Raw genomic sequence first — 144,179 nt, forward strand, 5'->3', positions numbered from 1 at the left:
TTCCTTCCTGATCTCCAACCCCTCAGCATGGCTTCTGTACTGGCTGGCTTTGTGTGTCAACTTGACACACGCTATAGAGTTATCGCAGAGAAAGGAGCCTCCCTTGAGAAAATGCCTCCATGAGATCCAGCCATAAGGCATTTCTTCAATTAATTAATGATCAAGGGTGGGAGGGCCCATTGTGGGCGGTGCCATCCCTGGGCTGGTAGTCTTGGGTTCTATTAAGAGAGCAAGCTGAGCAAGCCAGGGGAAGCAAGCCAGGAAGCAGCACCCCTCCTTGGCCTTTGCATCAGCTCCTGCTTCCTGACCTGTCTGACTTCCAGTTCTGACTTCCTTTGATAATAAACAGCAATGTGGAAATGTAAGCTGAATAAATCCTTCCCTCCCCAACTTGCTTCTTGGCCATAATGTTTGTGCAGGAACAGAAACCCTAAGACACCTCCAATATACTGACACTATGAACCTACGGGCAAACAGAATCCAATAGCCCGACACACCCTGCCGGACTGGAAGGACACAAGCAGGGACTAGGCTCTCAACCAGAGGGCACACAAGATTATGTACTTGACTACACAGACAGGAGCCACACTGAAAAACCAGCTGCTTAACTCACTCTGGGCAAGAGTTTAACAAACCAAAAATGCACTGACTATTACAAGGTAATTTAGAAAATCAGCAGAACAACATTAGCTGATTTGTGTAGCAAAGAGCATCGCTTATAGATCATTCCCACTGCTTAGACACACGTCCAATTGATGTTCTCTTTAACCCGTTCCAAAGTAAAAGGTTAAGGTTAATTATTGTATTTAAAATAGTTTTCACACAATACAGTTTGATTCTATTTTTTCCTTCTGTCAACCCCTCCCTCCCAGAACCTCCTAAACTCCCTAGCCACTTAACTCATGTGCCATCTCTCAAGAAAACACAATAAAAAGTCAAACCCAAAAGAAACGAAACCCACCAGCAAGGCAAGAAATACCAGAACAGAAGTGCACAAGGAAAAAACCTGAGGTCCACCCGGCCACCTGCGTCTGGGCATGTGGTTGACAGATGCCATAACATTCCACTGTAGAAGACAATGTGTTTTCCTTTTCTAGGCAGGTATCAACCCTTTTGGTTACAGCTGGAACTTTGTGCGGACTTCCCCTTCTTTGTGTTGGGACTGTCTGGTTTTGTTTTTTTTTTGTTTGTTTTTTTTGTTTGTTTTTTTTGTTTGTTTGTTTGTTTTGTTTTTGTTTTTTTTTTTGAGACAGGGTTTCTCTGTGTAGTCCTGGCACTCACTCTGTAGACCAGGCTGGCCTCGAACTCAGAAGTCCACCTGCCTCTGCCTCCCAAGGGCTGGGATTAAAGGCGGGTGCCACCACTGCCCGGCTTTGTGTGGGGATTTTGCTTGGTTTGAACTTGTACAATTTCGAGTGCTGTCACCACAAGTGGATAACTGTAAAGAAGCCATGTCTGATAGATACACATGTGGGCTGATAACACATATCATCTCAGAGACGTGTGACAACTCACACAAGATGTACCCAAAGGTAAAGTTCTTTTTAAAAGAAGAGAACCAACGGCAGGTACTCTGGCTTCTGGCATAAAGACAGGGGATGTGTTCCAGACACAGAACACACAGGAAACTAGAATCTGTAGCATGAGACTGGCAAAGGCTTGATGACCTAACCCTTTCATCTCCCATTCCTCTCATCTCCCATTCCTCCCAAGGTTGATCACCTGCAGGGTGTGCTCAATGGCATTGGGGAAGTTCTTCAGTGTGCAGATAGGGATGGACTTCTCAGGTGGGTCCTGGCTTGAGCTGTAAGATTCTGTCAAGAAGGGAACAACCACCTGCACGTTGCCCTTGGTGCCCAGCGTGCCTGATTCCAGCAGAGGCTTACGATAGTAAACACAACGACGGTCCACGTATAATCCTTCAGGGAGATGGGAAGAAATGGCAGATGAGTAGCAGGTGTGCTTAGATGAGACAGGAACACATGCCAGCTTAGTCTATAGAGTGAGTTCCAGGACAGCCAAGGCTACATAGAAAAACCCTGTCTCAAAAACAAACACAACAACGACAACAACAAAAACAAACCAAGCCAAAACAAACAAATAAACAACAAAAAAACCAAACAAGACAAGACAGGAACACAAGAACCTCACACATACAGACTACCTTGCTCTTGCCCTCCTCACTCAACTCCAAACTTACGAGCATCCACATTGTCTAGGGCATTGGCCACACCATCCAGGTTTTGGAAGAAGTCATCATCATAGACGTGTTCTGTCTCAGGGCCTACTCGATTCTGGTGGCTGAAGACCCTGATGTGTGGATTTATGTCACGCACTGCTGCAGCAGCAGTCTCAGACTTTAATTTCTGGGTGGGGATATGAAAAACAGAGGTGTTTCCCATACACTGATACAACAAAACCCCACAGAGACAGCCCAAGATTTATCTCATAAAGGGCAAAACAAGGCTCAAAGTCAACCAGGCTCCAATTGCATCAATCAATACCATCTGGCTGGCCACAACAGATACTATAAAGGAGATTAGGGACCACAGAATGCTCTTTGATGACAGCTACATTTCTATCATTCGTAAAATCCTGTTCTCTTTTGCTTTAAGGGTTTTACATGAAATTTGGCACCACAGAGTATTTTGAGCACTAGAACAAGAAACGAGGTCAGAATGTCTCAATAGCCACTCTATTTTCAATTAATAACATCCAGAGTAACCCAAATAAAACCACAGACAGACTGAGTCATGTTTGGCTTTTCAAAAGCCACCTCTGGTTCTACTTTCACTTAGGGTATAAATGGGTTGTGGCCTCCTCCACCTGAACTCTCTGTTCTTTAAATAGCACACACCCGAATGTCATTCATATCTTCCCCTCAGGCTTCTACTACTTTTGCATGGTCAACTGTTTGCCTACATACCGGGACTGTTACACCACCGAAATGTCAATTTCCCAAGGAGAAAGTCTTCATAAGCACTGAAGACAAGTACCCTCCTAACATTTCCAATTGCTACTTCTCTGTTCCTCATTACTTCTCTTACACATCTGAAATTCTAACATTAACCATATGCCACTTACTACAACAGTAGCTACAAATGCTCAGAGAAGAATCTCCCAAAAGAACTTTTGGGAGTATACCTCATAAGCACCACAACTTCCCATGTTAGGATTTTAACCAGAATATTTAAAAGCATTAGTCCAGTTTACACAGTATGTCAAGAACATATGAGATAAGCATAAGCATTTATCATGTAAAATGCTTTCAGTACAGAACATCCCTGAGGACTCAGACCGTACTCACATATTTATAAATACATTTTAGATTACATACTCTCTTACAACAGCTATGTGAGTGTATGTGTGTGTCCCTCTGGATGTATGTATGTATGTATGTGTATGTACGTACGTGTACACACACACACACACACACACACACACACACAGAGATGTATACAGGCACACACATGCGTATTTACATACACAGTTCATGGATGAACTAGTGGGATACTTGTACAGTAGTAGTACTAGTACATATAGACTATGAAGAGTTCTTCCTTGCTGTTTGTTCGCTTTTTTTTTTTTTTTTAATTGGCCTGTCATCACATCCTGGTTATCTGGAAAATAGCTTCCCAGCTTTCCTGAACTGGCTTTCTAAAAGTGTGGAAGAAATTTGTCCTTTCCACCGATAAAGCAATCTGGCAGAGGAAAGACAAACAGTATTTTTAAGTATCATTTAAGTTATTATTGAGTCTTCCAGACTCAATGTTACAGGAGGAGGATACCAAAATGCATTCAGGAAGCTTCTCACTTGCTCCAATCTTCCCATTAAGAGAGAGCCAGAAACATTTCTTTTGTTACCCTTATCTCTTCTAAATCTAGAGTCTAGGATGCTTAGTGTAAAACGAAGCAAAGGAAAGATGGATTATCAGCAAGTCAATCAAGCTACACTGACCTGTAGGGAATGCCCAGTTATGCCTCTATTACCCATCTCACAATGTCACATCTACAATGCACAAGCATCCAAGCTTAGTAGGTGGGGAGGGAAAACCAGGCAAATTAAAAAAATGTGCCAGGTAATAATGTCTACTGACCTCACACCTGAAGGTCTGAAAAAAACAGGAGGGAACGAGAGGGGAGGGGAGGGGAGGGGAGGGGAGGGGAGGGGAGGGGAGGGGAGGGGAGGGGAGGGGAGGAGAAACATCTGAGCCATTTAGACTCGACTCAAACCGAAGAGACAAAGCCATGCCATCCTACTCACTGTGACGTCCCAGGGACGGAAGAGAAACTGTCTGTTCAGGTTTGACTTCTCAATGGTGTCCATGTCCGTAACCGTGATTTCTCCCCCCTCCCCACAGCCAAGGCCAATCATGGCAAAGTTCTTGAGCAGCTCACAGCCAATGGCACCTGCACCTACCTAGAAGTTGGTAAACCATCTGATCAGAATGAATAGTGATGGCATATGCTAACCCACCATTCCTTACTCAAAAAAAAAAACAAAAAAACAAAAAACCACCACCAAAACAACACAAGACTGTGTAGTAACACACATTCAACTCACTCAGACAGACAGACATTCCTGTGGGTAACTGAGAGAGGGGAGAAAGAGAGATACATGAAGCCTTTCCTTGACCAACCACAAAAGAGAGTAAGGTGACATGATCAGGATAGGAAAACCGAAAGACCCCTCCCCAAAACGATCAGGGAGGAAGAGAGGAAGGGGAAGGGAGAGGGAGGAGGAGAGGAGAGGGAGAGAGAGGGAGAAAGGGAGGGAGGGAAGAGGAGAGGGAAGGAGGGAGGGAGGGAGGGAGGGAAGAGGGAAGGAGAGAGGAAGGGTAGAGAGAGAGAGAGAGAGAGAGAGAGAGAGAGAGAGAGAGAGAGAGAGAGAGATCGAGATCTTAAAGAGGGTAGACAGAGGCCATTAGTGTCAATCACCAGGAAGTACTTCTGCTTGCCAAGCTTCTCTTGTAGGTCTGATCCAAATACAGCCACTTGCCCATCGTAACGGTTCTGGCGCTGTATTTATGTGAATGAGTACAGACAGTTCAGAGAGACACTTCCCTCAAGATGTTCCCAAAGTTTCCCACTGTTCCCATAGACCTACCGGCAGGCACTTGTCTTCCATGAAAGGCACTCTGTGCTCCGGGAGACACTCAAGAGCATCAAAGTACAACCACTGCCTAATGGGCATAAACTTTCCGGAACAAGCCTGGAGAAAGAAATGTTGTCGGCCGCTTAACTGGAAGCGATAGGGACTAAAAGGCTCAGTGATGGAATCAGAAGCACACAGCAGTCCACACCCTTTTCTACTAGCACTGACCTTCATGACCTCCTGGGCAGCCAAACCACCAATGAAGGCATTCATGGGTGCCAGATCCCCAGCTGCTACATAGGCCAACTTCTGGATGAGGTCTACATCCAGGCAATCCTGATGAACTGCTGGCAAAGCCTGAGCATTCACAGCTTGTGCTAAGGTCACCATTTCTGCAGCATCTTCCTGGTTGGACACAAAAGGAACCAAGATAGAGCCTATCAGGTCCCACTGGAGGAAGAACGGGCACAGGTACAGGAAACAGACAAATCAGAGGTTCCTGGCTGGCTTCCCACTCATTTACCTCATTATGGGGCCGAGGAGGCCTGCCGTGAAGAGTGCAGAACTGATGCAGGGCCTGGAAGCCAACGTGGAGCTGAGCAGGGCGACAGCACTTAGCAAAATCTGTCACCACAAACTCTGGCTCTGCCAGCGAGGCAAGCAGGGGTTTCTGTGGATAATGGAGCATTGAGACAAGATGTGAATAACCTATGAATCTCAAAAGCAGGAGTCCTTCTATCTACTCACAGCCCCTAACCACCTACTCACAAAACTGATCTTCTGAGATACTTTCACTTGACTGACAATGCCTCCACGGATGTACTCAGAGAAGCTGGAGGTATCACAGATACTAAAGGTATAGGGACCTGAAAGATGAAAAAGATGGACAAGACTGCCAGTCCAATCCATGCCCCTGCCACCCTCCCAAGATCACGCACAAAAATCTCACAGTCCAAGCCTAAGACACATCAGCTTTTTTTTTTTTTTTTTTTTTTTTTTAAAATTGAAAGCTCTACTCAGATAGGAGCAGGCAAGCAGGCAAGCAGGCAAGCAGGCAAGCAGGCAAGCAGGCAAGCAAGCAGACAAAAACAAACCAAAACACATCCATCAAAGGCATTTGACTACACAACTCTCATCCAAGCACTTGAGAAGTCAACTCAGGAGGATTCAGAGTTCAAAGCTAGCCAAGGGCTACCCATACCAACTGGATGGCCACAATCTCACTCATACAGCTTCAGACTCTGGGCGCTAGGAAGGTAACACCACAGCATCTGGCTTCTGTTTCAATGCAGAAAAACAAAATGGGGGAGGGAACAGATGGCTCCTCTGTCCAAGATCTGAATTCAGTGGCTGAGAGTGAGTGCTTCTTGCTCTCCCAGAAAGCAGGAACTTGATTAAGTTCCCAGCACCTACACCGGGCAGCTCACAAGTGTCTGTAGCTCTCAGACATATCCCAGAACATATTCACACATACAAAAATACAATCAATTTAAAACAAGACAGAAAGAAATCTACTTGTCTCCATCTCCCAACGTCCACTACGTTACTAATACTTAGTGACTATCGAGAAGAAAAAGTCTGTACACGTTCAAAACAAAAGCCATTCTTTTTCACGTGCCTGTTGATTTGGAGACGGGGGTCCAACATTGCCCAGGCCGGCCTCTTGTTCTGTAACTAAGGCTGGGCTTGAACTCTAATCCTCCTGCATCCACCCCCTGAGTACCAGATTACAGGTGCATGCCATCATCCACAATGGCAACCAATTTTCCTTTCCTACACACACTTTGTGTTCACAGAGCCCAAGGGTGGAGGGCCACAAAACATACAAAAAGGGAGTCTTTGGTCCCCTCTCTTCACTGATTAGTTTCAGTTTCAGCTCATGCACAAAGACTTCCTGGCAAACAGGCATCACCTTGAGTGCTCAGAATCACACTCACTCAAGTCTGGACATTACAAAGGAGTTGACACCAGGGTTAACTAGATGAATCTAGTAATGAGTAAATCTAGCAATGACTAAAGTTCAGCATGCCAGGACAACTGAAGACAGCATCAAATATGTAAGGCTCACAAGTACCTTACATCTCTCAAACAATTATGAAACATCATGCTACTCTGACTGTGGTTGAGCTCACACATCTCACTTTAGTTTTGGGAATATCATCTCTACAGAAGCATCAGTTAATCTCACACCCCTGCTGGGATTCACTGTATTTGGCCTACTGCATACACAAATTGCTGTGTTTTAAAGTACCACAGACTCTCCTTCTTAACTCTTCCATCACTACCACACTGTCGTCATACATTTGCTCAATGAAACAGTTTGGACGACCGAGGTGAGCCCTCAGGATCCATCTTTATCTGTTCCACCCAACTCCCCAGTGTAGTGGTTACTTACACAGAATGTGCTGCCATCTTGTCTGCATAACAGCATTTTGCATGGCTAGTCTAAATTCAACCTTGGTCATAATGCTTACAGAGCAAGCATCTTACAAACTGAGCCATCTTTCCAGCCATTAGTATACCAGAACCTAGCTTACAATCACACACACTAGAAAGGACCTAGTCACTTCGTCCTTTTATAGCTTAAGAGAGAGAATTTAATTGTCTAACCTAAGACCAAAAGGGAGGAAAGTCAAAAGGCAATAAACCAAGGAGTAAGTGGGCTGTCTCAGAAAATAAGTGAGAATCAGTCCAATGCCACAGAAAGAGACGGTGCAGTAGAGGTGGGAGACACAAATTAGGCAGTGTTTTATCAAGGCATGGTGGCTTGAATCCCAGCATTCAGGAATCAGCACTCAGGCAAGAGCCCAGCCTGCTGACAAAGTTCCACGGTGACCTCTTGGCTTCTGAGACAGCCCATATCACACTGCCAACCTTCCTTCCTCACACTCCTTCCCCAGGCTTGCCATACCCAGAACTTTGATCTCTATGGGACCAATGCCATTGAGTTCACTCATGCCCTGAACTTCTGTGAAAGAGACAAAGTCACCACTTTCAAATCCATGCCGGGATTCCTCCAAGCAAGTGACAATTCCTGGATTCTCCTGGTTGGAGAAAAAGAAAAGAAAAAGAAAAAGTAAAAGAAAAAGAAAAAGATTAAGAGTTAAGTCATGCACAGTGTGGCATACTTACAGTCCTACCACCCTGGAAGGTGAAACAGAAGGTTCACCCTGAATTCAAACCTAGTCTTAACTACATTATGGAGCATGTCTCACTCATAATCACCCACCACCCACCACCCACCACCCACCACCCACCACCCACCACCCACCACCCACCACCACCTGAAAAACTACCCAAGATTTATAGTCAAGGGCAGGCAACTATTGGTTCGGGATGTTTAATTTACCTCAGTGATAGGTAACTCACCTATTCAGTGACAGATCCCAAGTTCAATTGTTGGGTGGGGGCAGGGGAAGGGAAGGGAAGGAAAGGGGGAACAGGAAAAGAATTTTCAAAAGTGAGAGGGAAAGGGAAAAGAAAGGAAAAGGAATCATCAAGATGAAGGAAAGGGGAGAAAGGAAGGAGAGGAGAGAAAAGAAAGGAGGGTCAGAGAACAGGAAAAGAAAAGGGGGGGGGGAAAGAACCAATTACTGCTGACTTCTGCATGAGAATCACCTATGGAGCTGGCCTCCCTTACCTTAGTGATCATCGACACCATGGCACTGAGTGGCTGTTCCCCATTTGAATCAGTGATAATCATTTCCTCTCCAAAGTCACAAAAGAGTTGTCTAGGAAAGGAGGCAAAGGGAGTGAGTGCTACTTTGGACCCAAGCACAGGGCCTTCCAGCACTCAAGGTACTGGAGTGGGTCAAGTGATACTCATACCACACAGGAAAAAAATGAAAAAAAATCACTTCAAATCTGGTTGGTGGAGTGAAGACTTGGGAGACTCTTGGCCTATGTTTGCTAAAAGTTAGACAAGAGAGAGACAAGCAAGCACTCACCCAACTAGGCCCCGAGTATCTGCTACTACCAGCTTGATTCCATGGCTATGGCAGAATTCACCCACCTGCAGCTGATACTCCAAAGGAGTGTTGGTAAGAACCACTACCTGTAAAGACCAATAGGTTCAGGTTTGGGGTGGAGTGAGAGAATAAAAATGCTGACAGAGGTGAAGAAGAAGGGAGAAGAATCTAACACCCAAGCTTTGCTGGCTCAGCCTTTTGTCACATGGACACACAAGTGTCAATGGGTGCCCGGCATGGTAAGGGACAGAGAACAGCATTTAAAAACACTACCAACTATGGCAAGAACAACAGCAGTGCTGGACAAACTAACAAGGTCTTAAGACCAGCTAAGTTCATTTATCTGGTGAAGACAGACAGATGGCTACCTACAGCCAGCTTATATTCATCAAGAGTGATTACCCAGTCAGCCTGGGTTCCTCTCATTACACCTGCTTGTACAAGGGCTTGAGAATTATACATGCAGGTGATGTGCTCCAGATCTCACTATAACACAACACCCTTCTACAAAAGAATCTGCATCCCGGCACAACCCCTCCCCCCCCCCCCACACACACACCTTCTCCCCCGAGCTCTAACTGCTATCTACCTCTCCTAGTTTTCCAGAACCAAACCAGACACTAGGTGCCAGCCTAAAGGACAACAAACCTAGAAGAATAAGACGGGAGGCATTGGGGATACTCCAGGGTACCTGAAAACCACTAAGGAAGTCCTCAAATAGAGGTCCAGTGTAGGTGAGCACAGGAACGTAACTGTTGAGTTCAGCAAGGCGTGGTTGGGATATCTCAGCTCGGTTTTTACCAATATCTTCCTCACGTAGGTAGAACTATAAAAAGGGGGTAGAAAGATAGGACTGAAAACAAATGCAGTGAACACGCTGGAGCCTAGGGAAAAGAGAAGCCAAAAAGAGATACCTGGGAAGACAGATCAGCCCACTGGGCAGTGCCCTGGTCATGGAGAGTAACAGCCTTGACGCCACCAAGGATGATATTCTTGGCAATTTCCACACCCAGGCCCTGCAGGCCTGATATCAGTACACTGGAAGTCTGGAGATGCTTCATTGCCTCATGACCGAGTACATACCTGTCAGCAAAGAACTCTAGATTAGGGCCTGCCCCACTCTGTGCCTTCTCCCAATCTCCATCTCCCATCCTGGGTACCACTCACAGCTGGCGGGAGTAAAGACCTTCATCTATGTCCATTTCCTTGCTTTTCGACATTCCCTAAAGATGAGCATAGAGGTCCAGGGGAGATAAAATAGCAGTGAGACTTAGACAGAGGTACTTCACCACCCCCACTGATTGCTTCCATCCTGACAAAAGTCATACTCACGTTGGTTGGCCCTGGGGGCACGTCAGGCATCACAGAATAGGTAGGAGACCAACTAGAATCCAGCTTAGAGTCCGGTCCAGACACTTTGCGTTTCTTGGACAGGACTGATCTGGACATCTAAAGAAACAGGAAACATCACAGGTGAGGCTCTGTGGCAGGAACACTCTCTTCACAAAGGTTTTGTTTGCCCGTGTGTGTGTGTGTGTGTGTGTGTGTGTGTGTGTGTGTGTGTGCGCGCGCGCGTGCTCTCGTGCACGTGTGTGTACACTGCTATCCTCCTCTGACAAGAGAAGGCACTGAAGATAGATCTGTTAAGTCAAACTAATATAGCTTTTAATGGTCAGTGTAGAGGGTAAAAAGTGTGCACACAGATAAGCAGCAGGGAAGCCAGGAAAGTTTAAGCAAGCACACAGGCATCCTTCAAAGGAAAGAGATGTTTACCTTCCTTTCTCCTGGAATGCTGGGAATAGATGTAGTTTACACCCTGGTGACACTTTGCTGTCTGTTGAGCCAGGCTCCACCCCTAACTCCCAGAAATCATGTTTTACTTATCCTAGCACCTTTCCCTCTAAGTCCTGGACACTGCTTCTAGGCTATAAAACCCATTCTTATGAGGGATGTGACTGTACTTACCGACAGCCTCAGTGGTTCCTACGCCACCTCAGGGCCAGGCCAATGGTAACGGACACAGCCCTTATGCTTACCTCCACCAACCTCTCTCTAAGCCCTAAATCTCTGGCACTATTCCGAATCAGTAACACCCATACCCATCCTTGTGAAAGAAGCCAGGGTGTAAACAATCTCAGTGTTTTAAATCTGGTGCACTTGGGACTGAATTATTATTAGAATGCGTACTTCCAAAATTGTGCCGTGCTTAAATATGGCTAAAGTATCATGATCTGGGTCAGACTCCTGGGCCAAGCACCAGTTCCAGTATCAGGCTGATCCCAGTTTCATTCTTAGTTCATCCTGATGGTTTACCTGCCTGCTGTAAAGCCCGCAAGGATGCTACAGTGGGTAGATCAGAACTTTAATAAAAGTTTACATCCAAAAGAACCGGCGAGCAGACACTGCTTAGATCCCAAACTGAAACTGGGTATGTCTAAGCAATAAAATGGAATCCCACATTAGACACTGCTTTTGAAGCTAGAGGTAGGGAAAGGATGAGAATTATGTTAGGCCCTGACAAACCCAGACCGGGAGAGTTACTGCAGAGGGACTATACATCCCAACAAGTCCTGTCTTTGGGAAGTTCTTCAGATAACTAAAGTTACTCTGTTGAGAGAGTCCAGGGTCCACGGAAAGATTGACGTTATACCACAAAGGCAGACGAGTCTAAGTACACGTGCAGGGAATGCTACAAACTGGCTCTAAGCAATCTTTTCAGGGTGGTACGTGGGTTCTAGTTCTCTGGCTTGAAATCCATCCATAGGAGAGATCTTATGTAAAACATTATCTACACTGGACAAAAAGAACAGGCAAATGCATGACAAAGGCGCCAAGCCCAGGTGAATCACTCCTAAGTTTATGTCTAAAATTCCGGTGTCTCTTTCTAGGAAAATGATAGCCAAACAAAATAAAACAAACAAACAAAAGAGAACCCCAACACCCAAACAAAAAACCACAAAGAAACAAAACAACAATTGTAGACTTCGTCCTTTTGTTCTTTTTTTTTTTAATCGTAATTAACCATATTAACTGCACAGATTAATAACATCCCGTATCTTAATACCTATAATGCCCCTGCTAGCCTTTCTGCACAACAAAATGTTCTTACAGGAGCCTATGTTGCTGACGTACTAAAAATAGGTCGAGGAAAACACTTTACAAAACACTAGGTCACAGAGGGGGTGACCGCGGTTGGAAAGGTTCACCCACGACTGGAGACCCGGCCTAACACCGCCCTCTCCTCCGCAATACTGCCTGCACAACTAACAGAAACCACTGCCTACCCACCTGTTGGCCCTGAACCCAGGGTAAGGACATCAAACTGAGCTCCTTAACCTGATACGAATCCTTTCACTGTACTGTCCCACCAGGCCGTCCGTATCAACTAGGCCTGCCTACGCGGCGCAACGGCTCCTGAGGCCCCCACCACAGAGACCCAGATTGTTACCAATGCTGGTGCCTGTTTGCGCTCCCTGCCGCTCTCTTCGTACTTCCTCTTCCTCGAAGACCCGGTCCGAAACCCGCGCAGCCTCCACCTTCAGGTCCCCGGCCAGCAGCCAGTTTCTTGGGGAACTCCTTCCACAAAAGGCGCGTCCTTCTCCTCACACGAGGAACAAGATGGCGCCGGCCCAGCCGGAAGCGGAAGGGAGGAGCGTGACCCACGCTCGTCATGAATCATTTATGACGCACTCAGCCAGCAGGAATGAATATGCAAGAGGAGGGCAGAGCTTTAAGGTCCTGTTGGGAGCCTCAGCTCTCCGAGACAGTCTAGCTCCTCACAGAAATGGTCATTGCTCCTCCTGGAAGTATGAAATCTCAGGGAAATCTGCTGGAAAATGCTTACAATACAGGCAGGTAAGAGGACACGACAGCCGAACACAACATAGAGCATGCCTTGAAGGTGTAAGCTCTTAGTCACTTCCCTGTGCTATGGGATCTTTCTACAACCCAGCAAATAATACATACGTATGCTGCACTAGACTGCGTTCCCTCTTTTCTAAAGCAGAAAACATCAGCTATGGGGGTCAGAATGGCTTCTTAAATATGACTTGTACCTTTAAAGGAGAAGCTGAGAGAATGTACACCTGCCATTATGCAAGGGAAGAATATGGATTCCTACACTGTAGGCACAAAATGAAAAAACAATCATTGCTCTAAAATTGATGTACTGTTGCACAAGGTGTCCTTGAATACATAACTAAATATAAGCGACACAGAGAAGGCAGGAGACGTTCAATTTTAATGTAGTGAAGAGAGAGGTGTTTTGTTTCTTCTTGTTCGGTTGGTGGTGGCTTATTTTTCCCATTTACTTAAAATAGTTCTTTTTTCCTCACTTAAATCACACGAGGAACAAGATACCATAATCTATCCTGATTATGGTATCTCCTCCCTCTACACCTCCCAATACCTGCATAACCTTCCTTCCCTTCCGGATTCCCTTCCTTTATGCCTCTCATTGTGAAAGAACAGGCTTCTAATGCGTAATAATGAAATATAACAAAATAAAACTTACTAACATAAAGCAAAAACTATAACAGAAAGAAAAGACACGAACAGAAAGAACAAGAATCAGACAACCACTCATACGTACACTCACGAATACCGTAAAAACACTAACCTGAAACCCACAATATATACACAGCGGACCTGGTGGAGACCTATGGAGGCCCTGCGCATCCTGCCTCAGTCTCTGTGAGTTCATATGAGCTTTGCTCAGTTAATTTAGAGAGCCTTGGTTTTTTCTGTCCTCCATCCCCTTTGACTCTTACAATCTTTCTGCTTCCTCTTGCATGAGGTTCCCTGAGCCCTGACAGGAGGATCTGATGGAGACCTCTTTCTCTCTCTCTCTCTCTCTCTCTCTCTCTCTCTCTCTCCCTCCCTCCCTCCCTCCCTCCCTCCCTCTCTCCCTTCTCCCTTCCCCCCATAGTCCCCCCTCCCCCCCCTTCCCCTCATAGTCCCCCCTCCCCCCCCCCCCTGTAATACTCTGGTGGTAAGACTCTGTAATTTTTTTTCCCATCTGCTGCAGGAGGAAGTGTTGATGGCTGAACAAAGCCATATAAGTACAGCAAAATATCTTTAGCAGCAATTTTATTGGTCCCTTTTGAATTTTGTTTTTCTATAGATCAGTAGTATTTGCTTTTAGGTCACTGGGCTATTTAGTCTCAAATTCTTGGTCCCCCAAGCAGTGTCAAATATAGGTGTCATGGAGCGGGCCCTAAGTCAAATCAGATATTGACTAGTTACTCCCTCAAATTTGTGACACTGTTACCATAGCATGTCTTGTAGGTAGGATAGCATTATAGATCAAAGGGTTTGTGGTTGGTTTGGTATTTACCTTTTTCTGGCCTCCAGGTACAGACAAGCACTCATGGGTGAGCACAGTCTCAGCTACAGGAGGGACATGATACAGCTCTTTCCAGCACATAACTGAACCACAGATGTGGAAATAGATTGTAAACACTATTCATAAATGCCGAAACATCAAAATATTAAGTTTGCTTAATCATCTAAGAAGGAGGAGTCCAATGTCAGAAGACAGAATGAGACAAGTGAAATGGCTCAGAGAATCATAGGAGCCATCCCTAATCAACCAAATGCTTCAGCAAAATATGAAGGGTAACTTTCCAGCAAAAGGGTAAGGAAGGAATCCCAGGCACATGAATCTAGGACATGGAGCTGTTTACATCAGCTGCAAATGAGCCACCAGAGGCCATGGTTAATTAAGAAAAATTGCTCTAAGTTCCTGGTACGTGTGTGTATATGCACATGTACTCGTCCCTCAGTCCCTTTGTAAGCATCCATGATTCACAGAATGATACCCTGGACTCAAACAGTATGTAAACACAAAGAGTGTTTCATCCTGCAGAAGATAAGGAGAGACCCCTGTGTGCTGGGGGGTCTCTCATTATCAAGTAAATCTGCACACTTGAATTGGTAAATTACCTAGGAAATTCTTAAACTTCAAAGAAACTGGAGTGTCAGTCCATTCATTTAAGGAAGAAAATAAAAGCAACAGGAGATAAGGTTGTATTATTACTACGGAAGGAGAGTATAATGAAAGCAGGGTAAGAGTCTTCGCTGTATCCTTCATTTTCCCTGTTTGTCTTTCTTTTACACCTCCTCAACCCAGCTTCTCTCCATATGCCATCTTGTCTCTCCTTGCTATGTGTCTGAAAACAACCAAACAGCCCATGTGTGTGTAAGACATTATTGTTGTGTGTCATAACAGAAAAACAACCCACTCTATCGCTGGCTACTCTCCTGGCCTGTGGGTCTCCCCAACCCCATAGCTAACCCCATGTGGGGACCGCCCAACTTCTCACTGTTCCCTTGCTGAGGAACCCACTCGCTCACATTCCCAGTCCTCTAACTCCCTCAACTGGCTGCTGCAATCCCAAATTTCCACGGCTAGCTGGGGGTGCACTCTTCCAAACCCACGCTCTGCTGCTGCGGTTACCTTTCCCTGGAGCTCAGTTGATCCCTGCAAAATGGAAAACGCCAGACTCTTAATTAGAATCAACAGATAAGACAATCGCTGGACGAGGAATCTATCATCCTAAATTCACCAACTATTCTACGTTAGAAATCTTCCAGTGGCAGATCCTGGTGGATTCTGCCACCAGAACTATCACTCCCCGGCCTACAACTTATCGGCCTTGCTCCCACCGTCCAAAAGAAACCACCCTCCTCCTGCCTTCTCTCTTTCCCCTCTAGCACTGGAAGGCCCACCCTCCACCTTGCCCACTGATTGGCTTCTTGCCTTCGTTCTCATTTAAATCAGTTGGGGAGAAATCCCACAACAAATTATACACTTTATAAACAGCAGAAAGGAAAACTATGCATGATTCATTGTGTCTAATCATGACAGTTATAACAGGATGCTTAAACAGATAAAGAATAAAGGGGGCTTCTGCTCAAAGTCTCTCAGTTATTACTCCAGCATGATAGTTTTAATGGGGCCCCACAGCTAAGTTCTTTTAGACGATGTAAACATGAATTTAATGGTGATTGGGATACAAACCAAACAAAACTAAAACTCTATATGCTAAGTAAGTCATAAAGACTGGGTTATGTTTTTTTTTTTTTTTTTTTTTTTTACAAGGTTCGCCTGAGAGCTTGCAAGCCTAATGGTTTTGCAGCTTGAACACAGGTAATATTAACTTTCTTCATCACACTGTGTGTAGAAAAGGATTCAGTCTTCTCTCGATGAGGTAATGTGGCACAATGCCTTCATACATTCTGTCTTCAGAAGTCTAGTGAGGCCTGCTTAAAACACAGCTGGACTTGTTAAATGTTGTTATTCCTTCAAAAGGGAGGAGATACCCAAGGTCATTGGGTCTCATCAATCCTCCCAACTGGTTGTATGTGATTAGGCCCTAATTATATGAGGCCACAGGTCTTCTGGGTATACAGGCTAGAAACTAAAAATAGGGAGGAACTATCCAAAAAGCCTTGAGAAATAGATAGATATACTTTGGGTTTTTTTTTTTTTTTTTTTTTTTTTTTTTTTTTTTTGGTTTTTCAAAACAGAAACTCTGTTAGCCTTGGCTGTCCTGGAACTCACTCTGTAGACCAGGCTGGCCTCGAACTCAGAAATCCGCCTGCCTCTACCTCCCAAGTTCGCAAGTGCTGGGATTAAAAGCATGTGCCACCACTGTCCGGCGCTAGATATATTTTGTAAAGACCCCAAATACTACTCTGCCTACTACTTTATGTCCTCATGGTATTTAAAATGTTTTATCCAATATGTATGATATATATATATGTATATATATATATGTATATATTCTATATGTATGTGTATATATATATATAAACACATTAAAATCACACAAATCACACACACAGAGAAGAGAAAGAGGAGAGAGAGAGAGAGAGAGGAGAGAGAGAGAGAGAGAGAGAGAGAAAGAGAGAGAAATATATATTTCAGGCTAATTTTAGGCTTTCCTTCCCTCCTTTACCTCCCAAAGTGCCGAGATAAACACTGCTGTGTGCACCAGTTGAGTCTAGCTAGCTCTTATTGTTAAACCTTAGTCAGGGGCTCAAAATCCATAACTAGCTTTTGTTATACGGTTATATTGCACAGATTTGCTTTTTAAAAATCATTCGTTTGATCTGAGCCATTTCACTTGAAAAATCTAAAGAATAGTTGTTTGCTTCTGTTGGATTGGTTTTATAGTGTGTTTGCTTTTTGACTCTGTGTGTTTTTTTTGCTCTGCAAGTACATGACATACTTTGGGGTCTTGTCACATGCTGTCACTGGTATAATCACAAGCCTAAGTTCATTTATTCCTTGTCATCTGGAAAAGGCAAACACTCCAGGGCATTTGTTGGAGAAAGAAAAAGTCTTATTTAGAAGACTAACAAGGCAGAGACAGAAGATATTGCTAACAAAGACTGTGGTTTTTTTGTTTGTTTGTTTGTTTTTTGTTTTTTTTCTAGTATGAGGGGGCTTTTAAAAACCTTTAGTCAAGTCTGTTTGTGTGGGTGGGGCATATGATGTCAGTGCTAGCATAGGCCAGCAGAGAGTGTTGGGTCCTCTGGAGCTGGAGTTACTACAGGCAATTGTATACTAAGCTCCTGTGTCAGAACACCAAGCATTCTTAACCACCAAACCAGTGTCTCTCAAGTCCCTGGGTCATAGTGTTAACCCATTAGGTACTTTTGTCAGAGTCACCAGTTGCACCAAAGCTAGTGGAAAACTTGCCATTTATATTGGAACTTCTAGACTACACCCTTCCTTCCAAGGCTCAGAGATCCATTGTGGAAGGGTAGGGGTGGAGCAGAAAGAATATGAGAGCCAGACGATGTGGATGGCTACAAGTCAACAGTATTCCTGCTGATACAGTAGGGCAGCTGCATATATGAACTCACAGAGGTTCTGACATCATGCACCAGACTATTGCAATAGTTACTAGCACATATGCAATATCTGAGGCCTGCTCACAGCTAACCATTGAACTGATCACTGGGTCCCCATGGAGGAGGTAGAGAGAAGACTGAAGGAGCTGATGGGGCTTGTGGCCCCATAGGGAGAGTGACAATACCAACCAACCAACCAGAGCTCCCAGGGAGCTGCCAGCCTGGGAACACACATGGAGGTTCCCATGGCTCCAGCATATATGTAGTTGAGCATGGCCTTGTCGGGTGTCAGTGGGAGAAGAGAGCCTTGGTCAAGGGAAGGCTGGATGAATCCCCAGTGTGGGGGAATTCGGGAGTGGGAGGTGGGAGCAGGTGGATGGGTGGGGGCACACCCTCATAGAAGTAGGAGGAGGGGGGATGAGATAAGGGGTTTGGGACGATGGGGAAAGCTGATAACATCTGAAAGGTAAATAAATAAAATATCCAATAATGATAATGATAAACAACCCCAGGATTAATGATCACATCTGGAGGTTTAATAAAGGCAGGGAGAGGGGTTCAAGCCTTTTCCCTGGTTTTCATACCTTGTCCGAGGCATTTAAGGCTGCCAAGTGACATAATGTCAAGGTTTCTTAGTCATATCTGGCCTGTGCCCTACCTCAGCAAAACAACCCTCACCAAGCAGCTGATCTTTAGAGACATTGCGGCCTCTGACTTTATATTGTCATGCTATGTCCTTCACCTCTTCTTTCCACCATGAGAAGCATTGTAAGTGTGGCTCGGTTTCTAATATTGCTATTGCCATATCCTTGGGGACTATTCTAGGGCGCCCTGCCAGGAAAAAACCCTTGAGAGCCAGGTGCTTTTATGTACTGCAATGCTTTTAGGAATATTCATGTAAGTTTCCAGGCTGTCCACAAGTGCCAAGCTAGCAGCAGGAGGGGACAAGTATTCTGGCCATTTGGTTACTATGGTCATGGGCAGGAATTAGGCAAGAGGACCTGCAACAGGCCCAGGAAACCATTCAATCCTATGAGGCTGCTAAGGGTATATATTATCAGGGGCTGACCAGGAGGGTAGATTAAGATGGGTTCCATATATATTTCCCATTGGCTGTTCATGGAATTCCTTGCGAGCCTAGATCTTTTCCCTTGGCCTGGCCTTACCCGTTGCATCTTTCAGAATGTCAATGCAGAAGAGCATGTTTGAAATGGATGTGTATCCCAGAGGGTTCTTTGCTGGGTGTGTTTTGTTCCACCAACCTGTGTTTGTCCACTTTGTTCTGAAGGTCCTTGAAAGAGTTCTTTGTCCAGTTTGTTCTGAAGGTCCTTGAAAGTGTTCTTTGTCCTTGAGTCAGGTTGTATGTCTGATCTCCCAGTGACCCTGAGGATCAAGCAGGTCAACATGTGACCTTCAGAGTAGGGACATTCTATCTACTCAGGCTTCAAGCTAGAGGGTAGGTGACCATAGGACCTCTCAGTGCCCTTGTCCTGTGTGGTAGGTTTGACGCTGGCAATAGAATAACTACATTTGATTTGGTAAACTGGTGGGATACAGACAGGGCCACTCTCTTAACCCTGACAAAGAGACACATTATTGGAAAGTATTAGAGAAGGCTGGAGGACCAAAAGCTTCCTAGGACCTGGTTCTCTTAAGCCAGTATCATATTCTGTTGGGGTGGTCCTGGGAGGAGAATGCTAAAGGCAAAGCTATCCATGGAATGAATAGACAGCAGGCAAAGAGAAGTCATGGCCACAGTGCACCCTATACACATTACCTTAGGTCTCTGGTAGGAAAGTTAGAAGGGAGTCTCAGGTAGGGAGGTCCTCTGATACCCTCAGTGGGGGGAAGGAGGACTCTGGGTGCTATGATCTGGAGGACTGGCAGTGTGTGGCTGGAGAAAAGAGACAGGACTGGGACTGACATGGCATTCAGTGACTCTACTCCCTCAGCAACTAGTAGCCATGAGGTGTTACCCAAGTGAAGGAAGTAGGAGTGGAGCAGGACTGAACTTGAGGGCACAAACTGGCAAGATGCCAAAACATGCCTTTGCCAAGGGATGGAGTGGCAAAAGCCAAGGGCATTGGCTTGGCAGAATGGACAGTGCCCTTTCTTGAGCTGAGTGAGGAAGCCAGAGAGAGAAAGGCATTTCCTCTTCCTAAAAGGCTACCTGCACTCTCTAAGGAAGACACCACACAGAGCATCAGTGCCTTCATTGCGGGGGGGGGGGGGGGGGGGTGTTGGGGGGGGTGGGGAATCTGGCAATAACAGGCTACCAGGCAAGGCACTTGGGGTACTTTGACTCCTGCTTCAGAGTCCTGGAGGACCCACCAATTGCTCCTGCCTCAGGTGGGAAGTCCCAGAATGTTGGTCTTGACAGAATTCCCTGTGCAACCCTCATAGCCAAGGCCCTAGTGTAGTTCTCAATGTTGGAACACGTCCTCACTAGCCACACTGACTTGGGCACAGGATTCAAGTGTAAGGTTTGGGTTTCTGAGAGTGAACCAGAGTCCATCCCCACAGGGTGTGGAAAGCTGCAGATTCTCTGTCAGCACAGTTATGGAACACTCCAAAATCCATCCCATCAGTGCCTTCAAAACCCACCTTTTCACACAAGTATCACTTTTTTTCCTTTTATTGTGTCCAAAAGACAGGAAAACTGCCAGCCATCACTTGGGTGACTGTCACCCCTCCTTTTTTTTTTAACGTCGTATTGACAGAGCAGATTTCAGAGTAGAGATTGATGGGCCCTGTCTGAGCATCATGGGGGCTGCTTTAGGTCTTCCCTCACTGATTCTCAACAAGGCGTGGCGCACTCCTTCCTACTCTCCTTCTTCAAGGCTGGACAAAGACCAAGCAGGCATGCATATGCACAGAATATAAAATGCAAACACACAGTCGAGGGAGGATGGCTGGGCTTTGCTCACAATGCTTCCCTTACCCTTACTTGAGTTGAACTGGCACTCAGATCTCCCTGCCTGAAATGGCCTTGCCTTGGCACTTGCTAAACTCCTGATAGTTTTCCTGCTCCTCCGTATGGACCCAAAGCCTAGAAACCTCTCTGTGTCTTCTTAGGCAAAGCATACCTACACCTCAGGGAACTTTCCAGAGAATGTGGTAGGTTTTTGCAGCAAACTGGGAGAGGCATAGGCTTGGCTGTGGACTTTGAGGATACCCCATTTTAGTACCTCACAGGAGAGACCCCTTGAAAATGGCTTTTTGCTGACCTGGAGATCTGCATTTTCTGCTCACACACTACTCAATTTACCTACATTGGCTTCTCTGGTAGGCCATCTACCATTTGACCTGGAGATCTGCATTTTCTGCCCACACACCACTCTATTAAGCTACATTGGCTTCTCTGGTACGCCATCTACCATTCATTGAGCTAAGAGATTATTTGCCCACTGACACTCAGTGAAGTTTCTCTGCCAGTGCTAAGATTCCCACCTACAACCTCCTGCACATACTACACATCTTCTAGACAGTATGGTCAAGTCCAGAGCTGTTGTCAGCAGCCCTGCCCACTGTCATATACAAGGCAGCTCATCCACGGTCACACGGGTTCTCCCTCTGGCCCTCTTCTATCTGAGAGAAATATTCAGGAGACCCAGCCTGAGTTCTGCAATGACCTGTGGAGAGATGAGGCAAGTGTCTCTCTAGCTTCTGGGGTCAGTGTTCCTCTGCAGCCTATAAGGACTCAGGACACATTTTTTTTTTTTTTAGAGTAGTGAGTCCAGTAGTGTGCGTTCCTTGTCTTTGTCTGAGTGTCTATGTTTGACTACTTTTGGTGTGTGTGGGGGGGGGGGAGTGTGTGGGGGGGGAGCATGAGTGTGTATGTGTGTGTGTCATTGTATATATCTGTAAATAATTGAGTACAGACCCACATTAACAAAGTGCCAGCAACAACTGTAGGTTGTATAAAAACAGTACTAATAAAAAGTAACTTTAATATTACTATGTTCAAAATTTGTATGAATGACTTTTATAATGCATTGATATGACAAATAGAGGAAGAAAAATTTCTTGAAATCTTTGTTGATGTTTATTTTATTATGTAGCTTCAAACTCCAAAGCTCAGCCTGTGCATTACTAGTGGATTTTGCTCTTTCATGGTGGAGATAATTATAATGGGCTATTGAGCCAGGACAGGTTATTTCTTTGTTTTTCCATGCTTAGTGGACTAGGATACAAATGGTAGGTTTCATGCTTATCTTTAACCCTCTCCACTACTTTTGCATGGTTGTTTGTTTCTCATGTTAGTCTATTCTAAATATCACATACGCTTCAGGGCGAAAAGAACTCATTAGTATGCTCTTGTTGTATGTTAATACTGGTTGTGAAGGAATAATCAAAGAGTAAGAGATATGTTTTTAAGGAGTGCAAAAATGCAGTCTCTAACATTCACAAACTAGACAGGTTTTGGTTGACAATATGTAGGTTTGTGGGGTGGTTTCAAAGTAGATTAGTTGGGCTGGACTAGGGAGGTCCTGAGGGAGGAGGAATACATATTTTCTTACATATTTTAAATATTAAAATCTTTTTTACAAACACATTTTGAATAGCAGCATTTAGCTCTTACACTATAAGTTTTGACTCCTCTGACTCTCTCTGTCTCTCTCTGTTTCTGTCTTTCTGTCTCTCTCATCTCATCTCATCTCATCTCATCTCATCTCATCTCATCTCATCTCATCTCATGTCTTCTTGTTTATAGTTGTAGTCATAATTCTTCCACTACGTTCAACATTTCAGATCTTGCTTTTCAGTGTTCAACCCTACAGTCACAGGATATCTTAAGTTCTGGAGAAGAGACAAACTTTGGAGCTGGTGACAATTGTCTAGAGAGCATGGAGGGCCATATCAAGCGCCCCATGAATGCATTTATGGTGTGGTCCCGTGGTGAGAGGCGCAAGTTGGCCCAGAAGAATCCCAGCATGCAAAATACAGAGATCAGCAAGCAGCTGGGATACAGGTGGAAAAGCCTTACAGAAGCAGAAAAAAGGCCTTTTTTCCAGGAGGCACAGAGACTGAAGACCCTACACAGAGAGAAATACCCAAACTATAAATATCAGCCTCATCGTAGGGCTAAAGTGCCACAGAGGAGTGGTACTTTGCAGCCTGCTGCTGCCTCAACAAAACTGTACAGTCTGCTACAGTGGGACATAAACCCCCACACCATCACATACAGACAAGAATGGGCTAGAGCTGCACACCTGTCCTCCAAGGACCAGCAAAGCAAAGGACCATGTACAGCCTATGAGCATCCCCACGGGGCACCCACTGCAGCAGCAGCAGCAACAGCAGCAACAGCAGCAGCAATACCAGCAGCAACACCAGTTCCACCAGCAGCAGCTAACCTACTTACTGACAGCTGACATCACTGGTGAGCATACACCATAGCAGGAGCATCTCAGCAAAGCCCTGTGGTAGGTGTCTCATGACACTGGCCTCTGTTCCTACCTATGCCAATACTCCTCCTTGCTATAATTTTACAGACTGAGACTTCTAGTTGGTTTGGATGCTGATTTCCCTCCTGTTGTAATAAAGGTCCTGTTCCTTCCTTTTGGGTTCCAAAATGTGTGTAAAGATGTGTAGTGTGTAAGGAAGGAGAATGCTAAGAAATGCTTCTACATTTTTTTTTTTTGTTTGTTTAAACAGAGTACTAGTTGCATTTTTGTGGCATTTTATCCACAGAAGAAACCAGAGTCTTAGGCTCAGATCCAATTTAGATGAATTTATTTTTACTGCTGGCAGAAAGACAGCCAACAGATTTAGAGCCAATACAGCATGCCATGCTAAAGTGGGGGCTAGGGGAGGGTAAGGTGGAGTTTTAAAGGAACCATCAGAAGGGGACACACTACAAATATCCAGCTGGGCAAGAAAATTCTTTTCATTCCTGTTATGTAGAAATAATAGAACATTTCATCCCCTCTTCCCACAGATAAGCAGGTTTTACAAGAACAAAGGTAGCTGTTAATTCCTCACAGCCTCACAGATAAGAATATCATCCTATTCTTATCTTACTCTGTGGCCAACAGGATCTCCCAGGCATTCCAGGGCAAAGGTCAAGGGCCCTTACTGGATGCTTGGCTGCATATTAAATTTCTTCAGCCACCACATATATAAATTATCACCCAGGTTGAGCATTCTAATGACTGGGATGCAGTAGTTCATGTCTGAGCAGGCAAAAACACAGTACCATCAGGTCAGAGCTGGCTGTCAGGTCCTTACAGCATCACCATGGAAACCATTCTTTTATCTGTAAGTCTTCAATACTCATCACTGAAAAACATACACAACTTAATGCTGTGAAAACATAGGCTGTGCCTCTTTAGTATGCAAAGCACTCCTTTGTACGTCAAATGCATCTTTCTGTTTATCAGGTCTCTCTATAGCACACAAAACTACATCATGAGTACATAAAGTCTGTCTCCTCTGTGTGTGTGTGTGTGTGTGTGTGTGTGTGTGTGTGTGTGTGTGTGTGTGTGTGTGTGTGCGTGTGTGTGTGTGTGAGTGAGTGTGCGTGTGTGTGAGTGAGTGTGTGTGTGTGTCTGTGTGTGTGTGCGTGTGTGTGTGCGTGTGTGTGTGTGTGTGTGTGCGTGTGTGTGTGTGTGTGTGTGTGAGTGAGTGTGCGTGTGTGTGAGTGAGTGTGTGTGTGTGTGTGTCTGTGTGTGTGTGTGTGTGAGTGTGTGTGTGTGTGTGTGTGCGTGCGTGTGTGTGTGTGTGTGTGAGTGTGCATGTGTGTGAGTGAGTGTGCGTGTGCGTGTGAGTGTGCATGTGTGTGAGTGAGTGTGTGTGTGTGTGTCTGTGTGAGTGTGCGTGTGCGTGTGAGTGTGCGTGTGTGTGTGTGAGTGTGCGTGTGTGTGAGTGAGTGTGTGTGTGTGTCTGTGTGTGTGTGTGTGTGTGTGTCTTTTCCACTTCTCCTCCACACTGTGCAAAGCCCATTTGTCCAATGAACTATGCTATGAGCTCTCTGTCACATCTTTTGGCAAAATAAGCCCTTACCTTGTGTTTAGGCATAAGAAGTCACATGCTGCTTCTCTTTTATTATGTATCTTTAAAGAATAAACAGTAATAAAACTTAATAAAAACATAAAAATTTGTGTACAAAAGCAATACAGACAAAGCTTTGTTTTTGTTTTCAAGGGCTAGCTAAGAATCAGAAGCAAAATGGACAAAGCAACAAGCTTTGTTTTTAACGTAGGCAAGTTAAGTGGATGATGTAGCAACACTTAAGACAACACATAAACAAAATGATTGGACTAATATACAAAGGTGTAGAGGAGGAGAGTATAAGTGGGGTGAATGAATGGCCATCTGCCCATTAGCTCAACTGCCAGATTGTTATAAGCTAAGGAATGGTTCAAAGTTACCCACTCTGGTTCTTACAAACAAGCTTAAAACAGAAATGAAGAGTGTACATAGCAGCCCCTCCAACAGTTTCTTTAAGAAAGCTCAGGGAACCATACATAGGCGTGTTGACACCAAGTATTATACCCAGACCTTCTGTTAGCCTGTTCCAGTTTCATCACATTAATCTACCACAGCGTTTCCCCCATAGTAAGTCAGTTACCCATCAACTTTTGAATCAACTATGTAACCCTGGCACAACTCTAAAACATAGGTTGGAAGAAAATATCAGCCATGGAGCCTCAACCTTGACATCTTATACACTAAGTACTATACACCATGGTGTATTATCTGATGTATTGAACTCTTTGAAACAGTTAAACTACTGTTCTACAGGGTCTTAAGACCTTTGAGCTTTAGTTGATTCTCAAAACCAGGGAGTGTGAACACTAACTTACATATATTGCCTTCTGTAAATCAGTTAAAAGTCTGTTCTCTAGAATTCAATGGAACAGTTAGTTGACACTACTGGACTTCTAAGTGGTTGGTTTTATTTATGGGTGTTTCAGCACTATTTCAATGCCAAAAATCAATAAGGGTTTATAAGTCTTCGGGTAGATTTCTAACACAAATGAATACAAATATATCCATCCCAATGGGTGCTTATGTTTCTGCAGCTGTTTTCCATGTCATTTGTGTTTCTTTTCTCTTTTATGTGAATTATATGCAAAGAGCCATAAATACAGGACAAGGACAATTGTTCCTTTGGCAGTCCACAGGCTTCCTCTTTCTCACCTGGACCTACTTGTTACATATCTTCCTTCATCTCCTCCTCTTCCTCCTCTTCTCTTCCTCCTCTCTGCCCTCCTCTTCCTCCTCTCTGCCCTCCTCTCCCTCCTCCCTCTGCTTCCTCTTCCTCCTCCTCTTCTGCTTCCTTCTTCCCCTCTCTCTCCTTCACCTTTGAGCATGGAGTAGCCTCATGCAAGAAAGCTTTCGAAGTTAATCTGGCTTGAAGTTTGCAAGCAGTGCAAAATCTGCCTAAGATTTATAGCCCTTTTCTCCAGAATGCTCACCCCACTATCTGCTTAGAGGTTAGTACTGGAATTGGTGGCTATTCTTGGAGAGCTTATGAGATGCTGTTCTTTTGTTAGATGCCACTCCTACTCCTCTGCCTCATACTTCCTGCTATGAACTCTTTCATGGTCACACCAAGTCCAAACCAAGGCACGGACCACAGCACCAATATCTGGGAGAAAGTTCTAGAACAATGGTGAAGACAGGGCTTATAAAACAGGGACAGATCGGTGACACGGAAGTGACTGCGAACAGGAAGAGGACGAGAAAAATAACCGTCCGTGACGCCGAGTGGAAGCGGACTCAGAGCCACCATGAACAGCAAAGGTCAATATCCAACACAGCCTACCTACCCTGTGCAACCTCCTGGGAATCCAGTATATCCCCAGACCTTACATCTTCCTCAGGCTCCACCCTATACTGATGCTCCACCTGCATACTCAGAGCTCTATCGTCCAAGCTTTGTTCATCCAGGGCCTGCCACAGTCCCCACCATGTCAGCTGCATTTCCTGGCGCCTCACTGTATCTGCCTATGGCCCAGTCTGTGGCTGTTGGGCCTTTAGGCTCCACAATCCCCATGGCTTATTATCCAGTTGGTCCCATCTATCCACCTGGCTCAGCAGTGCTGGTGGAAGGAGGTTATGATGCAGGTACCAGATTTGGAGCTGGTGCCACTGCTGGCAACATTCCTCCTCCACCTCCTGGATACCCTCCCAACGCTGCTCAGCTTGCAGTCATGCAGGGAGCCAACATCCTTGTAACTCAGCGCAAGGGAAACTTCTTCATGGGTGGCTCAGATGGTGTCTACACCATTTGGTGAGGAAACGTCGCCACTCCTGTGCCGGGGAAGACATCATATACCTTCAGCACTTCTCACAATGTAACTGCTTTAGTCATATTAACCTGAAGTTGCAGTTTAGACACATGTTTTTGGGGTGTCTTTCTGGTGTCCAAACTTTGAGGCACTTTTCAAATTTAATAAGGAACCCTGTAAGGATAGCAGTCCCTCCCTAAAGCATTCTGAGGTAGGGAGGTATCCATTCTTCAAATGAATGTGAGAGAAACAGCCCCAAGGCTCTTCCTTAATTCCTCTGGAGTGATGCTGTGCCATGCTGGTCTTTGCTTCTAGTAATAAAACATCAAATTAGGTTTCGAGGGAACTTTGATATTCCTAAGAATTAAAGTTGCCAAATTATTCTGATTAGTCTTTAATCTCCTTAAGTCTTTGATTTATCTTACTTGTTAAATGAAACGCATTAGCTGTCTGCCTTTTCCTTCCCATCCTCTGCCCCACCTGTCCCTACTCCTCCACCCCCTCCCATCGATGTCCATCGAATCAGTGGTGCAGGACCGAAAGCCAGTCAGACTCAGCCACTTGTCTCCCTGCACCTGTCCCACTTGACATTTTTAACTCGTCTTTCATAAGGATCCTCTGAAGCCCCGTGTGTCCCGAGCACAGACTCCATTTCTTTGGGTTTTGTATATCTCCAGGCAAGGTGAAGGGTACTTTTTGGACCCGCCTCATAAACCACCACTGTATCATTATGAACCCAGACTAGCTGTGGTGCCAGAAACCTGAACTTAAAACAACAGTTTTAGTGTAAACTGTCCTAGGAAAATTTAAAAATGACAGGCAGGGAAGAAAATGCATATCAAAAACTTGGCTTTAAAGCCTAATTAAGGGAGTTTTAGATCAAAAACTAGCTAACACTTCCTGAGTGTCTCATGTAGCCACTTGGGTTCCCAGGAGTTTCCTGAGGTGGGTTAGTAGGGTCACGTGAATGCCTCACTATGACATGACTTGAGTCCAGTGAGATCTCATTAGGATTAATATTTCAGGGATCCTTAATATTTTGATTTGTTTTCAGAGATTGGATTTTATTTTATTTTATCTGATATTTCAGTTCATCTAAATCTTGTGTTCTGTACATGTGATGTTTGACTGTACCATTGACTGTTATGGAAGTTCAGCGTTGTATGTCTCTCTACACTGTGGTGCACTTAACTTGTGGATTTTTTATACTAAAAATGTAGAATAAAGACTATTTTGAAGATTTGAAAAAAAAAAAAAAAACAAAACAAAAAAACAGGGACAGATCAAGGAGTCCTGAAATACTTTGTTCTATCTCCCAACTTTTAAAGTTATAGGGCAAACGAACAGATATATACATGAAGAAGTCATATTAAGAAGAGTCGCAAGCCAATTGCATTGAGATTTCACTGAAAATCTAAACTAGACAGGATAAACTACTATATAAACACCAAGTATCCTTGTTCTTTTTTTGTTTTGTGTTTCCACAAAGAGCATGTTGAAACTCTGGAATTGTGACAAGGAGCATTATTTTTGCCTTCTGAACAAAAATGTGTCTGGGTTGGTGGAGTGGTGGTCCCCTCCGGGGGTCTCAGAGCCCCACGATGGGCACCACTTGTCCAGGCCAGCTGGACAATCAAGTGGGACCCTTAGACCCTGTGGAGAGGACTGAGATGCGTGAGAAAATAAGGAGGCACAGCAAGCCAAGAAGTCTGATCACGCTGGCAAACATTTTATTGTTCACACAGGTTATATACTCTGAAAACAGGATATGAGGAGGGATGGGAAAGGAAAGAGGGCTTTGCAGGTGGAGGAAGCTGGCTGCAGCTGTGGGGTCTAACTCAGTTATTCTCACAAGGCCTTGCCGTTACCAGGGCTTCTAAAAACATCTATCTAGCAGGATGTTGGGTAAATCTAGAGATCAGGAGGAAGGGTTACTAATTACGAAGGTGGGTTGCTATGAGGCCTTGTTTGAAGTTCTGAGAACTGACAAGTGAATCATGGAAGGTAAGCAGAAAGAAGAATAGTAGATAGGAGAGCCAAGGGTGAGTGTTTGCCAAGAGTAAGGCCTTGCCATGGCTTCCCACAACGGCCCATCCTGAGATAAGGTATTTTCCCATTCTTGTGGTTATGCCCAGGCTGTTCTTTGGGAGGGGGTTTTATGTCCTTGTCCCTGGAGTTTATGGCTGTTCCTGTTGTTGGTGCCTTATGGCCTAGTTCCTGGGATGTATGGTCTATTCCTGGAGTTGGTGCCCTGGAATCTTCTTTTTGAAATAGGGCTGGTCCTTTAATGGAGACAGATGGGGTTATGTTGTCTTTTTAAAGGGACAGCACAGGCTGGAGAGTTTGTAGAGCAAGGGGAACACAGCTCCACTGCTGGTGAGAGTACAAACTTTACAACCTCTGTGGAAATCAAGTTGCCACTTTCTCAAAAAACTGGGAATAGTTCTACCTCGGGACTCCTGGGCATATACCCAAAAGTTGTTCCACCATACCAGAAGGACACATGCTCTGCTATGATCATAGCAGCTTTATTCATAACAGGCAGAAACTGAAAACAACCTAGATGTCCCTCAACTGAAGAATGCATAAGGAAAGTGTGGTTCATTTACACAACTGAAGGCTACTCAGACATTAAAAACAAGGACATTAGGGATTTCACAGGCAAACATATGGAACTAGAAAACATCATCCTGAGGGAGGTAACCCAGACTCAAAAGGACAGGCATGGTATGTACTCACTGATAAGTGGATACTAGGGACAAAGTAGAGGATAACCACGTTATAATCAACAGTCTCAAAGAAGCCAAATCACAAGGTGGGCCCAAGGGAGGATGTTTGAATCTTTCTCAGAGGGACAAACAAAACAGATACAGGAGGCTGATGGGTAGAGGGAACTTCTTGGGAGAGGAGATGTGGACAGGAGTGGGGCAGGTCAGGGGTAGAACAGATGTAGAGAGAGTAGGGGTGAGAGTAGACACATGCAGTGTGTGTGTGTGTGTGTGTGTGTGTGTGTGTGTGTGTGTGTGTGTGTGTGTGTGTCTCTGTGTGTGTGTGTGTCTGTGTATAAGCGGGGAGAGTGTGTAATCTCTAGGTTGTACCAGAGACCAGGGATGGGCGGAGGCCCCAGGGAGTGTATGGAGGCAACTAGCTGAGACTCCTGGCAGTGGGGAATTTGGACCTGGAAGTGGCCACTTCCACTGCAGGCAGTGGAGGGATAAGGACAGTAACCCACCCATTGAAACTTGGACCCCAAATTCATCCCAATGACAAGAAGAATAAGGACAAATATGGAACACAAACTTAGGGAAAGGCCAAGGAGTGACTCCCCAAACTCCACCTAATGTTTGGTTATGGGTCTCAACATCTGTTTCAGTCAGCTGTTGGGATTACCCTCCAGAGGACAGTGATGCTAGGTTCCTATCTGCAAATGTAACAGAGAATCATTAATACCCAGGGATATTGGCTCTTGCCTGTGGAATGCATTTCAGGTGGAAATGCCAGTCACCCCTTGGGTCAGGGAGGGTTATACTGAGAAACTGCTGCTTATGCTGTGGAGTGTAAAGCATAAAGACATAGATAACAGACACACACAGTCACAGAAATGCACAGAAAGACCATCGCATTGCTTCAGGCATTTGTAAGATATCCAAGGCCAGGAAAGATGGCAGAGGAACTCCTCTTTATGCCAAGTGCACTGCTCTCACTCATTCAACAGCATAGACCATACACAGTTCCTTCCATTTCCACCGATGCCCTACCCAATAACTTCTTGCACATTTGCTCTCCCCTGAAGTGTGAAAACCACTAAGGATGTTGCTGTGGCCCAGAAATCTGGGATGCCTTGGATCACGAGGCCTATCTGTTTTCCAGGTGGGACCTGTTCCTCTCACCCACATGCCTCTTGAGGCTCTCCTGGACCCTGCTGGCTTGGGCAGGAAATGAGCCTATTTGGGACTGCAGTAGCTCCAGTTCTTCCAAGGGGAATGGTGTTTTGCTGGACCACTCCCAGGCTGTTCCCACAGGCCTTCCTGGACTTGGTCTCTGTTCTTCCTGCACTTGGGGGGTCCACCTTCACCACCTCCTGGACTTCCACCATCAGCCATAAGGCCTCTTCCCTGGGGCTGCTTCAAATCCCCCAAGTGTTACCACCTGTTTCTGCTGAGGGGCTCCATGCCAAGGGCTTCAGAGGTTACAGCATGGCTGCCTTGAGGGATGGTGGGCAATGCTCAGAATATGACAATCAGTTCAGTGGTCAACTCTGCTGTAAGGCAACCCCCACCCTCACTTCAGGCTTCTGACAGTCTTCCATTGAAATGGATTTCCAGTCTCCAGGCTCTCTTCTACTGTCTGTGAGGCTAGGATGTGCTTAGTTCTCTGAGGGGCACAGGGTCCTTCTGACAGCAGTTCCCTGAGCAGCTGTGAAGTCAGAGGCTTTTCCTAGCAGTATGGATCAGGGCCCTACTCCTCTGCAAGCTCATTCAAGGAAGAGTTGATTTCCTGTAGTTCTGGGTCTGTTTTGAATCCCTGAGCCTAGTGGGCTACCCCAACAGCTAAAAACCCTTCTGCAATTCTGACACAGGTGCAGAGTAGCACCCTGCTTTCGCTCAGAATTTGTGAGGACCTCAAACATCTGGCCATCAGACACCCTATGTAAATCCTCTTAATGCACCTTTTGATCAGCACCTCATGTAAACCCTTGGTGGCCTAGCAGGTCTCCAGGATTTCCTGGGCCTGCTGCAGGTCCCCCTGCCTAATTCTGGCCTCTGGCCCTCATACCGGGTGGGCAGCATACTTGTCGTCCCCTTCCTCTGCTTGCTTAGCACTGGGGCAGCCTGGTCTTTTACATGAATATTTATTGAATATTCCTATCTATATTTCAGCAGATAGAAGCACCTGGCTCTTTCCAACCCACACTTGTATTGTACAGGTCTGAGTGTGTAGTTACAAGGTTTAGGTAGAAGGAGATATATCTACAACAGCAGCAGAGCACCTGAAAGCAGAGATGTTGGGGTGTAATTAATTGTTGGTGATGTTTGTTGTATAATTAGGTGGGAATAGACCCTAAGATGCGTGCATATGTCGATGTACTTTGAGGTTGTCTGTGTGACTGGGTGTGCTTTTGAATATTTGCATGTGTGTGTGTGTAGACAGAGAAAGGGGAAAAAAGAGAGAGAGAGGGGAGGGGAGTGTGAGAGAGAGAGAGAGAGAGAGAGAGAGAGAGAGAGAGAGAAAGAGACTGAATATATGTGGACTTTCATGTACTAATAATTCCTCAGGCTATGGGTGTTTACAGCAGACATGGACTTCCTTCTCCTAGAGAAGGGTTTTATTTCAATGTGGTACTTGACCTCACCACTTCCATTTTTGTGCTAGAAAAAGGTTCCAGAAATCGTGCTGAAAGGTGCTTCCCAGTGCCTCTTAGAAATGTCCCTTGACTATATCCACCACACAGCGAGGCAGTTAGCAAGGACAGAAGACAGGAGCTTGAAAGGCTATGATACAGGGGATTCTCAGTAGAAACAAGCTAGAGTCAACGTCTAGCTTGCAAAGACACAAGGTCCCTAGCAGTCCTTAGAAAAGTGTGTTGTTCACTGTCTTCACATAGTATATACAGGTGGGAGAAGGGTGCCCATCTTTGCAGCAAGCAGCTTAGGTACAGAAAAGCCTATGAAATCAGGCATAAGAGTGAGAAGGAGCCAGGGAGGGTGGCCACTGGTTTTAGCTCTCATATGCTGTTTGTGGATTTCCCTGGGAAGGCTGGATCATTTCCCTTGGCCCAGCCTTCTCCATTGCATCTGGAGGAGAGAATGTTTCAGACAGGAGTGTCCCTGATACAGGGTTCTTTGGCTGGTGTCTTCTGTTCCCCCTAGCCTGTGTTTGTCCACTTTGCTCTTGAAGGTCCTTGAATACAAGGTCCTTGAGGCAGACTTGCCAGAGGCCAGCTGGACTGCCCAGGCCAACAAGAGCTTCACCATAGGGTAGGGCCCTTTGCCTCAAGACTCAAGCTTTAGTGTGGGTGGTGACGGGCTCCATCAATTCCCCTGTCCTATGCCATGTGTTTTGACACTGGCAATATAGCAAACAAGTTGCTATATAGGCAATATAGTCAAGGGACATTTCTAAGAGGCACTTGGTCAACTGGTGGGAGGTGCAAAGGCAAGGGACATAGAGACATGACATAGAGACATGTTACTGGAAAGTCGTTGAGAATGCTAGAGGACCAAAAGTCCCCAAGAACCTGGGTCTATTAAGCCAGGTACTGGCAAGGTGTGGCTGGAGAAAAGGACTGGGACTGGAATGCCATTCAGTGACTACTCCTTTAGCATTTGGTAGGTAAGAGCTGTTACCCAGATGAGGGAAGTAGGGGTGGAGCAGGCCTGCAGTTTAGTGTACACTCTTGACAGGATGCCAATTGTGGTTATGGTGGTCTTTGCCTTAGTAGCCTGGTGTGAGGTGGAAAGGGCCCTCTCCTATCCCTGAGAAAGACACTTATTATTGGAAATTATTCCAATAATAAGTGAATAATAATAAGTGAATAATAATAATAATAATAATAATAACAACAACAACAACAACAACAACAACAACAACAACAACAACAACAACAACAACTCGGGAGGACCAAAAGTCCCCAAGGACCTGGTTCTCTTAAGCCATGGCATATTCTTTTGGGGTGGTCCTATGAGCAGAATTATAGAAAGCAGAGGCTGTCCATGGAACAGGCAGCAAGCAAGAAGCAGCCATGGCCAAGCCCCAGTGATTCTTATGACCTTAGGTATCTTTAGGCAGTATGGGAGGCCTGAGATAACCCGTAGTGGGAGAAGGACAACTCCAAGTGCTGGGATGTGGAGGACTGGCAAGGTATGGCCAGAGAAAAACACAGGACTGGGACTGACATTACATTCAGTGATTTCTACTTCCTTAGCACTTGGTAGGCATGAGCTGTTATCCAGGTGAGGGCAGTGTCCCTAGCCTATCAGCATTCCTTAATGTAAGGTCCCAGTAACCAGAAACCCAATTTACTTGGTACTCCCAAGGCCACAAGCCTCAGGTCCACATACTTTTCCTGCCAGGCAAGAAACAACCTTCACACTGTCTACAATCCAGAGAGGAAACAGACACCAAGGAACAAAACAGCTACCCAACAAAGACAAAATAGCAATCAACAGCAAGGCCAATAATCACTCTAAACCCACATGCTTCAATCCCAGGGTCAGAACTCAGTAACAGCAGGGAAATACCTATCTCCTACAGCCAGGAATCCTACCACAGTAGGCCCCAAATATTTCAAGAGAGATGAAGCATATGAAAAACTGCTTATTTGAAGAAGATATAGCTCCTTAAAGAGTAAATCCAGAGGTATCCAAATGGCTGAGCAGCACTTAAAGAAGTGCTCAGCATCCCTAGTCATCAGGGAAATGCAAATCAAAACAACACTGAGATACCACCTCACACCAGTCAGAATGGCTAAGATCAAAAACTCAGGTGATAGTAGATGCTGGCGAGGATGTGGAGAAAGAGGAACACTCCTTCATTGTTGGTGGGATTGCAAGCTGACGCAACCACTCTGGAAATCAGTCCGGTGGTTCCTCAGAAAATTGGACATAGTTCTACCTGAAGACCCAGCTATGCCACTCCTGGGCATATACCCAAAAGATGCTCCACCATTATCACAAGGACACGTGCTCCACTATGTTCATAGCAGCCTCATTTGTAACACCCAGAAGCTGGAAACAACCCAGATGTCCCTCAGCTGAAGAATGTATGCAGAAAATGTGTTTCATTGTGGGATCAAACTCTGTGGTGGCAGGGCCCCGGGGCAGGGCGTTCCACATACACAAGAAGGTCCAAGGTTCCAAAGGCTGGAAACTTCGGCGGTGGCAGGCCCCAGAAGGCATGTGAACGTCCAAAGGGATTGCAGAAGTTTTATTGCCATGATGTGGTAGTTGGGTCTGGATGTGGGCGTGCCCCCCAGTAAAAGCCAGGGGGAGCTGGCTTAACAGAGAGGAAGAAAAGCGGAGAGGCTGGGAAGGAATAACTTAATTTAGCTACCCCCGTCACTCCCCCCATGCCTCCCACACCCCCCACCCCTTCACTCCCCCCACCCCTTCACTCCCCCACCCCTTCACTCCCCACCCCCACCCCACCACTAAGTTAAGGTAAGTTAGGAATATGGACATCTCGAGGGGGCGGACTGTTAGTCACACCCTCTACCTGTAGCTGTAGATGGTGACTCAAAACCTCTCTGGGAGGAGCTACTGAGCCAAACCTGTCTACACGTTAATGAGGTACAGGTTAATGAGAGATGTGGACCACATGGAGGAGTCTGGAATCCGGCAGTGTGGGGAGATACAGGCCATCCCTCACAGGCCATGTCTCTCACAGGCCATGGTCACCTGTTGGGTCTCGGGCTATCTCAAACCCAGTGCTCTACCAGGGAGACCAAATCATCCCTTCATTGGCCCTACACTTCATTTGCACAATCGAATACTACTCAGCTATTAAAAGCAAGGGCAACATGAAATGTGCAGGCAAATGGATGGAACTGGAAAATATCATCCTCAATGAGGTAACCCAGAGCCAAAAGGACATGCTCACAGAACCAAAAGGTATGTACTCACTGATAAGTGGCTAGTAGCCAAAAAATTTCAGAATACTCATGATACAACTCACAGTCTGTAGGAAGCTTAAGAAGAAGGCAGGCCCAACTGTGAATATTTAAAACCCACTAGGATGGGGGAACCAAATAATCACCAGAGGCAGAGGGAGGGACGGAGGGAGGGAGGGACCTAGGTCAGAGAGGGGAGGGGGCCCCACAATGAGGTATGAGGGGAGACAAAAGAGAAGCCCAGAGGGTCAGAAGAATGAATGAATAGGAATATGAAGCAGCGTGGGGTTGGGGCAGGGGAACCTCTACAAAGTCCCAGAGAGGCGAGAGGCTTCCAGGACATGACAATACCCGAAAGGCCCAATCTCCATCTCCAGTAGGGAGATGGAACTGAAGAGACCACATCCAGCAGATAGACACAGCTACCAGTGGAGACATGGGGCCACCCACCCATCTTCAAAACTTTTGACCCAGAGTTGTTCCTGTCTAAAGGAAATGCAGGGGCAAAAGTGGAGAAGAGACTGAAGGAAGCATAGGACATCCAGTGCCTGGGCCCAACTTGGGATCCATCCCCATGGGCAGGTAGGAAACCTTGACACTATTACTGATGCTCGCAGACAGGAGCCTAGTAGCGGTGTCCTCTTGAGAGGCCCTCAGCTGCTGACTGAAACAGATGCAGATACTCACAGCCAGCCACTGGACTGAGGTCAGGGACCCCTATGGAAGAGTTAGGGGAAGGATTAAATGAACTGAAGGGGATTGCAACCCCATAGGAAGACTAACAGTCTCAACTAACCTGGATCCCTCAGAGCTCCCAGAGACTAAGCCACCAACCAAAGAGCATACAGGGGCTGGTTATAGCAGAGGACTACCTTGTCTGGCATCAGTGGGAAAGATGCTGCATGACATAAGTTGCTGCATGACACAGCTGCACCAAGTGAGGGCACCTTCCACCTCTCTGCCAGCCCATCTTAGGTTTATTAACTGAGATACTACACTGAGGCCCAGCATCCAGGGATTTCACTGAGCTTTTCCTATTTCACTGTGCTTAATCCTATAGCTATGATGCCCCAGGGAAGGGGGAGGCTGGTGTTGGTGAGGTGCAGGTGGGTAGGTGGGGGAGCAGCCTCCCAGAAGCAAAGGGGAGGGGCATAGGGTGAAGAACTCTGGGAGGGAGGACCAAGAAGGGGGCAACCTTTGGAAGCTAAATAAATCAAACAATTTGATTGAAAAGAAAAACAAAGCAAAGCAAAGCAAAGCAAAGCAAAGCAAAGCAAAGCAAAGCAAAGCAAAGCAAAAAGCAAAGCAAAGCAAAGCAAAGCAAAGCAAAGCAAAGCAAAGCAAAGCAAAGCAAAGCAAAGCAAAGCAAAGCAGCCATGTATGGGAGGATGAGGGGGGAGTCTCAATGTCTGGAAGTTGTAGAAACAAAGAGTGGTATTGGATCATTCATGTACATACAGCATACAGACATGAAATAAACATGAACTTAATTTTGTTTAAAAAAAAATCCATGTATAGAACAAGGAGCTAGAAAGAAAGGAGACCAAAAATAAGCGAATAAATGGTCAATGGAATCATAGCCCCCAACTTCCCAAAATTTCAGGAAATGTGTGCACATGCAAATACAGGAGACATTTGTAAGTCAAAATACACATGACCCGAAAAGGTCCTTTTTCTGGTCACAGTATATTTAAAACACCCAACAACTTACTCATGGCTAATGAAGTTGTGGATCTTGGAGAGGAACCTACAGCCACCACTTTATTAAACCAGCATAACCCCCAACAACATTTTCGGTATTTTGTCCCTACACCCACATACGTTTAGTGCTCACCCTCCATCACAGAAAAGCCTCCACAAATGGATAGAGACCTCTGCAAAAAGCTATATCCAATCAAATTGCAGAAAGTTGTGGAGCCCTGTGCCAACAGGTACATTTTGAAATACCATTTCTGTACCTGAGCTCAAAAAACACCACAGAAGAGGGGAAAAGAAGAGTTTAAGAGCCAGAGAATCATCGAGTCTCGCACAAGCTGTGAGACTGTGTCTCTCGCAATGTTACAAACTCATCATGTTGAGCACCTAAACATGAGCTGAACAAGGGGAACAACAATAAACACACTAAGGAGGACAAGGAAGATCTTTACATAAACCTAGACAGACAACTACAGGCAACTGAGGAATGTGGAGAATGGAAGAATAGGCCTTCCCATGGAGAAGCACAACAACTGTTTATTCAATACTAAATAAATATGCAGTCCTGAGGACACACATACAGATTACAGTGGACAGAGGGAACAGTTTGTATTTATGTATGTATAAATATATATGTATATACATATACATGTATGTACATAACAACAAGTAGCAAAAGAAAGGCGGTGAATTTCGAAGAGCAAGGACGAGTGTATCGGAGGGTTTAGAGGGAGAAAGGGAAAGGACTAAGGAAATGGTATAATTGTCTCACAGAGCAGTAACTCTTTAAAAAGCTAGGTGGTGAGGAGGATTTTGAGGAAAGGGAAAACACGATTAAAATGTATCGTAAGGGAAGATTTTTTATAAGAGAAAAAAGGAAAATATTTGGAACTGCAGAGACTACTGGATGAAAAGAGTACTGAAAGATGCCAGAGAAAGCAACAACTTACTTACACAAGCGTTTTCTTGAGAATTACTTTAGATCCCCAAGACTATATATACTCTGAATACCTTGCCAAACATTCCACCAGTTTTATTTCCACCACGAGACAAAGCAACATCCAACCACATAACTACACTGAGCAGAGCTGTCTTTTTAAATCAATTTAACTTTTTCATGTAGTAAAATATTTACTTAGTAGTAATTGTGTATGTATGTATTTCCATACAGTATATCCGTTGTTAAACTTCAGTTTTTTATGGAAGATATTGTTGCATAATTCAATCTTGAATATGTATAAACATTATAATAAATGTATACAGTGTTAGTTAAAATAATGTGCATAAAAATACCTGGGGCACTAGAATTATAGTCACCGATTAACTTTCACAAAACCACGGTCTAGCAACTTGGTCGAATAGGGACAAAAGCAAAAACAAAACAAAAAACAAACAAACAAACAAAAAGCCTGTTACTAGTTGCATAAAAATAAATTCCGGGAGATACTTTAGCTCAACCAAATTGCTTCCGGGTTGCTACCCTTCTACTGCGCAGGCGTTTGTGTGTAGTGATATCGTTAAAAAAAAAAGTTCCGGCTAAGTATTTATCTAAACAGTCGGATTTTTTTTAAAATACAGCTTAATGAGGAAGATAAATTAGTTTGTGTTTGTTTTCATTTGGTGGTCTCATTTCTGTAGCTTCAAGTTTTACCTGCGTTGGAACAACTTCCAGGTTTTCACATAACGCTCGAAAAATAAGTCGGCGGAGCGATACAATTCGTCTCACATTGTAATCCAAAAATGGTGGATATGAACAGGGAGGTGAATATTTGTAAGAATGTGTAATTAAGCCAGGTCTGAAATTTGGAGGAAAATAAAGTTGCTGTGGACCATCGCAGTGAGTAGGAAATTCCATTCGCCCTTTAATATCGAATCACGTTTTATAACCGCGTTTTGGACGGACATGAAGCCAGGATCTGACGACTTTCTACCGCCGCCCGAGTGCCCGGTGTTTGAGCCCAGTTGGGCGGAATTCAAAGATCCTCTTGGCTATATAGCTAAAATCAGACCCATTGCGGAGAAGTCAGGCATTTGCAAGATCCGCCCACCTGCGGTAAGCCTCTGAAATGAAACTTGAAATTAAATATTATGATCGACCGTGGGACTACTGTGTCCCTCAACAAGGCCTTAGATTTAAGGACAAATATGTAGGCGTTTAGACTCTTTCCAGCTCCTCGTTTTAAACTGTAGAAAAATCCTCTAGTTAGTCATCCAGATTCTTTGTGGTTAGAACTTGAAACGCTTCTGCAGATATGCAGTTAATACATTTTCAGTTAGTGAGTTGTCTTTACCATGTTTCTTGTTTGTTTGTTTTGTTTTTTTTCTGAGACAGGGTTTCTCTGTGTAGCCCTGGCTGTCCTGGAACTCACTCTGTAGACCAGGCTGGCCTCAAACTCAGAAATCCACCTGCCTCTGCCTCCCAAGTGCTGGGATTAAAGGTGTGTGCCACCACTACCCGGCTACCATATTTTAACTAAGAAAAATTCAGTATACTAACAATCTCATTTATAACTGGGGAAAAATGCTGTATAAGTTTATATTGTTATTGGCCACTTCCTGTTTCACAGTTTCAGTATCACGATTTCTTTCACATGTTTTTAAAAAAGGTAAAATGAGAATGGTGTGGAATCTGTTTCAGGTTAAGTTTCTGTTGATTGGCAGGACATGCCAGCACTCTGTTTTACAGTAAACTATTACTAGTCGGTTTCCCTAGGAAACCACATTCAAATGAACTTGCAGCCTAATATTAAACAGGTAACATATAATGAATATAAACTTTTTGCACAAAATAATACTCTTAAGTATTTAATCTGTAGACATTTCCTTTCTTCTACCTACCTCTTTTCCTCACCATTATGATTTTATTACACACACTTTTCCAAAGTGCTTGAAATAGGGTTATATTGGGGGAAAAGGTATGTTAGTATTTTGTTTATTTTATCTGTAAGAACACTTGTAACACTGACACCTGAGTTTATGCAGATTTTTTTGCCTGTTCTTATTGTTGAGTCCTTTGGAAAACTGCTAATTTGGTGGAGCTTTTATTTTTCTTTTGTCTATTGTTTTCAGTTTTTGTTTTTGTTTTTTTTTGTTTGTTTGTTTGTTTTTTTTCGAGCAGTTTTTGAATTTTAAAAGATGATTATTTAAGAATTTTGGAAAGCAAATTTGGAAAGCAACTGTAACTCATATAAAGCATTAATATGAGAGTGTAATAATTTTCCCTATCCTCATCTTTAACTTCTTGACCCATTTCAGTGTGTTATAATCATCGTTTTATTTCCTTCTAGGATTGGCAGCCTCCTTTTGCTGTAGAAGTTGATAACTTCAGATTTACTCCTCGAATTCAGAGGCTAAATGAACTGGAGGTAAGAAATGTGTTTTTTTAGAACAGTTGGAATCCTAATCTTTGTGATTTTACAACAATGACTTGTATTTAGTTTCTGATATCAAATATTGTTTATTGAAACCGCAGTTATCATTTCTTAAAAAATAAATATTGACTTATGGCAACATCTTCTTTAAAACACAATATTGGTTTATAAAATTCCAGAACATGAAGATTTCTACATTCCATTATATGATAGACTAAGGTTAAAGCTACAAAGAAAGTAAAGATGAATGGGTAACCTGTGGTTTTAAAAAAAAAAAAAAAATATATATATATATATATATATGTATACACACACACACACATATATATATATATATATATATATATATATAGAGAGAGAGAGAGAGAGAGAGAGAGAGAATTAAAGTTACAGACCCCATTTTTTTTGTTTCCTTTTTAAGATTACTTACATCCTGCTAGTCCTCTCTATTGCTTCCTCCTACCCACTCTGAAGTGGTTGCCTTTTACTTTCCTAATTTATTCTCTCCTGCACCTAAGTGTTAGAGATTATTGTGGAAGATGGAATAGTTATACTGAAAGAGCAGAGGAACAGGAAGTTTGCTTTGAGATAGTAGCTTCTGGAAGTGTTAGAGGAACTATGCATAAGAAGGCTTAGCAGCATGGGAGTGTAAACATGATATAAACAGGGGTGATATAAACACCAATAGATATGATACCATTAAATGTAGAAAAGTCAGGAGGCCTCAACCTTAGACAGATAACTACAGGGCACAAAGGAAGGCTGAAAGTGGGAGAAATAGTGCCCCTACAAGGAATAGCATATCAGTTGGTTATTTTATACCAGTTGATCAGCTCTGAAAACATATACCTACACAAAACATTATATGGCTTATTTACGTATTTAGGATAAATAATAGAATATTTAGAATGCATCAACACTCAGCAGAGCAGCATTTTTTAAATTCATAAGCTCACTATGCAAAGTTAGAACTTCCAGAGACAATTATGGCAAATACACTGCAAGTGTCTTTAAGCTTTTTCCTAATTATAATGACTACCACTGTAAATTTTAAAACTAACACAAATTTAGTGGTATTTGGCATGACAATTGAGATGGCTCCTTACCCTTAAATTCTGAGCCTCCTTCCAATAATTTGAATAATTGAATAATTGAATAGGATAAAGAACATCTACCTGTTCTTCCAAATGTCTATCTCTTGCATATTCAACACATTTTTTGCTAAATGATTAACAAAAGTAGCTTCTTAACTTCTTGTGTCAATGTACATATATTTGCAATAACAGACAAAGAAGCTATGTATTTGAAAGAGAATAAGGTGATAGTAAACTGGAAGGTTTGGAGGGAGGAAGGAGAAGGGGCAATGATAATATCATTATTTTTTTTTTAAAGCCTCAAAAGATAAGGAAAGTAAAAACAGGGGCAAAAAGTAAGCCTAATTTACTGACTTCTTTCCCAGGCCCAAACTAGAGTAAAACTGAATTACTTGGATCAGATTGCAAAATTCTGGGAAATTCAAGGTTCTTCATTGAAGATACCTAATGTGGAGAGGAAGATCTTGGACCTTTATAGCCTTAATAAGGTAAGAGTAGTTCATATTTAAAAAAAAAAAAAACCCATAACTAGAAAACATATTTTCATTTATATTTCTGCTTAGAAATGAGTACTATAGAATCTGGCAACAATTCTTGGCTTAATGTTTGAGTTAAAAATTGGTTAAGTATTGGAAGGACGTGATGTGTTTTCTACACAAAGGGTCATTGGAAAATTTAGACTTCTCCAGTGTGTTGACTGTTTATATCTTTTTTTATCCTTTTAGATTGTGATAGAGGAAGGCGGCTATGAAGCAATCTGCAAGGACCGTCGGTGGGCCCGTGTTGCCCAACGCCTTAATTACCCATCAGGGAAAAACATTGGTTCCCTGCTACGGTCCCACTATGAACGGATCATTTACCCTTATGAAATGTTTCAGTCTGGAGCTAATCTTGTGGTGAGGGTCGTAGCTGACTTGGAGCTTGATACAAGACTTGATTTCTTGTTTTTTCTTCTTTCTATATAATTTTGGCATTTATTTGAATTGCTGGACATTTAAAATTTATTAATATATTTTGAAATTTTAGGAATAGGACTTTGGAAACTTGCTTATATAAAACTTTATTCTTCTTATGATAGGTAAACTTTAGTGAGTTCTTTTTTATTTTGGGAAGTTATTATTATTAACCAAATTACATACTAGAAAAGAGGTGCAATTACATCAGGTTGTTATCTGAAAAGTAGGTAATTATTTTCTGAAATTATTAAGCTTCCTTGTTTTAGAAAGTTCATATTTTAGATGTTTAAAATGAGTAAACTAGTATTATTTTGGTTTAACTGAACAATTCACTATTTTAAATATTACAAGTATATGTTTATGAATATTTAATTCTGAACTCACATTCTTTATATAGATATATGAGTTTATATGTTCATAAATATATTTCTGTTTTTTCTCTCCATATCAGCAATGTAACACAGATCCATTTGACAGTGAAGAAAAAGACAAGGAATACAAACCTCATAGTATCCCTCTTAGACAGTCTGTTCAGCCATCAAAATTCAGTTGCTACAGTAGACGAGCAAAAAGGCTACAGCCTGAGGTAAACTGTTTTTTCCTTCTAATAAGCTGCCAGAGTTAGTTTAGAAATTGAGTTTGGGATTTTAAACAAACAAACAAACAAACAAATAAGCAAACAATCAAGAAAAGGGAAAAAACCAACATGAATATCTAAGCTGAAACTAGTGGGAAGTGGGTATTTTCATTTATTATTTATAGTATTTTTTATTTGTATTCTTTCTTTACATGTTCAAAGTGAATATTCTTATAGCTCTAAACTCATTTTTATGAATCTTATTTTTTAAAAGATACATAGTGATTTTTCCAAATAACAAAAAATACCTAAAATATAAAACTTTATCAGTGTTCAAAATGTTATATATAGAATACTTAATAGCTGGATTACATATTCTAAAACTATATATTTTTACCTTTCTCTCCCAGCCCCCGCCCCCCCCATTACAAGACAGGGTTTCTCTGTGTAGCTATACCTCTCCTGGAAGTCAGTCTGTAGACCAGGCTGACCTCAAACTTGTAGATCTGCCTACCTCTAACTCCGAGTGCTAAGATTAAAGGTAGCTGCCACCACCATCATGGCCCAGCACAGATGAATTGATTATAACAGACTGAAGATACACAGGAATTATTTAATTTCCTACCACCTTACCCTGAAGAGATTTCAAGAGAAAACTATTGCTTCCTATGTTGGGAGACCAACATTTTTAGGATGTTTGCTTCTTGTGCATTAAGAGTTGGTTGCCTTTGGGAAGGTTTGGTTCTGTGTGCCAGAGATATATTTTAAATGTTAATAAATATAAAATTAAATAATAGACCTAAGATTAAAAACGTAAACTATGTAGTCTTATAATGTCTAATCCAACTAAAATAGACTTAAGTGTCATAAATACTCCATTTTAACATTTTAGATACATCTATCTAAAATAAAGTAGGATGAAGTTTTCTATTTTTATAACAAATCTTAATATTGGACTTAGAAATATTTTAAACTGAGACTATACCTAAAATAGGAATAATTATGTTTCACATTATTGAATTTTAATTAATTGTGTTTTGCACTATTAATGTAGGAAGAGCTATATCTGGGAGATGGTTGGGGAACAGAAAAGGAAAAAAGAAAAGAACAAAGCATAATATAACTTGGATATCCTGACTATCAAGAAACTGACATTTTTTCAAGTACTATCCTAAAATGTAGAATCTCATGTACTGAGGCTAGGCAGAAAAAAAAAAACCAAAATTTTACTATGTAGTGAGGCTGGTCTTGAACTCATGGTTCTTTTGCCTCCATTCAAAACTGCTATGATTACAGGCATATAATGGAATCATGTTAGTTAAAATGAGCTTTTACAAGATAATTTATATTTTTTATAGTTATAGCCATTATACTAGTGGTATAATCTATAATTATTGTGATACAATATAGAATAAGTCACAATGTACAAGAAATCTAAGAACTATGGAAATAAAAACAGGTGGTATTATTTTGTATTACACAAGGCTTATTAAGATTTAGACAAAACTAACTTATCATTCTAAAATTACTGTTATACTTTAACTTTTTAAAGACTTACCTTGTGTGTATCAGTATTTTGCCTGCTTATAATCTGTACTACATATGCATACAGTGTCTTTGGAGGTCAGAAGATAGCATTAGATTCCTTCGACCTCAAAATGCAGATGTTTTTGAGTCAGTTGTTATTGCTGAGAACTGAACCAAGGTTCTCTTCAAGTGCAGTCTGTGCTCCTAATTGTTGGGCCACTTTTATCTATTTTCTCAAAATAATTATTTCAAGAAGAAAAATACTATACAAGTCCATGTTTTCCTTCTACCATGTGAGTGGGTTTTGGGGCTTGAACTGAGATAGAGGTTGAATGAAAAAAAGAAATAAAAAGGAAAAGAAAGGACATGGCTGCTCCTAGGTACGGTGGAGGAAAAAGTTTCTTGTAGATGAAAGGGAGAGCATAGCCAGAGGCAGGGACATCTGGGCCAGTCCAAGGAGACAGGATCAGACTTAGCTGGGTCATCTGGGGAGAAAATGGGAGGGTTCATCAGTCTGGAGCTCAAAGGTACAGTAAAAGATTAACCAAAATGTCAGCATTATGTAGGAAAAGGCAGTTGGGAGAGTTACCCTAGGCTGGAGAATTCTGGGTTGAGGGTGGGACATGCCAGCCATACCTTGTAACAGGAAGGGACTGGGGCATGTTGGGAGAACCTTGTGGGGCATGCTGGGAGAAACTTGTGGCCATGTCCACATTGGTATGTTAAAAAGGCACATCAACCATTTGTCCCAGGTTTGAACCTAATATTGGAAGACTTCTTAGCAAGCACCCTTAGCCACAGTAGCCATCTTTCTATCCTTAAAATTCTCACTGTTATCATATATTAGTAATAGATATTAATGAGGTTCAGTGTAGATATTTTCAGACACAAATATAGCTCATTAGATTCAGTTCTATTTTGTATGACTGAATTATACAATCCCAATAAAAGACTATTTTACTTTCAGGTCAAGTTTTTTAAACTTGCATTAAGAGTACATAGTAGTACATAGAGTATGTACTACTTGTGTTCTTTACCTATTACACTTAAACAACATTCTCTAGTTCCATCCATTGTGCTATAAATCACAGAACTTTTTTTCCTGTGACTTAGTAAGCACATATATTGATTCTGTATATCAGTTGTAGTAAACAATTCTGCAATAAAACTGACTTTTGGTCATATATGTAGGAATAGGATAATTGTGATATGGTATAACTGTAGTTTATTGTTTGGTGAAAAACATTCATACTATTGTTTATAATTATAATGTCATAAAAGCTTTATGAATTACATTTCCATAGTATTTGCTTTGCTTTTTTTCTTCAATAGTTACTATAATGATTGAAGTGTATATCTTGTTTTGTATATATTTGTTAAATTAGTTGACATGGATAGTATTTTTCTCTTTAACAATTATTTTGAGAAAATATAATATGTACATACAATATATATTGGTCTCCATACTTTCTTCCAACTCTGTTTGGATCACTCCTGTGTGCATCTTCCAAGTTTATATGTTTGGCTTGTTTTTGTTTTGTTTTGTTTTGTTTTGTTTTGTTTTGTTTTGTTTTGTTTTGTTTTTAATCACTGACTGAGTCCAAAATTGGCATTACCCAAATAAATGCACATGGATATAAAGGTAGTGGTGTATAGTCACCTACCAGGGTCTGTACTTCTGAATGAAACTCAACTCTCCCAAAGCAGCCATCAACTGTCAATATATCCTCAGCTGAGTGAAGCCCCTCCCCACTCCATGATGGAATGTTGACTGACTTGATTTTGTTTATACTTCATTGGCTTCATACTCATGCAAATCTGGATAATTATAATTTTGAATTCAATATATTTTATTCTGTCCTGTAGGTTGTGTATAATACATATTGTGTGTGTATGTGTGTGTGTAATCATGCAAATATATATACATTTATACAATGTATATATATTTGTATATAAAATAGTTGGTTTCTATATGAAATCTTATGTTTTACATTATATTTTTCAACCTTATTATATTTACCTTATACTTTTACCTTATATATTTATACCTTATATTTTTCCTCATCCCTAATATTTGTATTTCACTATGTCAACTCAGTCACATTTTTTTTTTCCTCTGCTCAATGGTCATTTATATTTCCTAACTTCTCCAATACCTGAGTTTAAACAAATGTATTTAGATCTGTAAAGCTACCATCCACATGTGAGAGAAAATGTGTGATCTATATGTTTGTGTTCCAGAGTTAGTTCAGTATACTTTTACAGTTCCTTTCATTTATCTTAAAGATGAATAAAATTTCATTGTATGTATAAACTACACCTTTTTTTTTTTTTTTTTTAAATCTACTTGTCAAGTTTGTGGAAATCTGTACTGATTGCATTTCCTGACTTTTGTGAATGGAGCTGTAGTGAACATGATGCACAAGTGTACCTATGGTAGGATATCTACAAGGAACATTCCTTTAGGAAATATACAAGGAATTACAATTAGTATAGCTGGGTCTTCACATAGATCCATTTCCAATGTTTTGAGGAACTGGTAATTTGCAAAATGTTGAGACTACATTTTTATCAGCAGTGTAAGGATTTTGTTTTTTCATTTTGTTTCCTGCATCTAAACCAGCATTTATTGTTGTTTATATCCTTGATGATGATCATTTTTGACTGGGGTAATTTAAACTTTTAGAGTACTTTGACTCTGAATATCACTAATAGCTAGACTGTAGAGGAATATCATTAGCAATACTTGGATTGACTCTTTTTCCATTCCTTTCTTTTTCTTTTTTATTTTTGTTTTGTTTTGTTTTCAAGTCATGCTTAATCTATTCTCGGTTTCTGCATGGTCCTCCTGGTTTCTGGCACTCCAGGCAGTGTCACTGTGGGCTTCCTCTTGTGGTGTGGGCCTCAAGTTGGACCAGTCACTGGTTGACTATTTCTGCCCCACCATTATCCCAGCACATCTTACAGGCATTGTAGATTGTGGGTTGAATGTTATATGGCTGGGTTAATGTGAAACTTCCACCACAGGGGAACCTTGACTGGTTACAGAAGATGGCTGGTTTAGGCTCAGTATCCTCTATTACTAGCAGTCTCTGTTGGTGTCACCTGCATAGAGTGTAGATACTCACAGATCAGCACCTAGCCCAGTTACCAAAGAGGAGTCATCTAGCAACTGGTGAGAGCAGATGCAGAGACCCACTACGAAAAATTAGGGGCAGACACAGGAATCCTCTGGAAGAAGGGGAGGAAGGTTTCTAGAAGCCAGAGGGGTCAAGGACACCAGGAGAACAAGTCCCACAAAATAAACTAAGCAGGGCTCAAAGGGACTGTACCAGGTTTCCACATCACTTTACAGATGACTCTGAATCCCAGTCCTCTCTCACTGTATTCTTTCCCTACATGCCACCTCACCCATACCTCATATCCTTTGTTCCCATCCCCACTTGCCCTCATTCCACCTCAAAATCTATTCTATTTCCTATTTCCAGAGAGACCCATGTATCGCCTCTTGAGTCTTCTTTGTTACTTAGCCTCTCTATCTCTATAGATTGTAGCATGCCTATCTTTTTACTTAACACTTATAATGTCCACTTATAAGTGATGACATACATTGTTTGTCTTTCTGAGTCTGGGTTACCTCACTCAGGATGATTTTTTTTCTAGTTCCATTCATGTGCCTGCAAATTTCATGTTTCTTTGTTTTGTTTTTGTATCAACAACTGAGTTGTTTTTGTTTTAACAACTGCACTGTGTAAAGGTATCACATTTTCTTTATCCATTCTTTAGTTGAGAGACATCTAGGTTGTTTCCAATTTCTGGCTATTATGAATAAAGCTGCTATAAATAAATGAACGGATATCTTTGTGGTAGGCTGGAACATCTTTGGGATACATGCCTAGGAATGATATAGCTGGGTTTTGAGGTAGGTTGATTACCAATTTTCTGACAAATCATCATACTTTTCCCCACAGTGTGTATAAGTTTGCACTCCTATCAGCAATGGAGGAGTGTTCTTCTTGCTCCATATTCTTGCTTGCGTGAGCTAGCTCTTGTTTTTTAATCACAGCCATTCTGACAGGTGGATGATAGAATCCTAAAATCATTTTGATTTGCATTTCCCAGATAAGTAAGGATGTTGAACATCTCTTTAGGTGTTTCTCAGCCATTTGATGTTCCCGGGTTGAGAATTCTATTTAGATCTGTACTCGTTTTTAAAATGGATTATTTCATTTGTTGATGTCTAGTTTCTTGAGTTCTTTATATATTTTCTAGGATATTAGCCAAATAATGTGGAGTCACACTATTTGTCAGATGTAGAGTTAGTAAAACTCTTTTCCCATTCTGTAGACTGCTGTATTGTCCTATTGATGTTATACTTTGCCTTACAGAAGGTTTTAGCTTCATGAGGTCCCATTTATTGTTTGTTGATTTTAGTGCCTGAGTTGGTGTTCTGTTCAGGAAATTTTCTCCTGTGCCAATGTGTTCAAGGTTATTTCCTACTTTCTCTTCTATCAGGTTTAGTGTATCTGGTTTTATGTCTATGTCTTTGAATCACTTGGACTTGAGTTTTGTGCAGGATGGTAGATATGGATGTATTTGCATTCTTCTACATGCTGATATCCACTTAGACCAGCACCATTTGTTGAAGATGCTTTCTTTTTTCTACTGTGTAATTCTGCTTCTTTATTAAAAATCAGATGTCCGTAAGTGTGTAGATGTATCTCTGAGTCTTTGATTCTATTCCATAGATCAACCTATCTTTTTTTTTTTTAATAACACTACCATGTGGTTTTTATTACTGTATCTCTGTGGTAGAGCTTGACATCAAGGATAGTGATACCTCCAGAAGTCCTTATTACAGGGTTGTTTTAGCTGTCCTTGCTTTTTTGTTTTCCCATTTGAAGTTGAATATTGTCCTTGCAAGGTCTATAAAGCATTGTACTGGAGTTTTGATGGCTAATGGGTTGAATATGTAGATTGCTTTTGCTGAGATGGCCATTTTCACTATGTTAATTCTACTGATTCATGAGTGTGGGACACCTTACCATCTTCTGATCTCTTCTTCAATTTCTCGACCTTTTGGTCATAGAAGTATTTCACTTGGCTTGGTAAGAGTTACCCCAATATACTTTGTATCTTTGTGGCTGTTATGAAGGGTTTATTTTGTTGGTTTTTTTTCTCTCCTGCACGGTAATTGTCATTGGTATATAGGAATGCTACTGATTATATATATGACTCCAGTCATATACTACTGATTATATATATATATATATATATATATATATATATATATATATATCTCCAGTCATTTCACTAATAGTGTTTATTAGCTGTATGAGTTTTCTGGTAAATGTTTTGGTGATGCTCATGTATACTATCATATTATCTATAAATATGTTTGACTTTTCTTAACGCAATTTGTATCTCCTTGATCTCAGTTAGTTGTCTTATTGATCTAGCTAGATCTTCAAGTATTATATTGAATAGATAAGAAGAGAGTGAACAACCTGTGTTCTGATGTTGGTGGAATTGGTTTAATTTTTCTCCAGTTGAGGTTGGCTATTGGCTTGCTGTATATTACATTAATTATGTTTAGGTATGTGTCTTGTATTACTGATCAGTCTAATATTTTTATTCTAAAGGTGTGTTGGATGTTTTTCTTTTTTAAATATCTAATAAAATGGTCGTGTGTATTCTTGTTTTTTTTCTTTTAGTTTGTTTATATGGTTGATCACATATATTGATATTTTATATATTGAACTATCCCCACATCTCTGTGATAAAGCCATCTTGATCATGATGTGTTTTGGAATTTGGTTTGTGGATTTTATTGAATATTTTGCATATGTGTTCATGACAGTGATCTGTAATTCTTTTTCCATGTTGACTTTTTGTGTGTCTTGGGAAATTTTGTATACTACTTATCCCCTGAAGATGTCAGCTGTTAATTTTGGAATAGTGGCTTTAGGCTCTTGTTTTTTTAATATATAAATGTGTGTGTGTGTTTCTGTGTGTGTGTGTGTGTGTGTGTGTTTCTGTGTGTGTGTGTGTGTGTGTACACACATGCACGAACACGCCCGTGTGCACTTAAAATTCAATTGCCTAAATGGATTTTAAGTTCTATCCCTGATGTGAATATTAACCTTTGTAATGAATAGCTGACAAGATGTGTTTTTCCTATTCTCTAAGTTGTTGTTTCCCTGTTCCTGTTATATAGTTTTACTGAAGGTTTTTAGCTTACTTTAGTTCTCATTGTCAATTTACACTTAAATTCCCCCATGTTGCTTTCTGAGATCTTTTTAAGAAAAGCAGCAGCTTAAACTACTTTCCAATTTAATTTTTCTCAATTTCAAATAGTATTTCGGTCTTTGGTCTTTGAGATTATATTTGTACAAGATGAGAAACTGACATCAATCTTCAATATATGGATATTCAGTTTTGACCACACTAGATTGTCTTTGACAGTTTGTTGAAAATCATTTTGTTGTGGATAATATGTCCATATTTATGGACTTCTGCCTGTTTCATTGCTTATTGTTGCTTTTGTATTTATGTATTTTTTACATAGGTTGTTCCTATATCTATATCTATATCTATATCTACATATGTGGATTGTCTTCAAAACTTTGAAATTGTTCTGCCACAATAGGTCATAGGCTTACTTATAGACATTACTGCAATGCTTAACTTCCATTGATTTTTCTGTTTTTTATTTTACTACTTTTCTTACAGTGGTTCTTTAATGTTATTCTGATATCTTTAATTTTATCTTTCTACTCAAGAATACTTGATTATTATTATTGATTTTCTTCGCTTCCGTGTATTTTGAAGGATTGTTTTTCTACTTTTCTGAAAAATGTCTTTGGTATTTTCATTAGTGTTCTATTGTGTGAATATTTTAAGAATATTAATTCTGTAGTGCTTTGTGATTTTTATTTTAGCAATCTTTTATTTGTTTGGGTGAGTTTATTCCTAGGTATTTTTGTTTTCATGGCTATGGAATTGTTCATGTTTTCTTGCTTTAAATCTTGTTACTTGACTAAATTCACTTATTATTTATAATAATCTAGATAGAATCGTTAGAGCTTTCTTTTTACATTTATATCCTTGTGAGTGGGGTAATTTTAATTCCTCATATGCCTTTATTCTGTCTTTCTTGCCTTGTTACCTAATGACATGAAGATGTGAATGTCATTGAGAAGAGAATTTAATAGTATTCATAATTCTCTCTCAGATGAGAAGCATGATCCATCACAGGAATTTTTATGGTTCCTGCAGGAAGAGTAAAGATGAGACACTCAATGTTTTAGTGGTTAATGCCAGTGTCTTACTTAGGTTTCCCTTGCTGTGAAAAGACACCATGACCAAGGTAACTTTTATAAGGGCCAACATTTAACTGGGGCTAGCTTACAGGTTTAGAGATTCAGTCCATTATCAAGATGAGAGCATGGCAGTGTCCAGGCTGACATGACTCTGGAGAAGGAGCTGAGAGTTCTACAACTTTCATCCAAAGGGAAGCCAGGAGCAGACTGTCTTTTATATAGCTAAGAGGAGGGTTTCAAAAGCCTCACAGTGATACACCCACACTACTCCAACAAGGCCACAGCTCCTAACAGGGCCACTCCCTGAGCTAAGCATATTCAAATTGTCACAGCTAGCATCTGTTCCTAGTTTTCTGCTATTTAGCCCATAAATGAACTTAAGTAAGAGAAATGTGAGATGCATAAGTTAAAGTCAGGCTGCGTTAGTTTCTATTTGGAAGAAAATCTCACTAGCAAGTTGTTTGCCAGCCCATAGGAGTTTTTTGACTGATTGGGGTAATTTCCATAGCCATGGGAGAGCTAAAGAACATTATAAAATGTAAGAAAAGTATGTATATAAAAGAATTAATATAAGTAGTTACCATAAATTTTGGAATTGGCCATGATGTTATAATGAAAGTATAGTAGGTTTAACTTTTATTCTGAAGAAACAGGCTGTTAAGGTAGATGTACCTAGATACTATTGTATAGAGCATCTGACTTTCAATAATTACTATAGAAACAAAAAAACAAGATTATTTTTATTTTGTAATTTATGGAAAAAAAGTATGCATTTTTTTTGCCTGAATTGTTCCATTTTTATTTATTTTATTTTATATTTTATTTACATTTCAGATGCCATCCCCTTTTCTCATTTCCCCTCCCTAGAAAACCCCTATCCCATGCCCCCTTTCCTTTTTGCTTTTATACAATTTTTTAAATGTTAATCAAAGGCTCAATCAGAAGTGTAACCCAATACCCAACCTAGATATATCAACTATCTTTAACTGGTGGACACACGTAAACATCTGCCTCCATGACCTCTCTCTCTCTCTCTCTCTCTCTCTCTCTCTCTCTCTCTCTCTCTCTCTCTCTCTCATCACCTAACTTCTCCTCTCCCTCATCTTCTCCTCTCCTTACTCTGTCTTTCCCTTTTGGTACTCCTTCCCCCTTAGCTCCTCCTACGTATCACCCTTCCTGTTAGAATAAAACTTTTCTCTCAAAATACAGTTAGAGCATACTTATTCCTAATTGTACCAGTGAGGTACAAGATAATCCTAATACCCAGTCCATCATTTTGTTGACTAACCAGAACCTCTGTTATCTCTCCTAACTAAAGCACTTAGTTCTGAACCTGGCTTTTTTATTTTTTTCTTGGCTTTAGAATGAATGTCAGCTGAAAACCATCCACTCAGATCTTTTCTCTCAAAGTAAATAGCCAGGATTGGCTATGAGACTATAGGTCTTCAACCCCATCAGAAATCCAGAATGACTGAGTTAAGTGAAGTTATGGGAAGCACTAAGCATAGCTTCTAAAACTTAGCCAATTTATAGAGAACACCTATAAATTTAAAGAGAACACGCTGAACACCTGGAAAGCCCCTATACTACCGACCGTTGGAGCACCAAATCTTCAGCCTTCTGACAGACCTTAGTGATGCAGAATTATTAAGGGCTGATCACTCTGTCTAGGCAGATATAATCAGTTGACTGTTCTGCAAGTGTGTCCTTTTCTGGACAGTAATTTGTCTGTAGATGGAGAGAGGCAATTCTTGCCTAGTGGCTGTCACCACACAACTGGAGTAACTCCAAAGGCTGCTCAGTTTCTTCTTAGAATCCACGACAGGAAGCTGTCAGGAGCAGACAGGTCTCTAATAAAAATGAACATTAATATATAAATATTTGTAAAGTCAATTCTGTGGACTTCTGATGTTTTGAAAACCAACTATCCATGTAAGGTAACCTGGACTGTTGTCTGTTCACTCCTCTCAGCTATTTCTAAATAAAATATGGGAAACACCCTAACAATAAACTCAAAAATATGAATTTGCTATAGTCCCTTAACTCATAGGCTAACTGTCCCAAATCAGTTAAAAAAGTTAAAGAAGGACTGGGTGTAAGCCTTGTATTCCAAAATGTGTTATACAGGCACAATGCCCATGAGAGTATCAATATTCATCTCACTTTTATATCAATAAGAAGCTCATGCCAATGGAATCCTTAAATTTAAAATCAAAGTAAATGTTGTACCATTTAAGAAATTATAACTTCATCTTGATATTAATTATACAGATGCTCACAGCTAACCACTGATATGATCAAGGGTTTCTCAATAGAGAACTTAGAGAGAGGACTGAAAGAGCAGAAAGGGTTTGTGACCCCAGGAGGAAAGCAACAATACCAAACACCCAGAGCCCCCCAGGGTCTAAACCACCAGCCTGGGAGCACATAGGGAGGGACCCATGACTCCAGCAGTATATGTAGGGGAGGATGGCCTTGTCTGGCATAGGTGGGAGAGGAGATTCTTGGTCCCATAAACAAAGAACACAGAGTGGGGGGAGGAATGTGAGGGTGGGGAGGGGGAAGTGAGGGGGGTAGGTGCGGGCACTGCCTCATAGAAGCATGAGGAGGAGGAATGGGATAGGAGGTTACTGGGTGGTGGGAAGAAGTGGGGTAAGGGGATAAAATCTGAAAGGTAAATATAATACCCAATTAAAAAACAAGAGAGATAAAAAAAGGGAAAAAGGAGAAAAAAGAGAAAAAAGAAAAAAGAAAGAAGAAAAAGAAAAATAGGAGATTTAATAGCACAAAGGGAAGGATTTAGAAATTTAGGAGGCAGTTTATGTTAATGGACATAGCAATCATAGAAACTGGAAAATCACACCCTCATAGGAGCACGAGGAGGTACGGTATGGGACAAGGGGTTCCTGGGTGGTGGGGGGAATGGGATAAGGGGATAAAATTCGAAATGTAAATTTTACAACCAATTTTAAAAAGGGAGGAAAAAAGAAAAGTTGTTAGAACCAATATCTTTAAAAAAAAAATGTCAGCCCTCTAGGAAAAAAATTTTTTTTTCTTGATACTAAAACTTGTTCTGACAAGTGTATATTGCAGAATACACAGCCTTGGTGTATCTACTCATCAAGCATACTGAGCAGACCTGCCCAAACCTCTGATGTCCTGGAATTCCATCTGGATTCAGTGAAGACACAGCATCAGAGGCTTATCAACTTACTCCCCCCCTCCCCCACTCCTCTTCTAATATCACAATGCCCGTAACCAGCTTGAAGAAGTTGAAGAAGAGTCAGCGCCCCTATTACCTGGGCTTGGGGACTAAGGTGGTTAATAATGGTCTGCCTCTCTAGGGAAAAGTAGTGGTTTTGTTGGAACAGGGAGGATTAGCTAGGACTTATTGCATAGCCATAACCTATTGGTAAAAATGTATGCATCTTAAGTGAATGTAAACTTATTGTAAACTGATATACACCTGATTGTCCAGTGGAAAGAACTAAAGTAATAAAGGTACTTTAAAAATAGGTCAGTATTTATTAAAAGATCTACACGTCTAGGTTATTATTAATTATATTGGCATATCAATTACATGTTAGTAGTATATTAGCACATTAATATATGCTATATAGCATATAGATATGTGTATTAGCAAAGTAATCTTTTTTTTTTATTTTGTTTTGTTTTTCGAGACAGGGTTTCTCTGAGTAGCCCTGGCTGTCCTGGAACTCACTCTGTAGACCAGGCTAGCCTCAAACTCAGAAATCCACCTGCCTCTGCCTCCCAAGTGCTGGGGTTAAAGGCGTGTGCCACCACTGCCCGGCCATTAGTTATTGATTAATGTTATCATATTTGTCTTTTTTGTTTTCAAAAATCTGTCTCCCTATTCTTGCTTTTTATTGGTATTTAAGATTTCTTTTTTCTCTTATTAATTACTTTATATCTGATCACAGCTTTCCCTCCATCCTCTCCTCCAAGTCCCTTTGTCTCCCCTCTCCTCCTCCCACTACTCTCTCTTTCTCCTCAGATAAGGGAGACCTCTCATGTATATCAAACCTCCTTGGCATATCAAGTTGCAGTAGGACTAGGCACGTCTTCTTTTATTGAGGACAAACCAGGCAGCCCAGTTAGAGGAAAGAGATCCAGGCAAGAAAGTCAGAGACAGTCTCTGCTCCGGTTGTTAGGGGACCCACACGAAGACTAAGATGCACATCAGGTATATAAGTGTACACCACCTGCTGCCTAAGTGTAGAGGACACCTAACAGGTTTTACTTTTTAAAGTCTTTGATAATACAGAGAGGAAGAATCATGTTTTTAATGGTATATGTTCCTTGGAATAAAGTTATTTTGTCTTGTTGCTTAATCTGTTTATGTAAAAAAGCTTATTTGTACTTATTGCATTCTAATATGTAGATTTATTAAAATGTTTTTTTTTAGATTTAAAAATTTTAGGCATAGGAGTGTTTTCTGTCTATGTGTGTGCACCATATGTGTGTCTCCTGCCCTTAGTGGTGAGAAGAGGTCACTGGAATCCCTGAAACTGGAGTTAATTGTAAGCCATTATTTGAGGGCTATGAACAGAACACTGGTCCTTTGCAAAAACAATGAGTGCTTGTAACTAGTGAGCCAATTCTTTATTCCTCATCTCCAATCTTGTAAACAATATTTAACTATTTTTCACAACATGAGAAAATGGGAATATGAACTTTATATGTTTCATGCATATGTAAAGTACATTCTAACATCAGTTTTCTTCTTTTCTCTCTATAATCTCTTTTCTACTTATTTTACCTATAAATGTACCTATAAGTCTTTTTCAACTCATGTTGAGACCCACTGTATTTAACCAGTACTGTCTGTGTGACTGTGGGTTTGGAGCTATCCCTTAAAGACCACTGCCCTCTTCAGCAATAGCTGGAATTGTTGTTGTTGTTGTTGTTGTTGTTGTTGTTGTTGTTGTTGTTGTTGTTGTTATATTATTAGAAGCATTTGGGAATTTTATATATGCATGTAATATGTTTTCATCAAATCTACCTTTCACTCTTATTTCCTCTAAGTTACTCCTGTAAATCCCCTTCCACTTTACTGTTCAGATTTATGTGTTCTTTTTTAAACTCACTAAATGCAGTCAGTGCTTACTACTTATTATATGAGTGAAGGTTCATCTACTAGATGGATAGGTTATCTGGGGCTGCATTGACTTTTCTAAGGTATTCTGCTAATAATATTTCTAGACATTCTCTATAAATATTATGTCCTTTTATTTACTGTCTCCTTTGAATTTTTTTTTTTTTTTAATAGCCAGAACCTACAGAAGAGGACATTGAGAAAAACCCAGAGCTAAAGAAACTACAGATATATGGGGCAGGTCCTAAAATGATTGGCTTGGGCCTCATGGCTAAGGAGAAGACTCTGAGAAAGAAAGATAGCATACAACCAGGTGAGATTAAAATACTAATCAGTGATACAGTAAAGAACCATGAGACTTTTTTAAATTGTGATGTAAAAAGTCTGTTTTCACTTCCTTTTGATACTACTAGATAAAGAAGAAGTGCCATGCCCTGCAACTGTTGTAGTGAAGGGGGAAGCCAGTGAGTTTGGAAAAGTGACATCTGACAAGAACTTAAATCCCAGTTACGAACCTTGTACGGAGATGACTGTGCAGCTACGGAACAATCACAGCAGTCCCCAGTTTGTAAGGATTCACTAGTGATTTTGTGATACTGTTTTTAACTATCAATATTAGAGAGCACCTAAAATTACTTCATGTTTTAATCAGTTATTTTTTTGTATAATTTTACTGCTTTTCTTTTATATGTTATATATTTTATTAAAATGTATTGAGTCTCATGTAGCCCAGGCTGGACTCTAACATGTTACATAGCAAGGGTGATCTGATTTATCCTTTCCAATACTGTGATTACAGGTGTGGATTTTGAGGCATAGACCTCTGTATTAATTTTTATGGAGCCATAACCTTGTTTATAGTTTAATGAGTTATACTGCTGCCCTTCCTCTGAGATATAATGATATTTCAGAGCTATGATTCTGTAGTATAATTTGAGTCAGGGTGTGATTTGTTTGGAGTCTTAATATTTCTTTAGTTTGAACTTTTTCTGTAAAGAATATAATTGGGATTTTGATGAATGTTGCATTTAATATGCAGACTGCTTTCACTAATACAGCTATTTAAATAATACAGCCATTTCCTTAGCCTGTAAGATGTATCTTTTAATATTTTTACCAAAACTTTTCTGTGCCTTTAACATTTTCAGTTTAGGAGTTTCTCTTCTTTCCCGCCTTAACTGGGTTTATTCTGAGGCATTCTTTTAAGATGTTGTAAATTTTGTGTGCATTTTTCTATGTTCATCCTTCACATATGTATTAATGGTGTATAAAAAAGCTATTGATTTTCTTTTTCCAAAATACAGAACATAACAATGTTTTATAGTACTTGCATAGTTTTACAGGAAGCGTTGCTCATTTTTTTCTCATTCAGTATAATGTTGTCTACAGTTTTGTCATATCTTTATTATGTTCAGATGTTCTTTCTCTTTTTAGTTTCTTGAAGAACTTTATTATGAAGGTATATTGAACTTTGACAAATACACTTTTCTCCTTGTTGAGATGGTTCTTTAATATCTGCACTTAAGACTGTTTCAGTGTTATAAATTAATTGGTTTGCATATGAAAGAAATTAATCTTTTTTCCCAGATGAAATAGAAATGATACATAATCTTTATGTGTTTTTTAATTCAATATGCAAATATTTTATCGAAAACTTTAACATCTATGTTTATAAGGAGAATTGCCTACAGTTTCATTGTAATTGTATGTTTCTAATCAGTTTTGCCATCAGGATAATTCAGGATTTACAGCATTTGTTCCCTTTTTTTTTTAATGCAATAGTTTGAGAAATACTGCTATGACATGCTTCTTAGCAGTGAATGTGTCTGGTTCTAGAATGGTTTTTTTTTATTTAATGGTGAGACTTTTTATTTCTGCTTAGTTGTGTTGATTGTGAGGTTGTTTATTTTAGTGATAGTTTTATGTCATATTTTTGAATTTATATATTTCTTACAGTTTTTCAGGCATTTTATACTAAATTTATAAAGTATTCCCTAATAGTTTTGGGGATCTTATTAGACTCGTTGTAAGAATTCAATTTTCATATCTACTGTTACTAGTTTGTTTCGTCTTCATTGTTCATTTGGTGTAAGACTTTGTCAGTCTTAGTTCTTCAAAATATTAACTCTGGTTAACTTGTTTGAAGTATTGTTTTTAATTTATCAATTTAACCTATGTTCTTGTAATCTGCTATATTTGTGTTTTATTTTCTTTGTTTTTCCAGAATCTTGAGGCATATTCTAGGGTATTTATTGGAGATCTGATTTGTATTTTTCCTGTGTATATTTAGTGTGTACATGTACATGTTTGTGTGTGTGTGTGTTTGTGTGTGTGTGTGTGTGTGTGTGTGTGCACCTGAGTGCTTATATATATAAAGGACAGAGGTATAAGGTGGGAGTTTTCAGTCCATTTTATTTTTTGAAGCATGATAAAAATATCTGGTAATTGGCTGGCACAAAAAGTCTAGGCATTAGACTACTTTTCTTTACTTCTCTTGACACTTGGCAATAGATCCATGCCATCTAAGCTTTAACTCAGGTTCTAGTGACCAAAAATTAGGTTCTCAAGTTTGTGGGTGGGCACTTTGCCTTTTGAGTTATATCCCCAGGTCTTTGAGTTTTTGTTTTTTTTTGGTTTTTTTTTTTTGTTTGTTTTTTGTTTTTAATGTAAGTTCTTATCCACTTTAAATTTTCTTGATTTCTTTAATGACCCATGGTTCATCTGAAAGTATATTAGCCTCCAGATGTTTATGTAGTTTTACTTTCCTTTCTAAACTTGGGGGTTTTGTTTTGTTTTGTTTTGTGAGTGTTATGCCTGCATGCATGTCTGTGAAACATGTGGTGGTTTGGTATTCAGGTCAGAAGAGGTCAAAAGAGAGTATTGAGCCTCTTAGAACTGGGCATATAGATGATCATGAACTTCCATGGGAGTGTTAGAGCCTCTGAAACATCAACTAGGATTCTTAATTGCTGAGCCATTTCTTTAGTTTCCCTATGCTTTTTCTTACTATTGAATTCTGGTTTTATTCCATTATTTTGTAATAAGATACAAGGAATTATTTCAACATTTATTGTATTTGTTAAATCCCAATTTAATGCTGATAACATGATTGATTTTAATAATGATTCCTTGTGCTTCAAAGAATTGTTTTCCCTCTTTGCCAGATGAGATATTCTGTACCTGTCTATTAAATTAATCTGTGGGATAAGTTTCTTTTCTGATATTTTTTGCTTGTTTGTTTAAAGGCTCTATTAGAGGATGAGAATTGGCTACTAAAGTTCTACATGATTATTGCCTCAGACAAAATCACTTATTCCTTTAAAAGAAAGTGTTTCTTTTGTAAAGTTGGGAACCTCACCATTCAGTACAAAAATATGTACAAATTATATTTTCTTGATGAGTCTACCTATATAGCGGCTCTTTTTATCTAATCTTGCAAGCTTTGCTTGAAGTCTCCTTTATTAGATATAAAAATAGGTAAGCCTTTTCCGGTAACATACAGATTGAAACACAACAGTGTAAAAGATACAAAATTATCAGTAATAATAAAAATAAGAACCAAAAGAAAATAAACAGTAGCATAAAAACAATGCTATATTTTCTATCATTTAGTACTTCCTAGTTGTGATGAGTTGAGGCAGAGGTCTTTAGTCCTTTGCTCTATGTTGCAAAAAAAAAAATTCTGATTTTTGGATGTTACTTTCCTTGTACAGAGCTTTATGTCATTATTTCTGAGAGGATGCAAGACGTATAGTGCTAGACTGACTGGGATAGATGAGTTGAGGCAGAGGTCTTTAGTCCTTTGCTCTATGTTGCAAAAAAAAAAATTCTGATTTTTGGATGTTACTTTCCTTGTACAGAGCTTTATGTCATTATTTCTGAGAGGATGCAAGACGTATAGTGCTAGACTGACTGGGATAGAAGGAACCAATGGGAACACACAAGGCTCTAGAACTAAGTAGATGAGATGAATGATGTTAACAACAGACGTTATGGTTGTAGAGTATGAGCCAAGTGTATGCAGGGAGGATAGGTAGAATAGGTTGGAGTGACAGTTGAAGGACCAACTAGTCTAGGTTCCACAGCTAGGAATGGGAGTAGACAAGGACTCTGACGGGGATGAGATGAGCTCACAAAATGGAGCTTCCTGCCTTTTCCATATGTTCAGGAAGTAGTACAGTGGGTCAGTGTGTTCCAAGGACTGGTTAGGAGGGTAGGAAGAGCTGCTGCTTTAGTCCTCTCTCTTAGAGCAGGGAGGTCCTGGGGTTGGGGTGGAGGTAGTTGGCTGAGCAAATTCTGATGTCTCCTGAGAGAACTGACCAGAGGCCTGTAGCAGAGGTGAGAGTAGCTAGTTGTGGTCGGTAAATAGGAATTGGGGAGGAGTCTAGGTTTCCTGGCTAGGGAAAAAGGGGCAAACAGGTTTGTGTGTGTGTGTGTGTGTGTGTGTGTGTGTGTGTGTGTGAGAGAGAGAGAGAGAGAGAGAGAGAGAGAGAGAGAGAGAGAGAGAGAGAGAGAGAAAGAGGGGTATGTTAGGTTAGCTATATAAGTTATATAAGTGCAAGTTAGGTTTATGGAATAAACAAAGTGAATTTTATGTCACTGGATATTTTACTTTACTTTCTGCTGTGTGAGACAGGTTATAATATATCCCTAACTAGTCTAGCTATATATCTAAATAGAGTCTTGAATTTCTGATCATCCTACCTCCATCTCAAAGTGTTAGAATTGTAAGTGTGCATATACATACTTTGTTTTTGTAGTGCTGGGGAGAGAACTCAGGACTTCGTGAATGATAAGTAAATATTTTGCCAACTGAGCTGCATTTTGAACCCTACTCCTAAATTTTCTAAAAGAAATACTTCATTATTGCTTTCTGAACATCTTGAATATGATCTATTTGTTGTGTTGTTATGATTATTTATATACTGTTGTGCTTTCTGTCAGACAGGAGATTTTAGAGTTTTCATATTGTATGGTTATAAGGAATTCAGAATCAATAACCCAGAAACTTGGGATAAGTATATAGAGGAACCAATATGTTACATATTTACTTTGTTTTCTTTGGCAGATGAATTCATATGTTTGCCGAATATGCTCTCGTGGGGATGAAGGCGATAGGTTTCTGCTCTGTGATGGCTGCAATGATAATTACCACATCTTTTGCCTATTGCCACCACTTTCTGAAGTCCCCAAGGGGGTATGGAGGTGCCCAAAGTGTATCTTAGCGGTAAGATTTGTCCATCTTAGACAGTTTAATCATGACCTAGTCAATTTCTTTTATCTATCCTTTTGGACTGAAATAGACTAAAATTAGTAGAGAAGATTTTGATTAGCTTATACTGAGTAAGAATAATTGGACAGAGTAACTAAACGATGATAATGATTTACATGAAGTAGATAAAATCATAATTTATAAATTGTGAAAATGTTAGCCAAAAGGAAAAAATTATTTAGTGAATATTGAAAGAACTTAAACATGTTTAAAAATGTAAAGTTTTTAATGTAAAATACTGAATGCAGCCTGAAAACCCACTTTCTTTCTTTTTTCTTTATTCATTAATTTATTTATTCATTTTATATCCCAGTTGGAGCCTACACTCCCTCCTCTCCTCCCAGTTCCACCCTCACAACCCCTCTCCCCAAATCCTCCTCAGAGACAGGAAGTCCCCCATGGGTATCATACCACCCTGGAACATCCAAATGCAGTAGGACTAAGCATATCCTCTCCCACTCACTGCCCTATAAGGCAGACCAGCTAGGAGAAGGGGATGCAAAGGCAGCAACAGAGTCAGAGACAGACCTCATTTCAGTTGTTAGGGGACTCACATGAAAACTAAGCTGCATATCTACTACATATGTTTAAGGGGCCTAAGTCTAGCCCCTGCATGTTCTTTGGTTGATGGTTCAGACTCTGAGCTCCCATGTACCTAGACTAGGTGCCTCTGTAGGTTTTCTTGTGGTGTCCTTTACCTCTCCAGCTCTCTCAGTCCTATTCCCCACTTTTCCACAACACTTCTAGAGTTCCACCTAGTGTTTGGGTGTGGTTCTCTGCATCTGTTTTCATCCAATGCTAGATGAAGCCTCTCAAGGAGACAGTTAATGCCAGGTTACAAGCATAGCAGATTGTCACTAATAGTGTCAGAGCTTCTCTCTCATGGGATGGGTCTCAAGTTGACCCAGTCATTGGTTGGCTGTTCCCTTAATCTCTGTATGCACATCCTGTAGACAGGACAAATTTTGGGTTGAAGGTTTTGTGGGTGGGTTAGTGTTCCATCCGTCCACTGGAAGTCTTGCCTGGCTACAGGAGGTGACCACTTAAGTCTCCATATCCCCAGCTGGTAGAAGCCTCAGCTAAGGTCACCTCCATAGACTCCTGGGAGTCTCCCTTGTCTCAGCTCTCTTGCTCATCCCAGAGATGCCAACCCAGTGATTTTTCATTCTCCCAGTCTTCTCCTCATACCTGATCCCTATCCATGATCCCCTCCCCATCCCTTCTCTTATGCCTCCCTTTATTCACTTCTGATATCTATTTTATTTCTCCCTCTGAGTGTAATTCAAGCATCCTCCCTTGGGCCCTTCTTGTTTCTTAGTTTCCTTTGGGTCTGTGGATTACAGCATGCAGTTCATGGCTAATATCCACTTATATGTGAATACATATCATATGTGTCTTTCTGGGTTTGGGTTACTTCACTCAAGACGATATTTTCTATTTTCTACCGATTTGCCTGCAAAGTTCATGATATCTTTGTTTTTAATAGCTACACAATACTACTTAATAGTTACACAAGAGTATTCCATTGTGTAAATTCTTTACCCATTTTTCAGTTGAAGGACATCTAGATTGTTTGCAGTTTTTGGAATTCCATTTATTACAAATACAAGTGTTGTGAACATAGTGGGGCCTGTGTTCCTGTGGTATAGTGGAGCATCTTCTGGGTATATGCCCAGGAGTAGTATAACTGGGTCCTCAGGTAGTGCTATGTCCAATTTTCTGAGGAAACACCAGACTGATTTCCAGAGTGGTTGTACCAGCTTGCAATCCCATCAGCAATGGTAGAGTGTTCCCCTTTCTCCACATCTGCTGTCACTTGAGTTTTTGATCTTACCCATTCTGACTGTTAGAAGGTAGAATCTCAGGGTGGTTGTGATTTGCATTTCCCTGACTAAGGATTTTGAACATTTTTTAAGTGTTTCTCAGCCATTCGAGATTGCTCTGTTATGAATTCTCTGTTTAGCTCTGTAGCTCGTGTTTAATTGGGTTATTTGGTTTGTTGGAGTCTTAGCTTCCTGAGTTCTTTATGTACTTTGGATATTAACCCTCTGTTGAATATAGGGTTGGTGAACATCTATTCCTGATCTGTATGTTGCCATTTTGTCCTATTGACAATGTCCCTTGCCTTACAAAAGCTTTTCAGTTTCATGAGAATGCTTTTATCAAATGTTGATCTTAGAGCCTGAACCATTTGTATTCTCTTCAGGAAATTTTCTCCTGTGCCAATGTGTTCCTCATTTCTCTTCTATTAGATTTAGTGTGTCTGATTTTTATGTTTCTGGTTTTTTCTTTTCTTTTTTTTTTTTTCACCTTTTGGTTTAACCTTACTGGATTTTTTTGTTGTTGTTCTTTTTTCTTTTTAGGAGTGTAAGCGTCCCCCTGAAGCTTTTGGCTTTGAGCAAGCTACACAAGAGTATACTTTGCAGAGTTTTGGTGAGATGGCTGATTCCTTCAAGGCTGACTACTTCAACATGCCTGTACATGTATGTGACTGAATTATTAATGTCTCCTAGTCTTATGAAAACAAATATCAGTGAACCACGGCTAGCTTTTCACCTATTCTCATAGATGGTACCTACAGAAGTTGTGGAAAAGGAATTCTGGAGGCTACTGAGCAGCATTGATGAGGATGTGACAGTTGAGTATGGAGCAGATATTCACTCGAAAGAATTTGGCAGTGGGTTTCCTGTCAACAATAGCAAATGGAACTTATCCCCTGAAGAAAAGGTAATACATCTATTAGTAGCTACTAAAATATGAGTAAAAGGAGTCATATTAGCACTCAAATTTTTCTGTCATTAGGTTTTTTCACATTGTATTATTCCTACGTGATATTTATAACTACATAAATATGTCAGTAATAGAATTTTCATATACTTGTTACTGTCTTTTTTTTCCTGGTGTATCTAGACATTAAAATACTTTTATCAGTTAAGCAGTTACAGTATTAACCTCTTTTTAAATATCAATATTAAAACTTTGCCCTTTTCAGTCATATGGTCAAATTTTGTATGGATTTATACTGCTCCCTCTTTATTGAAAATAGAATCTTTTCTCCTACAAATATATCCTTACTACATTTTCTCCTCTCTCTACTTCAAGTTTCTCCCCAGTACCCTCACCTCTAAATCTACTCCATTTCTGTCTCTGATTAGAAAAGAACAGCTTCTAAGAGATAATAAACAAACATGACAAAATAAAGTCTAATAAATCAAAATACATTTTGTAGAAGTTGGACAAGGTAACTTCATGGAAGGAAAAGAGTCCCAAGAGGAGACACAAGGATCAGAGACCCACTTATTCACACACTGAGGAGTCCAATAAAAATATAAAACCAAAAGCTGTTTTAGATCTGAGAAAGCCCTGTGATTACTGCTTCAGTCTTAGTGAGTACATATGAGTCTTATTCAGTTGTTTTAGAGGGCCTTATTCTTCTTGTGTCCTTTGTTCCCTCTATCACTAACACTCCTCCTCTTCCACAGGGTTCCCTGAGCTCTAAGGGGAGGAATTTGATGGAGATATCCCATTTAGTGCTGGGTGTTTCAAGTGTCTGTCTGTCTGTCTGTCTGTCTGTCTGTCTCTGTCTCTGTCTGTCCCTGCCTCTGTCTCTCTTTCTCTCTCTCTCTTCTCCCCTCTTCTCTTTCTCCTTCTTTCCTTTCCTCCCACCTGCCTTTCCTTCCTCCCCTGTCTCTCCTTTTCTTTCTCTCTCTGGCATCCCATCTAGAGATGAGTATTTCAAGATCTTGCTCTTTCTCTGCATAATGTCTGGCTGTGAGTGTCTGTATTTGTTCTAATTTATTGCAGGAGAAATCTTCTCTAATGGTAGATAGCTATCTAGTCTCTGGTTCTTGGTCACTCAAGGTCTGTTATGAAAGGCTTCCATTTTGTTGAGGAACCTTAAGTCAAATCATACATTTGTTGGTTATTCCTACAAAGTTTGTGCCACTTTTGCACTATCATATTTTACAGGCAGGACTGCTCTGTTGATCAAAGGGTTTGTGGCTGCCTTGGTATTTACTCCTTCAGCAGCCTGCAAAGTACCTTTTCATAGCAAGACTTTAGAATGTAGGGATGAATGCTCAGGGTAAGTATCAGCCCTATCTCTTTATGTTCAATAAGTTGTGTGGGTGTTGATTTCTGCAATGGGGCCCTAATGTCAGCTTGTGGAGAGCATTTATTGTCAAGACAACAGGCTGGATTGTTTGAGGATTTTCATGGTATCCCTTTGGTCAATAACTAAATTGGATGGAGCCCAGTATCAGTACTAGTAGCTTCATTTGGTGACAAGAGATAGCTAGTTGAGATTCCATCTCCCTCATTATTTAAAGACCTTATTACGGTAGTATTCATATATTTTATGGAGTTTCTACTTACACTAGATTTTCGTATTAAGTGTCAGATGCCCTGAAGTTTTATGTCTTTCCCTACATTTCCATTTACTTCTGCCAGAGATATTCATGTGTTCTCTCTACTCACTTTGAAAATATCTATGATCTCTTAGACTAGGGATTGTAGCTTGGATATCATTTACTTAATGGCTAATATCCATTATGACCAGAATACTTACCCTACTTATCTTTCTGATCTGGGTTACCTTCCTCTGAATGATCAATTATTTGATTATTTGCTTGTTTATTTATTATTTGGTTCCTCATTTCCATGAATATATCATAATGCCATTTTTTTCCTTCATTCATCCCAATAAGTTTCCCCTTCTCCACTCCTCCCATTTCCCCCTCTTTAATCTCACTTCCTTCCACATCTACTATTCTTTTGTATTTGTTATTGCTTTCTTTTGTTTCAAGCAAAACATCAGGCCTCTTAGTTATATCAACCAAAGACAGCACAACAAGTTACAGTAGGACAAGACACAACCTTTTTATCAAGGCTGGACCAGGCAACCCCAGTAGGTGGAAAAGAGGACCAAAGGCAGGTGAAAGAGTAAGAGATGAATGCCCTCATTCCCATTATTACGAATCCCACAAGAACATAAAGCTGACACAAACCATAGCACTTACATAGGGGATATAGATATAGCATACAGGGTCCAGAAGTGTAGCTTTAGTATCTGTGAGTCCTCTGAGCGCTGCTTAGTTTATTTTGTGGGACTTGTTCTCCTGGTGTCCTTGACCCCTCTGGCTTCTACAAACCTTCCTCCCGCTCTTCCAAAGTATTCCTGTGGCTCCCCTTAATTTTTGGTGGTGTGTCTCTGCATCTGCTCTCATCAGTTGCTAGATGACTACTTTTTGATGATAATTGGGCATTTAATGTTATTTAATGGTTTGACAGTGAGACATATCTGCTCCGGACAGCATCCCTTCTTGGTTCAAAGAAGATACTAAGCATCTTCACCTCCAGGCAAGGTTGCTTATTGTGGCAAGGTAGCCACTGGGCAAAAAATTGCCCATTTCATCTGCAGGCAATATTGTCCAGAGAAGGAGATATTTTGCAGCTGTTGGGTTTGCTGAGACAGGGTCAGCGGTTGTTCAAGTAATTCTGCTTTACAAGTCTGTAGATAGATGATCCTTAGCCAAAAGGCCAAAGACAGATGCTCCTAGGTGTTGAAGAGTGGGGGACTGTCCAGGTAGTCAACTGTCTCTACAAATTGGTAAAGTTTTGAGACCTATGTTTTGTGCTCCCTGTATTTTCAGGTAATATTTAAGTTGTACTCGGATTTCTGATGGTGTTGAAATCTTGTTTTAGTCTCATAATCAAAGTCAAGTAGTTTTAACATTGGGAGAGAGATGACATGGTTTTCAGGTGGCAACCTCAGGCTAAAAATCTAAACATAATCCAGGGATAGAATGATAATTCTTTCAGTTAGGAAATATGGTACTTTGACAAATTGATGGACTACACATCATTTGTACCTCATACTGTGTGATTTACTTAGTTGCTATGGTTTTGTTCAATTTATATCTGGGAGAAGAATTTATTTTTATTTTTTATTGGACAGAAAAGGTGAATTGTAGAGGGAGGTGTTCCCTATTGGTTCTTTATTTGGTCAGTAAAGGTGGCCGGGAGGCTATTTCTTGGCGGAAAGGACAGAAAGGACAGGTGGGACTTCCTGGTCCCAGGAGGAAAAGGAGATGCAGAGAAAGAGGGGGCTTTTCCTGCCATGGTTTGAAACGGGAAGCACACCACTCCGGGCAGCTAGCCAAGAGGTGGGTGGAGGCTAGCTGATATGAGCCATTAAGCTTAGGGCAAGAGGAGAGAAGGGGATAATAAATTGTTAAGGGGACACATTTTCAGACAGGAAGTTTTTGATCCCAGCAATTGTGCTAGTAGGTAAATTCTAAAGTAATAAAGCTGTCTGAGTGTTTTTCACCTGTGGAGCAGAGGTGAGTCTAGAGAGAGAAGCTGGGTTGGTACTGGCAGCTTGGCGACCTGGAGGGGACAGAGTGCTGGCAGCAGCTCCAGGGTCACAGCTCCTGGGAGAGCCGGTATCATGATTTTAAAACTACCCATAGCAAGTTTCCATTGGTAATTATTATTAAGATTAAATAATAATTACTACGTATGTTGAATTAAACTTAAGTTAGAATATCTTAGACAAAACAGGCAAAAGACAAATGAGATAAAATAGCTTAATATTAACATTTATAAAGAATCCTTACGGGGTCATGTGAACCTTCATTTGCATTATGATTTTTAACATGGTTATACTTTCGTAGAAAAGAAAAATTATACTCAGAAGTCATACATACACCTCCTAAGCAACTACAAATTATGGGATACATTATATTCTAAGAACACAGTTATTTTTGTCTATAGATCTGGCTCATTTTACCTTTCTCAGGCCAATCTTACTCCCTACCTACAATGTAACTCTCTGACTCAATAGGAGTATGCTGCCAGTGGTTGGAATCTCAACGTGATGCCACTGCTGGATCAGTCTGTTCTCTGTCACATCAATGCAGACATCTCAGGAATGAAAGTGCCTTGGTTATATGTGGGCATGGTGTTTTCAGCATTTTGTTGGCATATTGAGGATCACTGGAGTTACTCCATTAACTACCTGCACTGGTGAGTGAGACACCAATACCTGGAATATATCAAGACACCTCCCTCCTATGTACAAGAATGCATCTAAACTTTATCTCTTCTCTCTGGCAGGGGAGAACCAAAGACCTGGTATGGAGTACCTTCTCTAGCAGCAGAACACTTAGAGGATGTTATGAAGAGACTCACACCTGAGTTGTTTGACAGCCAGCCTGACCTCCTACACCAACTTGTCACTCTGATGAATCCCAACACTCTGATGTCACATGGAGTGCCAGTGAGTACCTGGAAATGAGGCTCAAGGGGAAAATGCAGCTTTTTCAAAACATGTGCACACACATACACACACATATACACGCACACAAACTACACACACACCACACAGAAGAATGTTTTTGTTTTTGTTTATGTTTTTGGTTTTCTTTTTGAGTATTGGCAGGCCATCACATATGTGGTTCTCTTACAATGCTTCTTTCAAGTTACAGAAAAAGAAAAAAGAGAAATAGGATTGTTATATAATATATATATATAGGATTGTTATATAAGTTTATCTTAAAAACCTAGTCTAGAACCAGTTTTGTTTTAACATTACTGAGCATATATTCTAACTTTATAAGACCTGAATGGGGGATATTGAAGTTACATTATAGATTTGGGAAATTTAATTATTTTATGTCTTGTTTTACAAGAGAATTTTTGGAAAACAAAGTACTATATTTTGCAACGTTTTGTACTTTTCCTAATTCAGACTTTTAGCTCTGTGTTTTTTCTGGCTGTACAAATATGTAAATATTTCTTAGTTTCTTTATCTGAGCAGAATGAAATTGGAACTTCTAATGCTCCCTCTTGTTCTGACATTTTCTGGTATTTCACATGTTTTGTTTTATTTCTTAATTTTACCCATTTCAAAAGAAAAAAAATAATGCTGAATATCAATGATGCAACTATCCAGGCATGTAATTATAAATTTGTCTTGCTTCATCATTCCAGGAACAATATTTATAATTTTTTTCATATATACTTAGCACAGGCTTCCATCGTTGGAATTTTTTAAAGTTTATAGTTAAACTTTATCAGTTTACTAATTATGTAGAGTAACATTTTATTATGTTTTTGTATTTAACTTTATCATTTACCGTATCAGCCTTTCTATGAGAACCTCTTGATCTTTGTTTCTTGCGACATATTTTACTTTTTCTGATACTACTAGAGTCATCTGCCTTTATTTCATCACTAGTCTTACAGTATACTTGTGACTTTGTATTAAAGAATGCTAGTTTGTTTTTTGTTTTTTTCTTTTTGTTTTTGTTTTGTTTTGTTTTGTTTGTACCTGTGGTACTTTTCGGTCATTTTGTCTTTTTTTTTTTGAGAAAGTAATGCTACAAAGGAAAGTATCTACCATCTACTGGATTAGGTATACAAGTAAAACTCTTTCCACAAGAAAACCACATAAAAGATTCTTAGTTAAGTCAGGTATTGCAAAATATGCTTTTGATTCTAATTTTTAGGAGTCTAAAGAACATAATCTAGATGTTTTTGCAGACAGCCGAAACACTGTAACACATACAAAAAGTAAAAAGAAAAAAATTAAAATAAATAAAATTATTAAAAAATGAAAAACAAAACAGCAACTGTCCATGAAGTGGAATGTTCATTACAGCCAAGAACTTATTTGAGTAAGAGGAATTAGCAACTGTCTTTATAACAAGTTGGTCAAAGGAGCAAAGGTATAAAACAAACAAAAAGGCTCAATACCTATAAAACTATGGTTGCTAACAGTATAACAATGTATATATAGGATAGGAGGGAGGGAGAGAAGATATTTTAGAAAATAATAAAAGAACAATTGCGTAATTTAAAAGTAAATATCCAATAAGCTCAAATATTGGAAACTAGAAACAGCAGATGGTACTGTACAGATTTTTAGTCTCTATGAATTCATTCTCTACGTAGTTCTTAAAAACAAACATTCTTAAAGTAGGTGACCTATTATGGATAACTAGTTTCTCTTGGTATAACTTCAATGGAGTTAATCCTTATTAAAGAATATGTCAGTACATCACTGCTTTTTGTGGATACATAGTCCTTCATTCTATAGAAAGTCATATTTTCTTTACACTTTCCTAAGCTGATGAACCACCCAGCTAATTTACTTTTGGCTGTGGTGAATGATTCTGTTGTGAACATTTGTTTACAAATATCTGTTTAAATCTTTGTTTTCAATTGTTTGGTGGATACTCAAGTATTATTGCATAATCAATGCACAGTTCTCTAACATTTTGAGAAACCAACATGCTACAGCAGCCTCATGACCATTTTACATTCCTGCTAGCTGTGTATATATTCCTAATGCTTCCATATTCACATATGTGTTTTCTGTTTTGTTTTGAATGATGACCAAGACTTCTGTTCTCTGTATTTTTTCACAGTTGTGAAAAATTGATTTATTCATAATGCCATTCATATTTTGACTTTCATTTCACTAATAACTTATTGTGTAGAGTGTCTTCTTACTTGCTTGACAAACCTCATAACAATGTTTTCTTTTTTTATGTCCTATTGAACTTTGTTCGTTTAGCAGTACAATGGATTGTCTTAAACAAAAATCTGACTTTTCATTTGAGTCTTTCAGATAATCTCTGTTTTGAGAAATGATTTAAGTTTGGTTTTAAAATTGCTTTAGCTATTGCCACTTGCATCAACAAAATGTGAAAGTCAGATATGAGAGCTTAGAATTTGATTTCCTGGTTTTTTGTTGTTGTTTGTTTTGTTTTAGGGGGGTTGGCTAAGAATGTTTTTGATATTGTATTTTCTTTTCTTTGAATTCTACATCATTTTGCTTTATAGATTCTTCTGAGTATATCACATTTAGTCTTCACAATCTTATTTTCTTTCTTCACTCATACATTTAAAGATAGTCTTTTATTTCTAATGTTTCCCTTCTTAAGTCCATAACAGAATTTGGTGGCATTCATAAGTTTATATTTATCATTATTTCTAACATACACTACTTCTGGTTTTTCTTCTATATTTCAGGTTGTTCGTACAAACCAGTGTGCAGGGGAATTTGTCATTACTTTCCCTCGTGCTTACCACAGTGGCTTTAACCAAGGCTATAACTTTGCTGAGGCAGTAAACTTTTGCACTGCTGATTGGGTAAGTCTAGGATATGGTGGGCCTGCAGGTAGAACAGTATAAAGAATATGAGTAGGGGTTATTTTAGAGAAACTACACTTCATAGTTTCCAGGTAGCCATGTAGAATCTTAAACACACTTACAGCTACCTGTTGGACGCCAGTGTATTGAACACTACCGCCATCTCCGGCGCTATTGTGTCTTCTCCCATGAGGAGCTCATCTGCAAGATGGCTGCATTCCCAGAGAAGTTGGATCTAAATCTAGCAGTGGCAGTTCACAAGGAGATGTTCATTATGGTACAGGAGGAGCGTCGCCTACGAAAGACCTTGTTGGAGAAGGTGGGTGGCAGAAAGTAGGGCTAAGGACTCATCAAGTATATACTATGTTAGAGACACAGACCAATATTGAGTAAGCACTTTATGCCTTCTCTTTAATTCATGCTATTGGAAATGTAAGGGCAAAAACTGTATGTGTTTATGTGTCTTTCTTCCAATTTCTCTACAGCTATCCTTACAAGGTTAAGCCCACAGCAGGGCTCAGTATTGGCTGTGGTGGGGTGTCCACAACACTGCTCCTAGTCTTTACAGTATATGTGGGTTGAACACCCCCAGGGCATCACGGAAGCTGAGCGAGAGGCCTTTGAGCTACTCCCAGATGATGAGCGTCAGTGCATCAAGTGTAAAACCACGTGTTTCCTATCAGCCTTGGCCTGTTATGACTGTCCAGATGGTCTTGTCTGTCTTTCCCATATCAATGATCTGTGCAAGTGCTCAAGAAGCCGACAGTACTTACGGTGAGTATGGGTCTATTATATGAAAGAGATAGAGGAAATGCAGATCTAGCCCATATATTCTTTTTCTGGTCTTCCTCCAGGTACAGGTACACATTGGATGAACTGCCTGCTATGCTACAAAAGCTGAAGATTCGGGCTGAGTCATTTGACAACTGGGCCAACAAAGTACAAGCAGCCCTACAGGTAGAGGACGGACGGAAACGGAGTGAGTAACAGAAATTGAAGAACCTTTAAGCTATGATCAGTTATTATTTATTTATTTATTTACTTATTTATTATTTACTTTCTCTGATATTCTAAAAAGCTTACATCTTTCCATAACACTCTTTTGGAACTTCAACTCTTTTTAGGTTTTGAAGAGCTAAGAGCACTGGAATCTGAGGCTCATGATAGACGATTTCCTAATAGTGAGTTGCTTCAGCGACTGAAGAAATGCATAACTGAAGCAGAGGCTTGTATTTCTCAAGTTCTAGGACTGGTCAGTAACTCAGAGGACAGGTATGTTAGAAAAGCAAGCAAAAGTGATTAGGGACTTACTTCACTGGTAGAATGTTTGACAAGCAAGTGTTAGACCCTGGGATGTCATGAGCTTCAAAAATGAAAGAGGGGAAAAAAGCAGACAAAAGTAGGTGACTATATGAAAATAAATAACAAAAAATCTGTGTAGGCTAAAAGAGAATCCTTATAATAAAAATTTATATGTTGTATATGCCCAATTGGAATTCAAAACGTAGACTTCTCAACTTAAGAAGAGTGTCTCTGGTCTTTAAGAGGGCTTCTTACCTTGTTAGAGGTTTAGTTCCCAGTAAGTAAATGGTTTATAACTGCTTCTATCTTCAGTTCCAGGAGACAGGACATGCTCTCTGTATTCCACAGACATACACATGGCATATACTGTTGCTCAGATTCCCATACAAGTTTTAAAAAGAAGAGATTCAATATTGGGCAAAATGATGAGAATTAAAATATAATAGAACAAAGTGCAGCATGAACTAGGAATTATTAAAGTGGATATTTTCAGATATACTTTAGAACATTACTGTGCATGGCTGTGAAAACAAAAGATGCCCTACATGTTAGCAAATCTTATAGAATTGTTAAGATCAGAATCACTTGTGTAAGTGGGGTTTTATTAACCATAATATCATTCAAGAGAAACACACCAACCCCATTAAGTACTTAACTACCTTCAGCCCCTCGGTAAAGGGTAATGTAAATCCTCTCTTCCATATATAATGAAGTTAGGATGGTGCTTAGCTTTTAAATTTTTCATTAAAATATGGTTTCATCATGGGGTAACCTTTCCCAAGACCCTACTCCCACTCCTTTTCAAATTCATGACCTTCTGTTTTTTAATTATCACACACACACATAAACATACACACACACACACACACATACACACACACACAAATAAATAGATAAATGCAATATGCTGAATCTATTTAGTATTGCTTTTGTCTACAAGGTTTTAGAGCTGAAGGTTAAGGATTTGGATCAATGGGTCAATTTCTGGATCAGATTATGTATTCCTCTCTCAGCAGTATTTTATTTACTATATCTTTTCATCTAGTTATGAAGCCCCTAATATTTTCCTGTGTCTATTGGTTGCATCTCTGTTCAAGTCTTACATAGGCAGCCATCTGTACTGTTATGGTGTTAATGGTACCAGGGGAAAACTTCTGTTCTTTCTAGAAACAACATCTTGCAGCAGAACTTTTTGGTTATTTTGCTGTTATAATATTTTTATCCCTTCTTGCATGATGTATATTGAGCTTTAGGTGCAGATATTATGTTGTAGATATATTTGTAGGAATTAAGTAGGTACCCCATGACCACTTGTTCTTTGTATTTTGGCCAGTTATGGTTTGAGTAATGGTCTCTAACTGCTGCTTAGTGAGGCATCTTTAGTGATGGGTCAGAGCTACACTTATTTATAGGCATATATATGTGGTACTTTGAATGCAAGTAAGCTTACACTTGTTCATGAAAATAAAAATCATGCATTCTTGTGTAGTATCTGTATTACCATTGCTGAGCATGATATTCCCCTTGTTTAGCAGGTATGTATGTATATATGTATGTATGTATGTATGTATGTATGTATGTATGTATGTATGTTTGTATGTATTATCTTAAACACTTACCACCCACCCCCTCACAGAGTCCCTTCCCCATCTGTCTACCCTTTTCCTCTATGTGGACTTCCATCTTTCTGGGTATTCTCCACCCTGGTATATCAATCAAGTCTCTGCAGGGTTAGGTACATCCTCTCCCACTGAGGTCAGACAAGGCAGCCCTGTTGGGGAGCAGATACCACAGTTAGACTACAGCTTTAGGGAAGAGCATCCACTCCAGTATCCCTGCAGGGCATTCAGTCCTTCCCCCTCAACTCTTCCATAAGGGTCCTTGACCTCCATCCAATGTTTGGTTGTGGATAGCTACATCTGTTTCAGTCAGCTGCATGCAGAGCATCTAAGAAGATAGATAGTTATGGAAAATAGTCTTGAACACATTGGCACAGGGGAAAAGTTCCTGAACAGAACACCAGTGGCTCAAAGCTCTAAGATCAAGAATTGACAAATGGGACCTTAAGAAAGTGAAAAGCTCTGTAAAGCAAAGGGTACTGTCATTAGGACAAAATGGCAGCTTACAGATTAAAAAAAGACCTTCACTAACCCTACATTCAACAGAGGACTAATATCCAAAATTATAAGTATTGAAGAAGTTGTTTAACAGTCTTTCATTCCAATTAGACAAGATTGGAGACTGGTTCTCACCAAAATATAAGTATGACTTTTGTACCTGGATACGGATTGAACTCAGATTCTCATGCTTCTGAGGCAAAATATTAGTGATCTAGGCCCACCCTTATCAATCATTAATAAAGAAAATTCATAAAGAATTTCTTTAGGCAGATCTTACAGAGACATTTTTCTCAATAGAGAATCCCTCTTCCCAAATGACTTTGTTAAGTTAACATAAAACTAGCCAGATCACCAGCTATTTGTTTTTCTTCCTTTAGGAACTTTCTGTTCAGTTCTACAGTATATTTTTTAGAAGAGAATTTTTGTTACTTGACAATAGCTTTTTAAATTTTTTTGTATAGTCCACACACTCTTTCAGTTGTGTATCTTGCAAGTATGTGGACTGCTTCTTCACTGGCTAGAGAAATTTTAGTTTCATTAAATCCTATTTTTTTAGTTGTTGATTTTATTTTTTGTGCTAACAAAGACCATATAAAGTTTTTACCTGTGACATAAGTTAAAATGAACTTCTTCTTTCTAAGAATTATGGGTTATCAGGTTTGATGTTAAGATTTTCATTCATTTTCACATGGGCTTTTTAAATTGTGAGAAGTGTTGTAGAAAATTTTAACTTCAATCCAGAGTAAAAAGCTGCCATTGATTTAGAGTCAAAAAAAAAAAAAAAAAGAAAAAAGAAAACCATGGTCCTGTAAGAGCTGGCCAAATGGAGTTTAAAACAACCCAAATAAAACATAATAAGTAATAACTTGGGGATACCTATAAAAATTAATTCTAATAACATAGAGGATAAATCTCTCCCCAGCTCTTTATGCTGTTTAAAGATATATTGTGTATAATAAAAGTTTTGTGTGTTTATTAAAAAACTAAATGATCAAGGCAGGTTAGAAACTTTGAGTTGAGGTAAAATTTTTCTGCAACAGGAAAAGCTTTACTTTTATTTTTCTTTATGTTGAATTATGTTTTCCAAGACCATTTTTTGAAGATGCACTCTTTTGTCATGGACAAAAATTAGGTAGTTATTTTTGTAGACTTAGTGTTTGTGTTCTCTGTTGAATTCCTTTGCTATATTTGTTTGGTTTTGCCAGCGCCTTATTGTTTTCATTTTTATGGCTCTATATAACTTGGAATTAGATACTGTGTTGCCACATAGAGACTAATTTCTGTTTACTGTTTCTTTGGGTATCCTTACCCATTTTCTGAATCTCTGTAAAGTTTTTTGGATTAGTTTTTCTCCATCTGTGAACAATGGATTTGGAATTTTTTTTTCTTTCGCTTCTTCAAACTTTCTTTATAGACTTGTTTTGATTCTGTGTTTAGATTTCTTCACAGATAGTTTGTTTATTGTGTTCCCGTGTATTTGTTGTATATTGTGAAAGGAATTTCTCCTCCCTGGTCTGTCTCAGTATGTTTGTCATTAGTATCTAAGAAAGCAACATTTTTGTTCATTTCCCTGCCTCTGATGAAATTTGTTGTTCTGGGTTTTTTTTTCCCCCCTGAGGTCTGCAATATTGCATATAAAAATCCTATTGTGTGCAAATAGGGATATTTCGATCATTTTCTTTTTGTATATTCCTTTCTCCTGCTGCTGTCCTATTGCTGTAGCTTAGACTTAAATTACCATATTTTTTGAGCAGTGTAGACTGGACACCTTTTGTCTTGTCTCTGTCTAATCTTAGTGAGAATTCCTTGAGTTTTTCTATATTTAGCATGGTGATTAAGTTATTCATACATAGCCCTTTATGTGTAGACATAGGTTTTCTCTAATTCTAACTTCTCAGAACTTTTAATGTAAAGTAACATTGGCCATTCTCACAGGCATTTTCTTCCTTTAATGATCATATATTGATCTTTGAGTCTATGATGAATAGCAGTAATTGACTCATGTATAGTGAATATCCCTAAAATAAAACTGCTTGGTCTTCAGACATATTTTTTGGACAAAAGTTTATATTAGTTTGCAAGTATTTTTATTGAGAATTTTTATATCTTTATTCATTGGATGGGACAATCTGAAAGATTCTTTTTGTTTTGTCTTTATCCAGGTTTGGTGTCAGGGTATACTGGCTTTCTAAAAAATTTTGAAGTCTTCCTTTAGTTTTAGATGTCAAAGAATTATCTGAGTATTGTTGGTAGTAGTTCTTTATAAAGTTGTGATAAAAGTCTTTAATAAATCCGTTGGAAGTGTGCTTCTTTTTAGTTGGGGAGTTTTTTATAGCTTCAGTCTTATTGCTGACTGTGGATTTATAAAAGTGTTTTTCTTGGCTTAATTTTGGAATGCTATATGCATGTCAGATTTCATCCATTTCTTTTAGACTGTTTTTGCGGGGGAAGCAGAAAATAGTTATTTTTCTTTTGTTGAGTTTTCTACCTGGCTCTTCATTTCAGCCTACGTCCTTTTCAGTGTTTCTATCTACTGGTTGAATTCAGTTTTCAAGTCTTGGATTCTGTTCATCATTTCAGTCACTCTTGTACTTGTGTTTTCTTGAGCATCACTCAAACATTTAGTCGCCTTAAGCATTTTCTTCTTAATTTCGTCAAGTTGTTTCTTTGTGTCTTTTTTAAACTTCTTGAGTGATGAAATGTATGTTTATTCTATTAAATTCTGTGTTCTACCATTCACATTGACAAGCTTTTCTTCAGGGCTGGTAGGATTTAAAGTGAATATACTGGCCTGATTTTTCATATTATTGATATTCTTACAGTGAGATCTAAAAGATCACTTTTTAGTTTTGTGTTTGCTGAGTTGGAGAAGAGAAGGTATTGGGTAGAGATGAGCCTAGAGGCCGGAAAGGCATAGGTGAAATGAAGTCAGGTAGGAAGATAAGACTGGATGCGCTTCTTGTTCCAAGCCAGCAGTGTGAGGTAAGGTTGAATATGATGTGGAAGACTCCTGTGATTTTGGGGGATCAGGAGGGCAGTAAAAGGTAGACCTAAAGGGACCTGAATGTGCTTTCAGGTAGGGTTGATCCTCTTAAAGCCTAGAGCATAACTGTAGTGTGGGCAGGAAAGGTCAGAATAGGCCATGAAGTGTGATCCTAAAGATGCCTAGAGGTTGGGTGCAGTGCAGGTGTGAGTAACCAGACTAGACCAGGACACTGGCTGTGGAATCCAAGCTATATCTGGCAAGTTTTAGAAAAATAATGATCAAGTGATTAGGGATACTCACCAGGATAGACTCCAGAAGATGTGGGAAGCCTTAGTATGCAGTAGGATGGTAGTTAAGGTGTCATTCCTTCAATTTTAGTAGGTAGTTTTGTTGGGTACTATAGACTGGATTGGCAATTGTAATTTTTCAGAATTCTTCTTTATATTTAACTTGACTCTTTTTCTACCTTTTTGTAACCTTTCCTTATTCGTCATTTACAAAATATTAATGATAATATATCATGGGGAGATCTTTTTTTGTCTTTGGTATTCTGTAGGGTTTCTATATATGGACAAGTATTATTTCTTCCTCAAAATTGGAAAACTTTCATGATTTTACTTCAAATAATTGTACTTCTTTGCTATGATATTTTCTTTTCTATGTTCAGTATACAGACAGTCATACACATACACACAGAGATAGAGAGACAGAGAGAGAGAATGTATCTTTTTTGTTGCTTCTGAGTCCTCCAATTTTTTTCATAGTTTTATATATTTATTTTTTAATGTTAATTATATCATATCTACAAAGAGATTTTACCTGAGAAATATGACTCTTTTACCTTTGGGGTTGTTTGTTTGTTTGTTTGGGTTTGTTTGTTTGTTTTTTGTCTATGTGATTCTTAGTTTTAAAAGAGGGACTTTCCAAGGTGTAATATAAAGGAGAAATATAAAGTTGAAATTTGTATTTTACAGTAAGGCATTGGCAGGTTTACTAAATACAACGTCCTTTCTTCCTACAGGTTAGAAACGCCACAACTCACCCTGACTGAACTACAGATTCTTCTCAAACAGATGGGTACTTTGCCCTGTACCATGCATCAGATTGATGGAGTTAAGGTGAAGAGTGGCTGGGGATAATGAAATTATTGTTAACAGGAGATACATGAAGGAAATCTCAAGTAATAAGGGAGTTATAAGAACATGATTGTTCTAAAGAAACCCCCCTCCTCCTGTTTTGTTCTTTGTTTTGGGGTTTCATTTGGTTTTGGTGTTGGTGTTGGTTTTGGTCATTTTTTTTTTTTTTTTTTTTTTTTGGTTTTGTTGGGTGTGGTTTTTGTTTGGTTGGTTTTTTGTTTTCTTGGGTTTTTTTGTTTGTTGGTTTTTTGTTTTCTTGGGTTTTTTTTGTTTGTTTGGTTTGGTTTGGTTTGGTTTGGTTTTGGCCTTGTTTATTTTAGTTACATTCATTTACTGAAAGAAGGAATTAAGCTTGAATACAGAGAGTCAGTATTAGGGTTCTCCAAAGTAGTGGAAAAGAGCTCTCTAAAGGAGGTACTGGGGTAGCTTACAAGCTGTGGTGTGAGTAGTCCAATAGTGGTTGTTTCTTGATAGAAAGGCCAAGAACTAGTAGTTAAAGAATCCCTTATAAAATCAGGTTCATTCCTACCATCACAGGAGACAGGAGTTCTCATACTGCCCTTTTGCTTTTAGTCTTATACTATAAGAAGATATTCTCTAAGTAAACATTTTATATTAAGGATACTAGCAAGTATTAAAACTGCTTACACATGGAAGGCTGACTCTTGTTACTAGAAAATGGAACTATCGGAAGTTTCGTTTTTCAGTTTCGAGAGGCTTTTCCCAGTGATAGGATGGTATTAAGTTCATTTCAGAAAATTAAATTTAGATCAGATTATTAAAGAGAACATAGAGTATTCTGACAAAGTATCACATAATTAAAGAGAACATAAGGTATTCTGAAGGGAAAAAGATTGAGAGTGAGGATAAGTTAATAAGAATCTATTAAGAGGAATTATAGATTGATTAATTAGATAGATTATTTGGTTATTTAGATGGCTAAAATCTTTATTTCTACTCTAAAATTTTGCAGGATGTTCTGCAGCAGGTGGAAACATACCAAATTGAGACCCGTGAGGCTCTAACTTCACTGCCTTATAGTTTAGAAATACTTCAGTCCCTGATGGAAAAGGGTCAGCAGCTTCGTGTGGACGTGCCTGAAGCTCATCAACTTGAAGAGCTATTGGAGCAGGCACAATGGCTAGATCAAGTGAAGCAGGCCCTGGCTCCCTCAGGCCAGAGGCACTCTCTGATGATCATGAAGAAGCTTTTAGTTATGGGAACCAAGGTAGCCTCCAGCCCTTCTGTGAATAAAGCTCGAGCAGAGCTACAAGAACTGCTGACTATTGCAGAACGTTGGGAGGAAAAGGCTCATTTCTGCTTGGAAGCTAGGTAAAGAATAACCTCTTCCCATTTGTATTTTCCTTGTGGCCTTTATTGAGACTGCTTCAGAGTATAATTTTCATTAGATATTTTAAGCATCAAGATAGTACCCAAGCATCCTAGGTTAACCTAGTCCTGTATATGTAAAATGCCATACCAATCCTTAAGGTTTCTTTTTTTATTATATTTGATCATATAAGGAGATCTTTCTAACACTCTTTCCCTACATGTCCAACTTTATATTTTCTCTTTCCCTCTCTTAAAAAAAAAAACAAAGAAATCAAATTTTCAAACTTAAAATAAGAAAACCAATAAAATGAAAAATAATAAAATAAAACACACACACGCAAAAGTATGAAGTCCATTTTGTGTTAGAGACTACTCCTAAGAAAAAGATCTGCCCAGGACTGTGGCCAGTACATCAAGTGATAATTGAGTGGAAAAAACCAATTTTGTTTCTCCCAGCACATAACAATTACAATTAGCCTTCTGGCTAAGGATGGTAATTTGTGTCAACTTACTCTCTCAGCAGTGGGATTTTGTCTCATTTGAACTTGTATAGGTCACCTGTTTACTGTCAGAACCTCTGAGTTCACATGTATACTAGTCCAGAAGACACTTTTTGGAGCTATTCTCTATCTCTGGCTCTTACAAATAGTCCTCTTCTGGCAAAGATTCCTTAAGCAGAGGGGTTTGATTAAATAATCACATTTTAGGCTGAGTGCTAGATCCAAAAGTTCTTATTCTCTGCAATAGTTCAGTTGTACATCTGCATTAATTCACATCTACTCCAAGAAGCTTCTCTGATGAAAGTTGAACTGTGCTCTGATCTGTAGTTACAGCAGAGTGTCATTGGGAGTCATTTTATTGCTATGTTCCTTTAACAGAATAATAGTAGTCTTGTCCCCACAGTGCCCTAACAAGACACCTTATGCCACCAAGTAGAGCCTGCAGTCCCCAAAATAGGTTATATCTTATTTGAGTTAGTGGCCCAAGGAATCCTATAGTTCCCCATGCCCCAAGTCACATTCTTTAGCCTAAACTATTGCTTACTCTTCATTACCTTGCTTTACATGCTTACAAAGACCAACAGAAAGAAATTCATCTGGTCTCCAACTAGAGGCTTTTTACCCCCTACTGATAGCATCCATGTACTGATGGTATACTTCACTGTAATTGAGGAGAAAGATAATTATCAATATCACCAGGTGCAAACCTGAATGCAAGATATTGGTGCAATAGTGGTGTAGTAAATGTTATAAGAATAACCAACCACTTTTTGCTTGGATTTATAGCCCATTCATGAGATGAGATCCATACATGACATCTTTAAAATAGGACTGAAAGCCATAGGCTTGGGGGAAATCTTTTAGTACTTTAAAGGAAAAACTGTCAATGTATTTCTTTGCTGAGTTTGTTCTCAGATTATCAACATTATTAATTCAGTATATAGGTGACCACTGTGTCCTTACTAAGACTTATAGCATTATTATTCACTTGCTTTATCAAATTTTTTATTGCTTATACTTTTAGCAAGAAACCTATTAACTATAATATTAAATAATATAACATTTATATTATTTAAATATTATATTTAAATATAATACAACTATGTTAATATTTAAATATAATACAACTATATTAAATATTATATTTAAATATAACACAACTATAATATTAAATACAAATTTCTTTTTCTCAAACATTTTTAGCCAAAAGCATTCTCCAGCCACTTTGGAAGTTATAATACGTGAGGCAGAAAATATTCCTGTCTACCTGCCTAACATCCAGTCTCTGAAGGAAGCTCTGACTAAGGCACAGGCTTGGATTGCTGATGTGAATGAAATTCAAGTGAGGATGATGGTTTCTCCTCCTCTCCCTCCCCTTTCCTCTTCTTCTTCTTCTTCCTCTTTTTTCTCCTTCTTCCTCCTCTTTCTTTTAGATTGATTACTTATGCAGTATTCTGCCTGCAAGTATGCCTGCAGGCCAGAAGAGGGCACCAGATATCCGTTTTGAGTCATCATGTGTTGCTGGGAATTGAACTCGGGTCCTTTGGAAGGCCAGCCAGTGCTCTTATCCTCTGAGCCATCTTTCTAGCCCCTAGAGGATCACATTTCTTACTTTGCTACCCAGACCTGCAAGATGAAAAAAGACCATCCTATTTCAGTTTTTTGTAGAGTTGGAGTTGTGGGAGGAATTGAGGATGGAAAGTTAGCTAAGTTAAGATTATTGGGATAAAAAACAAGGAGAGAATGGCTTGGTCCAATGCACAAGAGTTGATCAAAATAAGAGTAAAGAAGCAAGTGATTAGATCAGCCATCACTGTTTTGGTTCTGAGCCAGCAAAAGGAAGAATTTTGTAAGAAAATTAGTTTGCCATTTTTTCTTTTTTCAAAATAAGTCTGTATTTTATCTGCACTGTGATTATAAGGTACTGTATATAACCTTACTCAACAAATGTAAACATAATACTTGACATAATTTAATTGTGCCTACCTCAGAATGGTGATCACTACCCCTGTTTGGATGATTTGGAGGGCCTTGTGGCTGTGGGTCGGGATTTACCTGTGGAGCTAGAGGAACTGAGACAGCTGGAGAATCAGGTACTGACAGCACATTCCTGGAAAGAGAAAGCTTCTAAGACTTTTCTCAAGAAGAATTCTTGCTACACACTGTTAGAGGTGAGATTTGATTACCTTTACCACATAATTTTCTGTGCCTGACCCTGGTTGTTGAGAAAAAGCACATAAGTGAACATGAATTTTTGAGACATCTCAGGGAGATGAAGGGCAGTAATCCCTTTCTTCTATCTGCTAATAGGTTCTCTGCCCATGTGCACATGCTGGTTCAGTCAACACCAAGCGCAGTCGGTGGATTGAAAAGGAGATGGGGTTATACAAATATGACACAGAATTGCTGGGGCTATCTGCACAGGATCTTAGGGATCCAGGGTCTGTGGTAAGCAGCTTGACACAGATGGAGAAAATGTAGCTCATGGTTATCTCCCTAAAAACAAAGTAGCCTAGAAATGGTATGTTGTATGGGTTGGTTGCCCATAAGCAGACCATTTATACAACAAGCCTATTATTTTAATTTGGGAGAAGGGTAAAAGGGCTAATCCAAAAAGAGGATGCTTAACAGCTTTTCTCTGTCCTGGGTCAATAGATCATGACCTTTAAGGAAGGGGAAGAGAAAGAAAAAGAAGGTATCTTGCAGTTGCGTCACATCAACTCAGCCAAGCCCAGTCCAATGTCCTCATCGATGAATGCCTCTGCAACCTCCATTTGTATATGTGGGCAGGTCCGTGCAGGAGTGGAAGCTCTTCGATGTGATCTCTGTCACGACTGGTTCCACGGACAATGTGTGACTGTACCCCGACTACTCAGCTCCCTAAGGGCCAGTCATACTTCATCTCAACTGCTAGCTTGGTGGGAATGGGACACCAAATTCCTGTGCCCACTGTGCATGCGATCAAGGCGTCCACGCCTGGAGACCATCTTGTCATTGCTGGTAGGACTACAGAGACTATCTGTAAGGCTGCCTGAGGGTGAAGCCCTACAGTGCCTCACAGAGAGAGCCATTGGTTGGCAAGGCCGTGCCAGACAGGCTCTAGCTTCTGATGATGTGACTGCTTTGTTGAAACAGCTGGCAAAATCTCGCCAACAACTACAGGGTGAATTGAGACATGAGAAGCCCCCTACCTCTCTTTCAGGCCTTGCCTCTGACTGTCTGACAGAGTATAGTGTCAAGGATACCCTTAAGGTAAGCTGTCCAGCCTAGTTTTTACCTTCAAATTTCTATATTTTAGATTGTTAATACCTTCCTTAAGAATCTGTTTATCAATGTCCTTTGGGTCAGTCCCTCTCCCCTATCCTCTATCATTCTAGATTCCTGATACTCATAGCACTCTATATATCAGCGGTTTTTAGCCTGTGGGTCATGACTCCACAGAGGTTGAATATCAGATATCTTACATATCAGATATTTACATTACAATTTATATCATTAGCAAAATTACATTTATGAGTATCAACGAAACAGTCACAGCATTAGAAAGGTTGAGAACCACTGTCCTATGTGCTCTCTGTGAGAAGTTAACAAAGTTTCATTTACAGTGGATATAAAGAGCCTAATTTTTTTTTCAGTTTGATTAAAGTAATCCATTCCTGCTCTTCTTCTCAGGAAAAGGAGGAGTTGGTACTAAATGAAGACAGGCCGAAAAGTTCTGAGAAGATTGCTCCAAAGGAAAGTTCATGTAAAAGAGGTATGTCTAGGTGTTGGTAGGCTAATGAATAAGGTATAACCAGAATGACTTTCTGTGTATTCAGCTCTTTTGTAGTAAGGAGAATTAAACCAAGATCCTATTGTAAAAGAGCTGTCCCCAAATCCTCCAGATGAGGAACTGCTTCCTTCGCTATTATCTCAATTAACTGGTCCTATACTGGAACTGCCTGAAGCCACCCGGGCCCCCCTAGAGGAGCTTATGATGGAAGGAGATCTACTTGAAGTTACCCTAGATGAGAACCACAGTATTTGGCAGCTGCTGCAGGCTGGGCAGAATCCCAATCTAGAGCGGATTCATACACTTCTAGAGGTGAGGAGACGTGTCATGGATAGTCCTTGGTATCAGTAAAAACATGAACCACATACACCTTATTTTTGCTTGTCTGTGTATTGTAGCTTGAGAAATCTGAGAACCCAGAGAACTGGTCAGAGGAACAGACACCAGAGAGGCGGCAGCGGCGGAGGCAAAAGGTGGTTATGAGTAGAAAGGGTGAGGATTTTGCTCAAAAAGAGCTAGAATCAAAAAGAGCCAGGAGTTCAAGGATTGAGCCTAAGAGAAAAAAGTTTCAAGAGCCAATCCATGGGGATAATGTGCTCTTGACACACCATACAGAAAATACAAACATCTTAAAAGAGCACATGAACAGTGTACAAGGAAAAGATCCAAGCCCTTCATCTTCTTTTCCTTCCTTAACACCTTTGCTACACCTGTCTTATTTTCATCAGCAAAAATTATAATAGTATGTGATTGTTCTTTTTTCCTTCCTTAGTCTTTTTCTGTTCTCCAGCCCTTGTTCTTACCTTCATCATCTCTTTTCTTTGTTGTTCCCTTCCTTTCCTCCATTTTACTCTATTCCTACAGCTTCCTCTGCCCTTAATCCCCTCAGACCACCCAAAAGTATTTATTTCTTATATAGTGCTTGACCACAATATTATTTTATCCTTCCTCTAATAAATTTTTATGCCTTAGTTCCTAAGAACAATGTCCTATATGCGTTTCCCAAAATTTTGTCAGCAATATTCTTGGGACTAGCATAGATAAAGTGATGGCTTTAGTTACCTCTATTCTAATCTGGAGAGGCAAAAACAAAATTTGAGAATGCTAAAGTTTATTACTTTTTATTTTTAAATCCTTCATCATCCTCTATATAATCCCTACATCAAATACTTATTAAAACAAGTGTCTTTCATTTTACATTTTCATTCTATCTATTACCTTTTTCTCTTTGGCTCACATTCTTAAAGAACATTTGTATTTTGTAATTCTTAAGCAAAATACAGTAATGTAAACTAACCATAGTTGTTTATTTTTAATTTTGTTTCTTTTGATGTTGTTGTTATTGGTGTTGTTAAAAATAAAACAGTATGGTTGGAAGTGCATCTGACTTGTACTTCTTGAATTTAGGGAAAGAAAAACCAAGGATGGAAATCATTGTTATTGCGGGAATCAATAAAATTTGTTTCTGGACTTAATACTTACCTGTATCTGGGTTCTTGATTCTCTTTGTTTCTTGATACATGTTGTCTAAGTAATGCCTTCATAACTGTAATTTCCTAGTAAATGTCAAAATACAATGACTCCTCTTACTTTCTCTTTTATTATATTGTTTTAGTGAACTTATAATGACTTCATTTTTCTTACATAGTTGTTTTTGAATCCTAAATCTTATAACTTCAACAACTTTATTTTTTACCCCCTCAGGACTACTTTTCAGTTTTATTCAACTCATTGGTTGTCATGCTTTATTGTATAAGGTATAAGTAAGTCAACAGCATATAATACTATATACCATCTCCAACACTAACCTTTTTCCTATGCTTACCCATACTAGTCTTATTCACACTTAATCCCTTGTTTTTCTACAATCAGTGTATCACAAAGCTCATTTATTACTAAAAAAATAATTATGGTTCCCTACCCCGGTTTTACCTTTCTTTATATAATAATGGTTCATTAATTTATTCATTTTCAAATAATAAACTTCTTTATATCATTTCACCCAAATTTAATTAGTTAAACCTTCCCATGACCTTTTCCTCTCCTGTATCTCCCTGTCCTCATCTTTGATTAAACCCTTACTATTTTGAGGCTGGAGAGATGACTCAGTGGTTAAGAGCACCGGTTGCTTTTCCAGAGGACCGGTTTCAATTTGCAGCATCCACATAGCTCATAACCATCTGTAACACCAGTTCCAGAGAATCTGATGCCCTCTTACAGGGATACACTCAGGTAAAACACCAATGCATATGAAATAAAAATGAATAATTTTTTTAAAAAACATTCTTCCATTCCCTTTTATAGGATAGTTAGATTAGATAGATAGATAGATAGATAGATAGATAGATAGATAGATAGATATTGTTAATACTCCTATCTATGGTATAGCCTGTTTTTCTTTTTATGGGGCTCTTTATGAGTTTCTACAGTACAGAAAGCTAACCATACAATTTTAAGTATCCAGAGCTAGGATATCCATATGAGTGAAACTATGCAGTATTTGTGTGAGTCTAGCTTCACTCACTCAGTATAGTTTTTTCCAAGTTCTGCTCTTTTCCCTAAAATAAACATGATTTCATTTTAATTTATAACTGAAATGAGTCCCACTGTGTATATATAGTATAATTTCATTATCAGTTCTTCAGCCGGTAGACCTCTAGGCTGATTGGATTTTCTAGCTATTATGATAAGACCTGAAATGAATATAAGTAGGCAATTATCTCTGTAGTAGGATGTGGAAAACAATTACATTCACAGTTTTAACAAAATAAATAAATTCATGTTTATTTTTCAAGAAATTCATTAAAAACAAGGACATTAGGGATTTCGCAGGCAAACATATGGAACTAGAAAACATCATCCTGAGGGAGGTAACCCAGACTCAAAAGGACAGGCATGGTATGTACTCACTGATAAGTGGATACTAGGGACAAAGTAGAGGATAACCACGTTATAATCAACAGTCTCAAAGAAGCCAAATCACAAGGTGGGCCCAAGGGAGGATGTTTGAATCTTTCTCAGAGGGACAAACAAAACAGATACAGGAGGCTGATGGGTAGAGGGAACTTCTTGGGAGAGGAGATGTGGACAGGAGTGGGGCAGGTCAGGGGTAGAACAGATGTAGAGAGAGTAGGGGTGAGAGTAGACACATGCAGTGTGTGTGTGTCTGTGTGTGTCTGTGTATAAGCGGGGAGAGTGTGTAATCTCTAGGTTGTACCAGAGACCAGGGATGGGCGGAGGCCCCAGGGAGTGTATGGAGGCAACTAGCTGAGACTCCTGGCAGTGGGGAATTTGGACCAGGAAGTGGCCACTTCCACTGCAGGCAGTGGAGGGATAAGGACAGTAACCCACCCATAGAAACTTGGACCCCAAATTCATCCCGATGACAAGAAGAATAAGGACAAATATGGAACACAAACTTAGGGAAAGGCCAAGGAGTGACTGGCATTTCCACCTGAAATCCATTTCAAGGGCAAGAACCAATCCCTGGGTATTAATGATTCTCTGTTACATTTGCAGATAGGAACCTAGCATCACTGTCCTCTGGAAGTTAATCTCAACAGCTGACTGAAACAGATGTTGAGACCCGTAACCAAACATTAGATGGAGTTTGGGGAGTCTTGTGAAAAGGTGAGAGAAGGACTGAGGAACCCCTAGAGGACTCCACACGTACTCCACAGGAAGACCAACAAACTCAACGAATGCAGACCTTTGGGGGTTTCCAGTGCCTGAAAAAAAAAACAATCAAAAAGTGAACATAGGCTGGACCTAGGTTGCCTGCATATGTAGCAAATGAGCACCCAAGGCTTTATGCAGGTCCGAAAACACCTGGAGCAGGGGCTGTCTCTGATGTAGATCCTGTTCCCCTAAATGGTCTGACTTGTCTGGCTTCAATGGGAGAAGATGTGTTTAGTACTACAGGGACTTGATCTGCTTGCGATGGGAGGGTACTCAGGGGAGCACCCAGGGGAGTCTCTTTCCTGGACAAGGAGAAGGGGGAGGGGAATGGACAGAGAATCTCATAAGGAGACACTCCAAGGAGAAGGACAGCTGATATTGATATATAAAGTGAATAAATTAATTTAATAATTATTAAAATAATAAAGGAACACAAGTAGGTTGTGGGTTGCCCTGGTGCTGGTGGTATTTTGATGCTAATTCTGCTTCCTCAAGAGATGCTGCCCCAAGGTAGACTGGATGACACACTCAGGTGATTTCATATGAACATTCTCCCTATTTTCACTAGTCAAATAAAGGCCAGTGCCTGTGATTCCGCAGTGGAAGAGAATGTTGGGGCTGGAGGGTTTTTGAGAGGGTGAAGAGAGAAAGGAGGAAAAGGGACTAGGAGACAGAGGAGTCAGAGGAATACTGAGGAAGAAGAGGTGAAAAGAAGATGGAGCAGAACCACATAACCTGGAGAAGCTGAAAGTATAAGAAATTCCATAGCTGGGGAATAGAGTAGTGTAGCAGTAAATCTGCCCAATTTAGGTGTGCCATTTATAATTATAACTAAGATGTGTGTTCTCTGCATGGGCAGATTGGGATTGGAGATTTATTTACTGCGACAAATTGGTGCCCAATGTATCGAATAGAACTAAATTAACTTGACCTACAAGTCCACTGCCCTGCCCCAATCCCTGATACATGGCTGGGACAGTGAGATTTTTCTACAGAAGATCCATATTTATCACCCTGTATAAAACTCAAGTCCAAGTGAACCAAAGACCTCAACATAAAACCGGATACACTAAATCTAATAGAAGAGAAAGTAGAGAATAGCCTTGGACACATTGGTACAGGAAAGTAGAGAATAGCCTTGGACACATTGGTACAGGAAACAACTTCCTTAACAGAACACCAACAGCTCAGGCACTAAGCTCAACAACTGATAAATGAGACTGAAAACTCATGAAACTGAAAAGCTTCTATAAGGCAAAGGACACCATTGACAGGACAAAACTGCAGCCTACTGCAGGGAACGGATCTTCACCAACCCTACATCTGACAGAGGGGTCATATCTAAAATACATTAAAAAACTCAAGAATTAGACACCAAAACCTCAAATAGCCCATTACAAAATGAGATATGGAGTTAAACAAAATTCACAGCAGAGGAATCTCAAATGACCAAGAAGCATCTAAAGAATGTTCAAACTCTGTAGTCATCAGAGACATGCAAATCAAAACAGCTCTTGGATTCCATCTTACACACATCAGAATGGCTAACCTCAGAAACTCAGGGAAATGGCACATGAATGGTGAGGATTTAGAGCAAGGGAAACACTCCTCCATTCCTGCTCCAACTGCAAACTGGGAAAATCACTCTAGAAATCAATTTGACTCTTTCTCAGAAAATTAGAAATTCTACCCCAAGTCTCAGCTATACCAGTGCTGGGTACCCAAACAGTACTCGAGCATACCACAACTGTCCACCTGCTCCACTATGTTCATAGCAGTTTTATTCAAAATAGACAGAAACTGGAAATACCTTGGATGCCCTCAAAAAACAATATATTTGTATATGTATATAAATTAATAAAGTGGACAATGTACACAATGGAATACTACTTAGCTATTTAAAGAAAAGGATATATTGAAATTTGCAGGCAAATTATTAGAACTAGAAAATATCTTGGTTGAGGTATCCAAGCCTCAAAAGAACATGCCTGGTATTCTCTACCCATTCCTCCTCCCCTTTTTCCTCACCGTAAAGTACAAGATATCCTTGCTATAATCTACAGATTCAAAGAAGCTAAGTAACAAGAAGGCCTAAGGGAGGATGTTTGAATCTCAGTCAGAAATTGAAATAAAACTGTCATTACAGGTGAAATATTGGTAGGAGGGAACTGGACGAAGGTGGAGAGGGCATGGGTAAGAGAGCTGGGAGGGTGATCAGCTGTGGGGAGAGCTGGGAAGAGAGGGCCAGGAGAGTGGATGGAAATTGGAGCAGGGTGGGTGGACTTCTTTAGGATGTACCAGAGACCTGGGATGGGGGGGGCTGCAAGGAGTCTCTGAGGGTGATCCTAGCTGAGAATCCTAGTGGGGGTGGGGAGTGGTTATGGATCCTGAAGAGGCACCTCCTGTAGCTAGGAAAGGACTCCCAGAGGAGGGTTAAGGACACAATCACCTTGGGAATTTAACCACATAACCTTGGGAATTTTACCAGTGCCTGATGAAAAAGATCCTGAAGAGAAGAAAAGGCCCTTGTTCCCTCCCACTTAATACTGTGCTGAACACCCTAGGATATATACAACAGACTCTGAGGAAAACCCAATAAATACAAGTCATTTCTGGGTCAGAAAAGAATTTATTCACTGGCTGACAAAGACACATTATGGGTCACCCAGTATCATTATCAGGGATGGGTCACTCAGTTGTTGTAGTGTCAGAGGGGAGACCCAAGCCCTCTTATAGTCTGCAATGTACATGGTCAGAATTTTAATGATCAGTCTCAATACCTCCACTCCTAAGGGTCAGGAGTGAGTAAGGCACCCCCAGCTGCTGCAGGGAGAATCTTATGTAGGTCTTTCATGACTTTTGTAAGCAAGCAAAGCTTAACTTTTGCTATTCAAGTTTAGTGTAAACACATTGTTCCAAGGTTTTTGTTTTTGTTTCTTTTTGTTTTGTTTTGTTTTACCTCATTGTGGTCTTCCAGTTTGGGAGAGCCTCCTCTTTCAAGTCAAGTCTACCTGGTTCTCAGGAGGTGTTTGTGGTCCCTTGGTTTGAAGAACAGTCTGAACTATAGGAACTTAAATCTCATTTTACCTGAGAAATACAAATACAATTACCAAGACTTTGGAAACAAAACTGCAAGTGGAACAATAAGAAGAATGGGGTCCTGTCATTTTTCACCCATAGTAAAATCAACAGTGAAGTCATAAATGGTGGAGTCAGCTTCTAATACCATTGTCCTAAGCCAGTACTTGTTTGGATAAATGTCTAGCATAATGTGGAGACCAACGGGAGATGATCTCAGGGTACAAGATGAGAAAGTCAGTCCCCAAAGTAGTAAATAAAAGTGATCTAAACCACATACTCCTTGGCTAGCATAGACAAGCAACATTTTGGGAGAAATGGAGGAACAAACAAACATAAAACACCCTTCACAGTAACAAACATATACAAAGAAACACACAAATAGTCGCACACGGACACAGAAAATACACGAGCATTTATAAAGGGCCTCACAACCTATGCGTACATGTTTACTTAGGGTCACTCAGAATTGGAAACTACAAGTGTGCCTGTACAATGAACTGGACAGAGGCAGGTATACGCTTACCCATGAAGCACTGATATAAATATTCAAGTTAAAGGCCAGGCTGTTCAGAAGCCAGTGTAGCAGTGACAGGGGACAAGAATGCTGGACATTAGGTTGTGAGGGTCAGAGGCGTGAATTAGGCAACTGGACTGCAGCTAGCCCAAGAAATTCTTGAATCTTGCCAGGTCTCCAAGGGACTATGTTTGTGTCTGGCCAAGAAGGTCCATTAAAAGCGTTTTCCTGGCCAGCAGCGAGCCGGAGCTCTATGGAGGTGGTGGAGGGTACCAGGTGGTGGCTGCAGCAGCTACTCCTCTGAGCTGAGAGTTTCAGGCAGGCCCCTGAAACTCTCAGCTCCTTCCTTCCCCTTCCCTCCCCCTTTTTTGTTTTCGTTCCCCTTTCCCCTCCCTTCCCCGTCCCCGACGACTAGATCCTGAGGAGGCAGCTGCGGTGGCAGCTGCTGAGTTCTAGGTGAAGGCTTTTCATTTCTACCATCCCCTCCCCTCCCCACCCCATCCATTAATATTATTCTTTTGAAGATTTTTCGTTGTCAAGCCGCCAAAGTGGAGAGTGCGATTGCAGAAGGGGGTGCTTCTCGTTTCAGTGCTTCTTCTGGCGGAGGAGGAAGTAGGGATGCACCTCAGCACTATCCTGGCAACAGCGAGTTCCTGGGGAAAACTCCAGGGCAAAACGCTCAGAAATGGATTCCTGCACGAAGCACTAGACGAGATGACAACTCCGCAGCAAACAACTCCGCAAATGAAAAAGAACGACATGATGCAATCTTCAGGAAAGTAAGAGACATACTAAATAAGCTTACTCCTGAAAAGTTTGACAAGCTATGCCTTGAGCCCCTCAATGTGGGTGTAGAGTCTAAACTCATCCTTAAAGGGGTCATACTGCTGATTGTGGACAAAGCCCTAGAAGAGCCAAAGTATAGCTCGCTGTATGCTCAGCTATGTCTGCGATTGGCAGAAGATGCACCAAACTTTGATGGCCCAGCAGCAGAGGGTCAACCAGGACAGAAGCAAAAAACAACATTCAGACGCCTCTTGATTTCCAAATTGCAAGATGAATTTGAAAACCGAACCAGAAATGTTGATGTTTATGATAAAAGTGTGAAAATCCCCTCCTCCCTGAGGAGGAGGAACAGAGAGCCATTGCTAAGATCAAGATGTTGGGTAACATCAAATTCATTGGAGAACTTGGCAAGCTTGATCTTATTCATGAATCTATCCTTCATAAGTGCATCAAAACACTTTTGGAAAAGAAGAAGAAAGTCCAACTCAAAGATATGGGAGAGGATTTGGAGTGCCTCTGTCAGATAATGAGAACAGTGGGACCTCGATTAGACCATGAAGGAGCCAAGTCCTTAATGGATCAGTACTTTGCCAGAATGTGTTCCTTAATGTTAAGTAAGGAATTGCCAGCCAGGATTCGTTTCCTACTGCAGAGTACCGTAGAGTTGCAAGAGCACCATTGGGTTCCTCGCAAGGCTTTTCTTGACAATGGACCAAAGACAATCAATCAAATCCGTCAAGATGCGGTAAAAGATCTAGGAGTATTTATTCCTGCTCCTATGGCTCAAGGGAGGAATGACTTCTTCCTGGAGGGACCGTTCATGCCGCCAAGGATGAAAATGGATAGGGACCCACTTGGGGGACTTGCTGATATGTTTGGACAAATGCCAGGTAGTGGAATTGGTACTGGTCCAGGAGTTATCCAGGATAGATTTTCACCCACAATGGGACGTCATCGTTCAAATCAGCTCTTCAATGCCATGGGGGACACATCATGCCTCCCTCACAATCGCAGTTTGGAGAGATGGGGGGCAAGTTTATGAAAAGCCAGGGGCTAAGCCAGCTCTACCATAACCAGAGTCAGGGACTCTTATCCCAGCTACAAGGACAGTCGAAGGATATGCCACCTCGGTTTTCTAAGAAAGGACAGCTTAATGCAGATGAGATTAGTTTGAGGCCTGCTCAGTCATTTCTAATGAATAAAAATCAGGTGCCAAAATTCAGCCACAGATAACTATGATTCCTCCCAGTGCACAGCCACCACGCACTCAAACACCACCTCTGGGACAGACACCTCAACTTGGTCTCAAAACTAATCCACCACTTATCCAAGAAAAGCCTGCCAAGACTAGCAAAAAGCCACCACCAACAAAGGAAGAGCTTCTTAAACTGACTGAAGCCGTTCTGACTGAATATCTGAACAGTGGAAATGCCAACGATGCTGTCAGTGGTGTGAGAGAAATGAGAGCTCCAAAACACTTTCTTCCTGAGATGTTAAGCAAAGTGATTATCCTATCACTTGATAGAAATGATGAAGATAAAGAAAAAGCAAGCTCTTTGATCAGTTTACTCAAACAGGAAGGGATAGCCACAAGTGACAACTTCATGCAGGCTTTCCTGAATGTATTGGAGCAGTGCCCCAAACTGGAGGTTGACATCCCCTTGGTGAAATCTTACTTGGCACAGTTTGCAGCTCGTGCTATAATTTCAGAGTTGGTGAGCATTTCAGAACTAGCTCAACCACTGGAGAGTGGCACCCACTTCCCTCTCTTCTTACTTTGTCTCCAACAATTAGCTAAATTACAAGACCGAGAATGGTTAACCGAACTTTTTCAATAAAGCAAGGTCAATATGCAGAAAATGCTGCCAGAAATTGATCAGAATAAGGATTGAATGTTGGAGATTTTTGAAGAAAAGGGACTGAGTTTCTTATTCCCACTCCTTAAATTGGAGAAGGAATTATTGAAGCAAATTAAGCTGGATCCATCCCCTCAAACTATATATAAATGGATTAAAGATAACATCTCTCCCAAACTTCATGTAGATAAAGGATTTGTGAACATCTTAATGACCAGCTTCTTACAGTACATTTCTAGTGAAGTAAGCCCACCCAGCGATGAAACAGATTCTTCCTCTGCTCCTTCCAAAGAACAGTTAGAGCAGGAAAAACAGCTGCTGCTCTCTTTTAAGCCAGTGATGCAGAAATTCCTTCATGATCATGTGGATCTACAGGTCAGTGCCCTGTATGCTCTGCAGGTGCACTGTTACAACAGCAGCTTCCCAAAAGGCATGTTGCTTCGATTTTTCGTTCATTTCTATGACATGGAAATTATTGAAGAGGAAGCTTTCTTAGCTTGGAAGGAAGACATAACTCAAGAGTTTCCAGGAAAAGGCAAGGCTTTGTTCCACGTGAATCAGTGGCTAACCTGGCTAGAAACTACTGAAGAAGAAGAATCAGAGGAAGAAGCTGACTAAAGAACCAGCCAAAGCCTAAAATTGTGCAAAACATACTGTTGCTATGATGTAACTGCATTTGACCTAACCACTGCGAAAATTCATTCTGCTGTAACGTTTTTCACAGTATTTAAAGCAGAAGCACGTCAATAAGGTTTCCTTCTGCATAAGGTTTTTGTAGTGTGATGTCTTAATCATAGTCTACCATCAAATACTTTAGGAGTATCCTTAATGTTTAGATAGAATATTAGCAGCATGCAATAATTACATCCTAAGTTCCCAAGCAGAGGCAGTCTATTGCAAGGACCTTCTTTGCTGCCAGTTACCATAGGCTGTTTTAAGTTAGAAAACTGAATAGCAATACTGAATACTGTAGAGATGCACTTTGCTCAGTAATACTTGAGTTGTTGCAATATTTGATTATCCATTTGGTTGTTACAGAAAAATTCTTAACTGTAATTGATGGTTGTTGCCGTAATAGTATATTGCCTGTATTTCTACCTCTAGTAATGGGCTTTATGTGCTAGATTTTAAAATCCTTGAGCCTGGGCAAGTGCACAAGTCTTTTTAAAAGAAACATGGTTTACTTGCACAAAACTGATCAGTTTGAGAGATCATTAATGCCCTTGAAGTGGTTTTCGTGGGTGTGAAACAAATGGTGAGAATTTGAATTGGTCCCTCTTATTATAGTATTGAAATTAAGTCTACTTAATTTATCAAGTCATGTTCATGCCCTGATTTTATATACTTGTATCTATCAATAAACATTGTGATACTTGATGTAGTTGTACATGACTTCAAATAGTATCTGCAAAGTTATGGAGAATTGTTCATTTTGTTTTGAGGTATGGATTTATCTCAGTTTAAGAACTTGGGAAAATTTTAATTTCATAGTCTTAATCAGTAGTGATTCAGCCTGTAAAGTAACATCCCTTAATTCAAGCATTAAGTTTTTCACCTTGGAACTGTTCCCTATCAGTCTTGTTCTAATGTGAACTGTCCATTGAATCTGACCTTTAGCATTACAGGCCTTTTGTTAACTCTTTGGCCCTGCTTTCTAAGCACCTTAGGAATAAGCTTGTCTCATCCACCAACCTCTTTGCCAAGGTATCTGCTTAGCTCTTAATCTCCATTTATTCTTCACCACAAAACAAGAAACTGAAAAACAAAACTGCATGGTTTTAGAACCAAGCAAACTTTAAGTCATCCTAAAATTGGCTCCCTCCTCTTGCTTTTTTTTTTTTTTTTTTTGCCTTTGCATATTCAGTTACTTCACCTGGAATAGTCAGTGGTCCCCTCACCCTTTAACCTTCAGGTGTGGTATAAACGTCAAAGAACTAGCTTTTTTCTGCTGGGACAATGAGAAGTTTGTGTCAAACTCTGCTGCAAAAGAAAAAAACATTATGCTTTGGCATGGAATTCAGAGAACAGTTGGCCATAGAAATAGACTGGGTGGTCAAGTCCTGTGTCCCTTGTCAAACGTCATTTCTCAGGTGTCCCCAACTCCTCCTGGTGACCAGAGCCTACAATAGGTGGAGTAGGGACAGATAAACCCTTGCTGCCTCCCAGCAGAACCATGTTCTGCTTTGGCGGCTCTTGTTATCAAGATTTGCAGTAGAGTGGAAGAGAAGTGGACAGCCAAGGAGGCCCATCCCACATCTCAGCCTAGCCTGTGGTCCACTACCCATTCAGCCCATGGTAAAAGCAGAGCTCCAAGAGGATAGTGTAGCTGTGTCTTGAATCATTTCTGAGTGAGATGATGAATTTAAGTTTTGTGAGCTTCAATCTTAGAGAACTGCAGTAATTAGAAATTTAAGAGCAATTCAAAATTAGGTTTAGGATCCAAAATGTTCTGGATAAAAGATTGTCTTTGAATCTGAAGCTTGATTGACTGCATGATAATTGAGTTAGGGCTAAAAGAACTAATTGAAACGATCTGTGTATACACCACTCACTAGAAAAACTAGTAATGAATAAATGCTTGGATAGTGAAAAAAAAAAGTGTTTTCCTGCCATGTCTAAAACTCCTTTGCCTAGGCCTGTGTTAAGTTCCCCCAAAGAAACCAGTTTAGAGACACTTTGCTTTAGAGTTCTTCATTTTCTTATGCAAACCAATTAATTTATAACACTGAAACAGTCTTAAGTGCAGATATTAAAGAACCATCTCAACAAGGAGAAAAGTGTATTTGTCAAAGTTCAATATACCTTCATAATAAAGTTCTTCAAGAAACTAAAAAGAGAAAGAACATCTGAACATAATAAAGATATGACAAAACTGTAGACAACATTATACTGAATGAGAAAAAAATGAGCAACGCTTCCTGTAAAACTATGCAAGTACTATAAAACATTGTTATGTTCTGTATTTTGGAAAAAGAAAATCAATAGCTTTTTTATACACCATTAATACATATGTGAAGGATGAACATAGAAAAATGCACACAAAATTTACAACATCTTAAAAGAATGCCTCAGAATAAACCCAGTTAAGGCGGGAAAGAAGAGAAACTCCTAAACTGAAAATGTTAAAGGCACAGAAAAGTTTTGGTAAAAATATTAAAAGATACATCTTACAGGCTAAGGAAATGGCTGTATTATTTAAATAGCTGTATTAGTGAAAGCAGTCTGCATATTAAATGCAACATTCATCAAAATCCCAATTATATTCTTTACAGAAAAAGTTCAAACTAAAGAAATATTAAGACTCCAAACAAATCACACCCTGACTCAAATTATACTACAGAATCATAGCTCTGAAATATCATTATATCTCAGAGGAAGGGCAGCAGTATAACTCATTAAACTATAAACAAGGTTATGGCTCCATAAAAATTAATACAGAGGTCTATGCCTCAAAATCCACACCTGTAATCACAGTATTGGAAAGGATAAATCAGATCACCCTTGCTATGTAACATGTTAGAGTCCAGCCTGGGCTACATGAGACTCAATACATTTTAATAAAATATATAACATATAAAAGAAAAGCAGTAAAATTATACAAAAAAATAACTGATTAAAACATGAAGTAATTTTAGGTGCTCTCTAATATTGATAGTTAAAAACAGTATCACAAAATCACTAGTGAATCCTTACAAACTGGGGACTGCTGTGATTGTTCCGTAGCTGCACAGTCATCTCCGTACAAGGTTCGTAACTGGGATTTAAGTTCTTGTCAGATGTCACTTTTCCAAACTCACTGGCTTCCCCCTTCACTACAACAGTTGCAGGGCATGGCACTTCTTCTTTATCTAGTAGTATCAAAAGGAAGTGAAAACAGACTTTTTACATCACAATTTAAAAAAGTCTCATGGTTCTTTACTGTATCACTGATTAGTATTTTAATCTCACCTGGTTGTATGCTATCTTTCTTTCTCAGAGTCTTCTCCTTAGCCATGAGGCCCAAGCCAATCATTTTAGGACCTGCCCCATATATCTGTAGTTTCTTTAGCTCTGGGTTTTTCTCAATGTCCTCTTCTGTAGGTTCTGGCTATTAAAAAAAAAAAAAATTCAAAGGAGACAGTAAATAAAAGGACATAATATTTATAGAGAATGTCTAGAAATATTATTAGCAGAATACCTTAGAAAAGTCAATGCAGCCCCAGATAACCTATCCATCTAGTAGATGAACCTTCACTCATATAATAAGTAGTAAGCACTGACTGCATTTAGTGAGTTTAAAAAAGAACACATAAATCTGAACGGTAAAGTGGAAGGGGATTTACAGGAGTAACTTAGAGGAAATAAGAGTGAAAGGTAGATTTGATGAAAACATATTACATGCATATATAAAATTCCCAAATGCTTCTAATAATATAACAACAACAACAACAACAACAACAACAACAATTCCAGCTATTGCTGAAGAGGGCAGTGGTCTTTAAGGGATAGCTCCAAACCCACAGTCACACAGACAGTACTGGTTAAATACAGTGGGTCTCAACATGAGTTGAAAAAGACTTATAGGTACATTTATAGGTAAAATAAGTAGAAAAGAGATTATAGAGAGAAAAGAAGAAAACTGATGTTAGAATGTACTTTACATATGCATGAAACATATAAAGTTCATATTCCCATTTTCTCATGTTGTGAAAAATAGTTAAATATTGTTTACAAGATTGGAGATGAGGAATAAAGAATTGGCTCACTAGTTACAAGCACTCATTGTTTTTGCAAAGGACCAGTGTTCTGTTCATAGCCCTCAAATAATGGCTTACAATTAACTCCAGTTTCAGGGATTCCAGTGACCTCTTCTCACCACTAAGGGCAGGAGACACACATATGGTGCACACACATAGACAGAAAACACTCCTATGCCTAAAATTTTTAAATCTAAAAAAAAACATTTTAATAAATCTACATATTAGAATGCAATAAGTACAAATAAGCTTTTTTACATAAACAGATTAAGCAACAAGACAAAATAACTTTATTCCAAGGAACATATACCATTAAAAACATGATTCTTCCTCTCTGTATTATCAAAGACTTTAAAAAGTAAAACCTGTTAGGTGTCCTCTACACTTAGGCAGCAGGTGGTGTACACTTATATACCTGATGTGCATCTTAGTCTTCGTGTGGGTCCCCTAACAACCGGAGCAGAGACTGTCTCTGACTTTCTTGCCTGGATCTCTTTCCTCTAACTGGGCTGCCTGGTTTGTCCTCAATAAAAGAAGATGTGCCTAGTCCTACTGCAACTTGATATGCCAAGGAGGTTTGATATACATGAGAGGTCTCCCTTATCTGAGGAGAAAGAGAGAGTAGTGGGAGGAGGAGAGGGGAGACAAAGGGACTTGGAGGAGAGGATGGAGGGAAAGCTGTGATCAGATATAAAGTAATTAATAAGAGAAAAAAGAAATCTTAAATACCAATAAAAAGCAAGAATAGGGAGACAGATTTTTGAAAACAAAAAAGACAAATATGATAACATTAATCAATAACTAATGGCCGGGCAGTGGTGGCACACGCCTTTAACCCCAGCACTTGGGAGGCAGAGGCAGGTGGATTTCTGAGTTTGAGGCTAGCCTGGTCTACAGAGTGAGTTCCAGGACAGCCAGGGCTACTCAGAGAAACCCTGTCTCGAAAAACAAAACAAAATAAAAAAAAAAGATTACTTTGCTAATACACATATCTATATGCTATATAGCATATATTAATGTGCTAATATACTACTAACATGTAATTGATATGCCAATATAATTAATAATAACCTAGACGTGTAGATCTTTTAATAAATACTGACCTATTTTTAAAGTACCTTTATTACTTTAGTTCTTTCCACTGGACAATCAGGTGTATATCAGTTTACAATAAGTTTACATTCACTTAAGATGCATACATTTTTACCAATAGGTTATGGCTATGCAATAAGTCCTAGCTAATCCTCCCTGTTCCAACAAAACCACTACTTTTCCCTAGAGAGGCAGACCATTATTAACCACCTTAGTCCCCAAGCCCAGGTAATAGGGGCGCTGACTCTTCTTCAACTTCTTCAAGCTGGTTACGGGCATTGTGATATTAGAAGAGGAGTGGGGGAGGGGGGGAGTAAGTTGATAAGCCTCTGATGCTGTGTCTTCACTGAATCCAGATGGAATTCCAGGACATCAGAGGTTTGGGCAGGTCTGCTCAGTATGCTTGATGAGTAGATACACCAAGGCTGTGTATTCTGCAATATACACTTGTCAGAACAAGTTTTAGTATCAAGAAAAAAAAATTTTTTTCCTAGAGGGCTGACATTTTTTTTTTAAAGATATTGGTTCTAACAACTTTTCTTTTTTCCTCCCTTTTTAAAATTGGTTGTAAAATTTACATTTCGAATTTTATCCCCTTATCCCATTCCCCCCACCACCCAGGAACCCCTTGTCCCATACCGTACCTCCTCGTGCTCCTATGAGGGTGTGATTTTCCAGTTTCTATGATTGCTATGTCCATTAACATAAACTGCCTCCTAAATTTCTAAATCCTTCCCTTTGTGCTATTAAATCTCCTATTTTTCTTTTTCTTCTTTCTTTTTTCTTTTTTCTCTTTTTTCTCCTTTTTCCCTTTTTTTATCTCTCTTGTTTTTTAATTGGGTATTATATTTACCTTTCAGATTTTATCCCCTTACCCCACTTCTTCCCACCACCCAGTAACCTCCTATCCCATTCCTCCTCCTCATGCTTCTATGAGGCAGTGCCCGCACCTACCCCCCTCACTTCCCCCTCCCCACCCTCACATTCCTCCCCCCACTCTGTGTTCTTTGTTTATGGGACCAAGAATCTCCTCTCCCACCTATGCCAGACAAGGCCATCCTCCCCTACATATACTGCTGGAGTCATGGGTCCCTCCCTATGTGCTCCCAGGCTGGTGGTTTAGACCCTGGGGGGCTCTGGGTGTTTGGTATTGTTGCTTTCCTCCTGGGGTCACAAACCCTTTCTGCTCTTTCAGTCCTCTCTCTAAGTTCTCTATTGAGAAACCCTTGATCATATCAGTGGTTAGCTGTGAGCATCTGTATAATTAATATCAAGATGAAGTTATAATTTCTTAAATGGTACAACATTTACTTTGATTTTAAATTTAAGGATTCCATTGGCATGAGCTTCTTATTGATATAAAAGTGAGATGAATATTGATACTCTCATGGGCATTGTGCCTGTATAACACATTTTGGAATACAAGGCTTACACCCAGTCCTTCTTTAACTTTTTTAACTGATTTGGGACAGTTAGCCTATGAGTTAAGGGACTATAGCAAATTCATATTTTTGAGTTTATTGTTAGGGTGTTTCCCATATTTTATTTAGAAATAGCTGAGAGGAGTGAACAGACAACAGTCCAGGTTACCTTACATGGATAGTTGGTTTTCAAAACATCAGAAGTCCACAGAATTGACTTTACAAATATTTATATATTAATGTTCATTTTTATTAGAGACCTGTCTGCTCCTGACAGCTTCCTGTCGTGGATTCTAAGAAGAAACTGAGCAGCCTTTGGAGTTACTCCAGTTGTGTGGTGACAGCCACTAGGCAAGAATTGCCTCTCTCCATCTACAGACAAATTACTGTCCAGAAAAGGACACACTTGCAGAACAGTCAACTGATTATATCTGCCTAGACAGAGTGATCAGCCCTTAATAATTCTGCATCACTAAGGTCTGTCAGAAGGCTGAAGATTTGGTGCTCCAACGGTCGGTAGTATAGGGGCTTTCCAGGTGTTCAGCGTGTTCTCTTTAAATTTATAGGTGTTCTCTATAAATTGGCTAAGTTTTAGAAGCTATGCTTAGTGCTTCCCATAACTTCACTTAACTCAGTCATTCTGGATTTCTGATGGGGTTGAAGACCTATAGTCTCATAGCCAATCCTGGCTATTTACTTTGAGAGAAAAGATCTGAGTGGATGGTTTTCAGCTGACATTCATTCTAAAGCCAAGAAAAAAATAAAAAAGCCAGGTTCAGAACTAAGTGCTTTAGTTAGGAGAGATAACAGAGGTTCTGGTTAGTCAACAAAATGATGGACTGGGTATTAGGATTATCTTGTACCTCACTGGTACAATTAGGAATAAGTATGCTCTAACTGTATTTTGAGAGAAAAGTTTTATTCTAACAGGAAGGGTGATACGTAGGAGGAGCTAAGGGGGAAGGAGTACCAAAAGGGAAAGACAGAGTAAGGAGAGGAGAAGATGAGGGAGAGGAGAAGTTAGGTGATGAGAGAGAGAGAGAGAGAGAGAGAGAGAGAGAGAGAGAGAGAGAGAGAGAGAGAGGTCATGGAGGCAGATGTTTACGTGTGTCCACCAGTTAAAGATAGTTGATATATCTAGGTTGGGTATTGGGTTACACTTCTGATTGAGCCTTTGATTAACATTTAAAAAATTGTATAAAAGCAAAAAGGAAAGGGGGCATGGGATAGGGGTTTTCTAGGGAGGGGAAATGAGAAAAGGGGATGGCATCTGAAATGTAAATAAAATATAAAATAAAATAAATAAAAATGGAACAATTCAGGCAAAAAAAATGCATACTTTTTTTCCATAAATTACAAAATAAAAATAATCTTGTTTTTTTGTTTCTATAGTAATTATTGAAAGTCAGATGCTCTATACAATAGTATCTAGGTACATCTACCTTAACAGCCTGTTTCTTCAGAATAAAAGTTAAACCTACTATACTTTCATTATAACATCATGGCCAATTCCAAAATTTATGGTAACTACTTATATTAATTCTTTTATATACATACTTTTCTTACATTTTATAATGTTCTTTAGCTCTCCCATGGCTATGGAAATTACCCCAATCAGTCAAAAAACTCCTATGGGCTGGCAAACAACTTGCTAGTGAGATTTTCTTCCAAATAGAAACTAACGCAGCCTGACTTTAACTTATGCATCTCACATTTCTCTTACTTAAGTTCATTTATGGGCTAAATAGCAGAAAACTAGGAACAGATGCTAGCTGTGACAATTTGAATATGCTTAGCTCAGGGAGTGGCCCTGTTAGGAGCTGTGGCCTTGTTGGAGTAGTGTGGGTGTATCACTGTGAGGCTTTTGAAACCCTCCTCTTAGCTATATAAAAGACAGTCTGCTCCTGGCTTCCCTTTGGATGAAAGTTGTAGAACTCTCAGCTCCTTCTCCAGAGTCATGTCAGCCTGGACACTGCCATGCTCTCATCTTGATAATGGACTGAATCTCTAAACCTGTAAGCTAGCCCCAGTTAAATGTTGGCCCTTATAAAAGTTACCTTGGTCATGGTGTCTTTTCACAGCAAGGGAAACCTAAGTAAGACACTGGCATTAACCACTAAAACATTGAGTGTCTCATCTTTACTCTTCCTGCAGGAACCATAAAAATTCCTGTGATGGATCATGCTTCTCATCTGAGAGAGAATTATGAATACTATTAAATTCTCTTCTCAATGACATTCACATCTTCATGTCATTAGGTAACAAGGCAAGAAAGACAGAATAAAGGCATATGAGGAATTAAAATTACCCCACTCACAAGGATATAAATGTAAAAAGAAAGCTCTAACGATTCTATCTAGATTATTATAAATAATAAGTGAATTTAGTCAAGTAACAAGATTTAAAGCAAGAAAACATGAACAATTCCATAGCCATGAAAACAAAAATACCTAGGAATAAACTCACCCAAACAAATAAAAGATTGCTAAAATAAAAATCACAAAGCACTACAGAATTAATATTCTTAAAATATTCACACAATAGAACACTAATGAAAATACCAAAGACATTTTTCAGAAAAGTAGAAAAACAATCCTTCAAAATACACGGAAGCGAAGAAAATCAATAATAATAATCAAGTATTCTTGAGTAGAAAGATAAAATTAAAGATATCAGAATAACATTAAAGAACCACTGTAAGAAAAGTAGTAAAATAAAAAACAGAAAAATCAATGGAAGTTAAGCATTGCAGTAATGTCTATAAGTAAGCCTATGACCTATTGTGGCAGAACAATTTCAAAGTTTTGAAGACAATCCAGATATGTAGATATAGATATAGATATAGATATAGGAACAACCTATGTAAAAAATACATAAATACAAAAGCAACAATAAGCAATGAAACAGGCAGAAGTCCATAAATATGGACATATTATCCACAACAAAATGATTTTCAACAAACTGTCAAAGACAATCTAGTGTGGTCAAAACTGAATATCCATATATTGAAGATTGATGTCAGTTTCTCATCTTGTACAAATATAATCTCAAAGACCAAAGACCGAAATACTATTTGAAATTGAGAAAAATTAAATTGGAAAGTAGTTTAAGCTGCTGCTTTTCTTAAAAAGATCTCAGAAAGCAACATGGGGGAATTTAAGTGTAAATTGACAATGAGAACTAAAGTAAGCTAAAAACCTTCAGTAAAACTATATAACAGGAACAGGGAAACAACAACTTAGAGAATAGGAAAAACACATCTTGTCAGCTATTCATTACAAAGGTTAATATTCACATCAGGGATAGAACTTAAAATCCATTTAGGCAATTGAATTTTAAGTGCACACGGGCGTGTTCGTGCATGTGTGTACACACACACACACACACACAGAAACACACACACACACACACACACACAGAAACACACACACACATTTATATATTAAAAAAACAAGAGCCTAAAGCCACTATTCCAAAATTAACAGCTGACATCTTCAGGGGATAAGTAGTATACAAAATTTCCCAAGACACACAAAAAGTCAACATGGAAAAAGAATTACAGATCACTGTCATGAACACATATGCAAAATATTCAATAAAATCCACAAACCAAATTCCAAAACACATCATGATCAAGATGGCTTTATCACAGAGATGTGGGGATAGTTCAATATATAAAATATCAATATATGTGATCAACCATATAAACAAACTAAAAGAAAAAAAACAAGAATACACACGACCATTTTATTAGATATTTAAAAAAGAAAAACATCCAACACACCTTTAGAATAAAAATATTAGACTGATCAGTAATACAAGACACATACCTAAACATAATTAATGTAATATACAGCAAGCCAATAGCCAACCTCAACTGGAGAAAAATTAAACCAATTCCACCAACATCAGAACACAGGTTGTTCACTCTCTTCTTATCTATTCAATATAATACTTGAAGATCTAGCTAGATCAATAAGACAACTAACTGAGATCAAGGAGATACAAATTGCGTTAAGAAAAGTCAAACATATTTATAGATAATATGATAGTATACATGAGCATCACCAAAACATTTACCAGAAAACTCATACAGCTAATAAACACTATTAGTGAAATGACTGGAGATATATATATATATATATATATATATATATATATATATATATATATATATATATATATATAATCAGTAGTATATGACTGGAGTCATATATATAATCAGTAGCATTCCTATATACCAATGACAATTACCGTGCAGGAGAGAAAAAAAACCAACAAAATAAACCCTTCATAACAGCCACAAAGATACAAAGTATATTGGGGTAACTCTTACCAAGCCAAGTGAAATACTTCTATGACCAAAAGGTCGAGAAATTGAAGAAGAGATCAGAAGATGGTAAGGTGTCCCACACTCATGAATCAGTAGAATTAACATAGTGAAAATGGCCATCTCAGCAAAAGCAATCTACATATTCAACCCATTAGCCATCAAAACTCCAGTACAATGCTTTATAGACCTTGCAAGGACAATATTCAACTTCAAATGGGAAAACAAAAAAGCAAGGACAGCTAAAACAACCCTGTAATAAGGACTTCTGGAGGTATCACTATCCTTGATGTCAAGCTCTACCACAGAGATACAGTAATAAAAACCACATGGTAGTGTTATTAAAAAAAAAAAAGATAGGTTGATCTATGGAATAGAATCAAAGACTCAGAGATACATCTACACACTTACGGACATCTGATTTTTAATAAAGAAGCAGAATTACACAGTAGAAAAAAGAAAGCATCTTCAACAAATGGTGCTGGTCTAAGTGGATATCAGCATGTAGAAGAATGCAAATACATCCATATCTACCATCCTGCACAAAACTCAAGTCCAAGTGATTCAAAGACATAGACATAAAACCAGATACACTAAACCTGATAGAAGAGAAAGTAGGAAATAACCTTGAACACATTGGCACAGGAGAAAATTTCCTGAACAGAACACCAACTCAGGCACTAAAATCAACAAACAATAAATGGGACCTCATGAAGCTAAAACCTTCTGTAAGGCAAAGTATAACATCAATAGGACAATACAGCAGTCTACAGAATGGGAAAAGAGTTTTACTAACTCTACATCTGACAAATAGTGTGACTCCACATTATTTGGCTAATATCCTAGAAAATATATAAAGAACTCAAGAAACTAGACATCAACAAATGAAATAATCCATTTTAAAAACGAGTACAGATCTAAATAGAATTCTCAACCCGGGAACATCAAATGGCTGAGAAACACCTAAAGAGATGTTCAACATCCTTACTTATCTGGGAAATGCAAATCAAAATGATTTTAGGATTCTATCATCCACCTGTCAGAATGGCTGTGATTAAAAAACAAGAGCTAGCTCACGCAAGCAAGAATATGGAGCAAGAAGAACACTCCTCCATTGCTGATAGGAGTGCAAACTTATACACACTGTGGGGAAAAGTATGATGATTTGTCAGAAAATTGGTAATCAACCTACCTCAAAACCCAGCTATATCATTCCTAGGCATGTATCCCAAAGATGTTCCAGCCTACCACAAAGATATCCGTTCATTTATTTATAGCAGCTTTATTCATAATAGCCAGAAATTGGAAACAACCTAGATGTCTCTCAACTAAAGAATGGATAAAGAAAATGTGATACCTTTACACAGTGCAGTTGTTAAAACAAAAACAACTCAGTTGTTGATACAAAAACAAAACAAAGAAACATGAAATTTGCAGGCACATGAATGGAACTAGAAAAAAAATCATCCTGAGTGAGGTAACCCAGACTCAGAAAGACAAACAATGTATGTCATCACTTATAAGTGGACATTATAAGTGTTAAGTAAAAAGATAGGCATGCTACAATCTATAGAGATAGAGAGGCTAAGTAACAAAGAAGACTCAAGAGGCGATACATGGGTCTCTCTGGAAATAGGAAATAGAATAGATTTTGAGGTGGAATGAGGGCAAGTGGGGATGGGAACAAAGGATATGAGGTATGGGTGAGGTGGCATGTAGGGAAAGAATACAGTGAGAGAGGACTGGGATTCAGAGTCATCTGTAAAGTGATGTGGAAACCTGGTACAGTCCCTTTGAGCCCTGCTTAGTTTATTTTGTGGGACTTGTTCTCCTGGTGTCCTTGACCCCTCTGGCTTCTAGAAACCTTCCTCCCCTTCTTCCAGAGGATTCCTGTGTCTGCCCCTAATTTTTCGTAGTGGGTCTCTGCATCTGCTCTCACCAGTTGCTAGATGACTCCTCTTTGGTAACTGGGCTAGGTGCTGATCTGTGAGTATCTACACTCTATGCAGGTGACACCAACAGAGACTGCTAGTAATAGAGGATACTGAGCCTAAACCAGCCATCTTCTGTAACCAGTCAAGGTTCCCCTGTGGTGGAAGTTTCACATTAACCCAGCCATATAACATTCAACCCACAATCTACAATGCCTGTAAGATGTGCTGGGATAATGGTGGGGCAGAAATAGTCAACCAGTGACTGGTCCAACTTGAGGCCCACACCACAAGAGGAAGCCCACAGTGACACTGCCTGGAGTGCCAGAAACCAGGAGGACCATGCAGAAACCGAGAATAGATTAAGCATGACTTGAAAACAAAACAAAACAAAAATAAAAAAGAAAAAGAAAGGAATGGAAAAAGAGTCAATCCAAGTATTGCTAATGATATTCCTCTACAGTCTAGCTATTAGTGATATTCAGAGTCAAAGTACTCTAAAAGTTTAAATTACCCCAGTCAAAAATGATCATCATCAAGGATATAAACAACAATAAATGCTGGTTTAGATGCAGGAAACAAAATGAAAAAACAAAATCCTTACACTGCTGATAAAAATGTAGTCTCAACATTTTGCAAATTACCAGTTCCTCAAAACATTGGAAATGGATCTATGTGAAGACCCAGCTATACTAATTGTAATTCCTTGTATATTTCCTAAAGGAATGTTCCTTGTAGATATCCTACCATAGGTACACTTGTGCATCATGTTCACTACAGCTCCATTCACAAAAGTCAGGAAATGCAATCAGTACAGATTTCCACAAACTTGACAAGTAGATTTAAAAAAAAAAAAAAAAAGGTGTAGTTTATACATACAATGAAATTTTATTCATCTTTAAGATAAATGAAAGGAACTGTAAAAGTATACTGAACTAACTCTGGAACACAAACATATAGATCACACATTTTCTCTCACATGTGGATGGTAGCTTTACAGATCTAAATACATTTGTTTAAACTCAGGTATTGGAGAAGTTAGGAAATATAAATGACCATTGAGCAGAGGAAAAAAAAAATGTGACTGAGTTGACATAGTGAAATACAAATATTAGGGATGAGGAAAAATATAAGGTATAAATATATAAGGTAAAAGTATAAGGTAAATATAATAAGGTTGAAAAATATAATGTAAAACATAAGATTTCATATAGAAACCAACTATTTTATATACAAATATATATACATTGTATAAATGTATATATATTTGCATGATTACACACACACATACACACACAATATGTATTATACACAACCTACAGGACAGAATAAAATATATTGAATTCAAAATTATAATTATCCAGATTTGCATGAGTATGAAGCCAATGAAGTATAAACAAAATCAAGTCAGTCAACATTCCATCATGGAGTGGGGAGGGGCTTCACTCAGCTGAGGATATATTGACAGTTGATGGCTGCTTTGGGAGAGTTGAGTTTCATTCAGAAGTACAGACCCTGGTAGGTGACTATACACCACTACCTTTATATCCATGTGCATTTATTTGGGTAATGCCAATTTTGGACTCAGTCAGTGATTAAAAACAAAACAAAACAAAACAAAACAAAACAAAACAAAACAAAACAAAAACAAGCCAAACATATAAACTTGGAAGATGCACACAGGAGTGATCCAAACAGAGTTGGAAGAAAGTATGGAGACCAATATATATTGTATGTACATATTATATTTTCTCAAAATAATTGTTAAAGAGAAAAATACTATCCATGTCAACTAATTTAACAAATATATACAAAACAAGATATACACTTCAATCATTATAGTAACTATTGAAGAAAAAAAGCAAAGCAAATACTATGGAAATGTAATTCATAAAGCTTTTATGACATTATAATTATAAACAATAGTATGAATGTTTTTCACCAAACAATAAACTACAGTTATACCATATCACAATTATCCTATTCCTACATATATGACCAAAAGTCAGTTTTATTGCAGAATTGTTTACTACAACTGATATACAGAATCAATATATGTGCTTACTAAGTCACAGGAAAAAAAGTTCTGTGATTTATAGCACAATGGATGGAACTAGAGAATGTTGTTTAAGTGTAATAGGTAAAGAACACAAGTAGTACATACTCTATGTACTACTATGTACTCTTAATGCAAGTTTAAAAAACTTGACCTGAAAGTAAAATAGTCTTTTATTGGGATTGTATAATTCAGTCATACAAAATAGAACTGAATCTAATGAGCTATATTTGTGTCTGAAAATATCTACACTGAACCTCATTAATATCTATTACTAATATATGATAACAGTGAGAATTTTAAGGATAGAAAGATGGCTACTGTGGCTAAGGGTGCTTGCTAAGAAGTCTTCCAATATTAGGTTCAAACCTGGGACAAATGGTTGATGTGCCTTTTTAACATACCAATGTGGACATGGCCACAAGTTTCTCCCAGCATGCCCCACAAGGTTCTCCCAACATGCCCCAGTCCCTTCCTGTTACAAGGTATGGCTGGCATGTCCCACCCTCAACCCAGAATTCTCCAGCCTAGGGTAACTCTCCCAACTGCCTTTTCCTACATAATGCTGACATTTTGGTTAATCTTTTACTGTACCTTTGAGCTCCAGACTGATGAACCCTCCCATTTTCTCCCCAGATGACCCAGCTAAGTCTGATCCTGTCTCCTTGGACTGGCCCAGATGTCCCTGCCTCTGGCTATGCTCTCCCTTTCATCTACAAGAAACTTTTTCCTCCACCGTACCTAGGAGCAGCCATGTCCTTTCTTTTCCTTTTTATTTCTTTTTTTCATTCAACCTCTATCTCAGTTCAAGCCCCAAAACCCACTCACATGGTAGAAGGAAAACATGGACTTGTATAGTATTTTTCTTCTTGAAATAATTATTTTGAGAAAATAGATAAAAGTGGCCCAACAATTAGGAGCACAGACTGCACTTGAAGAGAACCTTGGTTCAGTTCTCAGCAATAACAACTGACTCAAAAACATCTGCATTTTGAGGTCGAAGGAATCTAATGCTATCTTCTGACCTCCAAAGACACTGTATGCATATGTAGTACAGATTATAAGCAGGCAAAATACTGATACACACAAGGTAAGTCTTTAAAAAGTTAAAGTATAACAGTAATTTTAGAATGATAAGTTAGTTTTGTCTAAATCTTAATAAGCCTTGTGTAATACAAAATAATACCACCTGTTTTTATTTCCATAGTTCTTAGATTTCTTGTACATTGTGACTTATTCTATATTGTATCACAATAATTATAGATTATACCACTAGTATAATGGCTATAACTATAAAAAATATAAATTATCTTGTAAAAGCTCATTTTAACTAACATGATTCCATTATATGCCTGTAATCATAGCAGTTTTGAATGGAGGCAAAAGAACCATGAGTTCAAGACCAGCCTCACTACATAGTAAAATTTTGGTTTTTTTTTTTTCTGCCTAGCCTCAGTACATGAGATTCTACATTTTAGGATAGTACTTGAAAAAATGTCAGTTTCTTGATAGTCAGGATATCCAAGTTATATTATGCTTTGTTCTTTTCTTTTTTCCTTTTCTGTTCCCCAACCATCTCCCAGATATAGCTCTTCCTACATTAATAGTGCAAAACACAATTAATTAAAATTCAATAATGTGAAACATAATTATTCCTATTTTAGGTATAGTCTCAGTTTAAAATATTTCTAAGTCCAATATTAAGATTTGTTATAAAAATAGAAAACTTCATCCTACTTTATTTTAGATAGATGTATCTAAAATGTTAAAATGGAGTATTTATGACACTTAAGTCTATTTTAGTTGGATTAGACATTATAAGACTACATAGTTTACGTTTTTAATCTTAGGTCTATTATTTAATTTTATATTTATTAACATTTAAAATATATCTCTGGCACACAGAACCAAACCTTCCCAAAGGCAACCAACTCTTAATGCACAAGAAGCAAACATCCTAAAAATGTTGGTCTCCCAACATAGGAAGCAATAGTTTTCTCTTGAAATCTCTTCAGGGTAAGGTGGTAGGAAATTAAATAATTCCTGTGTATCTTCAGTCTGTTATAATCAATTCATCTGTGCTGGGCCATGATGGTGGTGGCAGCTACCTTTAATCTTAGCACTCGGAGTTAGAGGTAGGCAGATCTACAAGTTTGAGGTCAGCCTGGTCTACAGACTGACTTCCAGGAGAGGTATAGCTACACAGAGAAACCCTGTCTTGTAATGGGGGGGCGGGGGCTGGGAGAGAAAGGTAAAAATATATAGTTTTAGAATATGTAATCCAGCTATTAAGTATTCTATATATAACATTTTGAACACTGATAAAGTTTTATATTTTAGGTATTTTTTGTTATTTGGAAAAATCACTATGTATCTTTTAAAAAATAAGATTCATAAAAATGAGTTTAGAGCTATAAGAATATTCACTTTGAACATGTAAAGAAAGAATACAAATAAAAAATACTATAAATAATAAATGAAAATACCCACTTCCCACTAGTTTCAGCTTAGATATTCATGTTGGTTTTTTCCCTTTTCTTGATTGTTTGCTTATTTGTTTGTTTGTTTGTTTGTTTAAAATCCCAAACTCAATTTCTAAACTAACTCTGGCAGCTTATTAGAAGGAAAAAACAGTTTACCTCAGGCTGTAGCCTTTTTGCTCGTCTACTGTAGCAACTGAATTTTGATGGCTGAACAGACTGTCTAAGAGGGATACTATGAGGTTTGTATTCCTTGTCTTTTTCTTCACTGTCAAATGGATCTGTGTTACATTGCTGATATGGAGAGAAAAAACAGAAATATATTTATGAACATATAAACTCATATATCTATATAAAGAATGTGAGTTCAGAATTAAATATTCATAAACATATACTTGTAATATTTAAAATAGTGAATTGTTCAGTTAAACCAAAATAATACTAGTTTACTCATTTTAAACATCTAAAATATGAACTTTCTAAAACAAGGAAGCTTAATAATTTCAGAAAATAATTACCTACTTTTCAGATAACAACCTGATGTAATTGCACCTCTTTTCTAGTATGTAATTTGGTTAATAATAATAACTTCCCAAAATAAAAAAGAACTCACTAAAGTTTACCTATCATAAGAAGAATAAAGTTTTATATAAGCAAGTTTCCAAAGTCCTATTCCTAAAATTTCAAAATATATTAATAAATTTTAAATGTCCAGCAATTCAAATAAATGCCAAAATTATATAGAAAGAAGAAAAAACAAGAAATCAAGTCTTGTATCAAGCTCCAAGTCAGCTACGACCCTCACCACAAGATTAGCTCCAGACTGAAACATTTCATAAGGGTAAATGATCCGTTCATAGTGGGACCGTAGCAGGGAACCAATGTTTTTCCCTGATGGGTAATTAAGGCGTTGGGCAACACGGGCCCACCGACGGTCCTTGCAGATTGCTTCATAGCCGCCTTCCTCTATCACAATCTAAAAGGATAAAAAAAGATATAAACAGTCAACACACTGGAGAAGTCTAAATTTTCCAATGACCCTTTGTGTAGAAAACACATCACGTCCTTCCAATACTTAACCAATTTTTAACTCAAACATTAAGCCAAGAATTGTTGCCAGATTCTATAGTACTCATTTCTAAGCAGAAATATAAATGAAAATATGTTTTCTAGTTATGGGTTTTTTTTTTTTTTTAAATATGAACTACTCTTACCTTATTAAGGCTATAAAGGTCCAAGATCTTCCTCTCCACATTAGGTATCTTCAATGAAGAACCTTGAATTTCCCAGAATTTTGCAATCTGATCCAAGTAATTCAGTTTTACTCTAGTTTGGGCCTGGGAAAGAAGTCAGTAAATTAGGCTTACTTTTTGCCCCTGTTTTTACTTTCCTTATCTTTTGAGGCTTTAAAAAAAAAATAATGATATTATCATTGCCCCTTCTCCTTCCTCCCTCCAAACCTTCCAGTTTACTATCACCTTATTCTCTTTCAAATACATAGCTTCTTTGTCTGTTATTGCAAATATATGTACATTGACACAAGAAGTTAAGAAGCTACTTTTGTTAATCATTTAGCAAAAAATGTGTTGAATATGCAAGAGATAGACATTTGGAAGAACAGGTAGATGTTCTTTATCCTATTCAATTATTCAATTATTCAAATTATTGGAAGGAGGCTCAGAATTTAAGGGTAAGGAGCCATCTCAATTGTCATGCCAAATACCACTAAATTTGTGTTAGTTTTAAAATTTACAGTGGTAGTCATTATAATTAGGAAAAAGCTTAAAGACACTTGCAGTGTATTTGCCATAATTGTCTCTGGAAGTTCTAACTTTGCATAGTGAGCTTATGAATTTAAAAAATGCTGCTCTGCTGAGTGTTGATGCATTCTAAATATTCTATTATTTATCCTAAATACGTAAATAAGCCATATAATGTTTTGTGTAGGTATATGTTTTCAGAGCTGATCAACTGGTATAAAATAACCAACTGATATGCTATTCCTTGTAGGGGCACTATTTCTCCCACTTTCAGCCTTCCTTTGTGCCCTGTAGTTATCTGTCTAAGGTTGAGGCCTCCTGACTTTTCTACATTTAATGGTATCATATCTATTGGTGTTTATATCACCCCTGTTTATATCATGTTTACACTCCCATGCTGCTAAGCCTTCTTATGCATAGTTCCTCTAACACTTCCAGAAGCTACTATCTCAAAGCAAACTTCCTGTTCCTCTGCTCTTTCAGTATAACTATTCCATCTTCCACAATAATCTCTAACACTTAGGTGCAGGAGAGAATAAATTAGGAAAGTAAAAGGCAACCACTTCAGAGTGGGTAGGAGGAAGCAATAGAGAGGACTAGCAGGATGTAAGTAATCTTAAAAAGGAAACAAAAAAAATGGGGTCTGTAACTTTAATTCTCTCTCTCTCTCTCTCTCTCTATATATATATATATATATGTGTGTGTGTGTGTATACATATATATATATATATATATATTTTTTTTTTTTTTAAAACCACAGGTTACCCATTCATCTTTACTTTCTTTGTAGCTTTAACCTTAGTCTATCATATAATGGAATGTAGAAATCTTCATGTTCTGGAATTTTATAAACCAATATTGTGTTTTAAAGAAGATGTTGCCATAAGTCAATATTTATTTTTTAAGAAATGATAACTGCGGTTTCAATAAACAATATTTGATATCAGAAACTAAATACAAGTCATTGTTGTAAAATCACAAAGATTAGGATTCCAACTGTTCTAAAAAAACACATTTCTTACCTCCAGTTCATTTAGCCTCTGAATTCGAGGAGTAAATCTGAAGTTATCAACTTCTACAGCAAAAGGAGGCTGCCAATCCTAGAAGGAAATAAAACGATGATTATAACACACTGAAATGGGTCAAGAAGTTAAAGATGAGGATAGGGAAAATTATTACACTCTCATATTAATGCTTTATATGAGTTACAGTTGCTTTCCAAATTTGCTTTCCAAAATTCTTAAATAATCATCTTTTAAAATTCAAAAACTGCTCGAAAAAAAACAAACAAACAAACAAAAAAAAACAAAAACAAAAACTGAAAACAATAGACAAAAGAAAAATAAAAGCTCCACCAAATTAGCAGTTTTCCAAAGGACTCAACAATAAGAACAGGCAAAAAAATCTGCATAAACTCAGGTGTCAGTGTTACAAGTGTTCTTACAGATAAAATAAACAAAATACTAACATACCTTTTCCCCCAATATAACCCTATTTCAAGCACTTTGGAAAAGTGTGTGTAATAAAATCATAATGGTGAGGAAAAGAGGTAGGTAGAAGAAAGGAAATGTCTACAGATTAAATACTTAAGAGTATTATTTTGTGCAAAAAGTTTATATTCATTATATGTTACCTGTTTAATATTAGGCTGCAAGTTCATTTGAATGTGGTTTCCTAGGGAAACCGACTAGTAATAGTTTACTGTAAAACAGAGTGCTGGCATGTCCTGCCAATCAACAGAAACTTAACCTGAAACAGATTCCACACCATTCTCATTTTACCTTTTTTTAAAAACATGTGAAAGAAATCGTGATACTGAAACTGTGAAACAGGAAGTGGCCAATAACAATATAAACTTATACAGCATTTTTCCCCAGTTATAAATGAGATTGTTAGTATACTGAATTTTTCTTAGTTAAAATATGGTAGCCGGGTAGTGGTGGCACACACCTTTAATCCCAGCACTTGGGAGGCAGAGGCAGGTGGATTTCTGAGTTTGAGGCCAGCCTGGTCTACAGAGTGAGTTCCAGGACAGCCAGGGCTACACAGAGAAACCCTGTCTCAGAAAAAAAACAAAACAAACAAACAAGAAACATGGTAAAGACAACTCACTAACTGAAAATGTATTAACTGCATATCTGCAGAAGCGTTTCAAGTTCTAACCACAAAGAATCTGGATGACTAACTAGAGGATTTTTCTACAGTTTAAAACGAGGAGCTGGAAAGAGTCTAAACGCCTACATATTTGTCCTTAAATCTAAGGCCTTGTTGAGGGACACAGTAGTCCCACGGTCGATCATAATATTTAATTTCAAGTTTCATTTCAGAGGCTTACCGCAGGTGGGCGGATCTTGCAAATGCCTGACTTCTCCGCAATGGGTCTGATTTTAGCTATATAGCCAAGAGGATCTTTGAATTCCGCCCAACTGGGCTCAAACACCGGGCACTCGGGCGGCGGTAGAAAGTCGTCAGATCCTGGCTTCATGTCCGTCCAAAACGCGGTTATAAAACGTGATTCGATATTAAAGGGCGAATGGAATTTCCTACTCACTGCGATGGTCCACAGCAACTTTATTTTCTTCCAAATTTCAGACCTGGCTTAATTACACATTCTTACAAATATTCACCTCCCTGTTCATATCCACCATTTTTGGATTACAATGTGAGACGAATTGTATCGCTCCGCCGACTTATTTTTCGAGCGTTATGTGAAAACCTGGAAGTTGTTCCAACGCAGGTAAAACTTGAAGCTACAGAAATGAGACCACCAAATGAAAACAAACACAAACTAATTTATCTTCCTCATTAAGCTGTATTTTAAAAAAAATCCGACTGTTTAGATAAATACTTAGCCGGAACTTTTTTTTTTAACGATATCACTACACACAAACGCCTGCGCAGTAGAAGGGTAGCAACCCGGAAGCAATTTGGTTGAGCTAAAGTATCTCCCGGAATTTATTTTTATGCAACTAGTAACAGGCTTTTTGTTTGTTTGTTTGTTTTTTGTTTTGTTTTTGCTTTTGTCCCTATTCGACCAAGTTGCTAGACCGTGGTTTTGTGAAAGTTAATCGGTGACTATAATTCTAGTGCCCCAGGTATTTTTATGCACATTATTTTAACTAACACTGTATACATTTATTATAATGTTTATACATATTCAAGATTGAATTATGCAACAATATCTTCCATAAAAAACTGAAGTTTAACAACGGATATACTGTATGGAAATACATACATACACAATTACTACTAAGTAAATATTTTACTACATGAAAAAGTTAAATTGATTTAAAAAGACAGCTCTGCTCAGTGTAGTTATGTGGTTGGATGTTGCTTTGTCTCGTGGTGGAAATAAAACTGGTGGAATGTTTGGCAAGGTATTCAGAGTATATATAGTCTTGGGGATCTAAAGTAATTCTCAAGAAAACGCTTGTGTAAGTAAGTTGTTGCTTTCTCTGGCATCTTTCAGTACTCTTTTCATCCAGTAGTCTCTGCAGTTCCAAATATTTTCCTTTTTTCTCTTATAAAAAATCTTCCCTTACGATACATTTTAATCGTGTTTTCCCTTTCCTCAAAATCCTCCTCACCACCTAGCTTTTTAAAGAGTTACTGCTCTGTGAGACAATTATACCATTTCCTTAGTCCTTTCCCTTTCTCCCTCTAAACCCTCCGATACACTCGTCCTTGCTCTTCGAAATTCACCGCCTTTCTTTTGCTACTTGTTGTTATGTACATACATGTATATGTATATACATATATATTTATACATACATAAATACAAACTGTTCCCTCTGTCCACTGTAATCTGTATGTGTGTCCTCAGGACTGCATATTTATTTAGTATTGAATAAACAGTTGTTGTGCTTCTCCATGGGAAGGCCTATTCTTCCATTCTCCACATTCCTCAGTTGCCTGTAGTTGTCTGTCTAGGTTTATGTAAAGATCTTCCTTGTCCTCCTTAGTGTGTTTATTGTTGTTCCCCTTGTTCAGCTCATGTTTAGGTGCTCAACATGATGAGTTTGTAACATTGCGAGAGACACAGTCTCACAGCATGTGCGAGACTCGATGATTCTCTGGCTCTTAAACTCTTCTTTTCCCCTCTTCTGTGGTGTTTTTTGAGCTCAGGTACAGAAATGGTATTTCAAAATGTACCTGTTGGCACAGGGCTCCACAACTTTCTGCAATTTGATTGGATATAGCTTTTTGCAGAGGTCTCTATCCATTTGTGGAGGCTTTTCTGTGATGGAGGGTGAGCACTAAACGTATGTGGGTGTAGGGACAAAATACCGAAAATGTTGTTGGGGGTTATGCTGGTTTAATAAAGTGGTGGCTGTAGGTTCCTCTCCAAGATCCACAACTTCATTAGCCATGAGTAAGTTGTTGGGTGTTTTAAATATACTGTGACCAGAAAAAGGACCTTTTCGGGTCATGTGTATTTTGACTTACAAATGTCTCCTGTATTTGCATGTGCACACATTTCCTGAAATTTTGGGAAGTTGGGGGCTATGATTCCATTGACCATTTATTCGCTTATTTTTGGTCTCCTTTCTTTCTAGCTCCTTGTTCTATACATGGATTTTTTTTTAAACAAAATTAAGTTCATGTTTATTTCATGTCTGTATGCTGTATGTACATGAATGATCCAATACCACTCTTTGTTTCTACAACTTCCAGACATTGAGACTCCCCCCTCATCCTCCCATACATGGCTGCTTTGCTTTGCTTTGCTTTGCTTTGCTTTGCTTTGCTTTGCTTTGCTTTGCTTTGCTTTGCTTTGCTTTGCTTTGCTTTGCTTTGCTTTGCTTTTTGCTTTGCTTTGCTTTGCTTTGCTTTGCTTTGCTTTGCTTTGCTTTGCTTTGCTTTGCTTTGCTTTGCTTTGCTTTGCTTTGCTTTGCTTTGCTTTGCTTTGTTTTTCTTTTCAATCAAATTGTTTGATTTATTTAGCTTCCAAAGGTTGCCCCCTTCTTGGTCCTCCCTCCCAGAGTTCTTCACCCTATGCCCCTCCCCTTTGCTTCTGGGAGGCTGCTCCCCCACCTACCCACCTGCACCTCACCAACACCAGCCTCCCCCTTCCCTGGGGCATCATAGCTATAGGATTAAGCACAGTGAAATAGGAAAAGCTCAGTGAAATCCCTGGATGCTGGGCCTCAGTGTAGTATCTCAGTTAATAAACCTAAGATGGGCTGGCAGAGAGGTGGAAGGTGCCCTCACTTGGTGCAGCTGTGTCATGCAGCAACTTATGTCATGCAGCATCTTTCCCACTGATGCCAGACAAGGTAGTCCTCTGCTATAACCAGCCCCTGTATGCTCTTTGGTTGGTGGCTTAGTCTCTGGGAGCTCTGAGGGATCCAGGTTAGTTGAGACTGTTAGTCTTCCTATGGGGTTGCAATCCCCTTCAGTTCATTTAATCCTTCCCCTAACTCTTCCATAGGGGTCCCTGACCTCAGTCCAGTGGCTGGCTGTGAGTATCTGCATCTGTTTCAGTCAGCAGCTGAGGGCCTCTCAAGAGGACACCGCTACTAGGCTCCTGTCTGCGAGCATCAGTAATAGTGTCAAGGTTTCCTACCTGCCCATGGGGATGGATCCCAAGTTGGGCCCAGGCACTGGATGTCCTATGCTTCCTTCAGTCTCTTCTCCACTTTTGCCCCTGCATTTCCTTTAGACAGGAACAACTCTGGGTCAAAAGTTTTGAAGATGGGTGGGTGGCCCCATGTCTCCACTGGTAGCTGTGTCTATCTGCTGGATGTGGTCTCTTCAGTTCCATCTCCCTACTGGAGATGGAGATTGGGCCTTTCGGGTATTGTCATGTCCTGGAAGCCTCTCGCCTCTCTGGGACTTTGTAGAGGTTCCCCTGCCCCAACCCCACGCTGCTTCATATTCCTATTCATTCATTCTTCTGGCCCTCTGGGCTTCTCTTTTGTCTCCCCTCATACCTCATTGTGGGGCCCCCTCCCCTCTCTGACCTAGGTCCCTCCCTCCCTCCGTCCCTCCCTCTGCCTCTGGTGATTATTTGGTTCCCCCATCCTAGTGGGTTTTAAATATTCACAGTTGGGCCTGCCTTCTTCTTAAGCTTCCTACAGACTGTGAGTTGTATCATGAGTATTCTGAAATTTTTTGGCTACTAGCCACTTATCAGTGAGTACATACCTTTTGGTTCTGTGAGCATGTCCTTTTGGCTCTGGGTTACCTCATTGAGGATGATATTTTCCAGTTCCATCCATTTGCCTGCACATTTCATGTTGCCCTTGCTTTTAATAGCTGAGTAGTATTCGATTGTGCAAATGAAGTGTAGGGCCAATGAAGGGATGATTTGGTCTCCCTGGTAGAGCACTGGGTTTGAGATAGCCCGAGACCCAACAGGTGACCATGGCCTGTGAGAGACATGGCCTGTGAGGGATGGCCTGTATCTCCCCACACTGCCGGATTCCAGACTCCTCCATGTGGTCCACATCTCTCATTAACCTGTACCTCATTAACGTGTAGACAGGTTTGGCTCAGTAGCTCCTCCCAGAGAGGTTTTGAGTCACCATCTACAGCTACAGGTAGAGGGTGTGACTAACAGTCCGCCCCCTCGAGATGTCCATATTCCTAACTTACCTTAACTTAGTGGTGGGGTGGGGGTGGGGAGTGAAGGGGGTGGGGGAGTGAAGGGGTGGGGGGAGTGAAGGGGTGGGGGGTGTGGGAGGCATGGGGGGAGTGACTGGGGTAGCTAAATTAAGTTATTCCTTCCCAGCCTCTCCGCTTTTCTTCCTCTCTGTTAAGCCAGCTCCCCCTGGCTTTTACTGGGGGGCACGCCCACATCCAGACCCAACTACCACATCATGGCAATAAAACTTCTGCAATCCCTTTGGACGTTCACATGTCTTCTGGGGCCTGCCACCGCCGAAGTTTCCAGCCTTTGGAACCTTGGACCTTCTTGTGTATGTGGAACGCCCTGCCCCGGGGCCCTGCCACCACAGAGTTTGATCCCACAATGAAACACATTTTCTGCATACATTCTTCAGCTGAGGGACATCTGGGTTGTTTCCAGCTTCTGGGTGTTACAAATGAGGCTGCTATGAACATAGTGGAGCACGTGTCCTTGTGATAATGGTGGAGCATCTTTTGGGTATATGCCCAGGAGTGGCATAGCTGGGTCTTCAGGTAGAACTATGTCCAATTTTCTGAGGAACCACCAGACTGATTTCCAGAGTGGTTGCGTCAGCTTGCAATCCCACCAACAATGCAGGAGTGATCCTCTTTCTCCACATCCTCGCCAGCATCTACTATCACCTGAGTTTTTGATCTTAGCCATTCTGACTGGTGTGAGGTGGTATCTCAGTGTTGTTTTGATTTGCATTTCCCTGATGACTAGGGATGCTGAGCACTTCTTTAAGTGCTGCTCAGCCATTTGGATACCTCTGGATTTACTCTTTAAGGAGCTATATCTTCTTCAAATAAGCAGTTTTTCATATGCTTCATCTCTCTTGAAATATTTGGGGCCTACTGTGGTAGGATTCCTGGCTGTAGGAGATAGGTATTTCCCTGCTGTTACTGGGTTCTGACCCTGGGATTGAAGCATGTGGGTTTAGAGTGATTATTGGCCTTGCTGTTGATTGCTATTTTGTCTTTGTTGGGTAGCTGTTTTGTTCCTTGGTGTCTGTTTCCTCTCTGGATTGTAGACAGTGTGAAGGTTGTTTCTTGCCTGGCAGGAAAAGTATGTGGACCTGAGGCTTGTGGCCTTGGGAGTACCAAGTAAATTGGGTTTCTGGTTACTGGGACCTTACATTAAGGAATGCTGATAGGCTAGGGACACTGCCCTCACCTGGATAACAGCTCATGCCTACCAAGTGCTAAGGAAGTAGAAATCACTGAATGTAATGTCAGTCCCAGTCCTGTGTTTTTCTCTGGCCATACCTTGCCAGTCCTCCATATCCCAGCACTTGGAGTTGTCCTTCTCCCACTACGGGGTATCTCAGGACTCCCATACTGCCTAAAGATACCTAAGGTGATAAGAATCACTGGGGCTTGGCCATGGCTGCTTCTTGCTTGCTGCCTGTTCCATGGACAGCCTCTGCTTTCTATAATTCTGCTCATAGGACCACCCCAAAAGAATATGCCATGGCTTAAGAGAACCCTTGGGGGCTTTTGGTCCTCCCGAGTTCTTGAATACTTTCCAGTAATAAGTGTCTTTCTCAGGGATAGGAGAGGGCCCTTTCCACCTCACACCAGGCTACTAAGGCAAAGACCACCATAACCACAATTGGCATCCTGTCAAGAGTGTACACTAAACTGCAGGCCTGCTCCACCCCTACTTCCCTCATCTGGGTAACAGCTCTTACCTACCAAATGCTAAAGGAGTAGTCACTGAATGGCATTCCAGTCCCAGTCCTTTTCTCCAGCCACACCTTGCCAGTACCTGGCTTAATAGACCCAGGTTCTTGGGGACTTTTGGTCCTCTAGCATTCTCAACGACTTTCCAGTAACATGTCTCTATGTCATGTCTCTATGTCCCTTGCCTTTGCACCTCCCACCAGTTGACCAAGTGCCTCTTAGAAATGTCCCTTGACTATATTGCCTATATAGCAACTTGTTTGCTATATTGCCAGTGTCAAAACACATGGCATAGGACAGGGGAATTGATGGAGCCCGTCACCACCCACACTAAAGCTTGAGTCTTGAGGCAAAGGGCCCTACCCTATGGTGAAGCTCTTGTTGGCCTGGGCAGTCCAGCTGGCCTCTGGCAAGTCTGCCTCAAGGACCTTGTATTCAAGGACCTTCAAGAGCAAAGTGGACAAACACAGGCTAGGGGGAACAGAAGACACCAGCCAAAGAACCCTGTATCAGGGACACTCCTGTCTGAAACATTCTCTCCTCCAGATGCAATGGAGAAGGCTGGGCCAAGGGAAATGATCCAGCCTTCCCAGGGAAATCCACAAACAGCATATGAGAGCTAAAACCAGTGGCCACCCTCCCTGGCTCCTTCTCACTCTTATGCCTGATTTCATAGGCTTTTCTGTACCTAAGCTGCTTGCTGCAAAGATGGGCACCCTTCTCCCACCTGTATATACTATGTGAAGACAGTGAACAACACACTTTTCTAAGGACTGCTAGGGACCTTGTGTCTTTGCAAGCTAGACGTTGACTCTAGCTTGTTTCTACTGAGAATCCCCTGTATCATAGCCTTTCAAGCTCCTGTCTTCTGTCCTTGCTAACTGCCTCGCTGTGTGGTGGATATAGTCAAGGGACATTTCTAAGAGGCACTGGGAAGCACCTTTCAGCACGATTTCTGGAACCTTTTTCTAGCACAAAAATGGAAGTGGTGAGGTCAAGTACCACATTGAAATAAAACCCTTCTCTAGGAGAAGGAAGTCCATGTCTGCTGTAAACACCCATAGCCTGAGGAATTATTAGTACATGAAAGTCCACATATATTCAGTCTCTTTCTCTCTCTCTCTCTCTCTCTCTCTCTCTCTCTCTCTCTCTCTCTCTCCCTCCCCTCTCTCTCTCTTTTTTCCCCTTTCTCTGTCTACACACACACACATGCAAATATTCAAAAGCATACCCAGTCACACAGACAACCTCAAAGTACATCGACATATGCACGCATCTTAGGGTCTATTCCCACCTAATTATACAACAAACATCACCAACAATTTATTACACCCCAACATCTCTGCTTTCAGGTGCTCTGCTGCTGTTGTAGATATATCTCCTTCTACCTAAACCTTGTAACTACACACTCAGACCTGTACAATACAAGTGTGGGTTGGAAAGAGCCAGGTGCTTCTATCTGCTGAAATATAGATAGGAATATTCAATAAATATTCATGTAAAAGACCAGGCTGCCCCAGTGCTAAGCAAGCAGAGGAAGGGGACGACAAGTATGCTGCCCACCCGGTATGAGGGCCAGAGGCCAGAATTAGGCAGGGGGACCTGCAGCAGGCCCAGGAAATCCTGGAGACCTGCTAGGCCACCAAGGGTTTACATGAGGTGCTGATCAAAAGGTGCATTAAGAGGATTTACATAGGGTGTCTGATGGCCAGATGTTTGAGGTCCTCACAAATTCTGAGCGAAAGCAGGGTGCTACTCTGCACCTGTGTCAGAATTGCAGAAGGGTTTTTAGCTGTTGGGGTAGCCCACTAGGCTCAGGGATTCAAAACAGACCCAGAACTACAGGAAATCAACTCTTCCTTGAATGAGCTTGCAGAGGAGTAGGGCCCTGATCCATACTGCTAGGAAAAGCCTCTGACTTCACAGCTGCTCAGGGAACTGCTGTCAGAAGGACCCTGTGCCCCTCAGAGAACTAAGCACATCCTAGCCTCACAGACAGTAGAAGAGAGCCTGGAGACTGGAAATCCATTTCAATGGAAGACTGTCAGAAGCCTGAAGTGAGGGTGGGGGGTGCCTTACAGCAGAGTTGACCACTGAACTGATTGTCATATTCTGAGCATTGCCCACCATTCCTCAAGGCAGCCATGCTGTAACCTCTGAAGCCCTTGGCATGGAGCCCCTCAGCAGAAACAGGTGGTAACACTTGGGGGATTTGAAGCAGCCCCAGGGAAGAGGCCTTATGGCTGATGGTGGAAGTCCAGGAGGTGGTGAAGGTGGACCCCCCAAGTGCAGGAAGAACAGAGACCAAGTCCAGGAAGGCCTGTGGGAACAGCCTGGGAGTGGTCCAGCAAAACACCATTCCCCTTGGAAGAACTGGAGCTACTGCAGTCCCAGATAGGCTCATTTCCTGCCCAAGCCAGCAGGGTCCAGGAGAGCCTCAAGAGGCATGTGGGTGAGAGGAACAGGTCCCACCTGGAAAACAGATAGGCTTCGTGATCCAAGGCATCCCAGATTTCTGGGCCACAGCAACATCCTTAGTGGTTTTCACACTTCAGGGGAGAGCAAATGTGCAAGAAGTTATTGGGTAGGGCATCGGTGGAAATGGAAGGAACTGTGTATGGTCTATGCTGTTGAATGAGTGAGAGCAGTGCACTTGGCATAAAGAGGAGTTCCTCTGCCATCTTTCCTGGCCTTGGATATCTTACAAATGCCTGAAGCAATGCGATGGTCTTTCTGTGCATTTCTGTGACTGTGTGTGTCTGTTATCTATGTCTTTATGCTTTACACTCCACAGCATAAGCAGCAGTTTCTCAGTATAACCCTCCCTGACCCAAGGGGTCTTTAAGCCTCCAGGGAGATGAGGGAGGAAGAGTTTGTTGTCATCCATGTGGGTGTGCAATGGAGGTCATTGACTTCAACTTGAGTAGCTACTCTCAGGTAAACCCTTTCCATCAACACAATCTCTCACTATCTCCCAGACTGTTATGACCTGGTCCTCACCTTAGGCACAGAAAGGCTAGCTGTGTTCAGTGAGCAGAGTTCCCTGTTAATGCTTAAGTTGGACTGGTCCCTGAAGTCCTTGTCTGTCTATAGGACTTGGTCCTACTTTCTTCACGAGTGACAGTTTTGCTCTGTGGCTGTGGGCTGTCTAGCCTTGAACAAAGGTAGATGTCAAGGGGCAACTACCACTGGCTAGACACCAAGTCACGAGACATCTTTCCTTGTCTATACCCAGTGGTCCTGAGTTCCTGCCAGGCAACAGAAGACAGTTCCTCGAGGAAGAGGGAGTGCCATCCCATGCTTCTAGAGGCTCTCTGACACAGAGTTGAGGCTGATCTTACTTTCTTTTGGTTGCAGGGCCACCATTTTTACATTCAGCAGGACCCCTTGACAAAAGGCAGATGAGGAACCACCCCAATATCTTGGTTATACTCAGTGAGTAAGATGAAGACTTGCTGGGAGGTACATGTTGAACATGTTGATGTTAGACATCATCCTAGGGTATGGTGTCTGAGCACGGCATTGGGCAATGTTAATAAAAAGTGCTTTTTGGGGTCCTGTGATGGAGGGGGTAGTTTTGTCTCCCTTCATACAGGCCACTCTGTGCTGGCTCTGGTAGAAAAGGTTTCCTCTGAATTGTGCCCTGCTCTGACAGGTGGTGGAGGTGAACTTGGCCAGGAAGCTGTGAAGGCTCATCTTTCTCCTTGGCATCAATCCTTACTTTCACAGTAGAGTGATAAAAAAGGAGTACAGGCTCAGCCTGTCTGGTAAAAGGCTTGTCCAGCATTGTCCAAGGACAAGGAAATGGGATTCAGGCAAGAGTCTGACATTGGCCAAGGACAAGGAAAAGGGCTTCAGGCAGGAGTCTGACATTAGCTTAGAACAAAGAAGTAATTTCAGGCAGAAATATAAGGCTTAGGCTAGAACAAGGAAGTAGGCTTCAGACATGAAAATGACTTTGGGCTAGGACAGGGAAGTCGGCTCAGATATTTTGGTCATCCTGATAAGCCCTTAGAAACTGATCTAGGGAGTGATCACAGGACTTTGTTTATTGCCTTGCTTGTTCTTTGCCTATTTGTGTTTATGGTCCTGCTTGTTCTTTGACTATTTGTGTTTATGGTCCTGCTTGTTCCTTGACTATTTGCATCTATTGTATTGTTACTTCCTCAACCCAGAACTGACCTTAATACTTGCATGTAATTAAAATGGTATGAAATCAAAAAGGAGGAGGAGGAATGGTATAGGGTTCTTATTGGGGGGTGGGTGGGGGAATGGGGAAAGGGGATGACATTTGAAATGTAAATAAATTATCCAATAAAAGAAAACCAAAATGTATGTATTAATTTATCTTCATGAGGCTTTGAACTATCAAATAAAGCAACCTAATATTTAAAAAAAGAAGAAAGAAAATAGTTGTTCTTTTTAATTGTGTGTGGATGATATGTGATCACTTGAGGTAAATCTGCTTACTTGAATTAGAAAATTATGTAGAAAATTCTTAAACTTTAAAGAATGTGGAGTGATTTAAGGAAGAAAATAAAAGCAACAGGACACAAGGTTGTATTATGGACGGAGAGTGTAATGAAGCAGTGTAGAGGGCAAGTAGAAACTTAGGAAGTTCTTCTTCAATATATCCTCTCTATTCCCAGTTTGTTTTTCCTTTTCTCCTCCTCATTTCAGTGTCTCTCCATATGCCCTCTTGTCTCTCCTTGCTATGTGTTTAAAAACAACCAAACAGCGTGTGTGTGTGTGTGTGTGTGTGTGTGTGTGTGTGTAGACATTATAGTCTTAAAAACAGCAGAAAGGAAAACTATGCATGATTCATTGTGTCTAATCATGACAGTTATAACAGGATGCTTAAACAGATAAAGAATAAAGGGGGCTTCTGCTCAAAGTCTCTCAGTTATTACTCCAGCATGATAGTTTTAATGGGGCCCCACAGCTAAGTTCTTTTAGACGATGTAAACATGAATGTAATGGTGATTGGGATACAAACCAAACAAAACTAAAACTATATGCTAAGTAAGTCATAAAGACTGGGTTATGTTTTTTTTTTTTCAAGGTTCGCCTGAGAGCTTGCAAGCCTAATGGTTTTGCAGCTTGAACACAGGTAATATTAACTTTCTTCATCACACTGTGTGTAGAAAAGGATTCAGTCTTCTCTCGATAAGGTAATGTGGCACAATGCCTTCATACATTCTGTCTTCAGAAGTCTAATGAGGCCTGCTTAAAACACAGCTGGACTTGTTAAATGTTGTTATTCCTTCAAAAGGGAGGAGATACGCAAGGTCATTGGGTCTCATCAATCCTCCCAACTGGTTGTATGTGATTAGGCCCTAATTATATGAGGCCACAGGTCTTCTGGGTATACAGGCTAGAAACTAAAAATAGGGAGGAACTATCCAAAAAGCCTTGAGAAATAGCTAGATATACTTTAGGTTTTTGTTTTTTTTTTTTGTTTGTTTGTTTTTTTGTTTTTTTTTTGGTTTTTTTTTGGTTTTTCAAAACAGAAACTCTGTTAGCCTTGGCTGTCCTGGAACTCACTCTGTAGACCAGGCTGGCCTCGAACTCAGAAATCCGCCTGCCTCTACCTCCCAAGTTCGCAAGTGCTGGGATTAAAGGCATGTGCCACCACTGTCCGGCGCTAGATATACATTGTAAAGACCCCAAATACTACTCTGCCTACTACTTTATGTCCTCATGGTATTTAAAATGTTTTATCCAATATGTATGATATATATATATGTATATATATATATGTATATATTCTATATGTATGTGTATATATATATATAAACACATTAAAATCACACAAATCACACACACAGAGAAGAGAAAGAGGAGAGAGAGTGAGAGAGAGAGAGAGAGAGAGGAGAGAGAGAAAGAGAGAGAAATATATATTTCAGGCTAATTTTAGGCTTTCCTTCCCTCCTTTACCTCCCAAAGTGCCGAGATAAACACTGCTGTGTGCACCAGTTGAGTCTAGCTAGCTCTTATTGTTAAACCTTAGTCAGGGGCTCAAAATCCGTAACTAGCTTTTGTTATACGGTTATATTGCACAGATTTGCTTTTTAAAAATCATTCGTTTGATCTGAGCCATTTCAGTTGAAAAATCTAAAGAATAGTTGTTTGCTTCTGTTGGATTGGTTTTATAGTGTGTTTGCTTTTTGACTCTGTGTGTTTTTTTTGCTCTGCAAGTACATGACATACTTTGGGGTCTTGTCACATGCTGTCACTGGTATAATCACAAGCCTAAGTTCATTTATTCCTTGTCATCTGGAAAAGGCAAACACTCCAGGGCATTTGTTGGAGAAAGAAAAAGTCTTATTTAGAAGACTAACAAGGCAGAGACAGAAGATATTGCTAACAAAGACTGTGGTTTGTTTGTTTGTTTGTTTGTTTTTTGTTTTTTGTTTTTTTTTTAGTATGGGGGGCTTTTAAAAACCTTTAGTCAAGTCTGTTTGTGTGGGTGGGGCATATGATGTCAGTGCTAGCATAAGCCAGCAGAGAGTGTTGGGTCCTCTGGAGCTGGAGTTACTACAGGCAATTGTATACTAAGCTCCTGTGTCAGAACACCAAGCACTCTTAACCACCAAACCAGTGTCTCTCAAGTCCCTGGGTCATAGTGTTAACCCGTTAGGTACTTTTGTCAGAGTCACCAGTTGCACCAAAGCTAGTGGAAAACTTGCCATTTATATTGGAACTTCTAGACTACACCCTTCCTTCCAAGGCTCAGAGATCCATTGTGGAAGGGTAGGGGTGGAGCACAAAGAATATGAGAGCCAGACGATGTGGATGGCTACAAGTCAACAGTATTCCTGCTGATACAGTAGGGCAGCTGCATATATGAACTCACAGAGGTTCTGACATCATGCACCAGACTATTGCAATAGTTACTAGCACATATGAAATATCTGAAGCCACACAAAATTTCAATGTCTTAGTTACCCTTGTATTGTCACGAAGTACCCCATGACCAAGGTAACACAAGACTAGAGAGGTTTTTTTTGGGGGGAGGGGCTTACAGTTCCATAGGTTTAGAGTCCTTCACCATGATGGTGTGGAGCATGGCAGGAGGCAGGTAAGCAGGCAGGAAGGCAGCTTCTTCCTGCCCGGAATCTTCAACTTCTGTCTGTCTGTAGCCCAGGACTTCCAAGTGTCAGCATCTTCAGTGCCCAAACCTGCAGACAGCACAGTTTGTTCTGGTTCAAAATACACACTCTCTGATGATCAGAGTCCATTGTGCCTGTTTCTCCAAATGCCATGTATCTGACACTCTAGTTCTCAGAGCCCTTTGAGCATCCAGAAGCCACGATGTGCAGTGATGGGGATGGTATAGAGACTACATTAAACACCCATCTAAGGGCTCACAGCATCAAGTCTCAATCTGAGACAGTGACACAGTGTCCAGAGGCTACAGGACCCCCACTGCTTACAGTATATAACATCTCTCTTTCCAGGCCATTTAGTAGTCCATAGCTCATAGCTCCTTGGTGTCCATATTCCATAATGGCCACATGTCCAGCTAGTCTAGATAGCATCCACCTATTGAGAACGCACAACTTTCAACTGTCCTTAGTGAATAGCTTTCACTTGACTAGAGCCCACATCGTCTGATGGTCAGGGATTAAAACGTTTCAACACAAGCCACACCTTTAGACACCCAGTACGTAAGCACCCACCTGTTCAGATCCTTCAGTTTACAACTATGCAGAGGCCAACTCTTCCAAATGATCAGAGCCCTAGTTCCAAACTATCAAGGACCAACAATCAGACTGTTGTTCAGAAAACATAACTTCAACCTTTAAAGCCAGAGCACAAACTGTCACGATTTCAGAGACCATTTACTTGCTTTTTCAGAAGCCATATAGCATGTAACCATGCCAAATCCACATCCTTGTCCTGATTTTCAAAGCCCATATCCATCATTATCCAGAGGCACATTGTCTCAAATACCAAGCCTGAAAATTTCAAAAGTCCATAACACACAAAATTGAGCTGAAAGCATTTAACTGTCCAGAGCCAAGTGTAGTGACAGTACCTGGCTGCCAAAAAAAAAAAAAAAAAAATTTTATACATAGAGAGCTGTTCAGAACAAACAAAAGCTAACTGCCCAGCACCACATCATCTGCATACAAACTCCAGCTGTCCAGTGCATACAGCTGCCAGTTGTGCAACCACCACAGCATCCAAAGTCTCACTACAGAAAGATTAGAGCTTCAGACAGTCGTAAAGTTCATATCACCCTTGTAATACTCCACACAATTGACTATTAAGAGTTCACACTGTACTGGGCAGTGGTGGCACACGCCTTTAATCCCATCACTTGGGAGGCAGAGGCAGGCGGATTTCTGAGTTCAAGGCCGGCCTGGTCTACAGAGTGAGTTCCCGGACAGCCAGGGCTACACAGAGAAACCCTGTCTTGAAACCCCCCCCCCCAAAAAAAGAGTTCATTCACACTGTACCCCCAACCCCACACACTCAGAGGAGAAGGAAACGGGGAAGGGGGGAAGATTGGGGGAAGTGTTGATCTGCAGAAGGGCAGTGATGTAAAATGAATAAAAAGTAAATTTAAACAAAGTTCACATCCATGTCTAGCCATGCAGAGGACCCAGATATAGAGTTTCTGGTACCCACAGCTTTAGACTTCCCAGTGCCTATAGTGCCTATAGTGCCGAGTGCTCATAGCTTCTGACTGTGTAACACAGTGGATTCAAACTTCCCAGACATGACAGAAAATGAGTGGACAGAGCCCACAGAGTCTGTCACTTCTAAATCCTCTACTAGTAACTGTCTTAGTTTATAATTTCCACCTCTCACAGATGTCATTGTTGAGAGACCACAGCATTTGACTGCCCATAGCACATCGCTTCCAACTATACAGACCACCTCACTCTCCTACTATGCCAGGCCAACAGCTTCTTTCTTTACAGACAGCCTGTGTGGTTTTAGGTCCCAGAGTATGTGACTGCCCACTGTCCACGGGTTCTAGCTTCCGGGAACATGCATCTTCAATGGTTCAGCATGGGCAATGATTTCTGGAAGTAGACTACTCACAGCCTTTGGCCATCTATAGTTAATATATGCTCACAGCCTACTGTCCAAGTTTTCAGAGCCCAAGAGTCTGACTTCCCACAGCCCAAATGTTACAACTGTCTTCTGTAAACCATACCTTCAGATAGCCAGGAAAACAAAGTGACTGAATGATCTCCATTTCTCCCAGCTTCCAAATGTCACACATCATCTCATGGTCAGAGGCAATCTGGGCTGACTGCCCACAAGCCTACAGCTTAGGACTTTGCAGGGATAAAAAGCGGTCATTGTCCAGATCTCTCAATGACTAACAACCACAAATTTTTAATTGCTCAGAACCAATAGTAACTGATCTTCCTGATCTTCCTGATCTTCCTGAAGAGTTGAGTAACATTCCACCCCGCAGAGAAGCAAACAGATAAAACAACTCAATTCCAACCTGCAGGGAAGCTCCTGCAGAGAGCTAAGCAGAGAGATAAAACAATTCAAAATAGCCAGGCAAGCACCTGGAACAGAGTAGATTCAGTAGGCCCCTCTTCCTGGTGCAAAGAAGCTGAGACTCAAAGAAAACTCTTGAGACAAGACCAGCTGCCCAGAAGAAGCAAAACCGAGCTCAGCCACCTGGAAGAGGTTTAGACCAGCAGAGTCACTTGATAGGGATGCTCTCTAACCTGTAGACTGTGCAGAATGCTCTATGTTTCCAGCTTGGTGAGCTGTCACACACACTGGGGGTGGGCGTGAATGGCAGCTGTCTTTGGTCATTTCTGCTCCTATAAGTAGCCCCAATAAAACTCACTGGTTCACCAAGTTGGACTCTCATGGTAGCTGTACTTTTGTCTGTCATGAGCTCCCTACCTGGGGTGAGCAAACCTGTGTGTTGCATGTCCCCAGAAGACGTCTTGTCACACAATAAGAGCACAGGCAAGAGACAGCCCTTTGAAACCAGGAGACCTCACAGAGAATGGACTATCAAAGCCCTCAGCTTCTGGATGATTCTTGTCCTCAATATGTGCCTGTCTAGAGTCCACAAAATCTGGCAAAGAAGTGTTCACAGAACACTTTTTTTTTTTTTTTTTTTTTTTTTGTCCAGTTCCCACAACATTGCTCAGAAACCCATTGAAGCTGACTGTGCAAGGTACACATTTTCTGGCTCCCGAGAAGTCTCAGCACCCTGACATGTAGTGCCTACAGCATCCAACTCTATGTAACGAGGATCGCCCAAGCATCCAGAAGCCACAATGCATGGCTTTGCATGGTGCACAGATCAGTATACAACTATGATGTTATATACTTCTGGCTGTATAGAACACACAACAACTCAATACTCAGAGACTACAACATTTGGCTATCTACAGAATGAACTGCCTGGCTGTTTAGGCCCAATCCATCGCATCCATAAGTCCATAGCCCATATTATCCAACTGGCCAGAGACCACACAATCTGATTTTACAGGGGTCACAATATTGCCTGCCCAGAGCTAACATTGTCTGACTGTTAATCTGTCACTAAAACACCATTCTCACTTTCTCATGCCTACACCTGACTTCAGAGCCCAGCTGCTGCATGTTCAGTGCACATAGCTTCTGGCCTTCCGAAAAAATGACTTCCTACAGCGGGTCCACAGCCCGTGATTCCATCCTAAGGGGTCTCCAGATCCCATCCTATACTGATATAAAGAGTTACAGTATTAAACTGTGCAGACACTAAATCTCTGAACTATCTACATGACAGAGTTTTTCTCTGTCCAACACCTACAGCACCTGGCAGTTCTGAGTCCAACAGTCAAAAGCACACAGTGTCTGTCTGAACAAGGACCACAGCAACTAGTCATTCAGAACCAACTGATGAAAGTCTCCAAAAGCCCACATCTTCAGACGGTTCAGAAATCAGAGCTTCTGACTCTCCATCTACTGGGCAAAATGTCTGACTATGCACACCATACAGCATCCAACTCTTCACAGCCAGCTGTATATGACTCTAAGAACCCACATCTTCTGTCAGTACTCAATCTGTAGCTTTCTACTGCCCATAGGCAAATAGTCTGGGTATCCAGGAAAAGTATCCTAACCCTGATGTCCAGAACATACATCATAGCATGGTTCAGAGCCCACATGTTACCAAAATCACATGAATATCCATCCAAAGCTCAGAGTAATCAAGTCCTACTTTTGGCCACTTGATTCTGTCTGGCTAGAACCCAAGGAACACTACTAAAAAGGACCCCATCTTCACCACACAATTCAGTAGCTCCACCACCTGCTGCTATGGCAGCAAATAGGTTTCCAACAGCTCCTCCACCTAGACTCCTGGTTGGCTCATCCGTCCATAGCTAGAAACGCTACTGTATAATGACTTTGGCTGCAAAGATGGACACAGTGCCTGCTGGTAATTCAAGAGCTTGAAGGGAAAGTTTAATCACTTAAATATTTTTCTTATTTTCTCATTTCTTAAATAAGAAAATTTTAAAACTGAGGCTTAGTCACCATCTGGCTCCTAGCTAATAAGTAAATCAAAAGAGTGCCCCCCACAACTCCCCACCCCCTGCCCCAACAAGACTCTGCCGAGGGGCTTAAAATAAGTAAGAAAATAGGTAAATAAAATTCCTGATCTTAAACAACAAAACCTTAGGAAGGCCTTTATAGAGTGTCAATAATCTACATCAAGCTATAAAAAGACAGTAAAGAGATTGCTGTCACCTTATTTCTCCCATTGCCTTATGGAAATGGGAGATCTGCCTAGGCCTCAAGATTTTTGAAATGTGAAAGTCAGGCCTTGCCTTTCCCTAGACTCAACCAGTTTCATACTGTGATGGAGAAACTCACAAATAGGCTTCTGTGAAAATGCAAAAACAAACTTCAATGCTGTTGTTGTTCCTGACTAAGAATTGCTTTTCATTCTTCCATTACTCTCTAATGATAAAATAAGAAAAAACAGAGGCTTGCTCTTTCAATAACTAATCAAGTACCTATGTGTCACAGCATTAAGAGAAAGAAAAACAGAAAATAGATCATGGCCTTAAAACCGAAAAGCTTTTTAATTTTTAAAGAAAGGTTAAAATGAGGAAGGGAAGGTAAAAGTTAAACAGGCTGTAAAAAGAGTTAAAATGGATGGGATTTGTCTGGATAAAAGAAGTTAAACAGTTTATACCAGTTAGCAGTTAAACAGCTAGATTTAGGGTCTGCTTTCAAAGTATTTGGCTTAAAGGGATCTAGTTTGCTTTGAAAACATTTTAGTCTAGACATTTTGGGTTGTTGCCTTGCTTTTGGATCTCTGAAGGCAGTTTGGTTTCTGACTATTTAGCTTTTTTAAAGTTTTTTTCTTTTGGAACTTTAAAGGCATTTTGGTCTTTGCTTTGCTTTGTTTTGGTTTTCCATGTTTTGAAATGTTTTGATTCATTATTATTTGGCTTTTGTCTCCTGACACTCCTCCTCAAATGCATGATGCTGTCTGTGTTGTTCTGCAGGATCTCTGTGACCTTGTCAGGACTGTAGTTTGGGAATTTTATGAGTGTTTGATGAAAACGATCCTGAAGAGAAGAAAAGGCACTTGTTTCCAGCCGACCCAATACTATGGTGCTGTTATCAGGTGAGCAACCCAGGATGTGCACTACAGCCTCCTTGGAAAAGCCAGCAAACACAAGCCATTTCTGGGTGAGACACTTATTGACTGGCCAACAAAGACAATTCCCAATAATGGAACACATATTGATCACCCAGTATCATTATCAGGGATGGGTCACTCAGTTGTTGTAGTGTCAGAGGGGAGACCCAAGCCCTCTTATAGTCTGCAATGTACATGGTCAGAATTTTAATGATCAGTCCCAATACCTCCACTCCTAAGGGTCAGGAGTGAGTAAGGCACCCCCAGCTGCTGCAGGGAGAATCTTATGTAGGTCTTTCATGACTTTTGTAAGCAAGCAAAGCTTAACTTTTGCTATTCAAGTTTAGTGTAAACACATTGTTCCAAGGTTTTTGTTTTTGTTTCTTTTTGTTTTGTTTTGTTTTACCTCATTGTGGTCTTCCAGTTTGGGAGAGCCTCCTCTTTCAAGTCAAGTCTACCTGGTTCTCAGGAGGTGTTTGTGGTCCCTTGGTTTGAAGAACAGTCTGAACTATAGGAACTTAAATCTCATTTTACCTGAGAAATACAAATACAATTACCAAGACTTTGGAAACAAAACTGCAAGCTGAACAATAAGGAGAATAAAGGTTCTGTCATTTTTCACCCATAGCAAAATCAACAGTGAAGTCAGAAATGGTGGAGTCAGCTTCTAATACCAGTGTCTTAAACCCTATTCTTGTTTGCTTAAATGTGCAGAAAAATCCCAAGACCAGCAGGAGAAGCAGATCTCAGGGAACAAGTTGAGAAAGTTGATCCCTAAAGCAGTAAATAAAAGTGATCCAAACACCTACTCCCTGGCTAGCATAGACAAGCAACATTTTGGGAGAAAGGGGGATGTGTACAGAGAGAGAGAAGGGGGGGGGGGGGAGGGAGCCACACCCAGGAGGTAAAGTTTAGAGATAAACCACCATCAGACACTCCAGCTAGTTTTGTGAGTAATAATTATTTACTTAAAGGATTTGGGGAAATCAAGAACTCTAAAGAAAACTATTGTCAAAGTGGTGGGTTTTTTTTGTTTTGTTTTGTTTTTTGGAAATTTAACACAGTCCTAGGCAATGGAGTTTTAAAATAATAATAACAACAACAACAATAATAATAATAATAATAATAATAATAATAATAATAGACAATTGCTTCATTTATCATGTAAATGTCTGTTAACAAGAAAAGTGATAGAGTTGGGAATGCATTAAAAAAAAAAAAGCTCCTCAAAATTACATGTGAGTTAAAATTAAATGTTATGTGAGAGTCTAAGAATTGCTGAAGGAAGACCCCAGACTCAAATAGTATGCAAAGGCAAAGAGCCTTTATTATGCAGAAATTACCAACATTCGGGGGTCAATCCTTCACCAAAATGCTGACCCCAGACAAAGGCATGCAAGCCTTTTTCTAGGAAACTAGGGGAATTTCAGCAAAGGTTACTTGATCTAAAACTTCATTGGTGGGTTCAGGTGAAGTTACATGGTTGGTTTCGTCTGACTGGCTTCTATATTATTTTTAGTATATTTGGTGTGACCTTGAGGAAATTCCAGTAAGCAACTCAGTTCCTGCCTGGTTATTTCCCCTGGCCACATGTCCCAAGAATTGCCTCAGCTATGAGGTTATTCTCCTCCCTTTGTCAGTCAGAGCCATCAGGGATTAACAGCCCATTGCTGGTAGCTCCTTTGAGAAGCCCAACCTGCTTCGCTCTCGGAAACCAAAACTTTCCTATTCCCAAGGTTTTTATTTCTTAGTGGACCTCTCAGTTAAACTAAGGAATTAATTAAGAGCAATATTTAGAGTTTATATCAATTAAAAGTAAAATCTGAAGTAATTCCTGTGCATGTCTTTCACAAACCTTGCTTCTTTATCTTTGACTTATAGCTTTCCTTGAATAGCTTCTTTTCCTTTAATTGTCATGTCTACATAAAAAAGTAAGTTGTTGGCTCGATCTTCCCCCTCCCTCTCTCCTCTCTCCTTCTCTTTCTCTCTCTCTTTCTTTCTCTTCCTCTCTCTGTCTTTCTCTGTCTCTGTCTCTCTCTGTGTCTCTGTCTCTCTCTCTGTCTCTCTCTGTCTTTCTCTCTCTCTCCCCCCACCCCACCCCCCAAATATAAATCTGTCCTAAAATTCCTCTTAGCCTTAAAGACAAAATTCTCAGTGTGGTCTGGAACAACTGAGGTTGTTAAAGATCACCAAATGAAGGCAAATCTGTCCCCACCCCAACATGCCTGGGATTCATGCTGAGACCCATTTTTCAATCATCTTAGGCTGTTATTTGATCGATCCTGTTAAAGATGGGTTCTGTGTTCTTTTGCTTCTGTCTTCCTAACTAGAAACCCACTAAATATTTTAGTGCCACCATCTCCAAAATAAATAGACAGCTGTCTATGTGTAGAACATGGGTCATGCATAGAACACACGGCTTTTCCAGAGAACATCTTTGTAAACACCCCCCAGTCCCTCTTCTCTAATGGCTCTGGCAGATACGAGGATTCTAAAGATACACTCATATCTCTCAATCTGATTATCAGACTTAAAAGAACGGGCCCTAAGGATGGCAGAATCTCCTGCTGGGAGAAGGAAATAGCACCAGCTACAGAGGGAAGATGACTTTCTGAAAGAGATTTAAAACAATTCCAGCCATGGGTCTGACCTCCTTACAGGATGTGAGACTTGAACCCCAGACAACGATGAGTCACTGTGACTTAACTGTTACTTCACCAAGATTGCTTCAATGTGCATAGCCTTGGTCCCCCATCTAAACTTTTATCTTAATTCAAGACTTCAAAGATAAACTTTGAAGAGACAGGCTGATTTCGTGACAGGCTTCAAATTGGCAGTGCAGGAAACTAGGCCTAAAAACCTAGGCTTCAGGCAACTAGTCAGAAACTGCCCTACCACCTGGCCTGAAGCAAGGACAATGGGTCAGCAACAGTTTCCAGCTAGCCTCCACACCCGGGGTGATGGAATGTCCTTAGAGATAGAGTAAGACAAACACACTACCCCCAGGATTCCTCTACTGTGCTTTAAATTGGGCCTGCAAGCTCACTTCGGGTATCTCTCTATCTTGGTAATTGGAGACCCCAGCATGCTGGACTTCTGCAGAATGAAACACCCGTTGCCTTTACATACTATTTGAGTTCCGAGTACCATTCATCGGAAAATCATTGAACCTTACAACTTGAGGGGCTTTCTGGATTACATTGTCCTATTTCCCAGTAAAAACAAATCTCCTTTTTCTGCTCCTTCTTTTATTTTAGCTCTTTGAATCTTGTCTTGAGGAAGGCTAGCCAGACCTGACTTGACACAAATTGTGACCTCCAAATCACATGCTAGAAAGCAGCCTGGGGCAGTCAACAGGAACAGCAGCAGCAGCAACAACAACAACAAAACATGTTCACTTCAGGTCCTCACATAGAAAGAGAGAACTGTTAATCCTGAGATCCAGCAGGAAAAAAAAAAAAAACAAAAAAACAAAAAACAAAACAAAAAACAAAACAAAACAAAAAAAACCACCTCTAGTGTTTTGAGCCAAGTTTAAAGCAAACTTTATTAAATAGTAAATAGTGACCAGGAGATAGGCTCTAGTCAGGACCATTCTCTGAAATTCCCCATTCGAGGATGACTTGGAGCTATGTGTTGCAAGGGCTTAGAAGCCTTTAGGAGGCCGTACTTTCACATGTGGCTTTGTTATTTCCCCCAAGAACTGCAATTTTCATGCATTCCAGGAAGTTACCTGGATTCCTGGGCAGGTGGGGCTTACAGGTTAATTTTGGGCATTAGATTTCCCTGCTGGAGTTGCATATCAGGTCAAATCTTTAACCCTATGATGGGCATTTGTTAATTTTTGGAGCTAGTAATTATCAGAGGTACTATCTAGGAGAAATGGAAGGGACACCAGTCATTTATTTTATCTCAGGTCCCCTTTGTAATGTTTCTCTAAGCTTGTCATCCTGAATGGTTTGTACAGAAATAATAATTTTTAAAAAGCCATATAACATCTCTTTGTTCTGTGTAAAGCAGGCCAGGTGCCCTATCATATTGTAGAAATATTTTAATGAATGAATCTACCTGTTGATAAGTCTGCGCATACTTTCCTGGTATGCCAATTGATTGGCATTGTAGGTAGCCATTTTGCCTCTTATGCCAAGGGAGCTTTTTTGACTTAGCATTTCAGCCTACTAGGGGACAAGGAAGGACATGTTCTCCTCTAGAACAACTTCAACTGAAACTAGAGCATCATGAGGACCGAGGAAGGCTGAATGTCTAGTCAAAGGTTGGGCAAGCAGGCATTATCAGAAGCATCTGATTAGCTGATCCAGCTGAAGGGATAGGAAACAATTAAATCAGCTGATCTGGCTTACATCAGCTTTCAGCAGGTCCAGAGCTCAGCAATTTGTCGTCCTCAGGTGATCCCTGGATGGAGTTTACCAGCCAAGTGAAAAATCTGCTGAGATAATACAGACCAGAGGCAGAAGGTAAAATTTCCTAGAAATTGGAGAAGGTAAGGAAACCCCGCCCCCAGGGTGGGAATCCCATTTTTAGGGACAGACTGGTGCAGAAACTTCAGATGTACTTATCTGCAGTCATTTGACATATGGCACGTAGATCAAAGTGTTGCAATTTCTTTAATTCCCTGAAGTTTATATTAAATTTCACCTCACAAACGAAGATGTATTAACACTACCATATTAAAATTCATATTTTAGAGAAAGCAGTTAACAGGTGACTGTATGACAGACAGCAAGAGCCAGACTCACGCCTTTGAGTCTTCGAGAAAACTATAGCTTTAGGTTAAAAGGTATGTTTTTGTTTTGTTTTGTTTTGTTTTGTTTTGTTTGTGTTTTTGTTCAGAGAGCTAAATATACAGGTTGGACAGAGATGATTAAGCCTAATGAAAAGCATCTTTAAGTCTATATAGAAGATAACCAAAGAAAACACAGAATTCTGAGCTAACTGACAATTAGGCAGTCTTACTCCACCAAAACTTAAACATCCAAAATCTCAGGGTAATAAAAATCTCAGGACTGTAAAACCCAAATGAAAAGGACCTCACCGATCCGTGGAGAACTGCAGACGCACCCCAAATCACTCAGGAGAAACACAACTTGATGCAAATCGCAAGAGGTTTACTGGCTAGCCAGGGCTGTCTTCCCAAAAGCCCACGCAGGGGCAGAGAAATTCAGCCAAGAACAAAAGAAGTTTACAGCTTTTAAGGGGGAATCTACAAACCAGGTGGGGGTGGAGTTAGGGAAGGGGGAAGGCTGAGAGTGGAGTTAGGGAAGGGGGAAGGAGGGGGAACAGGTCACTAGGTCATCGATACATTTGATCTCAAATTCCTAAGATGGATGGTGTGTCACTTTATAATTGGCTATTTCGAAGTAGTTTCACACTATATATCATGAGCTCCAGTTCAAGGGGGTCAGGCTTATCTCAAACTTTTAGCATCCTGGCACCAACTGTCTCAGGGCTGTTAGTTCAAAGCCCGGCCAGGCTAATCTCGGGCCCATAGCATCCTGACACCATGAATCTTAAGGTTTGTTTAGTTAGGGCCATCTGTTCAAATGGTCAGCTAATTTCCTGGGACTGAGGCAACACAGTGTTTGACTTACAGGTTTTATGTCTTTGCTTTTAAGAGTAGGGTTCAGGGGATCAACTTATGATTTTTCTATCTTTCAGGACAACAATAACAATAGCATACGAGGGGAAAGAAATCTGAAAAAAAATATATATATCTTAAATTGATATATCTTAAATAAGGTGTGTGGGTGTGTCGCACACACACACACACCACACACATAATTGTTTTGAGACCCTCAGAGTTTAATTAAGCTTCTATATTCTCAAACCTTTACATATTCTAGAATAATTTTTTTATCTATTCATTTCTCAGAGACATGAATAGCAATTATGCAAATATTGATAGTTTATTTCTCTGCTAGTGTAATGCACCAGTTGAAGCCAATTAAATTACATTAAAGGAAAATGTATTGGAAAGCTGCTTTTGGGTGAGTTCACTGGCCTCAAGAATTGAGGTCAGGGGAGTAGCCATGGTGAGGGGGCAGAGGAAAGAGAAAGAGAGAAAGGGCAAGTGTGCAGAAAGAGAGCAAAGAGAAGGAGATGGAAAGAAGGAAAGGAAGGGGGACCAGGAGGAGAAGAAGAGGATGAGGAGGAAGAGGAAGAGGAAAGAGGGGGAGAGAGGGAGGGTGGGAGAGAGAAAGAAAGAGAAAGACAGACAAAGAGAGAGAGAAAGAGAAGACAGAGAGAGAGAGACAGAGAGAGAGAGACAGAGAGAGAGACAGAGAGAGATAGAGAGGGAGACAGAGAGAGAGATAGACAGAGAGAGAGACAGAGAGAGACAGAGAGAGAGACAGAGAGAGAGAGATAGACAGAAAGAGAGACAGAGAGAGAGTGAGCGAGAGCGCACAAAACATCTGGACTACATAGGAAAGAAACTCTGGGGAGACAGACAGCCCAGCCCAGCTCCTGGACTAGAAAGTTCAAGACGTGTGTGTGTGTGTGGGGAAGGGGAGGGCAGGGTACACCAGATAGGGACTGAGGGAACCTGGGAGAACCTGGAGGCCAGGTCTTCTGCTGGTTTGATATGTAAAATAGACATCTCAGTTCCTTGTCGCAGGGTCTGAAACACAAACAATTATTGAGAGCAGTCACTGTCAAACATGTTTCTTTAGTGGACAGTTACATGTTTCTTTAGTGGACAGTTACATCTGAAACCTGTTCATCTTGTAATATGAAGTCTGTGAGCAAGGTAATCCTGTTTGGCCTCTTTAAATGACCTATGTATCAATTAAAATGACAGAGATTAGTTCATAGTCCATTACCCAGACAGTCATCCCAGGCTCCTGTGCTCTCCATAGCACTGAGGACAGAGGCATCAGTCTTTGACCAGCAGGCCCAGAAGGTGAAAGGCCTTTCTGTGGAGAAGGAACATGACCTTACTTTGTCTAGACAAAGTGGGACAGTCAGCTGTCCCATGGCCTGACTCTCCACAGTTCAGGCCAGGCCCTGACAGCAAGCACTCTTTCCCAGTGGTTGGCATCACCATAATCCAGGTGGAGCCCTTGGTCACAATATCTATCATCTTCTTAGTGACCTTAGACGACACTGCTAAGATCTGGGAGTCTCTGTCTGTCATAATTAAGTTTCAACATCTTAAAGGCAGATTTCTGGCAGGCTTGACCAAGGGCTAGTACCTACCAAGTATATCTCAGTTAAGCAAGATATTTGTCTGGTTTTTGTTATCTAAACATATTAAATATTTGGTCATTCATAAGGTGACTATTAACATGCATTTTAAACTGTCATTAAAAGTTTATAATAATTTAGTAGCTTTTATAAGACTAGGACTTTATGTTCCATCTCCCTTGGGTTTAGCTTTAAAATAACAATTTTAAATTGAAGCTCTCTTAGTATCAAAATAAGGCCTTTAACTTACAAACATAATTTAGAAGGAGACTGGGAAATTTTCTGATCTTTATGTGGTGT

The 144,179-nt window shown here is 40.0% G+C and overlaps 4 protein-coding genes and 2 pseudogenes across 9 annotated transcripts in view; 4 read left to right on the plus strand and 2 right to left on the minus strand.

Annotated features, from left to right (window-relative positions):
* The window catches only part of LOC117701305 (ubiquitin-like modifier-activating enzyme 1 Y), a 13,628-nt gene extending 942 nt beyond the window's left edge, over nt 1-12,686 (minus strand). Inside the window, exons 1-16 of the mRNA XM_076706226.1 lie at nt 12,512-12,686; nt 10,396-10,512; nt 10,231-10,286; nt 9,978-10,146; nt 9,755-9,889; nt 9,043-9,149; nt 8,736-8,826; nt 8,007-8,139; nt 5,864-5,961; nt 5,619-5,765; nt 5,324-5,500; nt 5,108-5,212; nt 4,939-5,019; nt 4,265-4,420; nt 2,201-2,366; nt 1,723-1,919 (exon numbers count right to left, since the gene is read on the minus strand). Of these exons, the coding sequence (XP_076562341.1) occupies nt 1,723-1,919; nt 2,201-2,366; nt 4,265-4,420; nt 4,939-5,019; nt 5,108-5,212; nt 5,324-5,500; nt 5,619-5,765; nt 5,864-5,961; nt 8,007-8,139; nt 8,736-8,826; nt 9,043-9,149; nt 9,755-9,889; nt 9,978-10,146; nt 10,231-10,286; nt 10,396-10,512 (1,935 nt within the window). The 5' untranslated portion in view covers nt 12,512-12,686. The remainder of the gene's footprint in view (nt 1-1,722; nt 1,920-2,200; nt 2,367-4,264; nt 4,421-4,938; nt 5,020-5,107; nt 5,213-5,323; nt 5,501-5,618; nt 5,766-5,863; nt 5,962-8,006; nt 8,140-8,735; nt 8,827-9,042; nt 9,150-9,754; nt 9,890-9,977; nt 10,147-10,230; nt 10,287-10,395; nt 10,513-12,511) is intronic.
* A 96-nt stretch (nt 12,687-12,782) lies between these two features.
* LOC117701337 (sex-determining region Y protein pseudogene) lies at nt 12,783-23,345 on the plus strand (annotated as a pseudogene). The gene is made up of 2 exons (XR_013070150.1): nt 12,783-12,918; nt 22,692-23,345. The product of XR_013070150.1 is annotated as a sex-determining region Y protein pseudogene (transcript).
* Nucleotides 23,346-26,561: 3,216 nt separating this feature from the next.
* On the plus strand, nt 26,562-28,402 carry LOC117701340 (DAZ-associated protein 2-like). Of its 2 annotated transcripts, XM_034493113.2 has the most exons (2): nt 26,562-26,964; nt 27,042-28,402. In XM_034493113.2, exons 1-2 carry the CDS (start codon nt 26,664-26,666, stop codon nt 27,362-27,364), a joined length of 624 nt encoding a protein of 207 aa, XP_034349004.1. In that variant the 5' UTR covers nt 26,562-26,663; the 3' UTR covers nt 27,365-28,402. The 2 variants fall into 2 exon arrangements, with proteins under 2 accessions (XP_034349004.1, XP_034349003.1); XM_034493112.2 differs by having other exon boundaries at nt 26,563-27,323.
* Nucleotides 28,403-39,085: 10,683 nt separating this feature from the next.
* Nucleotides 39,086-87,483, plus strand: LOC117701335 (lysine-specific demethylase 5D). Of its 3 annotated transcripts, none has more exons than XM_076706222.1 (26): nt 39,086-39,520; nt 40,755-40,832; nt 42,298-42,420; nt 42,658-42,828; nt 43,340-43,474; nt 57,605-57,743; nt 57,814-57,998; nt 62,499-62,657; nt 65,066-65,185; nt 65,271-65,429; nt 69,547-69,728; nt 69,819-69,981; nt 72,741-72,860; nt 72,985-73,179; nt 73,453-73,634; nt 73,715-73,839; nt 73,985-74,132; nt 80,290-80,386; nt 81,378-81,736; nt 83,440-83,578; nt 84,228-84,407; nt 84,547-84,684; nt 85,027-85,488; nt 85,909-85,990; nt 86,121-86,320; nt 86,407-87,483. In XM_076706222.1, the coding sequence occupies exons 1-26, from the start codon at nt 39,371-39,373 to the stop codon at nt 86,746-86,748; spliced, it is 4,533 nt and encodes a 1,510-aa protein (XP_076562337.1). In that variant the 5' UTR covers nt 39,086-39,370; the 3' UTR covers nt 86,749-87,483. The 3 variants fall into 3 exon arrangements, with proteins under 3 accessions (XP_076562337.1, XP_076562336.1, XP_034349000.1); XM_076706221.1 differs by having other exon boundaries at nt 39,087-39,520; nt 84,892-85,488; XM_034493109.2 differs by having other exon boundaries at nt 39,094-39,520; nt 57,844-57,998; nt 84,892-85,488.
* Nucleotides 87,484-93,730: 6,247 nt separating this feature from the next.
* LOC117701306 (eukaryotic translation initiation factor 4 gamma 2 pseudogene) lies at nt 93,731-97,300 on the plus strand (annotated as a pseudogene).
* A 1,366-nt stretch (nt 97,301-98,666) lies between these two features.
* On the minus strand, nt 98,667-118,409 carry LOC117701336 (lysine-specific demethylase 5D-like). Of its 2 annotated transcripts, none has more exons than XM_076706223.1 (7): nt 118,065-118,409; nt 116,752-116,829; nt 115,184-115,306; nt 114,775-114,945; nt 114,129-114,263; nt 99,872-100,010; nt 98,667-99,801 (listed from the first exon to the last, which is right to left on the minus strand). In XM_076706223.1, exons 1-7 carry the CDS (start codon nt 118,212-118,214, stop codon nt 99,602-99,604), a joined length of 996 nt encoding a protein of 331 aa, XP_076562338.1. In that variant the 5' UTR covers nt 118,215-118,409; the 3' UTR covers nt 98,667-99,601. The 2 variants fall into 2 exon arrangements, with proteins under 2 accessions (XP_076562338.1, XP_034349001.1); XM_034493110.2 differs by having other exon boundaries at nt 98,667-99,771; nt 118,065-118,403.
* Between the last annotated feature and the right edge of the window lie 25,770 nt (nt 118,410-144,179).

This window comes from Arvicanthis niloticus (genome assembly GCF_011762505.2).
Source record: "Arvicanthis niloticus isolate mArvNil1 chromosome Y unlocalized genomic scaffold, mArvNil1.pat.X SUPER_Y_unloc_4, whole genome shotgun sequence".
Lineage (NCBI taxonomy): Eukaryota > Metazoa > Chordata > Mammalia > Rodentia > Muridae > Arvicanthis > Arvicanthis niloticus.

Bases quoted from the DNA above. Each gene is read 5' to 3' on its own strand.
- LOC117701340 (XM_034493113.2), top strand. From the start codon at position 26,664: ATGAACAGCAAAGGTCAATATCCAACACAGCCTACCTACCCTGTGCAA. The intron at 26,965-27,041 runs GCTCAGCAGTGC...GGCAACATTCCT, and splicing joins TGGTCCCATCTATCCACCTG to CCTCCACCTCCTGGATACCC.
- LOC117701335 (XM_076706221.1), top strand. From the start codon at position 39,371: ATGAAGCCAGGATCTGACGACTTTCTACCGCCGCCCGAGTGCCCGGTG. The intron at 57,744-57,813 runs GTGAGATTAAAA...TGATGTAAAAAG, and splicing joins GAAAGATAGCATACAACCAG to TCTGTTTTCACTTCCTTTTG. The intron at 69,982-72,740 runs GTGAGTACCTGG...TCTATATTTCAG, and splicing joins TGATGTCACATGGAGTGCCA to GTTGTTCGTACAAACCAGTG.
- LOC117701336 (XM_076706223.1), bottom strand. From the start codon at position 118,214: ATGAAGCCAGGATCTGACGACTTTCTACCGCCGCCCGAGTGCCCGGTG. The intron at 114,946-115,183 runs GTAAGAGTAGTT...TTATCCTTTTAG, and splicing joins ACCTTTATAGCCTTAATAAG to ATTGTGATAGAGGAAGGCGG. The intron at 100,011-114,128 runs GTAAACTGTTTT...TTTTTTTAATAG, and splicing joins CAAAAAGGCTACAGCCTGAG to CCAGAACCTACAGAAGAGGA.